The sequence below is a fragment of the Talpa occidentalis genome, unplaced genomic scaffold, assembly GCF_014898055.3.
Source record: "Talpa occidentalis isolate TD23 unplaced genomic scaffold, MPIMG_talOcc4v2.1 talOcc4.16, whole genome shotgun sequence".
Classification (NCBI taxonomy): domain Eukaryota; kingdom Metazoa; phylum Chordata; class Mammalia; order Eulipotyphla; family Talpidae; genus Talpa; species Talpa occidentalis.
This window is the reverse complement of record NW_023601653.1, coordinates 4,686,287-4,821,155: the sequence shown is the minus strand read 5'-3', so window position 1 is coordinate 4,821,155 and position 134,869 is coordinate 4,686,287. Positions and strand designations below refer to the sequence as shown.

At 59.4% G+C, this 134,869-nt stretch overlaps 7 protein-coding genes and 1 long non-coding RNA gene across 17 annotated transcripts in view; 6 read left to right on the top strand and 2 right to left on the bottom strand.

The window, feature by feature from the left end:
• Positions 1-39,914, top strand: part of LOC119247246 (TGF-beta-activated kinase 1 and MAP3K7-binding protein 1) — a 57,788-nt gene extending 17,874 nt beyond the window's left edge. Inside the window, exons 1-11 of one of the 4 annotated variants that reach the window (XM_037513532.2) lie at positions 16,925-16,995; positions 27,952-28,088; positions 28,421-28,574; positions 29,332-29,418; positions 29,817-29,955; positions 30,851-30,964; positions 31,585-31,696; positions 33,628-33,772; positions 35,398-35,611; positions 36,609-36,771; positions 38,725-39,914. In XM_037513532.2, the coding sequence (XP_037369429.1) occupies positions 16,963-16,995; positions 27,952-28,088; positions 28,421-28,574; positions 29,332-29,418; positions 29,817-29,955; positions 30,851-30,964; positions 31,585-31,696; positions 33,628-33,772; positions 35,398-35,611; positions 36,609-36,771; positions 38,725-38,926 (1,500 nt within the window). In that variant the 5' untranslated portion in view covers positions 16,925-16,962 and the 3' untranslated portion in view covers positions 38,927-39,914. The other 3 variants (XM_054696030.1, XM_037513533.2, XM_037513535.2) reach the window with 3 other exon arrangements.
• Positions 39,915-56,963: 17,049 nt separating this feature from the next.
• On the top strand, positions 56,964-84,442 carry MGAT3 (beta-1,4-mannosyl-glycoprotein 4-beta-N-acetylglucosaminyltransferase). Its single transcript, XM_054696029.1, is given in 3 exon segments — positions 56,964-57,000; positions 82,782-83,200; positions 83,203-84,442. Coding segments are annotated over 2 exon segments (1,569 nt in total). The 5' UTR covers positions 56,964-57,000; position 82,782; the 3' UTR covers positions 84,354-84,442.
• On the bottom strand, positions 79,369-83,188 carry LOC119247245 (uncharacterized). Of its 5 annotated transcripts, none has more exons than XM_037513531.2 (6): positions 82,528-83,188; positions 81,678-81,859; positions 81,294-81,413; positions 80,736-80,783; positions 80,321-80,405; positions 79,369-80,044 (listed from the first exon to the last, which is right to left on the bottom strand). In XM_037513531.2, exons 2-6 carry the CDS (start codon positions 81,836-81,838, stop codon positions 80,024-80,026), a joined length of 435 nt encoding a protein of 144 aa, XP_037369428.1. In that variant the 5' UTR covers positions 81,839-81,859; positions 82,528-83,188; the 3' UTR covers positions 79,369-80,023. The 5 variants fall into 5 exon arrangements, 3 of the variants coding, with proteins under 3 accessions (XP_037369428.1, XP_037369427.1, XP_037369426.1); XM_037513530.2 differs by having other exon boundaries at positions 79,369-80,036; positions 82,528-83,187; XR_008552120.1 differs by having other exon boundaries at positions 79,369-80,405; positions 80,736-81,413; positions 82,698-83,188.
• A 10,122-nt stretch (positions 84,443-94,564) lies between the features above and the next one.
• LOC129145930 (MIEF1 upstream open reading frame protein) lies at positions 94,565-98,469 on the top strand. Of its 3 annotated transcripts, XM_054696026.1 has the most exons (4): positions 94,565-94,632; positions 95,147-95,234; positions 95,328-95,436; positions 98,229-98,469. In XM_054696026.1, the coding sequence occupies exons 2-4, from the start codon at positions 95,195-95,197 to the stop codon at positions 98,467-98,469; spliced, it is 390 nt and encodes a 129-aa protein (XP_054552001.1). In that variant the 5' UTR covers positions 94,565-94,632; positions 95,147-95,194. The 3 variants fall into 3 exon arrangements, with proteins under 3 accessions (XP_054552001.1, XP_054552002.1, XP_054552003.1); XM_054696027.1 differs by lacking the exons at positions 94,565-94,632; positions 95,147-95,234; positions 95,328-95,436 and adding an exon at positions 96,814-97,251; XM_054696028.1 differs by lacking the exons at positions 94,565-94,632; positions 95,147-95,234; positions 95,328-95,436 and adding an exon at positions 97,209-97,262.
• Positions 98,470-98,543: 74 nt separating this feature from the next.
• Positions 98,544-107,490, top strand: MIEF1 (mitochondrial elongation factor 1). The gene is made up of 5 exons (XM_037513527.2): positions 98,544-98,582; positions 100,098-100,248; positions 101,495-101,672; positions 101,867-102,129; positions 102,664-107,490. Exons 2-5 carry the CDS (start codon positions 100,105-100,107, stop codon positions 103,468-103,470), a joined length of 1,392 nt encoding a protein of 463 aa, XP_037369424.1. The 5' UTR covers positions 98,544-98,582; positions 100,098-100,104; the 3' UTR covers positions 103,471-107,490.
• A 1,046-nt stretch (positions 107,491-108,536) lies between these two features.
• ATF4 (activating transcription factor 4) lies at positions 108,537-110,524 on the top strand. Its single transcript, XM_037513522.1, has 3 exons — positions 108,537-108,719; positions 109,203-109,520; positions 109,619-110,524. The coding sequence occupies exons 2-3, from the start codon at positions 109,295-109,297 to the stop codon at positions 110,446-110,448; spliced, it is 1,056 nt and encodes a 351-aa protein (XP_037369419.1). The 5' UTR covers positions 108,537-108,719; positions 109,203-109,294; the 3' UTR covers positions 110,449-110,524.
• An 811-nt stretch (positions 110,525-111,335) lies between these two features.
• Positions 111,336-114,409, bottom strand: RPS19BP1 (ribosomal protein S19 binding protein 1). The gene is made up of 4 exons (XM_037513523.2): positions 114,350-114,409; positions 114,049-114,177; positions 112,250-112,347; positions 111,336-111,873 (listed from the first exon to the last, which is right to left on the bottom strand). The coding sequence occupies exons 1-4, from the start codon at positions 114,399-114,401 to the stop codon at positions 111,742-111,744; spliced, it is 411 nt and encodes a 136-aa protein (XP_037369420.1). The 5' UTR covers positions 114,402-114,409; the 3' UTR covers positions 111,336-111,741.
• Positions 114,410-129,613: 15,204 nt separating this feature from the next.
• LOC119247240 (uncharacterized) lies at positions 129,614-132,557 on the top strand. The gene is made up of 3 exons (XR_005125688.2): positions 129,614-129,685; positions 131,952-132,165; positions 132,277-132,557. It is a non-coding gene; the product is annotated as an uncharacterized LOC119247240 (long non-coding RNA).
• Positions 132,558-134,869: the final 2,312 nt, after the last annotated feature.

Sequence of the window (134,869 nt, the reverse complement as noted above, 5' to 3'; positions counted from 1 at the left end):
TAATGACCCAGACCTGTCCCGTCCCTGCAGTTAGAGGTTCGGTCCTCATGGTCCATCATGGCAGCTGGAGTTCCAGCTCTCACATCTGCATTCCAAGCAACAGATCAGAGGTGGGACAGAGAAGTTGGGGTAAACCATTGGCCACAACTAAGTCACACGGCTCTGGCAAGCTGCGAGAGAGACAGACGGCTTCTAGGAAATGCCGCGAGTGTTCTGTCCTGCCAAAACACGTCTCCCCACCCCCACATTTCACATAACACCCCTGAGAATACAGTTTGAGTGGGAAGCTGTCACCCTTTGGGTCATTTTAACACTCTACATTGGAAACTCTAAAATTTTTGGTGACTGAGAATGACCTCTGGGTTCAGGGACAAAGGGCGACTGACTTCTGAGACTCTTTCTGGCTGGACGAGGATTCTGGGCCCCTTGGGGGGTGCCCTGGAGGACGGTCATCCTTGGCTCTGTCAAGCTTGGTTTATCTCTGGTGCTTTGGGGATATTTAACTCTCTATTACCCGTGTCCTGTGAACTAACACCACTAACCCGCGCTCTTGTCTGTCTCTCCCCTAACCATCCCCTCCCCCCGTCCTTGTCCCTGCCGGTCCCGTCCCCAGGCGGGCCAGGCCGTGCTGGCCTTCCAGCGGTACCAGATTGGCGCCGACTCGGCCCTCTTCTCCCAGGACTACATGGACCCCAGCCAGGACTCCAGCATGCCTTACGCCCCCTACGTGGAGCCCAGCGCCGGGCCAGACTCCGCCGGCATGGGCGGCACCTACCAGCAGCCGGCCAGCGCCTTCGACGCCGAGCCCCAGGGCTACCAGTCGCAGGGCTACTGAGCCGCAGTGACAAGCTGCCCCCGCCTGTTCCTGCCCCAGCCCTGGTCGCCCCTGTGCCCTCCCCTCACACCGGTCCCCGCTCCCTCCCAGGCTGCCCTGCCCAGCACCTCACCAGCCTCCAGGCTGTTCTGCTGAGGTCCAGGGTCGCTGGGGACTGGATGGGCAGGAGGGTGTTGGGGTGTCGGGGTGTCTGCAAGGTGCGAGTGTGTGCGGCAGGCCTGGGGAGTTTCATCCATTGTGTCACTGAGCGTCCGCTGTGAGTCAGGCCTGTCCTGGGCACAGGTGATGCAGGAGAAATGGTCCCTGGAACGGGGCAGACAAGACCAGGAAGGGGCCTGTAGGTACCAGAGGTAGGAACGGTGGGAAGGAGACAGGGCGAGTGGGAGATGTGGCTGCTGGGTGCGTGGGGGCTGTCGTCGCCTAGGGGTGACACACCAGCCTTGCCGGGAGTATCGGGGCTGTATTGGGGCTGTCTCCAGTTTACGGTTAAGAAAACAGGCTTAGCGATCAAGGTCACTTGGTGAGAGACCGAGGGTCACTAGCAATGGATATGGGGCCCGAGCCCAGGCCCCCCCCGCCCCCGCATTGCCTCCTCCCCCTTCCTCTTTCCCCAAGCCTGGAGCTCCACCACTCAGTGTTACCCCCACTCTGGGAGGTCTTAGGGACCTCAGCCCGTGAGACACCCTGATTCTGCTGCAAGCCAAGGGCCTGTTCAGCCCCCCAAGTTCCCCTCAGTGAGAGTGCCCCACCTGCCCCGTCCCCAGGACTCCCCCCCGGGAGGCTCCCCCACTGGCTCTGTCCTTGTGTACCGCTCAGTGCTGTGTGTCCCACCGGGAGCTCTAGCCACCCCCCTGATGGTCCCCCAAAAAACTGATCACTGTCCCTGCCCGGGAGGGGCTCGCTGGCCCAGGCCACAGCGAGTGGGCGGTGATGTCGGGCCTGCGGCTCAGGTTCTCGACCTCTGCCCCCAGCACGTGCCCAGCCCCCTGCCCTTGTGACCTCCCAGGAAGTGAACCGATCTGGGACACTGTGTCATGTCTTCCCTCAGCCAGGGTCAGCCAGGGGGCTCGGGGGCCGGAACAGCTAGGAGCACGGGGGGTCCTTTCGCTCACAGGGCCCGTCTCCCTCGGGAGACAGAGCAGAGGAGAGGCCCCTGACGCAGCCAGCTGCTGCCACAGACGCCGCGTCCAGGGTGGACAGTGAGCCCTGGGCACAGCAGGCCAGGGAGACCCCGGCTCTCCGGGGTGGGCGGGGGGAGGGGGAGGAAATGTGCCCAACGGCACCAAGAGGGTTGTGGGAGGCATAGGGTGGACCTTCACTGAGCCTTACGGGATGGGGAGGCCTTGAAGGCTGGGCAGGCCGGGCGCCCGGCGGCCATCTAGCCGGGCCAGGTGACGTGGGTCAGCGCTGCGCTGGGTATTCCCACCACCGTGTGCCCCGTGCCCCCGAGAACCCTACGAGGCAGATAATATCCACGCATTTGCCCATCGCTTCATCAGTGGCCTCCTGCCCAGGGTTGCTGACCCACAGCGACGGGGCCCATCACAGGGCCAGGCGCCACAGAGGCGCCGAGACCCCCGGGGTGTCCTGCATACGAGGAAGCTCAGCAGTGGGGGAAGAGAAGGACCTTGGCAGGCAGGAAAGCAGCTCTGCTGGCCCCACTTCACAAAGGGGAAGCGGGCTCAGCTTAAGAGAGTTAGCGGGGCGGGGTCTGCACTCGGGTGCACGTCCTCAAGGCAGCAGTGACAGGAGAGGCCGCCAGAGCCGCGGGGCAGCAGTAGCAAGCCCAGGTTCACCTCTGGGACAGGGGCTCTGTCTGGTTCTCTCCCCAGGTGGCCCCAGTGGGGACAGGATGGGGCCGGGATGTCTCCTGGGCTGACACGGGGCCCTGTTCCAGACCAGAGGCTGGTGGAAGCAGGTGGGTGTGTTCCTGGCGTCGTGAGTCTGTGCCCACCGCAGGAGGCTGTCGCCCCACCCCCACCTCAGCCACCCTGGCACCAGGACACCCAGGGTGCTGCCCCCGTTCCTCCTCTTGTACCAACCAGCAGCTGGTGACGCTGGGCCAGAGGGCTGGGCCAGGCCCCGGTGTTAATCACTGACCCTCCATGCCGCCCAGACCAGGAAAGTTCCCCGGACCCCCACCAGGAGTGGGGGGTGCCAAATTGTCTCGCCTGGCATCCCCAGTCTTCCTGGGGTCCAGTCCAGACCTGCGCCTACCCTCAGGCTGAGCACCGGCAGGTGGATGCGGAGCAGGGGAGGGGCAGAGGGATTGCAGGGCAGGGTCCGGAGACCAGCGCTCCTGGCCCCCTACTGGGAGGTTGGTGGGAAAACCCTGCTCCTGTTGGCTGGGTGTGAGGGGCAAGCTCAGAGCCTGGGCCCCAGGCCGACCTACCCCTTCCTTCCCTGCTGCACCTTCCCCTCTCCTTGGCTCCCAAGCCTTTTCTTGGAGAAGGGCCCCCCTGCACCGTGACCCTGGCGAATCTGGTCCCTCCTCCCGCCAAGCACAAGAAAGGGCCCAGGAACTGGGTTCACCCCAGCTTCCACTCCAAACCGGAGAGGCAGCCGAGCCCGGGGCCAGGGGGCAGCAGCTGGCCCAAGTCCAGCCCAGCGCTGGAGGGTGGGGACCCCTGTCTTGCCTCCCAGAGGAAACTCACCCCGTGTCTTCACAGGCTGTGTCTGGCCCGCTGTGGCTCCTGCCCGCGCGGGGGACGTGACAGTCCAGGGGCCGGTTCCCCGGGGACCGGCATCTGCTCCCTCCTGCTCCCTTCCCTGGGGATTATTGATCTTCAAAGACTCTTGAAGGAGTTCCAGGCTTCTCCCATTTAACCAAGAGCCCCCACTTGTTACCCCTCAGGGGGCCCCCAATCTTGGCCCAAGATCCCTTTGAGTCTCTAAGGAACACAAAGTGGGGAACACCGCTCCCGAGAGTTCGGGGGGATGGGCTAGCCCAGGCGTCTCCCAGCGCTGCCCCTGCTGCCCTCCCCGCGCCCACAGTCTTCTGGGTGACCCCGTCCCCCGCAGCGTTACTGCCTGTGTATAGTATAAATATCTATTTTCTATATATAAGATGTATAACAGAAGGCTCCGCAAATATATCTGTGTGCGTGTGTGCAGTGAATGGTGGTCCCCACCCCGGGCCCCCACTCTGGACTCCCCGCCGCCTGGTTAAGTTCTCAAGGGTGAACCCAGTGGCCCGTGGCCCCCTCCTCCATGACGTCGTCCATTTGTGGTGAGCCAAGTGAAGGTGGTGGCTTCTGGTGACGTAGTAATAAAGTGAAGACAAACCACCCGCGCATCGCGAGCGTGAAACTCTGTTCTTTGCGAGGGGCCTGGGGTTGCCTGCCCCTCCCTCCCCCGGACCTGGCATCTTGTTACTGTGTCGTTCATTTTTATTTTTAATTTTTAAAATATTTATTTATGCATACAAGAGCTGGGTGCAGGCCAGAGATGCGGGGGGTGAGAGGATTCACCAGAGACAGAGCGGGGAGCAGAACAGGCAGATAGACCGAAGACACTGCTGAGGGGAGCAGCGGGCGAGACAGGAGAGGTCTGCTGCGCCATGTGGGTTGCTCCTTGGCAGGCCGGGAATCGAACTCTTGCTGCAGAGGCTGCGGACTGATTCATAGTGCGGTGCTTAACCCCTTGCACCACCAGGGGGGCCCCTTCGTTCATTTTTAATTACACAATATATTCTTTTTTTTTTTTTAATTTTTTTTTTTTAAATTCCACTGTAAAGATTTATTTATTTATTTATTTATACAAGCACTGGGTACAGTCAGAAGCGTGGGAGGGTGAGAGAATTCACCAGAGCCAGAGCGGGGAGCAGAGCAGGCAGAAGGACCGAAGTACACTGCTGAGGGGAGCAGTGGGCGGCAGGAGAGGTCTGCGCGCCATGCGGGACCCTCCTCCGGTGGCCGGGGAGCAGCCGGGGATCGAACCGGCGCTGCAGAGGCTGTGGGCAGCTTCGCAACCCAGCGCTCAACCGCTGTACCACCGGGGAGGCCCCACAATATATTCTTGTAGAAAGTGAAAATCTCTACATTTCAAGTCAGTGCCCCCCAACACACACACGTGTGTGTACACGGGCACACACCTCCATCACTGTTCCCTCGCCTGCTCTCTTCCCCAACCCCAATGGCAGCCAAGATTAGGATCTGGGTCTCATCCCTTCCAGGCCACTGCCCGACTCTTGCCCTGCACACACTGGCAGGACACTGAGTTTACAGTTAGTAGTCCTGAGCTGGCACCGTGTTTTCCAGGCCCTGTAAGTGCCAGGCATTGGGCTGGGCCAGCGCGATCGCCATGGAAAGCTGCACGCCCCAGCAGCGGGGGGCGGAGGGGGCTGAGCCAAGCGCATGCAGAATGCAAGTGAAGTGTGGACAGGATGTCAAGGTGCATTGGAGACCAGGGCCCCGAGACGGCCCCTCTGAGCAGGGGCCTGAGCCTGAGGTCTTCACCCTGAGCAGGGAGACAGGTGGGCAGGTGCGCATTTTGGAGAGAGGAGGTGGAAGGTGTCCATGGCTAGGAAAGATGCTGGGAGTGGGGTCCAGCAGGTGTGGATTTGTTAAGAATATTTTATAGGCTATCACGTTAGGAAAAATCTCTGACACATTATTTCAAAATATAGAATTTAGTACATCTAGAGCTAATGATCCCTGAACAATTTTTTCTAAAAAGGTGAACTCTTCATAAAAGTCAATTTCATCTAAGGCTGAATTTAATTTTGTTTGAAAATTTACACAGATATTTTAATGTTTCCTCTTATGTTTTCTGTAACTTGTGGAGATGACGTCACCATTTATATAATAACCATTTATTCATGGGATTGCCACATCTTTGGCTACCAGGAAACACTCGTTTTAAAATTACCATTCAAACTTCGCATGAAAATAGAATTATTTTCCGTAGAACGTGATGATCTTTAAATTGAATTTCTGCTTCCAAGTAGAATGCTCTGCATGAATTTTTGCTTTGCAATGTTGTTGCAGTTTTTAGAACCAGAGATTCTAAATTCTGAAGAATCCTATCTCCCTGAGATGCTTTATTGCAACGTGTATGTGTTTGTTTTGGAGCAACTTGCTGTGTGAGGGCTGGCAGCTCCTGGGCCATACTTAGGCGGTGGAGCTCTATTTGTGTGTGTTTATGGGGCCCCTTCTCTCGCCATGGCATCTGCAGAGTGTTGCCATCTTCTGCTCTTGCTAGTCTGGGCACAGATCCCAACCCCTTGCAGCCCAGACTGCCCAGCCATGTGGGCGCACAGCGGGTGGCCAGGCCAACAGCACCCGTGCTGCCCCCTGCCCACCCTTCTTGCTGGCAGGAGCCTCTCACTGACACCTGGCACATTTCTCTGCTCATGCACGTGAGTCACTGGACGTCCCCTTAGGAACACAAAGTCAAGGGCAAAATTATTGAGAATTCCAAGGTAGCGAAGGCAGAGCTGCTCCACTCTGAGAGCAGCCACTGTGGGACCACACAGATTCGTGCCAGTGAGTCCAGCGCCCTGAGCTGACCCTGATCCCAGACCCCTCTCCACCCCCCCCCTTTTCTATTCTGAATCTTTTTTTTTCCTTCTTCTTTGAATCCCTTGTCAATTCGAGAGCTACACTTGACTGTGGGCCCGTGATGCTGAGATATAATGAAAACATCTATTGGGTCTTCATCTAGTTCCAGTTCCTGGCACAGACCTTTTAAAACCTGTGGAATTTGTGAATGAGAAGGGCTAAAAGAAGCCTTTTTTGAGTTATTTGCACTTGCTGGTTCCTCTGCCTGGAGTTCTCTTTCTCCCTCCAGATCTCTCCCACACGCATGTCCTGAGTGGGGCCACCCCTGTCATGTCTTTTCAAAATACAGCTCCCACCCCCTTTATTTTCCTTCGTAGAACTGTTTACCACGTGACACATACTTACTTGCTTATTTCTTTAGTGTCTAGCTCTCCTACTGACTTCAAGCCTCGTGGAGACAGGGATTTTGTCATGCCTCTGACCCCAGTACAAAAGTATCTGGCATGTAGGGCCTCCCTGGTGGCGCAAGGGGTTAAGACGCAACCTATGAAGCTGTCTGTAGCCACTGCAGCACGAGTTTGATCCCCCGGCCAGCCAGGGAGCAACCCACATGGCTTAGCAGACCTCTCCTGGCTCTCCTGCTGCTCCCCTCACCAGTACTTCAGTTAGTCTGTCTGTTTTGTTCCCCACTCTGTCTCTGGTGAATCCTCTCACTCCCTGCACTTCTGGCCTATACCTCCCGTTCTTGTATGCATAAATACAAGAGGTGTGAGGCCAGAGGTGTGAGGGGTGATAGGATTCACCAGAGACAGAGTGGGGAGCAGAACAGGCAGACTGACTGAAATACACTGCTGAGGGGAGCAGCGGGCGAGCCAGGAGAGGTCTGCTGCACCATGTGGGTAGCTCCCTAGCCGGGGATCGAACTCATGCTATAGTGGCTGCGGACAGCTTCATAGGTTACGTCTTAACCCCTTTCGCCACCAGGGAGGCATAAATAAATAAATCTTAAAAAAAAAAAAATAAGGATCTGGCATGTAGCAGGTGCTTCGTTGAGAGATTGTCGAGTTCATGAAGTAATGTAGCCACCAAACCTCCCCTTTTCCCTGTGCTCGCACCATCATCCCCCACGGACCCGCCCTGGGGGTGGTGGGGGTGGGGCTATCCTAGATTGGTCCCATTCTTCAAAAATGAAAGCATGTGCCAGATCTTATTAACTCAATTTCCTAAATAAAGCCATCCACTGCTCGACATTTCTTCTGACACTTCTCGGTTCTGCCCTTCCGCGGCAGATGGCAGGAATGCGTGCCATCATGCCCTGAGCTTGCACAGTGCCTTCTCCATCCTCAGTCTTCTCCTCCCACCCCAGGCTCCTCCTGTCTCAGTGAGTCTGCAGCGTCCACCTGCCGCCACAGCCAGGAGCCTAGGTGGTCCCCCACTCCCCTCTCTTCCGCTCTCACCCGCTGTCAGTCTTTTTGTTTTTTGTGCCACTTTTGGTATTTTTGGAATCTGACCATTTCTTTTCATCCTGGTGGCCACCCCCGTGGGTGGGGTCACACCCTCTCCCCCTCAGCAGCCTCCCTGATCTCGCGGAGCCTCCTGGCACTGGTCTCCCTGCCTGTCGGCCTCCCAGGCTGATCTTCCTAAAACAAGAGTATGACCAGGTGACTTTTCCTCTTAGATGAGTCCCCACCCTTTCCTGTGTGCTACACTCCCCACCCCAACTTGCCATCCCAACCTCTTGGCATCCTTGGCCACCGCTAGCCTCCCCACCGTCGGGAGCATGCCCTTCGCTTGCCTGGGATGTCGGTTCTCCCTGGGATGTCCCTTTCTTGCCCGTCCAGTTCCTCTTTCCTCCTAGACCTGACTGTAGGGTCACCTCCCCTGGGAAGTATTCCCTGACTTCCCCCACAACCCTGGCAATCTATAATTCCCTTCTCTTGGGGGTTGAGAAAAGTAACCTTTGCTGAGAAGATAACAGGCCAAAAAGCAGTTTGGGGTCCAGAAGGTGCAGAAGGTGAGGTCTTAGTAAGCGCCTTCTGTGTGTTTGGAACTGTTCCCAGAATCCCAAGGTCAAGTGGCAGGAGCATATGGCATGAGGAGTGGGAGACGGGTCTGGGAGAGAGAAGGAGACGGGAAGAAAATCAACAGATTTGCAGCAGATTCTAAGTTTCTCCGCTAAAGGTGTGATGATCTGACTTAATGTAATTGGCATAACAGCCCTGGGAGGTCGGAACTTCAAGAACAAAAACTGATGTGTGAGATTTACAAAACTAGTAAGGGCAGCCTTTCAAACCAGTAAGGGAGAGAAGAGATTATTTAGTAAAAGATTTTAATACAAAATTGGCTATGTGTATGGAAACAGTTAAGTTGAATCCTCTGCACGTTATTAAAACTTCAAATACAGTAGGGCCTCCCTGGTGGCACAAAGGGTTAAGCACCACACTGTGAAGCAATCTGCAGCCTCTGCAGCACAAGTTCCATCCCCAGCCAGCCAGGGAGCTACCCACATGGCACAGCAGACCTCTCCTGGCTGCCCCCTGCTCCCCTCAGCAGTGTGTTTCAGTCGCTCTGCCTGTTCTGTTCCCCGCTCTGTCTGGTGAATCCTCTCCCCCCCACACCTCTGGCCTGCACCCCAGCTCTTGTATGCATAAATAAATCAATCTTAAAAAAAAAAAACTTCAAATACAGTAGACATTATCATTTAAGAAAATATTGATTTAAATTTAGGGCAGGAAAGTCTCAGAATAACACAGAAGGCAGAGACTAAAGGAAAATTCTGAGAGATTTGGTTACATAAAAATGTAAATGTTCAGTGTGTCAAAAAATAAAGTATGGAAGAAGGGAAAAAATATTTCCAACAGGGCCTCCCCTGGTGGCACAGCGGTTGAGCGCTGGGCTGCAAAGCTGCCCGCAGCCTCTGCAGCGCCTGTTCGATCCCCGGCCACCGGTGAGGGTCCCACATGGTGCGCAGACCTCTCCTGCCGCCCGCTGCTCCCCTCAGCAGTGTACTTCGGTCCTTCTGCCTGCTCTGCTCCCCGCTCTGGCTCTGGTGAATTCTCTCACCCTCCCGCGCTTCTGACTGTACCCAGTGCTTGTATAAATAAATAAATAAAACTTAAAAAAAAAAAAAGGCAATGAGTAGACTTTAATAAATAAATAAATAAATAAATAAATAAACAGACAATTCAAAATAGGAAGGGATATAGGCGGCCCCATGCAAATATCCAAAAAGTTCCATTTTCTTAGTAATCATAGAAAAATACAAATTAAGCAAATAGCAGTCCTATTTTTAACTTGCCAAATTATCAAACATTTGTTTTAATAAATGGGAGGAGGCATCTTAAAACTAACCATGTTGGAAACTTCCATTTTATTTATTTATTGACACTTCCATTTGAAGGATGACACACAGCTTTGACATTCTAGGGCAGAAAAGAGCAGCTGTTTGCAGAGAAGACCCTTCCTTCATTCTGGATTGTTCTGGAAAGACCATCTCTGTGCATCCTCTTGGTCTTACTGTGAAGTAAGAGCCTCCAGCAGCTGGCAGGGAAGCCTCAAAATCTGCTGCCAAAGACTGAGATGTTAAGTATGTCACTTTGTTATGTAAACTGGTCTGTAAGTAAAAGACCTTTTTTTCCTGGATTTTGAGCAGGTTACTTGGCTCAAGTCTGGATTTTGGATGCTTTAGGCAGGAAAATTATGTGTGTATGCAGGTGTGTGTGCTCACGCATGGGTGTGCAGCTCTCACCATTTGCAAGCAGGGGAACAGAAGAAGCCTTTCCTCAACCCCTGAGGGAGGCCCCTGAGCTTTAATACAAACTGAACTGGTGACCTTGAGATATGCACCGTGTGTGTGTGTGTGTGTGTGTGTGTGTGTGTGTGTGTGTGTGTGTGTGAGAGAGAGAGAGAGAGAGAGAGAGAGAGAGACAAAGAGAGAGAGAGTTGGTCAGAGAGAGAGAGAGAGAGAGAGAGAGAGAGTTGGTCTGGCCTGACCCAGTCTGGTGAGGAGGGAAGGGAGGGGATGTGGCCACATCACCCCCTCTCCCCCACAGTCAGCCCTTCAGGAACAGGAGCTAAAGCTTTGGCTGGGAGGCCAGGAATGCTCCTCCGCCTGGGGTAGAGGTGGGAGATCTGCCTACAGGTAATGGGCACCCCGTCAAGGGTGTCCCACACTTGTGGGAGGTCAGCCAGGCCCGCATGGAGGCTGATGGGGCCTAAGAAGGGAGACAGCGAGTGGGGTCCCGTGGGCAAACCCCGGACTGCAGGCTCGGGCGGCTGGGACCACCAGTGAAACCTGCCTGCAGGTCTCCCCAAGCTGCCGTGACTTCGTGAGTGGTGGAAGCCGTGTTTATGGGATTCAGGGTGGACGCCAAGCCAGAGAAGCGCTTCTGGGAATGAAGCCCCGTGATGTCACCAGCGGGCAGGAAGGGCCTGTGGCCGGGGAGCAGGGCAGTGGTCCAGGGGAAGGGGGGCAGCCGAGGGGACAGGCTACGATGACAGCAGGGGACAGGAGGCGGCCTGGAAGGCACCTGGGGAAGCCAAGCTGCCAGCCTGGTCTGTGCTGACTGTTTTCACCTGAGTGTCACAGAGCAAAGGGACCCAGGGCTAGAGAACTTAGAACCCCTGGCTTCAGGTAGGGGCAGGAGAACAGACCTGTCACAACGGGGGAGCTGCAAATGCAACTGAAAGACAAATTTGCAACTGCTAGAAAAACCTTTCAAATATGCATGCTCTTTGTGTCGAGGAAACCCTTTCTGGAGTTAATCCTAAGGGCAGAGGCAGGCTACTGTACAGGAGAGCTGAGAACCAGGATATGGAAGAAAAACCGTACCCCTTTATTTTCAGGGAGCTCCACATGAAATTTGGCACATCCTTCCCTTATGAATGTAGGTGACGGACCACAGTAGAACTAGCAGTACCTGTGGCTTTGCCACCAGCAGAAATCACGGTCGTCAGTCTTGAAGGATCATCACCCCTTTGAAGTTCCATCATTAGCCCAGCTAAGAGCTCTCACTGGTAAATGCACGAATAAGGAGCACAGTGTTAGCCTAGACCAATATGTGTATGTGTTTGCATTTAATCACAGACTTCATTTTTTAGAGTAGTTTTAGGTCGACATAAAAATTGAATAGGAAGGGAACTGCAATGATGTAAGAAAAGAAATTTAATAATATGGTGGGCCTCCCTGCTGGCACAAGGGGTTAAGTCTCAGCACGATGAAGCTATCTGCGAGTTTGATTCCTGGGCCACATGGCACAGCAGACCTCTCCTGCCTTGCCCACTGCTCCCTTCTGCAGTGTACCTGGCTAGATCTGCCTGTTCTGCTCCCCACTCTGTCTCTGGTGAATCCTCTCATCCCCTGCAACCTCAGGCCTGCACCCCAGTTCTTGTATGCATAAATAAATATTTTAAAAACAGAAAAGTCTTTTAAAATTGAATAGGAAATACAGAGAATCCCCATAAATTATTTCCTTCCTGTCTACACCGAGCGTTTCCCCTAATTCTAAGATCTTGCATTAGGGAGGTACATTTATTACCATTGATGAACCGATACTGATACATTATAATTCAAGAAAGTCCTTGGTTTACATGAGAGCTCACTCTTTGTGTTCTGTAGATCTGTGGGTCTCAAAAAATGCCTAATGTCACGTATCCACCCTGACAGTATCACACAGAACTGTTTTACTGTCTAAAAATCCCCTGTGCTTCTTCTATCCATCCCCCGCCTTTTTTTTTTTTTTTTAAATATCACTCTTCCCTTCAAGGAGGTTGTAATTCTTTTTATTTTATTTTATTTTTTTAAAGATTTATTTATTTATTTATACAAGCACAGGTACAGTTAGAAGCGCGGGAGGGTGAGAGGATTCGCCAGAGCCAGAGTGGGGAACAGAACAGGCAGATGGACAGAAATACACTGCTGAGGGGAGCAGCAGGTGGCAGGAGAGGTCTGTGTGCCAGAGGCTGCGGGCAGCTTCGCAGCCCAGCGCTCACCGGCTTCGCCACAAGGGGAGGCCCTCATCCCCCACTTTTTCTACCCGAATCCCTAACAACCACTGACTCCTATCTCTATAGTTTCACTTTCTCCCAAACATAGGCTGGCTTCTTGCACTTAGTCGCATGCTTTTAAAGTTCCTCCACTTCTTTGCAAGGCTTGCTTGCTCATTTCCTTTTATCTCTGATACTATTTCATTGGGGGGGTAGGTGGGGGGTGGAGGGGGGTGTGCGAGAAGGGGAGCCTGCAGTGGTGTCTTTCACCTTCTGAAGGACATCCTGGTTGCTTCCTTCTTGCAATTACAAATGTAGCTGCTGTACACGTCTGTGTGCAGGTTCTTGTGTGCATGTAATTTTCTACTCATTTGGATAAATACTAAGGCACGTAATTGCTAGATTATACCGTAGGACTGGTTTAGCTTTGTAAGAAGCCGCCAACTGTCTTCACTGTGCCTGCACTGTTTGGTATCCACACCAGCAAGGAAGAAGTTTCCTGTGGCCCCACATCCTCACCAGCACTCCAGTGTTTGGGATGTGAGCTGTTCTAATAGGCCTGCAGCTGGGTCTCATGGTCTCTGAATCTGCATTCCCTGATGACATATGATGGGAGTATCTTTCCATCTGCTCATTTGCCATTTCTGCTCCAAGTGATGCTTTCTGCAGGAAGGCCGCTCTCCCCTGGTACCAGGCAGCCTTTGCCTGTAACACTATTCCATGACCAAGGAGCTTAAAACAATAATCATGTGTGGGCGCTGCGGAGTTAAGCTGATTGTGGTTGGGTGGGTGGGGTGGTTCTTCTCAGATCTGCTTTGGGCTGGTAAGATTTCCCAACAGTTACTTATCAAAGAAAGTGAACAATTGATCGGTTGCTTACAGATGTCAGGTAAATCGCCCAAGGCTGGTTGTCATGGCCTCAGGTTTCCCTTTATTCTATTCTCTTACTCTCTATTCTCTCTTGGCTCCCTCCCCCGCCCCGCCCCCCCCCCGCCCCCGCCCCCAGGGTGTCTGTCGCTCGCTGAGCCCTGGGTGTGTTTAGTCCTCCTTTTGCTTCTCAGGGCAGAGGTTTCCTGCTCCACCCCCAAGATAACTTCATCTCATTAGCATAGCATAGCACTTCATTAGCATGAACTCTGAGATGATCCAAAGAGTTTGCTACAAACAACAAAAGATGCTCCTATCCTCTCCATCACTCAGGAGATTTTAAAGCCCTTTTAGGAGCTCTGTGCCCAGAGCTAGGATTGTTAGTGTTATAGAGCAGTCCCGATATTAAACGGGTTCCTGGCTGTGGGTCCTCACCCGCGCGCTTTAAAGGGACTTATGAATACTGTACTACAGACACACACAAAAGGTTAATAAAAGGTTTATTTACAAGGGAAAAGGAAATAAGGAAAATGTACAACTCAGGGAGAAGATAGGGAAATAAAGTCTTTCATGTGTCCTACCCTATCCGCCGACCTGGAAACCCAAAGTCACTCTCAGAGCTGGCCGGACGCTGCGAGCTGGCGGGGAGCCAAAAATGGGGGATCCTCCAAAGCCCACGTGTCTGCCCTTTATATCCACCTGGCTGCTTAACCCCACCCTCAGGTCCCAGCCACCTTCCCTTTGGTGTTGATGGGATTTGGAGTTCCCAGTGTCTTTGACTTTGACCTAGGGTGGGGGTGGAGTCCACAAAGCCTATAGGGAATTAGCTTTGGGACATCCTTTTCCCCCTAACATTAGCGCACTATGGAAAGACCAAGTTTCTATTTCTTATTATGTCAGGACATCACAGAATTAAAAGACCTAGTTCAAATCCCGACAGCTATTTGTTGGGTGTTTTGCTGGACTGGAGTTTCCTGCTTTATAAAAGCAGGTTTTGTGATGTCTATCTCACCAAGGTGGAGTGAGAAATAAGCAAGTTATGATGAAAAACATCCAGCAAGTGCCTGGCAGACGGTAGGTGTTCAATGTGTTTATTATCTTCAATTTTTTTAATGTAATCTGAATGTAACACATTGGCACCTCCCACAGGTCATGTCCACACATCGAATTGAACCCTCGTGTTAGTTGCCCCCATTTTATGGGGGAGAACAGAAGGCTCAGGGAGGGCAGGTGGCTTGTTCAAGGTCACACAGTTGAAAGGATATGGAGTATATTAGGCTCCAAGTCCTGATTCTTCCCCCATAGGAAAACCACCAGTCCCTCCTTCCCCCTTTTATGGCAGAGAGACTGCCCATAACTTCCTGGCAGTCATTTCCCAATTCTTCTTTAGTAACAGAAACTGTGTGTAGTTGGGCACGCTGCAGCTCAGAGCAAAGCCAATATTTCTGGACTTCCGTTCAGCTAAACATGACCACAGGGTTAGTTTACAGCCAATTAAATGTAAGAAGTGTCGCATGGAAGCACTGGAGATCTCCTTAAAAGAGAAGGGAGATTGCTTGTGAGTAGACTTTTTTTTTTTTTTTTTAAAGATTTATTTATTTATTTATACATACAAGCACTGGGTACAGTCAGAAGCACAGGAGGGTGAGAGAATTCACCAGAGCCAGAGCGGGGAGCAGAGCAGGCAGAAGGACCGAAGCACACTGCTGAGGGGAGCAGGGGGCGGCAGGAGAGGTCTGCACACCATGTGGGACCCTCCTCCGGTGGCCTGGGAGCAGCCGGGGATCGAACTGGCGCTGCAGAGGCTGCAGGCAGCTTCACAACCCAGCGCTCAACCGCTGCGCCACCAGGGAGGCCCAAGTAGACTATTAATAATTCTTTTTTTCCTAAAGAGTTAGAGACATGCCTTCTTCCTACCTTCCTCTTTTCTCCTGTTGGCTGAAGTCAGATAAAATGGCTGGCTCTCAAGCAGCCATCTGGGCCATGTGGAGTCAGGTGGTTAGACAGCAAGATGATGAGTCAGCATCCCAGTTCTAGACTGCCTCCCTGCCCTACCCTGAGTCATCAGCTCTTCTCTAGTAAGTCTTCCTGTCAGCATTTAAACTGCCTTGATTTTATTCCCCCAACCTAAAAGAAAAACCGTCCTTCAACTCCATGTCCCCTCCATGTTTCTCTCTTCCCAGTCCACCAGCTGGAAGACCCACTTAGTCTCAAGATCTCCACGTCACCATTTCCCAAGGACTCAACTCATGACATCTGCGCTCCTGTCCTCCCATCCTACCTGAAGGGTGTCGGGAGGGCTAAATCTTTGCCCTTTCCTCTGTGATGGTCTAATGAGAGCTCTCAAAAGCATGTGTTTGCCAACCCCTGCCCCATGGTTCTGTGCTGCCTGTTTCCCCTGCTATCCGGTTGCTCCTTCCTTCTCTGCGGTCTACGCCACCTCAGCCTTCACCTTCTCTGCCTTTCAAACTCATCCTGTCCAAACTGAACTCAAGGTCATTCCCTCTTCCCGCCCCCAAACCCAGCTCTTCTTGCCAGAAACCTGGGAGACTAACATAGCTCATCCTGTAGCCACCCACCACCAGTCCATAATCAAAACCGCAATAAATTCATCTTCCAGAGTCTGCTGGCTGCCATGGGTCAACTTAAACCACTACCACCTCCTACTTAGAATAGTACAGCAGCCCCTAGTTTTCCTGTCTCCACTCCACGGCCCTAAAAGTCTGTTTTGTACACAGTCTTCAATGCGATCTTTCTACCAGTGGGGTCCTTTTAATGGCTTGCTCAGAAGCCAACAGCTTCCCTTTGTCCTCCAGATGAACAGCCGACTCTTGCCTGGCCTGGGGCCCTGCAAACGCCGGTCCCCACCCCTGCACATCCTGCTTCTCCGCTTCTGCTGCAGCTGTTATAGGGCAGCCCCGATATTGAACGGGTTGCCTGGCTGTGGGTCCTCACCCGCGCGCTTACAAGGGACTTATGAATACTCCACTACAGGCACACATAAAAGGTTCATAAAAGGTTTATTTACAAGGGAAAAGGAAATAAGGAAAATGTACAACTCAGGGATGAAATAGGGAAATAAAGTCTTTAATGCGTCCTACCCGATCCGCAGACCTGGAAACCCAGGTGGTGGAGAGCCAAAATGGGGGACCCCCCCAAAGCCCACGTGTCTGGCTTTATACCCACCTGGCTGCTGAACCCCACCCTCAGGTCCCAGCCACCTTCCCTTGGGTGGTGATGGGATTTGGAGTTCCCAGTGTCTGTGGCTTTGGCCTGGGGTGGGGTGGAGTCCACAAAGCCTGTGTGGAATTAGCTTTAGGACAGCCTTTTCCCCCTAACACACTGTCCTCCGCAATGGGAACGTCAGCTCTTCCGGAGCTTGTCTTGCAGGTTGCTGCACTCACTGGGACAGGCAGGGTCACCCCACTAATACTTGGGGATGAATAATTCGCCCTCTTCCGATCCCATCGTGCTCATAAAGAATCCTAGCCCGGGGCCTTGGGAACCCTACCTGAGAGGCATCCTGGCGGACATGCGCAAAGACAGACGCGCGCGCGATAGTGGGGTAAAGCGCCCCCCCTTACCTCCCGCTAGGAGAAGGTGCATGAGCGCGCCTGCGCACTCTGCGCTGACGCGCCTCGGCCCTTCGGCCGCGGGGTGGCGCTGCGCGCATGCGCCTTGGCGGCGCTGCCTCCCACCGGCTACAGGCCGCTCTAGCCGCCCCTCTCGCCTGCTCTGCCCGGAGGCCGGCGCGCCCGCGGGGGTCCCTCCAAGATGGCGGCGCAGAGGAGGAGCCTGCTGCAGAGTGTGAGAACCGACCCGCTCTCCGGGCTGGGGGTTGGGAGCCCGAGGGGGGGGCCTGTCGGGCGCAGGGGCGGCCCCCTCCCGGTCCTCAGGCCGCCTCCCTCTCCCGGGCGGGCGTGGCGCCCCCTCCCCCCGCCGCGCCGGCCCCCCACTCCCGAGCCCGCGGGCGCGTGCGGCCCCGCGAGCCCCGCGCCTGCGCGCAGCAGCCGTCGGCGGCTCGGCCGGGTCCCGGCGTCCTGAGCGGCGGGGGCGCGGGCGCGGGCGCGCGGCCGGGCGGGGCGCGGAGGGGGGCGCCGCGGCCCCGGCCCCCGCCCCCGGCGCAGGACGCGGGGACAGCCGGCGCGGCTCGGCTCGGGCCTCCCTGCTGCGCCGGGCCCGACGGCCGAGGTTCGGTTTCCATGACAGCCGCGAGGACAGGGCCTGGACTGATCCCTGTTTTGCAGATGAGGAAACTGAGGCACAGAGACGCGGGCCTTTGTCCGAGGCCACACAGCTGGTAGTCCAGAGGCGGGACTAAAGCGGTGGTCCGACCGCAGAAGCCCTCTAACCCTCCGGGCTGTTCTGAAGGGCGGCCGGGCCCTGGCTCTGACTCACCACGCCTCCCCCGCCTCGGGTGTCTTACGCATAGGTGAGCAGGCAGTGGTCTGGAGGCTGATGCTTCCCGCAGTCTGGACCCTCATGGGTCTGTGGCCGGCATCTCCCAGCCCCTGTGCCCGCCCGACACGGGTGCACCTAGATTTGGACCAAGGTTGGCACCACGGGTCCCCTGGGTCCTCCCCAGACTCTGCAGTCTCTTGTGTTACCTGTGGGCTTGTCTGCCTCTTGGGCTGGAAAGTGAACTCCTTGAAGACAAGCCCGTGTGGTCTGCAGTGAATGTGTGAGCAGCACCTTCCACCACCAGCGCCAGGCAGCCAGGCGTTGGATAAATATTTGTGAAGTAGTGAGTACAGCAGTTGTAGCCAGCTCCAGGCCAGCAGCTGCTGCAGGCATGGCTCTCCTGCCCAGGAGGGTCATAGTGTTTCCAAATCACGGGGTGTGAATTCGCCTAATGACTGGCTTTGAGTGGATTCTCTGTAAGTGCTCTTCCAGGACAGACATTCCTAGGTCTCCCAGGGGGGACAGCTCTTCCCCTTCACATTTTTGGCTGCCCCTTTGTTTTACTACCTCTGGGCAGGTGTGCCTGGTCACTGAGTTGATTAGGTAGACGTGACCGTCAGCTCTGTAAGCTCCAGGAGGGCAGGTCCCCTATACAAATGGTCCCATTGTAGCAAACACCCCAGAAACATTGACTAGATATGGCTGGGACTGGAAGTGGCCAATGCTCTAGGCTACCCGGCTTGCTGGGGAGAGAGTGGCTGCTCTCTCTGGCTGCCTGCTTCCCTCCTGGGTGGGATGGATCCTGAGGGACTTGGGTTAAATGGAAGGTGAGCTTAGCTCCAGAATGTGTTCCTGGGGTGAGGGGGTGTGGAGTTTTAGAGATAGGATGGTTAAGCACATGACATCTTGAGAAAAGGCAAGGGGACAGAGAGGTGTGTACACAAAGCCCCCACCCAACAATGACCGAGACATCCCTGTTGTCAGTGTTTCCGAGTGTCCAGGCGGTGTGCGGGGCTTCCTGACTTGCCCTCCACCATCCTGAGTCTGGTGAGAGCAACTCAGACATCCATCATTTGGTGGATGGCTGTGAGGGCTGTTGGCCTTTGGTCCCCAGGCCTGGGGACCACAGGTAATAAGGATGTGTGCCCGCCCTCACTGTGTGTACATTTCCACCTGGGAAACAGCGTCCTCTGCACGAACACGATGCGTACGGAGTTGTCACTGTGTTGAGGGCTGTGGAGACTTGCTGGAAGGACTGGGCTCTCTGACGTTGGAAAGATGTGCTGGGCCCAGGAGACAGAGTGCTCTGTGGGGGGTCAGCCTGACTGGTGTCACCTTTCATCCCAGGCAAAAGAAGAGCTTTTGAGGCCAGGTTGATATGACCCAGAGAACCTTTGCAGCCTGACCCAAGTATGAGTCCTGTGTGACCTTGAACAAGTCACCTAATATCCCTGAACCTTGTCTTCCCCACCAAGAGGACTCCCAGGAGCTCAGCCAGTGAGTGAACTCACGGTACACTCTTAACCTGGCCTGATTGCCTTCCTGCTGGGGTTTCACCTTCGGTTGTGCTGTGAGTGAACCTCCAATTCATTCCCCCAAATGTCACCGAGCGCTTGCTGGGTGGCCAGCACCCTATAGGTGCAGGGACACCGCCCTGCTGAAGCTTATGTTGTAATAACTGGAACCTGAAGGGACTGTAAGTGATGGGGTCCACTCTATGACCTACCATCAGGGGGCGCTGCAGGGAAGACTAGTCTGGATGCACAGTCTGAGTGGTGGTGGGGGGGCATTGGACAGTGGCGGGGGAGATCCCTCAAGGTGAAGTGGGGGATGTGGGGAGTAGTATTGCAGCCTGAGGGACCGGGATGCAAAAGACTGGCCATCTGGGAAGCAGCAAGGAAGCTGGTGGAGCTGGAGGGTCCTAGCTGAGATTTGGGATGTCTGGTGGCTCCATGTGGCTCTGTGGTTTGGCGCAGGGCGAGGTGTGAGCTGGGCTGTGATGGGAGAAAGCCTTTGGTTGTGCGACATTGGAGTGGGGCTGACACCTGCCCAAGTGTGCGGCAGCAGAGGGGTGCTGAGAAGCTCCAGGGCTGGCTGTGTTTTGGAAGCAGAGCGGGTGGGATTTGCTGATAAGCGGGGTGCGTGACCCAGTAAGGTTTCTGGTGGAATAACGTTGGTGTCATTCACAGAGTTGGGGAGCCTGGGGAGAGGTGCGCATCGGGGGCAGGGAGAATCAAGAGTTTGATGTTGCCTGCACTGTTACTTCCTTAATTATAAAAAGATCAATTTAAAAATAAAAACATTGTGAACTTCAGCACGTCTTGAGCAATTACTTCCCAAGGCACAGGTGCTGGCTACACTGTTTCCAAAGCACATTAAGATAAATGTGTCCCCGTGAAAATAAAGGGCTCCAGTCGGCCATCACCTGCGAGCATCTCACACCCCCGCATGCGCCCCTGTGCCCGGCACCCTCGGGGCTGCGTCCTGACTGCCCCTTGGAGGAAGTAGTCGGGCAGCGTTTGTGGTGAAAACATAGAGGACGCTGATGAAAACCCAACCGAGTGGGAGCGTCGGGGCCGGGAGTGGAGCTGCCCCGGGAGGTGGGGAAGGAAAAGTAGGTCATTCAGAAGGATGCGGAGGGCAGGGCCGTGGGGTGCTTTTAGCCTTCTGGAGAGAAAGAGCCGCTGCCCCCACCCGAGCCATCTTCCTGGGGCATTATTCTTCCTCGCTGAGCTTCCTTTCTGCCACTGAGGAATTCGGGTGCTTTCACCACAAAAACACTCAGCCTTTTCATACTATAATTTGATATTCAAGCTGTGGCCTGAACTTGGAACCGTGCTTTGTCCACTTCTGCCCAAGAGCTTCAGACGATTCTCTGTGGGGACGCTCATGGACCGTGTGCGCGTGGTCACGTGTGTGTTTAATGTGTGTGCACGCCGTGTTTGTGCCGCCCTGACCCGGTTAAGGGCGATTGACTCCCTGTAGCAGCTCCGCCGAAATGGGAATTTTGGGACCCCTCCCTCACACAGTCCTAGCAAACCTAGGCCTTTGAAAGCAGCCTTCTTTCTTCTCAGATTTTCTGAAATTTCTTGGGAGAGATTAACTTTAACCCACCGAGGGGTTCGAGTCTGCAGTGCTCACGGTTGTGAGTATTTCCAGGGCTCTGTGATGAGGCAGCGCCGAGCGAGAGGCTCAGCTTCCCGGCAGACTCACGACTCACGTTCCTGGGGGGGCCCGGCCTGGCATTTGTGGGCGTGGGAGAAAGTATGCATCAGCGTGTGCAGAGGTGGAGAGGGGGGTGGTTTGTGTGAATAGAAAATACATGACCTTTCCAAAAATTGCTCAGAACTGTGGAGGAAAGAAGCGAGAGACTTGGCAGCCTGGGGGCTTTCATAGAACCAGCAATGGCCGCGTGGGATGGGCGCTCCCCCGCCTTGGCAGTGTGACTGATTTGGGGCCACTGGTGAAATCAGGCAGAACCAAATACTCTCCCACTCCCACACCCGAGAACCTCCTGGAATTCTCCAGCCACTTGGTATTGAATGTCTGAGGCACCGTAGGGGTCCCGTTGGGCCTGGCCTTCCGTTGAAGGAAGTTGCCCATATTGGATCTGAGACACCATTCTTTTTTTTTTTTTTTCAGTAGTATACATCTTTTATTTTATTTACTTATTATTCTTAATTATATATATATACTTTACATCTTTTTCATTTTTGCACAATGTATGCATTTTCATCTTGGTTGTAGTCCCCATACAATTCCCACCCCCCTGGTTTTCTATCCTACTCGCTCTTCCTCACCCTCCGTAGTGTGTCTCTGGTTTGTAGTTGCTTGTTGATTTTGATTTTTTCTTTATTATAATTAGCCTTTTTCCTGGTCCCTTATTTAGGTTTTCTAGATTCCTGCTTTGAGTGAGACCATCTGGTATTTTTCTTTTTCTTTCTGGCTTATTTCACTGAGCATGATCCCTTCCAGTTCCATCCATGTTGCTGCAAATGGCTTGAGTTTATCTCTTTTGAATGCTGAGTAATATTCCATGGTGTATATGTACCACATCTTCTTGATCCAGTCATCTATTTTTGGGCATTTGGGTTGTTTCCAAAGCTTAGCTATTGTAAACAGTGCTGCTGTAAACATAGGGGTGCAGGTGCCCTTTGGAATTAATAATTCTGTGTCCTTTGGGTAAATACCTAGGAGTGGAATTGCTGGATCCTATGGAAGCTCCATCTTTAGCAGGTTGAGGAACCTCCACACAGCTCTCCATAGTGGACCAGTTTGCACTCCCACCAGCAGTGCAGGAGAGTTCCTTTTTCTCCACAACCTCGCCAACATTTGTTGTTGCTGGTTTCTTTACTATGTGCCATTCTCACTGGTGTGAGATGATACCTCATTGTAGTTTTGATTTGCATTTCCCTGATTACGAGTGATGTTGAACATTTTTTCATATGCCTGTTGGCCATTTGCATTTCCTCTTTGGAGAAGTTTCTTTTTAGCTCTTCTGCCCATTTTTTGACTGGGTTATTTACTTTGTTTTTGTTGAGTGAGACACCATTAATTTTAAGGACACATCATTACATATACTACTGGGGAGGGAAACCCACTGCTGATTAACTTGTAACATACCAGCTTCAAAATAAATCTTTGAATCAGTGAAATAAAGCAGCCAATTCACTGTCCAGGCTACAGCTTGAGAGTCGCCACGGCCAGTGGCTAATGGCCAGCAAACTGGGTGCCCCGACTGCAGGGTGAGGCCTTTGGGTGGTTTCCCTGAAAGGGACTCTGGCCTTGGGCACTGTGACCCCAGCCTGGGACACACACAGTGAGGTGGTTTGGTGTCTGCCAGGCAACTCATCGCCACATACAAGGTCATTTGCTTTCAGTTCTTTTAGGCTTTCTGGTGACACCAGGAGGAGGACTCAGTCTGGCCCCCAGATGGCCTCTACACCTTTCTGATGTGGTGAATGTCCTTTTAAACAGAGTCTACAGCAGGCAACAAGTTCAGCTAGGAATTAATGACCTTGTTTTGTTTTGGTATTTTATTATCTTCAAACGACAAGGAACAAGAGCAAGCAATGCTGGTTTTCCACTTACAGGTTTGAAAACATTTACATTTTATGGTAATAGAATTTTTTTCAAAATATTAATGATAGCTCTGCCATGTCATACAATTCCACTCTGAGGTATTTGCTTAAAGAATAACAATACATTTATTTGAGGGAAAAAAAGAAAACATTTACATTTTAAATGAAATCATTTGAATAAAAGAAAATGTGGCTGTTTAAAGAAAAAATATGAAGTAAATAAATAAAGTGTGGGAAGCTGGGCTGCCAGCACCAGTTGGGCCGGAGCAAGCCTCTGGGGGTGGGTAGGACTTGGAGACACAACAGGGGAACCTCACCTCTCCATGGATACTATTGAATATGCTCTTTGGGTAATTTTTTTCTTATATTGTCTCTCTCTATTTTAATAGCAAGTCAAGTCAAATCTTGAGGCTGAAAGAATGCCAGTGGGAAGTGAGTGGAACTTTGCTCAGCGAGCTTCATGTGTGTGAGTGGTTGTTTTGAAGTGTATGCTTGTTTCTGTGACGCCACCTCTGGGATCAGTAGCTTCTTCTGTGAGGACTTTCGGCTCTTCACGTAGGGCAAACCTGGAGGGCAGTATTACTTCCCTCCAGTGTTCAATGCAGACACCTCCTGCCAGAAGTGGGTTTGCTTCCCGTGCCTTTTGTTCTGCTTGCAGGTTTTTAGAAATCGCATGGAACATTGTGGAAGGCCTCACCTGTGCAAGGTGGCCAGCTGAGTGAGAATGTTAACCCGTCAAAGGACGATAGTCAAATCACGTCAACAGGGGCTTCCCTGGTGGCGCAAGGGGTTAAGTAGCAACCTATGAAGTTGTTTGCAGCCTCTGCAGCACGAGTTCAATCCCCAGCCAGGGAGCTACCCACATGGCGCAGCAGACCTCTCCTGTCTCGCCGGCTGCTCCCCTCAGCAGTGTATTTCATCAGTCTGCCTGTTCTGTTCCCCACTCTGTCTCTGGTGAATCTTCTCACCCCACACACACCTCTGTCCTGCATCCCAGTTCTTGTATGCACAAAATAAGTAAATCTTTAAAAAAAAAAAAAAGCAAACCACATCAACAGGAAGGCGGAATGAAAGCGTGACGATCTCTAGTAGTGCAGCTAATATAAATTCAGCTAAGGGACTCCTTCAGAAGTGCACTTGGGGGAGACGGACTTCGTAGATCTTTGCAGGAAAAAGGCCTTGTTGTTCAAGCTGATAGCAAGGAGGAGGTGACACAAGGAAGTCGGGTGCCCCTGTTCTCTTTAACTTTTGAGGGGCACTGACTGCTGGGTGGGTTCTCTCTCACCACCTTACTGGTTTTTGTTTGTTTGCGTCAGTTTCGTCACGGTTTCTTGGCACTGTCTTCTCTGCTGCAGAGAGAACTATGCTGCTTCTCCAGTCCGAAGCTCTCCCTTCCTCTAGTCTCATCGCGTGGGCTGACACTGCCAGTTCGATGTCCGTAGCGGAGGTGGGGAGTGGTGCTGCACGCCCGAGCCTGGTGGGGACGCCTCGTGTGTTTCCCCGCTCAGTGAGACGCCATCTGAAGTACGCGTAACGGGGTGTTAAGTGGCATCCGTCAGTTACGGTTTTGCGTCACTTGGCATCAGGGATACAGTGGAGAAGTGAGTTGCCGGGTAATTCTGTCATTGTGCTTGTGTGGGTTTCTCTGTGGTGTCCCCAGTACCCAGAATAACACGGCTGCGTGAACGCCTCGGTGCTCATTGGATGAGTACGTGTGCCGGTGCGCTGTGATTACGTCATGTCACACGTGGGTTCCAAAGATGTACGTTTGCATTTATGTTGAGAGAGACGTTTATTTTGCTTTAAAGTTGAGATAAGTCAAGATTAAAGCTGAGAATTTTGTGTTATGCTGAAGCAGTTTTTCTTTTGCCGGAGCTCAGCATGGAAGTGTTCCATGCCCGGTGGCGCCAGGAGGAGCAGCTCCTGTTGCTGTTTCCCTGCCGTGTGTTCCAGCCATGTTTCCTATTCTTAGGCTATGAGTGGGCCTGGGTGACTTTTCAGCCCTTGTGGAGACATTGTGTGATCAGAGAGCAAGACAGTGCCGTAAGGAAGACCCAGGTCGACACGTCGGCGTCTGTAGGGTCTCACATAGCAAAGGACATCAGAGCTCTTCATATTGACATGTAGATTTTAAGTAGTCCAGGCAGAGTCCCAGCAGGGGACGGTAAGTGTAGACAAGCTGGGTGAAACATTTATATGGAAAGGCACAGAAACTAAAAATAGAACAAAATTAGAGACGTCACACTACCCAGTTTTAAGATGTAGGGTAACGCTATGGTTATCAAAGCGTGGCCGTGGGGCCCACACAGACCCAAAGAACATGGATGAAGCCCAGAAATACCCCACACAGGCCGGCTGGTTAGTTTTTCACAAAGGAGCAAAAGTAATTCCGTGGAGAAAGAGGAGTGTTCTTTTCAACAAATGGTATCGGGACAATCGGACATCTGCAAAAAAAAAAAAAAAAACACAAACCTTTGCTGAATCACCTACTGTATGCAGGAAATAACTCACAGCGCAGCGCAGCTCTGGATGTATAAAGTGTAAAACTACAAAACTTTTAGACGAAAACAGAGAAGATCTCTGTGACCCTGGACTGGGCGAAGAGTTCTTAGACACCAAGAGCATGAACCCTGAAAGCAAAAATGTTTCACCCAGCAAAGGAGGTGGTGGGGAGTGGCGCGTGAGCCACCAAGCTGCTGACTGGGAAAGCATTTGCAAATCACTTTTAAAGAAGAACTTGTACCCAACATCCATAAAGAACTTTCAAAACTCAGCAGTTGCGAAAACAAACAAGGGCCTCCCTGGTGGTGCAAGGGGTTAAGATGCAACCTATGAAGCCATCCGCAGCCACTGCAGCACGAGTTCGATCCCTGGCCAGGGAGCTACCCACATGGCACAGCAGACCTTTCCTGACTCGCCCACTGCTCCCCTCAGCAGTGGATTTCAGTAGATCCGCCTGTCCTGCTCCCCACTCTGTCTCTGGTGAATCCTCTCACCCCCACGCCTCTGGCCTACACCCCAGTTCTTGTATGCATAAATAAATACATCTTTTTAAAAAGAAAACAAGCAATTCAATTTAAACATGGGCTTAGAATGACCAGACACCTCAGCAGCGCATTGTTGATGGCGAATGAGCACATGAAGGAGGCGCAACATCCTTGTCAGCCCCAGGGCAGGGCAGGCCCAGAGAGGGCCACTGCCCTCTTAGAACAGCTGCATCTCAAAAAGAAGCTGACCCTGTGGTGTGAGGATGTGAAGTCCAGTGGGCCCCCCACAGTCAGTGGGGAACACACCCCCTCTGGAAGTCAGTCTGGCCCTTCCTTAGGAAGCTCACGCTCATTGTCACTCCTCAGCGTTTACCGGCAAGAATGAGGTTCCGGTCACACAGGAGCCTGCCGTGCCCGTGCGTGTGCGTGGCCGCTCTCTTCACCGCCCCAGACACCATGTGGCTGTGTCTTTCAGTGGATGATGAGAAGCTGCTCCTGCAGGGGGTGGGGTAGTGCTCTGCCAGCAAGAGGGCCGAGGTTGGCGCAGCCACGGCCTGGCAGCTCTCAGGGGTGTGGCGCTGCCAGGAAGGGCCGGTCTCAGCAGATTGCCTCTCCAGGCCCAGGGAGTAGTGCTGGTTGCGGGGAGGGGCCAGGAGGGTATTGAGCTTGGGGCCCCGACTGTGCATTTAATGCCACTGAACTCTACACTTACAAATGGTGACCACAGTAAATTTTATGTTATTTGTATTTTACCACAATAAAAAAAATGGAGGGGAAGGTGATGTACCGCAGTTTCATTTGGGACTTCTTGAAAAGACAGTATACTCCTGGGACACAGTTCAGTGGGCGCCCGGGCGCTGGGGGGATCTGACCACAGTGGGGCAGGGCATGTCTGGGGGTGATGGGACCGTTCTCTCTCTTGGTTGAGGCGGGAGTCACACGACTGTCCATGCCTGTTAAAATTCATAGGTCCATTCACCCCCCCAAAAATGTACTTTTAAATTACTATTATTATATGTTTGTTTAAAAGTGAGAACAGGCCCTCCCCCATGGCGCAGCGGGTTGAGTGCAGCACTGTGGAGCTGTCTGCAGCCTCTGCGGCGTGGGTTCGTTTCCCAGTCGGCCAGGGAGATACCCACATGGCGCGTCAGACCTCTCCTGTCTCCCTGCTGCTCCCCTCAGCAGTGTGTTTCAGTCAATCTGCCTGTTCTGCTCCCCACTCTGTCTCTGGTGAATCCTCTCACCCTCCCGTGCCTCTGGCCTGTACCCCAGCTCTTGTATAAATAAATAAATCTTTTTTAAAAAAAGGCAATTAAAATGGGGGGGGGGCCTTTCTGGCCTGCCCTGCCCTGGGGCTGACAAGGATGTTGCGCCTCCTTCATGCGCTCATTCACCATCGACCGTGCGCTGCTGAGGTGTCTGGTCATTCTAAGTCCATGTTTAAATTGAATTGTTTGTGGGCCTCCCCTGGTGGCGCAGCGGTTGAGCGCTGGGCTGCAGGGCTGCCCGCAGCCTCTGCAGCGCCGGTTCCTTCCCTGGCCGCCGGCAAAGGGCCCACAAAATAAATAAATAAATAAATTTAATTGTTTGTTTTCTTTTTTTTTTTTTAAAAGATTTATTTATGCATACAAAAACTGGGGTGCAGGCCACAGGTGCCCCACGGATCAAAAAACCTGTTGAATTGGTTTTCACATTCTCTTTGGAAGACTGCTGACCTGTGGCGCTGCACACCATATTTGTGCTTGTTTAATATTTCAGTAAAGCTTTTAAGTCACATTTTATCTCCTTGCAGTCGAACTTTGATTCTCCCATTTTTTTGTTTGCTCTGGGTCAGCTGGCTCTCCTGGGAATGCCCTGGCCAGCCAGCTGGGGTTCTCAGGTTGGGGCTGGGTGGGCGCTGGCCTCTCAGTATGGGGCAGGGGCTCACACCTGGGCCTTCAGAAACGTGCAGGTGCTTAGGGTGCACCTCGAGGAAATTGAGCAAGTTCGGAATCTGTGTTTGGGCGGAGCCTGGCCCGCTGCGTGTGCGTGTCTTGCAGAAGGCGGACTTCCCGGAGCCCTAACAGTCAAGGAGGGGTCCCTCGGGTGCCTGTCGTGGCCCCTGGAAGCCGCCGCCAAGCATGTGGACTCGAAAGTTTTCATGTGTCCTGGGCAGCACGTTTGTGGAACAGCCATAAAGACACGCAGGCCCCTCTGTGTGTTCATCCAAAATATGCCCTCTGCCTGGGGCTCCGGGCCTGCCAGGCAGGCCTGGGGAGAAGGTGACCATCGTGGTTTCCTGGTGTGTTCCCCAGGAACAGCAGCCAAGCTGGACAGATGACCTGCCGCTCTGTCACCTCTCCGGGGTTGGCTCAGCCTCCAACCGCAGCTACTCTGCCGATGGCAAGGGCACCGAGGGCCACCCGCCGGAGGACAGCTGGCTCAGGTTCAGGTGAGGGTGCCGGCCCGGGAAGTGGGTGCAGCTGGCTCAACATGGCATTTTCCCGTGAGATGTGGCCCGCAGGAGGTGGCCTCTGCTGCCCTCTAGACCTCAGGCCAGCTGAGGGCCTGCTACGATGGCGGTGGGCCAGCCCCCAGGAGGTCATGGCCAGAGTGAGATGGGGGGGATGTGGAGAGTGAGAAGTGGGGGGAAGCAGGTGGGCCTGAAGACCCAACCGCTATGTCTTGGGTGCCCCCAATCTCCTGTTCATCCCTGTGCCCTGGAGCTGGTGTTAATCCTTGGAGCCCCTGGTCTCAGGCCGCCTCCTGCCCCTTCCGTCTCAGGAGTGACAACAACTGCTTCCTGTATGGGGTCTTCAACGGCTACGATGGCAACCGGGTGACCGACTTTGTGGCCCAGCGCCTGTCTGCGGAGCTCCTGCTGGGCCAGCTCAGCGCCGAGCACACGGAGGCCGACGTGCGGCGCGTGCTGCTGCAGGTACTGGGGCTTGGCCACGCTGAGCTGCTGGAGGGCATGGGGTTGGCCAGGGAGGTCTGCAGGCCGCCTCCTGCAAAAGAAGCAGCCCTGGGAGCCTCTTCTTCCCAGGGGCCCCCACTTCCCTGAGCTCAAAACTGGCCAGCAGTCCTTCCCCAGGACCTGCAGGGCTGCTGTGCAGGAGATACTTCTGGAGAAAGGGAATTTGGGGCAGAAGCTTGGACAAAGGGGTGCAGTGGGAGGAGGTTGAGCCCAAGTAAATAAGGTAATTTAGGACGAGCCCATTTCTTCAGGGGTGGCTTGTGTGCTCTGCCCTTCTGGGCTGAGAGCACTCCTGGGCCTGGCCCCCCCTTCCACTTGCCTGCTTCCCTCATGTGCCAGTTCCGCGCTTCGGCTTGCTGCCATTTGGGAGTTTTTACTCCTGGCGTCCCATGGAGCCACTTTGCTTGTGAGGAGGATGGGGTCCTATTCTGGAAAACACGGCTCCCGGCAGTTTTCCCTTCTCGGCACCTGAGGGCTGGTGCACCCTCTGTGGCCTCGAGGCCCCATGCTCTTCACCCCTGTGCTGCCCTGCCCTCTGGTCACTGTGATGCTCTGAAGCACCAGCCCCGGGGCTGACATCATCAGAGACGCTCTGTGGCAGCCACCAGTCACATGAGCCCCTGCCATTAATGCAGTTGTTGCTGTTAATTGGGGCATTTCAGCAGCAGGGGGCGGTGGGGTTTGAACCAGCCCCTGCTCTGACACCTCTGCCTTCCAGGCCTTTGATGTAGTGGAGAGGAGCTTCCTGGAGTCCATTGATGACGCCTTGGCTGAGAAGGCGAGCCTCCAGTCCCAGCTGCCAGAGGTAACCTCCCAGCCAGCGCCCCCTACCCTCTCCAGGCACTTCAGATCCCACATGTCACTCCCAGGCCATTGACACAACCAGGCCAGGGCAGTAGAAGTTGGGGGACAGTCCTTGATGGGGGCAATGGGTTTGGCAGCTGAGCCTCCCTGGCCCTAGGTGGGTAGTGAAGGGTGTGAGGGAAGGCCTGTCCAGGTGAAGCCTCCACCTGAACATGTCCACAGCCTTGTCACCTACCTGCTTACATCACCCACCAGCACCTTCAGAGCTGGCAGGAAAGTGAGTTCACCCCTGCAGCTTCCATCCTGGCCAGCCCGCAGACCCCCCCCCATGCAGCTAGGGCAGGCTGCTGAGAGGGGTTCCAAGACTGGCCTGCTCTGACTCCCCGTGGTGGCCTGTAGGGTGTCCCTCAGCACCAGCTGCCTCCTCAGTATCAGAAGATCCTCGAGAGACTCAAGGTTTTGGAGAGGGAGATTTCGGGAGGAGCCATGGCCGTCGTGGCCGTCCTTCTCAACAACAAGCTCTACGTCGCCAATGTCGGTGAGTGCCTGGCTGTCCCGGGCGGGGGGGTCAGTCTCGGGGGCCCACACTTGGAAGCTGTCCAGACAGGGAAATCAAGCCTGCCGCCCAGGCCCCGAGGCCACGTGTTTCCCGGTGGTTCACAGGCTTGTCTCCCTCCCAGTGGGAGCGTTAGGGAGATGTTCAGGCTGGGAGGCGGGCCCCGCTTTCCAACCCACTCTGCCCCACAGCTTATGGCCACGGGCAAGGCATGTTCCCTCGCTCAGTCGCCTTCGTGGCTTCGTCTTCTGAAGTGGGTGCCCGGCTTTGGAAAACCCGCTCAGCCTCCAGGCTGGACATGACCCAGCACGGCCTGGACCGTGAGGGGCTGTTGGGTGGTTTGGCAAAGAAGGGACCATCTGAGAACCAAAGAAGGCCTTGTGGGGTGCAGATTACTGTTGGAGCTCTGTAGAGACCCCATCAAGTAAGTCCCTCCCGCTCTTCCTGCTTCCTGTAAGATTTCGTTAGGAAAAAATTTCAAAAATGTGAAAAAGCAAGTGAGTAGCGTCTCATGCAGCCGTGTGCCCACCCCGGCCCAGCCGTCCTCTGCTGGCCCTTTGACTGGCGTTGCTGCCAAGTGAACCCTAGGCAGGTATCCTGTTGTCTGTGACTATTTCATGTGTCTCTGGAGAAAAGGTCTCTTGTTAAAATCACCAGGAGCACACTGGCGGCCCGTGTGCCCCTCACCCCAACCACGGCGGCACCCCCCACCCTCCGTCCCGTTCCCCTCTGCACCACCCACCCCCCGCCAAACCCCTGGTCCCCACGCGCCGAGCCTCTTTGCTGACCCCAAGGGTTTCCCTGTGAGCTACTTGGCTTTTCTTCTCAATGTGTCCAGTTCTCCCTTGTCTGCTCAGCTGCTCAAATTCTGCTGCAGGTACGAACCGTGCGCTTCTGTGCAAATCCACGGTGGACGGGCTGCAGGTGACACAGCTGAACGTGGACCACACCTCGGAGAACGAGGACGAGCTCTTCCGCCTCTCGCAGCTGGGTGAGGGCCCCCTTCTGGCGGCCGTGTGGTGGGTGGGCTGTGGCCATGGGCTTGGGGCCAGCCTATTGGGGCTGTAGCCCAGCTCTGCCATTTCCTAGTTGGTAATGCTTGGAACTGGCTCAAATTGCCTATGCCTCAGTTTACCCACCTGTGTGGTAAGAATAATAGTAACACCTCCCTCAGGGAGTCACGAGGAGTAAAAGAGTTAATATGTGGAAAATGCTCCCCAGAGTATCTGGCACATAGTATGTGCTCACTGTGGCAGGTGCAGACAGGCCAGGGGCCCTGAGGTTCCAGTCACCTTCGCCTCTCCCTCCCTTCCCACGGAGCTGGGTGCAGGCGCAGTGCTTGCTGCTGAGGGCCCTGCTTGGAGGCAGTGAGGGCCGAGGGCCGTGGGGGGCGGCGTTGGAGCGCCAGAGAAGGCACCCTGAGTGAGGGGGCGTTCTGATGAGGACGGGGCCCCAGCACACGTGGGCACTTTGGGTCAGTCCTTCTCCAGGGCGCCCTGGTGTGACCTTGCTGCCTCTTCACTGGGTCCTTGTGGCCTTGCTTTTGGGCTATGCCTGTGTCCCCTGCTTTTCCTTTACGAACAAGCGCGTGTCCTGTTGTCCCCCCGGTAGGTTTGGATGCAGGAAAGATCAAGCAAGTGGGGATCATCTGTGGGCAGGAGAGCACCCGGCGCATCGGGGACTACAAGGTCAAATATGGCTACACAGACATCGACCTCCTTAGGTAGGTGGCCGACTTGCTGCCTCAGCGCGTTTGTAAGACGAGAGGGCTTGGGCACAAGCAATTTTAACCTTGACGCACAAAAAGTGCCATTGAAGGAGTTCAGAGCCCCAGGATACTTCCTCTCAGAGAGGTTGGTGCCAGCAGGGCCTGTAGAGTGAGACCAGCAAGGGGTCACGGTGGGGAGCTGGGCCAGAGTCAGCAGCAGCAGCAACCCGTGCCACAGGGCCTGGCAGGAAAGGCCAGCAGCCGATGGGCAAGATGGTGACTGAGCCTCTTAACCTATCTATCTTCTCTCTCTCTCTCTCTCTCTCTCTCTCTCTCTCTCTCTTCCTCTCTCTCCTCACTCTCTCCTTTTATATATTTTTGCATACAAGAGCTGGGGCACAGGCCAGAGGTGCCAGGGGTGAGAGGATTCACCAGAGACAGACTGGGGAACAGAACAGGCAGACTGACTGAAACACACTGCTGAGGGGAGCAGCGGGCGAGACAGGAGAGGTCTGCTGCGCCATGTGGGTAGCTCCCCAGCCGGGGATTGAACTCACGCTGCAGAGGCTGCGGATTGCTTCATAGAGCGGTGCTTAACCCCTTGCGCCACCAGGGAGACCCCTTACCTGCATTCTTTCATTCAGTCCTCACTCAGGCCCCGGGGTGATAACACTGCTATTGCCCCTAAAGTATCTTCATGTGAGGAAACGGAGACACGAGACATTAGGTAGCCTGCCCCGGGCGGGGCGTAGAGGGCAGAGGCCAGATTTCAGCCCGGGGAGCCTGAGTTGAGAGCACGTGACCTCACCCCCTGGCTGGCCTGTGTGTGAGAACACTAGCCAGGGAAGCAGAGGGGGGTGTGTGTCTGTCTCTCACCCTTCCCTGCATTTCGTGTCACAATGAGCGCCATGAAGGAGTCAAGTCATTAGAAAGCGTGAGTTAAAACTCCTGACTGGGCCTCCCCAGGCGGCACAGCGGTTAAGCGCTGGGCTGTGAGGCTGCCCGCAGCCTGTGCAGTGCCAGTTCGTTCCCCGGCCGCCGGCGAGGGTCCCACAAAAAAAAAAAACTCCTGACTCTCACGAGAGTTAGGCATTGAGTTTGGCACCTTTTCTCTTAATTGTGGGCTTCTTTTAATTGGCTGGCGTGGAAGGCAGTCTGTGCCAAGGACATACCCCACGCCGAGCCGGGACTCTGTGGCCCAGGCTGCTGGCTTCTGGTGTGTCCTGCCCTGAAGTTTCTGTGCGTGTGCACATAGACATGGGTGTGTGTGTGTGTGTGTGTGTGTGTGCGTGCGCACGCGCGCGCCACGGTGGGCAGGGTCACATCCTTTTCGAAACATACACACTGGCACACCTGCCCAGGTTCTTGCCTCGGTTTTCATTTTGGGTGTCTGTTCCTCGTCCCTGCACATGTGTAGTGCGGGCTGGCAATGCTCCTGGGAACAGCTGCTGGGTGTCAGCTCCTACCTACCTGGCCCTGCTGCTGGGCCCTCAGGCTGCTTCCTGGCTTCTCTCCCCCACATATGGTGCCAGGAGCACCTCGTACCCGCCTCTGCAGTGGAACGTTGTGACATTTGTGGGCCCTGATTTTGCCTATGCAGAGAGGAGTGGCGCGTCCAGCCGGCTCGGACAGCGGCTTTGGAGGCACCCAAGAGGAGTGGGCTTTTAACAGAGCACCCCTCCCTCCAGCAGTCCTGCCCCTCCCAGCATCCTGCACTGCCCGGCTCCAGCCCAAACTGCCCTGGTGCCCAGCAGCTTCCCTGGCCCTCTGAGCTTGATTTTAGTAGCTACCCTCAGAAGAGAAGGCAGGTTTTCTGCTTTTCACTTTCTTTTGTTTCTTTTTGTCTTGTCGGATGCGAGTTCTGGGCGTAGTAGATTCTGCCCTTCAATGAATAAATGACCCGGGGCCTGACCCCCACAGCTCTCCCCTCCTCTCTCTTCCCACAGCGCTGCCAAGTCCAAGCCCATCATTGCAGAACCTGAAATCCACGGTGCACAGCCCCTGGATGGGGTGACAGGCTTCCTGGTGCTGATGTCTGAGGGGCTGTACAAGGCCCTAGAGGCAGCCCACGGGCCGGGTCAGGCCAACCAGGTGAGCTGGGTCTGGGCCAAGCATGGGTGGCCAGTCCACAGGGTGGTGTGCTCCTGGGGACCCAGCCGGCCCTCTTGCTCAGCACCCAGGTGCTCAGGCACACCAGGCTCTGGTCCTCAGAGACCATAGACAGGCCTCTTCTCTGGGTGGCACCTGAGGGAAGAAAGAGCCGGGTGCTCCGAGAACACCGAGCCCACGCAGAGCTTCACTGGTCTGGGCTTGAAGCTGTGTCATGCCCCAAAAGGGCTAGAGGCAAGGGGCAAGATGGGAGTGGATTCCCAAGGGCATGCCTTGTCTTTGGGCGTCTGGGGTTGCCCAGGCAGAGAGCCCGGAAGGGCTGTGGCCGTCAGAGTACTGGCCCCTGGCCTGGGAGTTAGCCCTTCCCCTCCCTTTACTCTCTCTGGTGTGCGGGTGCCTTGTTTCTAAGAGGGTAGTGCCGCTGATCCCCCATGCTTGAGGTGAGGGTGGTGTGATGGGCAAGTGGAAGCCCCTTGGGGACCTCCTAGCCACAGCCGATTTCCCTGACCTTGGATTACTGCGTCGGTCGGAGGAGTTCAGATCTACTTCCCCGGACGTGACACCACCTGTGATTCTTGTGGGACAGTGACCTCTGTGCTTTGTATTTTCTTTTTTTTTTTTAAGATTTATTCATTTATGCGTACGAGAACTGGAGTACAGGCCAGAGGTATGGGGGGGGGGGGGTTAAAGGATTCACCAGAGACAGACTGGGGAGCAGAACAGGCGGATCCACTGAAATACACTGCTGAGGGGTACAGCAGGGGAGACAGGAGAGGTCTGCTGCGCCATGTGGGTCAGCTCCCCAGCTGGGGATTGAACTCGTGCTGCAGTGACTGCCAATAGCTTGATGGCACTGAGACTGTACCCCTGCGCCCCCCGGGAGGCCCCTCCTTTGTCTTTTCTAATAAGTCACCAGGAAGAAAGTCTCAGGTGCCAGTCTCCTCACCCTGTGTTGGAGTTATCATTTTCTTCATTTTCTTCAGGGAGCCTGAGGTGCTGCAGCTGGCTCGTGATGGAGCTGAGCCCACCCTGGGCAGCCCTGCCATTTCCTGTTCCCCTCCCTCTTGCCTCCAGGGGACCCTGCAGCTGGTCCTCATGGGAGGATTTCGTGTTAGTGGTTTTGATCTTATCAACATGCTTTCTCTTTGTTTTTGTCTTCACAATCAAATTATCCAGTGGCTTCTGGATACCCTAGACAGTGGATTTCTCCGAGGGCAAGGACCCTGTCTTTGTTCTGTATCTCCCAGTCCTGACAAAGCTGGCATATCTTAGCCAACAGTGCATTTGTTCCAGGGAAGAAAGCGTGTAGTATTTATTCTCCAGAGTGCCCTCACCGCCGTCATGTCATCTAATCCTCATAATAACCCAGTGAGGTGGATATGATCCCCTATTTTATTGGTATGGAAGCGAACAATCAGGAAGATCACAAGGTCACATCTTTTCTAATGAGAAAGTTCCAGAAGGATTATCCTGAATACTTTGAGGAGCTCAGATTGCAGGGTTGGCTGCGGACACTTCCTCCACCTGCTGGGTGGGTGACCCCTAGTGTGCACCTAGGCCCTGGCCCCTGGGCTCCCACAGCTCCTCACCAGGCCTCGTTCCCGCAGGAGATCGCTGCGATGATCGACACCGAGTTTGCCAAGCAGACGTCCCTGGATGCAGTGGCCCAGGCGGTGGTGGACAGGGTGAAGCGCATCCATGGTGACACCTTCGCCAGTGGGGGGGAGCGGGCCAAGTTCTGCCCCAGGCATGAGGACATGACCCTGCTGGTGAGGAACTTCGGATACCCTCTGGGTGAAATGAGCCAGGCCCCCACCTCAGGTATGTGTGCTGCCTGCCACCGAGGGGATGGGCCTGCTGCCTGGAAGGGAGACAAGTGGGGCCTGGCTCTGAACGGCTCTGCCCCCGGCTCGCCCGCTTCAAGCCTCTCTGAGCTGCACCTCTTTCCTCTCGTCTGAGATGCGGCCAGTGCCCCTTGCCCTGGCTGCCCCCAACCACCTGCCTGCCCGTACAACGTGCAGAGTGGCACTGGGCGCTGCCTCCTGTGCGCCGGGCCCCTGACCCACCATGCCCTTTAGTCCATGTAACAGCCCTGAAGACAGCACCAGCTGCAGGTAGTGCCCCCGTACAGAAAGGAGGGTCGAGACCCTGGAAGGAAGAGACTGAGGGAGAGCTTAGGTGGGTGGGCAGCCTCCCGAAGCCTGGCTCTGCTCCCCACGGCGGGGCCGGGCGGGGCTGGGGGCGCCGAGGTGAGGCCTTCCACTCTCTGCCTTTTTGGTTTTGAAACCGTGGCTCCGGGAGAGCGGCGAGGGCCCTCTTTATGTTTCCCCCCAGTGCTGTGTTTCAAGACCGGCAAGTCCTGGTCCTGGGCTGCCTTTCTGTTTCTTCAACCCGGCAAGCCTTCGCGCCAGCCTCCACAGATGGATTGTTCTCCCACGGACACTGGGGTTGCTGCCGTTTCTCTGTCTTGTTGTTACTGCAACCCTATTTTTGTTGGGCCAACCTCAGCTCGGCGCACACTTACCCCCTTGGATGAAAGTGTTGTGGGAGGCCAGCCAGTAACCCTTTGCTGAGGCAGCTTGGCACTGGTCTCCTCCTGCTTAGAGCCTCGGGGAGAGGAAGTCCCACCTGCCTGGACACTCTGCCCCCAGCCCCTCTGCGCTGCCCCATGGGCCGGGGTCCCGCTGCCGCCTGGGAAGCCAGCCGGGCAGTTGCCTGGCCTCTCAGCTCCTCAGACTCACCCCCCTCAGCCTCCCTCCCCCCGCCCTGTTCCCACCATTCCAGGGTCCTCCCGGCCATTCCCTCTCTTCTTCCAAAGCTGCAGGAGGACGCGTGTACCCCGTCTCCGTGCCTTACTCCAGCGCCCAGAGCACCAGCAAGACCAGCGTGACCCTCTCTCTCGTCATGCCCTCCCAGGGCCAGCTCGTCAACGGGGCCCACAGCACCTCCGCCCTGGACGAGGCCACCCCCACCCTCACCAAGTAAGTCCTCTTGACGCCCCGAGCTCAGGCCTGCTTCCGGGGGGCCCCTCCTTGGTACCTGCACAGACCCAGCCTCCAGCTAAGTCCTGTTGCTGGGCAGTCTTGGGCAGGAGCCCTGGGGTTTTGTACCCGGGGGTCTGCCTCCAGGCCGAGCCGGGAAGAGACCCCAGCAGTGCGGGATCCGGCCCTGCCCAGGGGTGGGGAAGCGGAGCAGGGGGTGCCGGGCAGGCTTCCTCTCGGGCTGAGGGTATGGACAGCCTGCGGCTCCCCGGGCTTTCGGGCACGGGCACTAGTTTTCACTGAATGGGAAGGTTCTTCTCTTCTCTCACCTTGGAGGGTGTCCTGTAGGGTGGCCTCACGCTTGGGGGGGCATCATCTGACCTGTCTTGGCTTGTCAGAGCTGAGCCCCTGGTTTCTGACTAAATGTCCAATTTCGGCTTTGAAGTGGGTTTTCTAGTTTAAGGCGGGGGCAGGGGGCTGTGCAGGCACCAGGGGGTCTGGAGCCTGGGGTGGGGTGGGCCGCCCCAGCCCTCTGTGCTGCAGACCTGCCTCTGGTCTGGTGTCCACCCCGCCTTCAGGGCTGTGGAATGTGTCCCCCAACCCCCACACGCCAGGGGACCCGGATCTGGTTTCCACATTCCAGCCCTGCCTGGAATAATAGAGATGCCACACCCAGCCCCCTCGGAGGAGCTGTGGCCAATGGAAAGGGCCTTTGGGGAGGGAGTGGCTGTTCCCTCAGTTTCACAGGGGGTCTTCCCTTCTCCCTGCCCCCATGCTGCTGCTGCTTGTCCTCCACTGAGAGCTGAGGGCCTTGCTAGGCTGGGGCCGGCCCCCCATGGGGCTGCCCAGAGAAAGCCACCAGCTGTGTCCACAAAGGCAGAGCAGCAGAGCTGTGCTCGCGGCCATGCAGGAGACCCGGCCCCGCTCGTGCCCGAGCTGCCCGAGCCCTGACGGCTCAGGACCTGTCCTCACTGTTGATGGAAGGAAAAGTCTCAGTGACGGAGCCTATTAGATCACCAGAGTGGGGGTTCAAGCAGGGAAACTGGTCAGCAGGCTGCACCCCGAGAGCGGCCCTACAGCCCGGGTCTGCGGTCAGCCCGCAGGGCAGCGAGCGGACAGGAGAAGGCGCGCGGCAGAGACGTCAGAGCGTGATGGCGCCCGGCGGGCTCCCGGGTCTCGCCTGTAGGGTTAGATCTCTCGGTGTCCTCGGCTGTCTTGACCTGAAGAAAGGCTGATGCTGTCGGCTCTCGAGGCTCTCGAGGCACATCTAACAGGCAGGGGAGGGCTTCTCTCGGGGCTGGCGGGGAATGCGTGGTGGAGCCAGAAAGGCTGGTCCCCCCCCGCTTGGGGCTCCTCGCCGACCTCTTGGCCTCAAGTGGCTCCTCACCGACCTCTTGGCCTCAAGTGTCGGGTGAAAGGTCGCTTCACCCGCAGGCCACAGATGCCTGCGTGGCTGCCTTGGGGGACAGGTACAAAGGGCTCTGACTGGAAGCCCATGAAGGTGGCTTCAGGGGCCCAGGGAGGGGGTCCCACGGCATCCACCGTGTGTCCACACCCCCATCGTGGAGGGAAGGAGGAGGAGGGCGCCGCCAGGGAGAAGAACCCTTGCCTGCCTGTGGGTGAGGGTGGGCGGGGAGAGGCTGGGATCAGGCCCTCTGGGCAGCAGGGCGGCGAGGCCGAGACGTCGTCTGTCTTCGGGGGCACCAGCCATGGGTGCGGTTCCTCCAGCCGAGGGGCCCATTTTATTGGATTCCAGTTCATTTAAATAGCCGTGTTTTGTTAGGGTTTGAAATACGTGTCCGGATTTTCATTTGCCCCTGAGGACACCTGGCCGCTGGCTCTCGTGGTCGCCTTTCTTAGCGGCCGGGGGGTGGAAGCCTGCTGTCGGGAAGGCCTGTGGTGGCCAGGGTTCTGGAAGCCAGGCCCCTGACTGACTCTCCGGTCACCCCGCAGCCAGAGCCCGACCCTGACCCTGCAGTCCACCAACACGCACACCCAGAGCAGCAGCTCCAGCTCCGACGGGGGCCTCTTCCGCTCCCGGCCCGCCCACTCGCTCCCACCCGGCGAGGACGGCCGTGTGGAGCCCTACGTGGACTTTGCAGCGTTCTACCGCCTCTGGAGCGTGGACCATGGCGAGCAGAGCGTGATGACGTAGCGCTGGCCAGGGGGGTGCGCCCGGAGCCAGACCCAGAGCGGTGAGGAGCCCGGCTCTGGGGTGGGACAGGCCAATCGCAGGGCCTGCAGGTGCCCAGGCTTCAGGTGGCACCATCACATCGTGGCCCCACAGAGAAGCTCCTCCTGGAGGGCTCGGCCACGGCCTGCACCTGGGACGCCCTCCGCCCCTGCCCTCGCAGCTGCCGCCAGGAGCTCCACGGCCCTCAGAGCAGAGGCCGCCGGCCACAGCGTTCTCGGGACTCTAGCCGCCCTCTCCCCTGGAAGAGCCATTGAGCTTGGCACCCCTGCCGCCGCCGCCGCGTCTCTGCTGCTCCACGCCAGCGGGTGCTGGAGGCGCGGTGGAGAGAACGGGGAGAGAGCTCTGGGAGGGGAGAGGCTTTTCCAGACCCGCTGCTCTGAGCCGTCGAGGATGGAGCTAGGGCCTCTCTGCCTTCAGCGCGGAGGGGCTGCTGCCAGGGAGCACCGCCTGCATCTGCACGGAGGGAGCAGGCCCAGAGAGCCCACCAGTTGAGGAGCGGCAGACCCCGTCTTCCCTTCAGCATTCAAGGGCCCCTGGGTTCTTCCGCCCTCCCCCCAGCTCCCAGCCCCGGGCCACACATGCTGCCCAGACGTGGCCCTCAGGGGTGGCCGCAGGGGTGGCCGGCTGGTCCGCTGGGGCTCGGGCCTGGTCCTAAGACCTGGTTCGCTCGGGCCCAGGATCGTTTCCCTGCGGCAGAGCCGGCTCCAGTGCGGCTCCCAGGAGAGGGCGCCCAGGGAGCCGTGGCCTGAGAGAGGGACCCACTTGCAGTGGCCCTCGCCCTCCACCAGGCAGGCGTCTCTGTCCTGCAGGGGTGCGGATCTGAAGCCAGTCACGAAGGCCTGCGAACACGGAATTCTAGGATGTGTCTGTGGTGCAGTTTGGTCTCTAGAAATAGAATCACTTTTTTACCGCAATAAAGAAAGGTTGGTGTGACGCAGCGTGGCGTGGATTGGGCTTTTATTCGTCTCCTGCAATGGCCCTGGGCGGGGGCGCCTGGAGCCGCCCGCCTCCTGGTGCCCACGCCCGCGGGGGAGCAGCAGTGTCCAGCACGTCTGGAGGGGGTCGTGCTTCCCCCCAGACCCGGGTCCTCCAGGCCATGTGGGCAGAGGCAACTGCTGAGCCCAGCCCCGTGCCAGGTCCCGGCGCAGCGTCCTGGCCTCTCCCCCTCAGGACCTTCAGAGAGTTCCGTTGCTCGCGGGGAGGAGAGGCCGTGACTCCCGGGCCCGCTCCTGGCACGGAAGGACTCGTCTCCAGCGAGTGTCTGCTTAGCAGAGCCCAGCTCAGCGTGTGGGTGGGTGGGTCCAAGACCCCAGACAACCCCCCTCCTCTGCCGGGAAGGGGTCTAGGCCGAGAACTGCCTGCAGGACTGCCTTTTGAATCTGGACCCCTCGATTTTCCCTGCTGTCCTCTTGGGGGGCCGGATGGCTGCTGTTGGTCAGGAGCCCTCCTGAGTCATGGCCTCAGCCCGGCATCCCATAAGGGAGGTGATGGGCATCCCCCTTCACAGCTGAGCCCCGAGGCACAGCTGTTTGGGGTGTGTCCCCGTCTGACCTCTAGGCCCCGGGCCTCACCCACAACCTGCTTTGCCCCAGATGTGGGGTGTGGGCTCTGCCCTACTGGCTTTGTGTCCCTCGCCCCCAGCTTCCTGTCCCTCAGCGGCCCTGGAGCTTGTCTCCTGGGGGAGAGGGCCATGGTTTCTGTTTCCGGGCACCCTCTGCTGAGTCGGGCGTGGAGCAGAGAAGGGGAGCCTGGGTCGGGAGTCTGCTTTAGGGTTTCACGCGGCCAGGGTGGGGCTGAGGAAAAGAGCCCTGTCTCGGGGCAGGCTGCTGACATTGTCCCCGGCCGGAGGACCCGGTGCCCCCGAGACTGGAGCACAGAAGCAAGACGGCCCACCTGCCGCCCTTGGAACACTGTCTCCCCAAAAGGGTCTCGGTCACAGGCCCAGTTGGGGCCCCTGCCTGGATCAGACCAGATGCAGCCAGTTTTCTGCGGGCTGGGGGCCCTTGGGCAGGGAGGGGCTGTCGGCTGTGCAGGAGCTGCAGGGCACCCTGGCGCCATCTTCACTAGACTGGGACTGTCTGCAGCCCTTGTCTGGTTTGGCCCTTTAGTCCAGCTTGTGGGCAGGGTGTCCCTGCCACCAGCAGCCCTGGCAGGAGCGACTCACTAGCTCTAACGGAAGCACCTGCTCTCTAGCAGCACCGCCCTGCTGCCCCCCACATCCCACCCCTTCAGTCAGCTTCACAGGAACACTCCTGGCTGACACTTCTCTCACCCACTGAGACGTCCACTGAGTCACAGCGGGGGCCGCGGCTACCTCATTGCGTTGGGTTCCAGGCCCAAGGCCGATGCTGGCCACACCCAAGCCTCACGCATGTTAAATGAGGGAGTGACAGGCCGTGTGGCCTTGGGATGTCACATGACCACACTGAGCTTGGTTTCTTGGTTTATAATGTGAAGCTTTATTTTTTTTTAAGATTTATTTATGCATGCAAGAACTGGGGTGCAGGCCCCAGTGCGAGGGGCGGGGGATTCACTAGAGACAGAGTGGGGAGCAGAACAGGCAGATCTGCTGAAACACACTGCTGAGGGGCGCAGTGGGGAGCCAGGAAAGGCCTGCTGCGCCATGTGGGTTGCTCCCTGGCCGGGGATCGAACCTGCGCTGCGGTGACTGCGGACCGCCTCACAGTGCTGCGTCTTAAGCCCTTGTGCCACCAGGCGGGCCCCTATAACGTGAGGCTTTACAAACTTCCGTGTCACGTAGCTGTGAGAGGTGAGGACGGCCGTGTGTGAGGAAGCCGGGTCTCACGTGTGGCGGGTGCTGTTGCAGCTTCCTCTCGGCCCCGAGGTGGGGTCGTGGGTGCGGTCCAGCCTTTTCTCAGCGAAGCCCCAGGGGCTCCAGCCCGGCTCCAGAACTTTCCCCCAACAGAGCATCTTTCTTGATTCCCCTTCCTGGACCCCTGTTTTGAAATCAAACAAGGATGCAGATCACTGCCTGCCCGGACGGGCTTGGCACGAGCGGGCACCTTGTCCCCGCGCCACGTGACATCAGCCTGAGCAGAGACAGGCACTTGACATTTCCCCGAGCCTGGGCGGCATCGCTGCAGACAGACCGGGGTCTGGCAGCAGCTGTGAGGAGCGCTGATGAACACGGGCTCCTGGATGGCTTCCTGCCTTCCAGCCCCCCTCAGGGGTCAGAGGCCCCCAGGCTGTGTGACCGCTTGCCCGGCTCAGGCCCTTCTTACCCTCACCCTCCCCTGACACAGCCTGGGCCGGGCCAGCGGCAGGGCCGGCCTTGGAGCCCACCGCGGCCCCACAGCTGTCCCTACAGCCCCCACCCCCCACCCCCGCTTCAGACCGTCGCTTCAGCAAAGCCATTGCCCCAGCCAACCCGCCCCCTCGGGGTGGCTGGTTTGGGGGCGCTGACCGTCCTCCCTGCGTGTGCCCCTGGGTCACTGCGGGTGGCGCTCACAAGCTCTTCTGCACATGCTTCCGAAGCTCGGCTTTTTGTAGAAACAAAGACACGACATGATGGAGGTCGAGCCACGCAGGGGCGTGTTGTTCCGCCGTGGAAAGGGGTGAGGTCCTGACTCACGCTAACACTGCCGTGAGGACGTCGTGCTCGCGAGAGCCAGACGCACGCACGGACTGGAGGACCCTTCTCGGGACGCGCCCAGGAGAGGCAAACCCGCAGCCAGGGAAAGCAGCCTGGTGCTTGGCAGGGCTGGGCCCGGGAGGGTGGGGATCGGCCATGTTGCCGCCGCAGGCTTTTCTGCGGTGATGAGAAAGTCTGAAACGAGCAAGAGGATTGAGCAACTTAGGGACGTCCCGAGGGGCCACGAATCACCCCGTAAAATTGTTAATCGTGTGTTATATAAACTTCACCTCGATGAGAAAGAAATGAAGGCAGCAGCCTTGCGCTTCCAGCCTCGGCTCCTCCAGCTTCGGGAAGCGGCCGCGTGGGCCGGCCAGGGCCAAGCCTCCTCCGGCAAGGGCACTCGAGCCACGTAGGCCACTTTAGATCCGGAACAAGTGAAATGAATGTCAGTGCCACGGCGTGTTGAGCCCAACGGCCAGAACTTCATCGTTTCCACATGTAGGCGACATAGGATGACGAGCGAGAGCTCTTTCTTAGGAAGCCTTTGACATGCAGGTGGGCTTCACCGGCGCGGGAACCTCGCCGCGGGGCGGCTGCATCCTGACCTTCACAGCCACGCACCCTCGTGGTCCCCCCGTGGACAGTGGTCGCCCCACTGGACAGCGCAATGCTCAGGTGGTTCCAACCGGAGTCTCAGGACACAATCCATAGGACATGAGGGTTTTAAGACCTAGTAGACCTCGCGTCTCTGAATTAAAAGCAAATTGGCTGGGATCCTATTTAGGATCCCCCGAACAGTCCCCTTAAAAACAAGACCGCAATTAAACAAGTTCCCACACGACCCAGCGATTCCCTTTCTGGGTCGACAGGCGAGGGAACGGGACGCAGCGGCTCGCACGGACACCTGCCCTTGTGCTGGCTACAGCAGCCAGAAAGAGAAAACACCCCGCGGATGGATGGAAGGATCAGCAAGAGGGGGCGCCAGGTCAAGGGCTAGTCTCCGGGCCTAAAATGGAAGGAAATTCTGACACCTGCTGCCATGTGGATGAGCCTTGAGGACGTGATACAAAGTGAAATAAACGCGCCCCCAAGGGCCAAGTACTGCGGGAGCCGCTCGTATGTGGTCCCTGGAGTCAAGGACACACAGATGGGGGGCGAGGGGGCTGGAGCTGGGTGGGGCTGGGGCGTTGGTGTTTAGTGGCACAGAGTTTCAGTTTGGGAAGATGAGGAAGTTGTGGAGACGGTGGTGGTGGTGGTGGTGAGGGCTGCCCAGCCTGGGGATGTACTTCCCGCCCCTGAAATATGCGCTTACAAATAGTTAAAACGGTCAGTTTTATCTTATGTGTCTCTTATTTTTATTTTTTTTAAAGATTTATTTATGCATACTAGAGCTGGGGTACAGGCCAGAGATGCAGGGGGTGAGAGGACTCACCAGAGACAGAGTGGGGAGCAGAACAGGCAGATGTACTGAAATGCACTGCTGAGGGGAGCAGCGGGCGAGACAGGAGAGGTCTGCCGCGCCATGTGGGTAGCCCCCTGGCCAGGCTCAAACTCATGCTGCAGAGGCTGCAGACAGCTTCATAGTGCGGTGCTTAACCCCTTGCGCCACCAGGGAGGCCTCTCTTATGTGTCTTTTGTCACAATTAAGAAAAATAAGTCCTGCCGCCCAATGCTTTCAGGTTTGTGTTCTCAGGTGAGGAGTCTGTAGTCCCTGGTGGTTAATGAGAAAAAATGGTGGTAGACAGTGGCCAGCTCAGACCCCAGTGCCCAGGCTGGCCCAGTGCTGTCCAGGCAACCCCAGCCTGGTTTTCACCTGGGGGGGCAGGTCCAGGGAACGGTGAGGCCCCACTTGTGGCCAAGGCTGCCTAGGCCCAGACACCAGTCCCGGACGACCGACCCCCTCGGCCAGCAGGGTCCCTGTTTGCTGTCAGCTTGAATTTCTATTGGTTCTGCTACTATTCTTTGTATTTGTTTTGTAAATTTGCTTTGGTTGGTTTTAATGTTGGAGGCAAACATAAGCACGAGAGGTTTGTCCCCGGCTGTGTCCGTGCCTGGTTCAGAAACCCTGGGCTGAAAATGGTGGGAGGTAACGTCAGGATCCATGGGAATTTCTTTCAAAGAACATTCCGTTCACACGCTGCTCGGTTTGTAGTAATGCTGTGGTTTGGCCTCTGGGTCTGTCTCCCTTGAGACAAGGTCATCCCTGTGTCCCCACGGACTGGCAGCCAGGACAGTTTCAGAATTGTTCTCAGGGCCTCCCCGGTGGCGCAGCGGTTGAGCGCTGGGCTGCGAAGCTGCCCGCAGCCTCTGCAGCGCTGGTTCCATCCCCTGCGGCCAGTGAGGGTCCCACATGGCGCGCAGACCTCTCCTGCCGCCCGCTGCTCCCCTCAGCAGTGTACTTCGGTCCTTCTGCCTGCTCTGCTCCCCGCTCTGGCTCTGGTGAATCCTCTCACCCTCCCACGCTTCTGACTGTACCCAGTGCTTGTGTAAATAAATAGATGAATCTTTAAAAAAAAAGAAGAAGAAAACAGAATTGTTTCCAGAGGGAGGGAGTCAGTGAGTGAGTGAGTGAGTGAGTGAATGGGGGGCAGGTGTAGAGGAAGGGGGATTCCTTTTTCAGAACAGGAGGGTCAGGGGAGGATGTGGGAGGGGCGTGCGTCCCAGGCCTAGAAGGGGGGTTTACAGAGTAGGAGGTGAGGGTGGGGGTGGCATATCTCAGGGAGAAGCCCCAGCCCACAGGACGTCCACCAGGCAGAAGTCCTGCCCTGCCCAGTGACGTCATACCTGGGACCCATCCTGAGCCCAGTTGGCTGGGCGGCCTGCCCAAGGGCCATCCTTCCCACCAGACACCCCACAGCAGCACCTACTCCCCTTGGGCTCACGCTCTCCAGCCCCATAGAGCCTAGGCCTCCTCACCTCTCCTCTGTATCACCCCCTCCCACTGGACTCCCTGAGCCAGGCTGGCCCCCGCTGACCTCCTGGGTCCCGCAGACGCTCTTGTTCATTCGGTCGGTGCACATCGCCTGTCGCCCGGGCCAGCACCGCGTCGGAACAGAGCAGGACGGGCAGGGAAGTGGCAGGACCTCATGGCAGCAAAGAGCAAAGCACCAGCGGGTCGGCAGGAGCAGTCAGGGCTCCGGAGGGGTCCCTATGACACCATCTTGGTGGGAGGGAGTCCAGGCCCCAGGATCCTCAGGGTGCCGGCTCTGATCCAACCCAGCTTCGGGGTCTGCGCCTGGCCCTGCAGCCCCAGCGAGTGAAGAAAGTGACTCACGGTCACCTGGGGCGAAGGGGTCTTGACCAAGTTCACAAAGCTTAGGGAATACGCTTTTGGGGTCGGGGTCCCGGTCTCTGTCACATTACGGGGTCTGGCAGGTCACTTCCCATTGTGAGCCTCAGCTTCCTGCAGGGCGGGCTGGGGCCAGGGGCCAGAAAGCGCCAGGAATCTGCGGGTCCCGAATCCTCCTGGGAGGCTGGAGGGGGGCAATCCAGGGAGGGAGGAGGGCGTGTCATCCCCACCTGATTTAGAGGCAGCCCCTCCCGGCCTCACAGGGGAGACACCAGAATCTCACGTGTGTGTAGACAGCCTGGCGAGCGCCCTGCCTTCTACCCTATATCCCTGGGGATCAGGAATCCAGGTAACAGGGCCCCCTCGTGTGGCCTGGGGGGCTGCCATGTGACTGTCAGTGCCTCCTCCTGCGCCCCCCCCCCCCAGGGCCAGCTGCCAGGAGGTCAGGGCCTGACCCGCAGAAACTCCCTGCTCTGCGTTGGCCTGGAGGGACCAGGGTGGGAAAGCAGGAGCTTGGAACACCCCCCTTCCCTGATGCCCCAGGCGCAGGGCTGACCCCTGCTTGCTGGCTCTGGACCTTGCACCCCTCCCTGAACCTGTTTCCACACCTCTGCCGTGGAGATCCCCCCAGAAACTAGGAGGAGCAGAGTGTGGGAGGGTGAACCTGAGTGTTAGAGTTGGTGATCATCTTGGTGGCCCCTGGAAATGGGGTGGGGGCCATTCCACCTCCTCCCTCAGCCCCAGAGGAGCCCCGGCCCATGAGCATCATCGGGAAGCCCCAGGGGGCTGGGGGGTTCTTTCCTCCTGAGTGGCATGGGCAGGACCCCCCCACTCCCCTCTTAGGGACTGGTTGTGAAGACAACTCAGGGCCTGGTCCCCAGGGGCCAGCCCCAGATTCCAGTGCCCTGAACCCCCGGGGGGAATCCCTTAGGGGCCACCCCGGCCCCTCCTGCGGCATGACCCGGAGGAGAGGCGGGCGGGGGTGTGGGGCAGGGAGCCGGCCAGCGGGGAGCCGGGTCCCGCTGAGCTGGACGACGGCAGTGAGGGTGGGCAGGCGCCGTGGACGCCCGGCCAGCTCGGGGTCTCGGCAGCCCCTTCTCCTCAGCTCCTCAGGCTCCAGGTAGAGCCTCAGGGTCTTCCTTGCCCGGCATCCCCGCCCCCACCCCCGCCCTGAGAGCGGGTCCCCGGGAGAGATGAGCTCCCGTCCCTGGCAGCCTCTCAGACGGGAGGACGGATGTGAGCTGCTGGGAGAAGGAAGGAAGGCAGCGCCGAGGGGAGAGGCCGGGCTGCGCGGCCATGGCTTCCTGTGCGGCCGGGGGAGCGCAGCCCCCTCCCAGGGCTCTGTGGACCCGGGCCCGAGGGCCTGAGGGAGGTGGCTGCTGTGAAGGCGTCAGCCCTCCCCGCTCAAGGCCTCAGGCGCGGCCGAGCCCCTCCCCACTGGCCTCCCTGAGCGGCCAGGACAGTGGGGGCGGGCAGCGGGGGGGGGGGGGGGGCGCTGAGGTGCTGGACGGCCCAGTGCTCCCCTCAGGTTAGCCCGGGGGTGCTGCCGCCACGGGCAGGGCCGGGGTGTCAGGAGGACGCGCGGGGTCTGCCAGGCCAGGTGTGAGCCTCCAACTCCAAACCAACCTGTCTCCAGCCTCGGCCTCCGTCCCCGAGGGTGGGCCGGGGCTCCGGGCGACTCTGTTCCGGGGCAGACAAGGCCCATGTGGCCGGGGCTTGGTTCTAGCCTTCTTAGAACCGGGCTTATTGTCAGTGCATCTAGTTCCAAATGCGTCTTACTTTCCCTCCGGGGTTTACCTAAGGGTCAGGATTTCAAAAACCACAACAAACAAACGAGCGCCCTTGGGCTCCGGGCACAAGGGGCTGGGGGCACTTGGCGGAGGCCACTACACCAGGGTGCCTTCATCGTGGGGAGGGTTCTGAAACGCCAACCCCCCTCGAATGACTCACATTGTTTTCCGGTCTCCCATAAAAAGCAGATCCAGGAACGAAAACTTTCCCCAGGCCCGGCTCAGCCTCACCACAGAAGTCTCTCTTCCCCTCGCTGACAGCCGGGTCCCAGTGCCCTTACTTAACAGAGCACCCCAAGTCTCTCCTACACCCTAGCCACTGCCCTGCACCCCTCTTCCTGAGAACGATTCACTTTTCACCCTTTAAGTCTGAGGGCCACCTCAGCAGCACCCAGGGGCTGAGCAGAGCCTCAAGGGACAGGAAGGAATGATCTTTAAAAAACTGTATAATTCAAATCAAAACGATGATTAGCCAGAATAAACTAAGAAAATCCAGGGATGGATTTCTTTTTTAATTTAAAAAAATTTTTATTTATTTTTTAAAGATTTTTATTTATGCATTCATGAACTGGGGTACTGGCCAGAGGTGCGGGGGGTGAGAGGATTCACCAGAGACAGAGCGGGGAACAGAGCAGGCAGACTGACGAAATACACTGCTGAGGGGAGCAGCAGGCGCGACGGGAGAGGTCTGCTGTGCCATGTGGGTAGCTCCCTGGCCGGGGATGGAACTCGTGCTGCAGTAGCTGGGGATGGCTTCATAGGTTGCGTCTTAACCCCTTGCGCCACCAGGGAGGCCCAGGGATGGGTCTCTAGTGGGTGGTAAACGAGCGACTCGGGTTCCACAAAGCAGCCTGGACATGTCCTCCTGTCCATGGGGAGGGTGTAGCATCAGGTCCCCCACAACACCCTCCCAGAACCCCGTAAGTTGGCGGCATTTCCGAGCTGAGGCTAAAGCCAAGGTGTCTGTGAGGAGAACTGGCCAGGTGGCTGGGAAGTCACGTGCACCGAGGCGACTGTGTTTCCACCGCCAGCTCGGGCTTTAGGGGACATCCCTGATTTTCTCGTGAGAAACCCCAGCATCGCCAGGAGTGGAGGGGCAGAGACAGGGGCTGAGGAGGAGCGTTACTGGGTCTCTGTGGCTCGGAGCCGGCAGCGGACCGCACAGCTGCCCCGCGGGGAGGACCCTGAGGCAGGGAGGACCCAGTCAGGCCAGAGTGGCCCTGGGTGGGCGCTGGGTGGACCCCCCCGAGTCCCACAGGGGCTGCTTGTTCAGCTTGAGCTGAGAACCGCCCAGCGTTCGGCAGCAGCATCCGGAACAGCAGGATGGCCCGGGTCATCCTGAAGGTCAGGACAGGAAGCCCCGGGCGCCCTTGAAACCAGGATTGTTCGGGTCTCTGCAGCCTTTCCGGGCCAGCCCCTAGCTGCTGGGTGCAGCTGCTGTGGGCCGGGCAGCGGTGGCCTCGCTCCCCAGAGGAGAGGCCTCTCTGCCGGGGCTCCGTGTGTCCTCCTGGTCAGGCCGTGTCTGGGGTGCTAAGAGCGGCTGGGATGGAAAGGTCTGGAAACCCTGTCATGGGAAGAACTGCTAAAGAGCCCGGGAGAAGGGGCGGAGGGCCTCGGGTCCAATTTCAGAAGGCCCGCGGTGCTGGGGAGGACACTGACCTGCTCTGACCAGTTCCAGGAGGCGGGATCTAGGATTTCCACCCGGTGACCTGGCCCAGGAGCTGCCATGGCGAGAGAGCCCCGCATCAGGGGAGGCGTCTCGGGAGGCGCGTGAGCAGAGCTGCCTGGGACGGGGCTGAGACGACCCGGGGTCCTGCCCAGGTCACAGGTAGGTGGCCTGTGGACCCACAGGCAGGCAGTTCCAACAGCCTCAGGTGTGCGTCAGAGGTTAAAGGTCAGCGGTGGAGCCTCCCGCTCAGTGCGCTTTGCTGTGGCCCACATTTGTTTCCTGGGTGAATTCTTTTCCACCTTCAACCCAGTTCTGGGTGGATCACCAGGGACCCCCGGCTGTGCTCCCACGGCGGCCCCCTGTTGTTGGAATTTCTGGTCTTCAAATGGACGGGGGATCCCGCTGACCCAAGGAACCTTGAGCAGACCCCTGGCAGGTCACCGCTGGGGCCCTGGTTTTCAGGCTCAGACAAGAGAAAACAAACTGGACCTTCCCAAGGCGGCCTTCCAGCCTGGGAGCTGTGGCCACAGGGCTGCTGCAGGGCGCGGCCCTCTGGCTGTGAGGCTGGTCCCTGGACAGTGGGCCCCGAGGCGTCGCCGCCGCCACTGGACAGACAGGCTGCGAGTCAGCCGGGCTCCTGCCCCGCCTTCGTCACGGCGAGTCTGGGAGCTTCGGCAGCGCAGGTGCAGGCGCTGTGGATGAGGACGGTGGTTGGCGCAGGAGATGGGCTCTGGGGGGGCCGCCCCAGTCCTGCCTCCCTGCTGTGACCCTACAGAGCGTCGTCATCGTGTGAGTTTGTGGGGACTGCCCAGTAGGGCTTTGTGGGTGCAAGGGTGTGCCATGTGCGTGCACATGGGGTGCACACACTGTACAAGGCGTGGCAGGTGTGTGACCGAGTGTGTTTCGCACTAGAGTGGGGACCCAGGCGTGTGCACACCGCTGTGGGTGTGTGTATCTCGCCCCCCTGGTGTGACCGCGGGTGTGAATCAGCCCTTCCCCTTGGGGCGCCGGCCCCCCAGCCTTACTCCAGCAGCCCACGTCATGGCGGCCACGGGCTCCAGGGGGCTCACGCTCAGCTCCGCCCCCCCCAGCCCCCGTGACTCAGCTCACTTCAGCACACGGGGCGGGCGGGGGGCTTCCTTGGAGCGGGCGCGGGTCCTGAGGATGCGCTGCTCCTCCGTGTGCCTGCGTCTTTCTGGCGATGGGCTCTCCCCTGCCCACCTCACCCGGGCGCCCTTTCTCTTATTTTTGTGTGTTTTCAAATCTGCCCCAACCATCGAGGCCTGACCGAGGTGCTGCCGTGGCCTTCCCAGCGCCCAGACGGACAGAGCGGCTGTCTCCTGGCTCGGCCCTGCCCCTCCTGGCCTGGGCTCTCCCCGGAGCCCAGGGCCCGGCACCGGCAGGTGCTCCGTCTCCGCCGGTGAATGGACACAGCGTCCCCCGCGCCACTCTCTGCGCGCCCCCTGCTCTCTGTGGGGCCGGCCGCCGAGGCGGGGAGCGGGCGCTGCTGGTTCCGGAGGCCGGAGCCCCTGATGGCTCCGGAGCCCCGGGCGGGTCTGAGTCCCGGCTCGCGCTCGGCCGCGGGGTGGGCTCTGTCATTTCTTCTAGCTGAGCCGCAGTTTCCCGGCATGGGGATCCGGCATGTGGGGGTTGCCTGGGGAAGGTGGAGGCAGGTGGACTCTCTGAGCACCCATGTACTAGGCCTGGTTTTCTTCAGCCCCCCTTCTTGACAAGTACGGGACCTGAAACGTGCCGGGAGAAAGGGATTTGCTCGAGGTCACCCAGGTAGAGCAAGCCTGACCCAGGCTTGGCTCGCTCAGCCTGGAGCCTCAAGCCACCCTGCCTTAGGGCGCTCTGTCCCCAGCGTTGAGCCAGGCTCCAGGGGAGCCCCCTCCCCCTTGTATCCAAAGAGCTCAGGGGGAGGCCAGGGCATCAGGCGGGATGCACTGGGGGCCCCTAGAAGGCCCGAGACACCGGCGGACCACAAAGGAGAAACTCAGGAGGACGAAGTGGGAGGCTCCTGCAGGGCTGGCGCCTGGGCGTCTCCCTGGAGGCTGATGGAAGCTTAGCTGTGGGGCTACGTAGGAGCTTTTCCAGAAGAGCTTTCTGTGCAGAAGGACTAATATATGCCACGGAGCAGGGAGTAGAAAGTTGGAGAGAATGCGAGTCTTTCAGAAGGCCGCCTGCCGGCTTGCCCGCCGTGGGCTTTCGGGGCGGGGGTGGAGGGGGCTGCTCAGCGGTGGCTGAACGAAGGGAAAGCATGTGGCCAGGTGGCAGCGGGGGCCTGGTCCCGGATGTCGTCCTGCAGGGGATGAGACAAAGAGTTTACCTTGTAATCAAAGTGCGGATTCGACCCCAAGAAACCCTTCCACAGGTTTCCCTCTGAGGGCTGTCCCGGCAAGCACCAGTGTCGGTTCAGTTGGCACAGACCAGTCACTGAGGTGGAAAGTGCACTAATTCCCCGGGTTCTTGCCTGTAGGTTTAGAGCTCTCCCTCTCCTTGGTTGTCTTGGCCTGAAGAACCGTGAGGCTCTCTGTGCTCCGAGAGGCAAACGCTGGGCCCAGTCACTGCCGGCTCTGAGGCGGCCCCGCGGAGCCACGAGGGCTGGACATAGCACTGCCTAGCCACGAGGGCTGGACCTCTAACCCACGGTTAGGTCCCCTTTATCCAGCTCCCCGTGGTTCCTGCTGGGCCTAAGGCTGTCTTGCCCACAGGCCGCCCCCCAGAGCAGGGCAGTGGGTCCCCCACAGGAGCCTAGAGGTGGCCTCGCTGTCTTGCCTGGAGGGCCGGGGAAGGGGTGGGGGTGTCCCGGAGTTCACAGTATGTTCACGTCCACAGAAGAAGGAAGAGGCACTGGTCACTTACCGAACACTGTGTGCCAGCCCGTATGTGGTCCGGGCCAGCCCTCACGTCCCTCCTATGGGTGAGGCCAGCTCGCTGCCCCAGGGCGGCAGCAGGTCTGGGGGAGGGGGTGCTCAGCAAGTCAGAGGACTGCTCACCTGGAGCCCCGGGCCACTGGGAGATGCCGGAGAGTGGAATGTGGGCCCGCCCGCAGCTGCCAGAGGGACAACAGGCCTAGCGACTGTTCTCAGGGCCAAATGGGCCGGGTGAAAGGGGACTGAGGATGAAAGGTGACACCGTGGGGCGGGCTCATCTTGTATCTGGGCTTTCCTCTGCTGTAGGCTCCCGGGGCAACCCAGGCGGGGCAACCCAGGCAGGCCGCCCGCCCCAGAGGAGGGGCCGCCTGTAAGAGCCCCTGCGGTCCCCACACCCCCTTGCGAGGCTCAGATTGGGAGTGAAGCAGTCAGGGGTAGGAGAGGAGGGAGAGAGAGGTCTAGACTCCGCTGATACCAAGACGATGTCAGGGCCGTGATCACCCCACTTTACAGATGAGGAAGCTGAGGCTCAGGATGGCCAGTGGAACACACGGGGGAGCTGGGCTAGAATCAGTCTTTTTTTTTTGAGACTTATTTATTTATGCATACAAGACCTGGGGTTACCCGCCAGAGGTGTGTGGGGTGAGAAGATTCACCAGAGACAGAGTGGGGAGCAGAACAGGTGGATTGACTGAAATACACTGCTGAGGGGAGCAGCAGGGGAGACAGGAGAGGTCTGCTGCGCCATGAGGGTTGCTCCCTGGCTGGCCAGGGATCGAACTCATGTTGCAGAGGCTGCAGATAGCTTCACAGTGCGGTGCTTAACCCTTTGCGCCACCAGGGAGGCCCTAGAACCCAGTCTTAATCACACTGCCGCCGAGCACCTACTGTGTGCAGTTGTCTACAATGCTGGGTGGGGGAGCCGGGAGGAAGCTGGCGGGAAAAGGACCTGGGGCTGCTCAGAGCAGGCTTCTGGAGCTGCAGGGCCTGAACCGAGCAGGTGGAGAGGGGCCACCAGTGCGCCCCGTTCTGCCAGGGTCTCCTCATGACTGACAAGTAAGTCACTTGTTATCTGTTGGGCAGGCGCTTGTCCCAACAGTCTGGGAGGGCTTTGCCCAGAATGCCCCCAGCAGGCCGACTCCCCTGTGACCTCCCAGGAAGCTCGGGAATCCGGAAAGTTCAGCAGCACAAAGGCCTGCGTGGGGGAGGATGGAGCATGCAGGGCCCCACAGCAGCTCTGGGCAGGAAGGGCCTTTCTCTCTTGTTTCTCCCCACAACTGCCCTGGGGCAGGGGGGCTGCCTCCCCCTGCCTGGGTCTAAAAGCACCCACGGGTGGGTGGGGTACCTTAAGAGGGTGCCAGCCTAGCTCCCGGAGGCAGGGCCTCGGAGACTTACTTTCCCAGTGTGGCCATTTTCAGGCTGACCAAGATAGACAGTCACTCTGGTTAAGGGCAGGTAGAGTGCACACAGATGGCATTCATTCATTCATTCATTCACCCACTTTTCTTTCCTGCAAATATTTCTTGAGCCCCTACTATGTGCCCAGCCCTATACTCAGCACTCAGGAGCCAGTGGCCCTGCCATCATGGTGCCCAATAAGACCACTGGCCGGCCAGCCCTGGGAGGGCACCTCGTGTGCAGGGACCCCTGTAGCCCTCCGAGCAGCCTGAGGAGGCTTCCTTACTCCCGTTTCACAGACGAGGACACTGAGTTAAACTTAAACTTGCACAAAACCCCATATCTCTCTGCTCCTGAGCCTGGTCACCCCCACGCATTTCCACCCTCTCCATCAGTCCTGTCTTCCCACCCTGCCTGTGGGGAGGGCAAGGCCAAGACCCCATTTTATTTTATTTTATTTTATTTTTGTTTTTTAAAAGATTTATTTATTTATACAAGAACCGGGGTACAGGCCAGATGCATGGGAGGGTGAGAGGATTCACCAGAGACAGAGCGGGGAACAGAACAGGCAGACTGATGAAACACACTGCTGAGGGGAGCAGCGGGCGAGACAGGAGAGGTCTGCTGTGCCATGTGGGATTCTTGCTGGCCGGCCGGGATCGAACCTGCACTGCAGAGGCTGCAGACAGCTTCACAGTGCGGTGCTCACCCGCCTGCACCACCAGGGAGGCCCCAAGACCCTACTTTTAAAAAAGGAGTCGAGCTGTCAGTGTAATGGGCTTGTTTTCGGTCCAAAAACATGGCTTCACATCAAGAGCGCTGGGCAGGAGAAATGTGACCAGGGTCAAGTCCCTCCTTAGAGGGATACCAGAGATGGCCGGGCTAGGCGTGGAAGCTTCCTTCCCAACCAACACCCTCAGGACGTTTCAAGTTCGCCCTCCGTGTGGTCATTGTCTAATCACTCAAAAGAATCACAAAATTTCAAAGGGTAATATGGTCTATTTGGGGCAGACGGCTTGCGGGGGAGGCTCACGTCTTTGGGGGGGAACAGAGCTGGCCACCTGCAGAAAGGGCACCCACTGGGTGAGAGATGAATGCCTACTATGTGCTAGGAGAGTGGAGAATGAGAAAGCCCACAGACATGGGTGTGAGTCCCAGCTCCTGGGCTTCCCAGCCTGCTCACCGTGGGCTCGTTACTTCACCTCCGCTTTGCTGCATGCTATGAAAGTGGGGGGGCTGCATTTGAAGGTCAGGGGGCAGTGTGGGGGTTTCTGGGATACTCAGGACAAGTCCATTGGGGAAGCCTGTCCTACAATAGTGCTTATCTCATGGCCAAGGGAGCTCAATTTGCTGCAGGAGGCCGGGAGGGAGGGCAGATTCTCCTGGGGAAGTCGGGGGCCTGGAAGGGTCTCTGATGTTCTTTTCCAGATGGCAGGTGTGCCCGGGCAGAGCGTGGGGAGAGTACGGTGGGGGTGTATGTGCGAGCAGTAGTGAGGGCAGAAAGAGAAGGGCAGAGGGGGGCTGGAGAGGCAGGTGGGGGAGAAGAGGAGGCTGATATTTTGGGGGGTAGAATAAATGGGACTTGGGGGAGCAACAGCACCTGAAACAGGTGATCCCAGGGAATGGCTTAGAGCCGGGCCAGCGAGGAACGGGTTTTCCATGCTTAAATGGCTGGAAAAAAGTCAAAAGGAGAATAATGGTTTTTGACTGGTGGAAATTATATTGAAATGGCATGATAGTGTCCATAAATAAAGTTTTATTGGAACATAGTCGTGCCCATTCTTCACCTATTGTCTGTGGCTGATTTCATGCTCCGATGGCAGAGCTGCGTAGCTCAGAGAACAAGCCTGTGGGTAGCAAAGTCTGAAATAATTACTGACTGGCCCAAGCAAAAAAGTCTTCACCCTTGTGTGAGGGAGGGTCTGGGAGAGGCGGGCAGTGTGGGGGTGTGGAGGCAGGAGGGGCAGGGCCCGGTGACCAGGCCTCCTGCCCTGCACAAGGGCTGAGCTTAGGAGAGGGGCAGGCGGCAACCAGAGTGTTCGGGGGGAGTGACTCGCTCCTGTGCATGTCGGGGAAGTGTCGCTCTGCTGGGCAAGGATGACGGAGGCGGGCCAGGGGCACCAGGAGTGGGAAGACTGGCTGGAGGCAGCTCCAGGTGCCCAGAGAAAGCCTAGGACCACTCTTGAGGGCATTTATTGGAACCTAGTCTTGAGGTGCCTCTGTGCCCACCCACCCTCCCGCCACCTTCCCTAATGGCTGGGAACATGCTTGCTGGGTACCCAGAGTGCCCTGTAGGACGCATTTGCAGAGTGGCAGGAACCGTTGGAAGGGCGGGAAACACGTGGAGGGCGCCTTGGTGGCCTGAGCATGAGGAGCCACGGTGTGAAATAGCGGGTGCTTGGGGAGCCACTAGTGATGGCCAGATGGCAGGAGAGGAGGCGCAAGAGGTGGGTAGAGACAGGGATTGAGGGCCCACAGAGGGGTAGGGAGTGGGGGCCACAGGTTCACCCCTGGAACAGCAGGTCCCAGGGTCGGCACCAGGCCTGGGGCAGATGCATGAGGGAAAGTGCTGGAAGGATGAGCAACAAAAAGAGCTCCTGGGCCTTGGGTCTGCGCACACTGGGGACCGGCCTGCACAGAGCGGGGTGGCCATGGTCATGGGCCGTGCTCTGCACAATACAGGACCGGGCCTCTGCACTGCCACGCGCGTGTCCACCCAATCACACTCGCTCAGAGCCAGGCGCGCACAAGCCCTAGAGGCCTGTGCACGGGTCACAGATGTGTGCCCCAGTCACGCCTTCTGGATCCACGCACACACCTGAGCACACATGGGCGCAGCACGCGCGGGAACAGAGCGCGCTGCAGACGCGCCGCACACACGCAGGCACACGCGGGCGGACACACGGCCGGGGCACGCGCCGCCGCAACGCGCCCCGCCTCCCCGCACACACCCGCGCAGGACGCACCGGGCCGTGGGCCGGCGCAGCACGGGCACAGGCGGCGCGCACACGCGCACACACACGCGCACACACTCACGCGCACACACGCGCACACACGCGCGGGCGGCGGCGCCGCGGCCGAGGGGCGGGGGCGGCGGGCGGGGCGGAGCGGGCACCTCTGCGCGCCGCGCCGGCCTCGCCTGCGCCCCCGCGCGCCCCCCGCGCCCCCTGCGCCCGTCCGCTCGGGGCGCCGCGGCGCGGGTGCACCAGGCGGCCGGCCGGGCCCCGGGACGGGAGGGGGCGGGGGCGGGACCGGCCGCGCCGCCCGCGATGCCCGGCGCCCGCCGCCGCCGCCGCCGGGGCCCGGGATGGGGCGAGAGGCTGCGGCGCGCGCCAGCATCTCCCCGCCGGGGACCGCGCGGGCCGCGGAGCCGCCGCCGCCGCTGCTGCCGCCGCTGCTGAGACCCCGCGGGCGATGGGTGAGTGGACCCCGCGCCCCCGCGCCCCCCGCGCCCCCGCGCCCCCCGCGCCCCCCGCCCCCGCGCCCCGCGCCCCCCGCGCCCCCCGCCCGCGCCCCCGCGCCCCGCCGCGCCCCGGGGGCGGCCCCGCGCCGGCCCCTCCCCACCCCCTCCCCGGCCCGGGCGAAGCCGCAGCCTCCCCCCTCCCCCCCTCCCCTCCCCTCCCCTCCCCTCCCCTCCCCTCCCCTCCCCCCCTCCCCTCCCCTTGCCCTCCCCGCCCCGCCCCGCCCCTCCCCTCCCCGCGCGGCCGGGGCGGCCCCGGCGCGGGGCTCCGCCGGGCTTTGTGCGCGGCCCCACCGGCCTCGGCGGGAGCGGGGCTCGGGCGGGAGGCCTCGGGCCGCCCCCCCCCGACCCGGGCTGCGGCGGCGCGAGGCCCCGGCGCTGTCGGGGTGCCGGGCGGGGCGGGGGGACCCGCTGAGGCGAGTGCAAGGGCACCCCCAGCCCTTTGCGGGGAGGGGGCTCCGGCTCTTCCCGCTGCGCCCCGGGGCGGGCGGGGGAGGGACCCCGCTGCTGCGGGAGGTGCTATAAATACCTGCGAAGAGTGAGTTCTGCGCCCAGAGGTGGGGGTGTGTGTGTCTGTGGGTGCCGGGGCTGGGGTCTGGCCGCCGCGCCGTGCTAGGTCGGGGTGACGCTGCTGGCTCTGAAAGGTGCCCCGAGGAGGGTGTGGGCAGGAACACGACCCCAGGGGGACTCTCCATGGCCCCCCCAGAACGGGCACCCTCAATTCCTTCCCTCCGGGACACCCTGCGTGGATGGGTGAGTTGCGGGCACTGGCCTGGCCCCTGGAGCTACCGAGCCCTGGCCTGGGCCGGTGAGGGTGGGGAGGAGCCGGCCCTGGCCTGCACCTGTGGGAGCCGGAACCGGGGTGCGCCAGGCTGTGTGAGCTGAGGAGGAAGCGCGGGGTCCTAGGAAAGTTTGAAAGAGGGGCTCGCCGGCCCCGGGGCGAGAACTTGCTGGAAGAGAGGGTGACAGGAAGCTGGAAGAGGAGAGGCTGGTGGGGAGGCAGAAAGGGCGAGCCGGCAGGAGCCCGGCGAGCGAGTGGGTGTCCCGAGAGGAAGCCGGGCCGCCTGGCCTGGGAGTGACCGGAGTGAGAAGCGAGGTGTGGAAGGGAGCCAAGGACAAAGCAGGCCAGGTGGCCGCCCCGGGAGCTGGCACTGGCTTTGCGGACAGGGCCCAAGTGATGCTGCCTGGCTCCTCTGCCTCCTTGCGGGGTCTGCTCAGCGCCTGGCAGTAGGGTCACCCAACCCCGCTGGGGAGCCTCCTGCTGCAGGTGCTGGACCACGGCGGCAGCCTGGGTTTTGAGCCTCAGTTTCCACATCTGTTAAGTGGGGAGACTCCCCCGAGGGGCTGTAGAGAGGACGGGATGAGAGAGGGCGCATGCAGGGCCCCTGCACCTGAGAAGCACCCGGGAAGTCGCTGGCTGCTGTGTCAGCACTGGTCCCTGTGAAACGGGGTCACCAGTGCCCTCTGGCAGGCCAGGCCTGCTTCCCTGCTGGTGGTGAGGATCATGTGAGGGTCGGTGCGTGCGGTGTGGGGGGCAGGCTCCAGGAGCAGAGGAGAGAAGCCGTGAGAAGTGGCAGGGGCCAGCGTGCACTGCACAGCCACCTCCTCTTGCCCCGCGGGCACCCCCTCACCTCTTGACCCCCCAGCCATGGCATCATTCTGGGGACACTGCTCTATTCCCCAAGATCAAAGCCTCTTTGTTTCCCATCCTGCATGATGCACCCCTCCTCCCAGCCAGCTCTGGCCCACTACATGGGACCAGGACTCCTTTCCAGAAGTTTCTTCAGACATTCAGGTCAACAAACACCATGTCCTGCTGTGACACACACCAGGCAGAGGAAACAGGCCTTGCGCTGGGGAGGCTGGAATCTAGCTGGGCAGCAGATAGCACTGGGCACCCTTGTAGTTGCCAGGGGGCTAGGGAGAGTCACACTAGTTACTGTGCTGGAGGAAGTTGAAAGCAAGGATTCCAGATCCAGATCCAGGGGCCGACCCATCCTTACTGCCTGACTGTGGGCTGAGCGACTGCTTCCTGGGGGGAGTGGGGGGGACACACTGCCGCCACTTGAGCAGCTTGGTTCGGGGTCGGTGCATGTTCTAGCCCCTGGCAGAACGACTGTCTCCATTCACCCCTGCTCCTCAAAGACCAGGAGCCTGCCCAGTCCACCATTGTCCATGTGCCTGAGCTTCCTCCTCTGCCTGTGAGTCCCCCGGCAGGGCCTGCCTCTATCCGCCGACCGGGCAGGGGGCAGTGGTGGGCAGGCGGCCGGCGCTCTGATGAGCAGTGTTGGTGATTTCCGTGCTGTGACTCTCCCCAGCAGGCTGACCTCAAGCTACCACCAGCTTAACCACCTCACAAAGGGAGCTCTCAAGCCAGCTTCAGCACCCAGGCATTCAGTAGGTGCTTAATAAATGACGGTTGTAAAAAACAAAGAAAGGCCCCAGAGAGTGTCAGTAGATGGACATGGGGAGCTGAGAGGGGGTGGGGGGAGGGGAGGGAGGCGGCCGGGCCAGAGGCCAGCCTGACCGTTGCCCATTTTCCTGGGACTCTGCAGCCCCTGACCTGACCCTCCTCCCAGGGTGCTCTTGACCTTGGCCTGGCCTCAGGGCTCTGCTCAGAAAGGCCCACCTGGACGCCATCATTAGTCAGACTGAGCCCTGCGATGTCCAGTCAGACGCCAAACCTCAGGTCCTGTTCTTTTGCCTACGCTGTTCCTTCTACCCAAGGTCTGTTCCGTCCACCCCTGCCTCTGCCCCTAAACCTCTCCCATCTGCTGCCTCCTCCGAGACGCCATCCACCACCCCAGATGACACAGACCCTTCTCCCGTCTCTGCCGCTGGCCCCTCCTCACACATACCCCCCCACCACTGCTCACCCCCCCACACACTGCGCACCCATGAAAACGTGAACAGCTGCGGGTGGCGTTGCTATGGTAACGCGGTGCCGCTGGGGAAGCTGAGGCACAGGGCAGCGCTGGCCCATCCTTCCCACCCCGCTCGGGCACGCCCGGGCAGGGCAGCCTCAGGAGCGGGCTCTGTGCGCTCACGCCAGCGAGCGAATGAGCGGAAGATTCTTGGCCCAGGGGAGCAGCTGCCCCGCCATCCCCCCTTTTCCACGCAGGCATGGTGGGGGAGCCCACTGCTGCCGGGGACCCCAGCAGGTCGCTCACAGGACCCTGCGCGGAGGGGAAGGACAGGCCCCTCGGGAGCGGGCGAGCGCCCGGCTGCTTTCACCCAGGGCCGCCCTCCGTGGTCTTGAGTGGGGCTGAGGGGCGACCCACGTCTCTGCCCACAATCCCGAAGGTGCGTGGGGTCCCACGTCCCTCCCTGCGCTGCCGAGGTGGAAATTCCCCTGTTGGCTCGCTGCTGTTCGTCTGGCCTATGAAAATAAAGCGGGAACAATAGGAGTTATTCACGCACCCGCACCCGCGCTGCTGGCTGTGCCTTTAGCACTTCTTTAGCTGAAGTCAAAGAAGCGCTGGTTATTTGGTTCCCGCTGAAGTGGGAACCTTCGTCCCCCCAACACCCCCACCCCTGGCCCATACGGCCTGGCTTCCCAGAGCAGAGGCCGCGGCCCTGACGGGCCTGGGGGAGGGTGGCGGGCGACGGTCTCGGGGTTCGGGTGGACAGACCGGCGAGGGATGACTTTCCAGGCCCTTCTCCCCGCCTCGCCTTCCGACCCCCGAGGAGGCGGAGTACCCGGCTGCTACTTAGTCTGCCCTTTGTGGAGACCTACAATGCGCCGGGCGCCCGCCAGGCTCTGGGTGCGTGTCGGCCTGGCGCCGCCTCCTGACCCCCGCGAGGTGGGTGCTCTCTTAACCTCATTTGCCTGTTTTCGCGGCCTGGATCCCGGGCTCGGGCCCCCGACTGGACGGGCTGGTGTAGCTGTGATGGGGCTGCCAGTCTGGGGGCCCGCGGCCACCCAGGGTCCCGCTGTCTTGGACTGCGGGGACCGGTCCCACCTCCAGGCTGCCGTCCTCGTGGCCGGGGAGCCACTGCCCCCTCCTGTGGCCCCGGGGCCTCTGCAAGGCCCGCTCAGTCTCACCTGGCCAGCCTGGGGACCGCACCTGGGTCGCAGGCCCCACCCACCCTGCCCCGTCCGCATGGCCTGTGAGAGGGAGGGCTGGACACCTGCCTTATAAATGCCGCCCTGGGAAGGCAGAGGCCGCGGGCCCCAGGACGCACTGCCAGACCCCTGGAGTCCAGGCTGCCCCTTCCCAGCCCCCGGCCCTGTTCTCCCCTGCTGCGCCCGCCCCACCCAGCTCTGCACACTCTGCTGCGCCCTCCCTGCTGGCCTGGGCGCCCCAGCTTGCTTAACACTCTAGCCAGAGCCCTCGGACTGGCCTCCTGCCCCCCGTGAATCTGGTGAGTGAAGGACGCTGGCCGAGGAGGGGGCCGGGAGCCGCCGAGGACAGGCAGGGGACGGGCACACAGGCACGCGCGGGGCCTGGCACCGAGCCTGACACAAGAAGGCGTTTGATAAAAATGTCTTAAATATTTGTTGGCTGGTGGCTGTGAGCTTGGTGGGTGCGTGCCTGTTCTGGAAAGAACGCCGACAGGCCGGCGGAGGCGCAAGGTTGGGAGGCACCTTCCCGCCCAGCGCTGGGCGGCGAATGTCAGTGGCCGGCGTTGATGGTCTCGGCTCGTGTGTAGGGCACTGATGTGAGCGGGGTGCTGGCTGCTCGCTCGTGATTTCACGCCAGGGCCTCCGGAGCCTGAGCAGCGGGGCCCAGCCCTCTGAGCTTTGCTGTGTGGAAGCTGCGTCCTGGAGGGGAGGGAGCTGGCTAGGGTGACACTGCAGGACTAGGGTGACACTGCAGGATGGGGCTCCGGAAGCTGTGGGGGTTGGGGGGCGGCACCCTGCAGTTTGCAGAGCCCTCTTGCACACTTGTGGCTTGGCTGCTTCTCCGCCTGCGCCCACACCCCAGGGCCAGAGGCCCGCGTCCTCGGGTCCAGTGTCTGTGAGGGCGGTGTCCGGAGGCTGCCTCTGCCCAGGCCCCAGGAGACTAGTCGGTGTTTGGGAGCCCACTTGGTCGGTGGCAGCAGAGTCAGGCCTGAGTTCAGGTCCTGGTGCCAGGCAGGACCCCGTCAGGTCCTCAGAGCGGCCGGCACAGTCTTCTGTCCTGAAGCAGAGGCCCAGAGTGTGGGGACCGCTCCCAGGCCACGAGGTGGGAGCAGCGGCTGGGAAGGTCAGGGGGCCCCGCAGAGCGGGTGCTGCTGTACGTGGTTGGTTTCCCAGCAAGGGGAGGCCTGGTCCACAGGGCACACCCCGCCCCAGGGGTGTCTGGGATCAGGTTTCCTTGGGCCACAGGTTCCGGGTCCAGGCCTGTCCCTGCCGCGGGAAATGTTTGGAGCACGGGCTGGTGGCCACCACTCGTGCCCACCACTGGGTGAGTGAGTGAGGTGCTGCCTCCGGGCGCGTGGGAGGGTGTGGGGGGGGCACGTACCAGCACCCCCACCCCAGCTGGAGAGCCAGGTGCAGGTTTCCTCTCAGGCCTTGTGGGCGCTGTCCCTTGTCCGAACGCCCGGCCCCTCCTCTCCTGGCCGGTGCCAGCTCGGGCTCTCGGACCCCCAGGAGGCCATGCCTGACCTCACCCTGAGGGCCAGGCTGGTTCCTGTGGCCAGAGCCGGGCTGTGGCCGTGGGGTGAGAGCTGTGCGGCAGGCAGGCCTGTGGAGAGCTTTGTTACAGGGCAGGGTCCATTGTGGAGTGGAGAGTGGGAACTGGGTCCCGAGGACGTAGGGTGGTCGCCAGCGCTGGCAGTGGGGCTTGCTCTGCTGCTCCTGGGGTGGCGAAGGCTCAGGATGGAAAGTAAGGGGAACACCAAAGGGCCTCCTGGCGCGGCTCCTGGAAGCCACTGTAAGGTGTAGCCCAGCCCTGGTGCCTGTCACCTCACCCAGAGAGGGCTGGGCTGGGGGGCCACGAGGCCAGTGGACACAGCCGTTTTAGAGGGAACATTGAGGCCCGGGGTGCCCGGGACTGACCCGAGCATTGCGGAGAGTGGCCAAGAGCATCTCAGTGGGGTGTGGCGGAGAGCTGCACCCCATCTCCTGTCCCAGGGCAGGTCTGGGTGTGGCCAGGAAGGAAAGCCCCCAGGGCCCTGGTCCTCTGGTGTGGAGGACAAAGTTCCCCGGAGAAAGTGCAGGTTGCCCGACAGCTGGCAGGACGCTCGCGTGCACAGAGCATCCAGTACAAAGGTGCGTAGGGTGGGGGTCTGTGGACTCGGGCCCGCATGCTGGTGGTGGAGACAGGATGGTGGGCGGTGCCGGCCTGCTGCTTTCACTGTGCTTGTCAGATTTCCTAGAATGTATGAGTAACCTTTATAACCAGAAAAGTGAAGGTCTTTTTTTTTATTTTTTTATTTATTTTTTGAAGATTGATTTATGCATACAAGAACTGGGGTACAGGCCAGAGATGCATATAAGAACTGGGGTACAGGCCAGAGGTGCGGGGGGTGAGAGGATTCACCAGAGACAGAGTGGGGAGCAGAACAGGCAGACTGACTGAAATACACTGCTGAGGGGAGCAGGGGTGAGGCAGGAGAGGTCTGCCGCACCACGTGGGTAGCTCCTGGCCAGGGGTTGAACTGACGTTGCAGTGGCTGGTGACAGCTTAACCTCTTGCGCCACCAGGGAGGTCCCTGAAGTTCTGTTTTAAAGGAGGAGTTAACAAAGGTGCGGGCCTCCCTGGTGGCGCAGCGGTTGAGCGCTGGGCTGCGAGGCTGCCCACAGCCTCTGCAGCGCCGGTTTGTTCCCCGGCGAGGGTCCCACAAAAACAAAACAAAACAAAACAAAAAAAACACAAAGGTGCCCTGAGTGCAGCTAGCCCCCATTTGTTTGATTCTGGGGTTACCGTTTATGGGCAGCCCCTAGACCATCAGGTGTGGGGTCTCACTGGCATGGGGCATCCCCCCAGAGCAGTGCACCAACAGCTTGCCTTTCTCTCTTTCCGGAAATTAGGTCCGTGAGGCTCTGGGCCTGGGGGTGCTGCGGCTCGAGAATCCCACCCGAACACCTCTGTCCTCCTTCCTGTGGGGCTTCGGGGCCTTCCGTCCTTCTCCCCCGTGCACCCCACGTTCCGGCCGTGGGTGCTTGCTCCCTTCCTCGGGCCTTTGTCCGCCTGGCCCTTCCCTCCACCCTCTCTGCTGCCCCCAGGGAGGAGGTTTTCTTCTCCGCGTCCTGCGGCTGGGTGTGGTCGCCACCGTGGGCTGCTTCCCTGCTGGTTCCGGCCTCCAGGACTTCCTGGGCCTCCTAAATGTGGGTCGAGCTCGGTCTGTGGTACCGGAGCTGGTGGTCTTGCCCGGGCTGGGGCGGGGACTGGGTCTGTCTCCCCACTGCCCCTGCCTGTCCCTGGCACAGGGCTCACTCGCTCACTCCTCTGGCTGTGGTTCACCCAGGCCTGGCACTGCTGACTTCGGGGTGACCGCGTCTTTGTGGGCACGCTCTGCGCATGCCACGCACGCACAGTGCCAGCTTCTGCGTCGTGTGTGACCGTGCATCCCCTGCGCCGTGTGCCCAGGGTAATTCGCCAGCACCTGGGGAAGCCTCAGCAATGGGCCATCGAGCGCCCACCAAAGAGGAACTAGGCCGGGCCTCAAAGAGGAGAGACTCTGCCCTTGGTGGTGCAGGTGGCTGGGGCTGGGCCTGCAGGGGTGGAGGTGGGGTGGGTGTTCCTGCTTGGCCACCGCTGTGCTCTGGGCGCCCCCCGGCCCCCCCACCCCGGCCCTGGGGGCACAGCTGGGCCCCCTTTGCTGGCCTTGGTTCTGAAGCGCCCAGAGGCTGTTGGGCCAGAGCATGGGCAGGGGCTGGGGCCCGGGCTGCAGGAGCACAGTGCCCCGTAGAGGAAGCCTGCAGGCTGGAGAGCACAGAAAACAGAACCCACGGGCGGCCAGGAGCCCACGCTGTGGTACTTCCCAAAGTGGACTTGGGGACCGGGATCCCAAACACGTGTCCAGCAAGCAGATCCCCTCCGTTTGAGCCAGAGAGGCTGGAACCAGGTCTCAGATAGGGGGCGTGGGGCAGCAGACCTGGAACCTGGAACACAGGCTGACCCGAGCTGGGAGGTCAAGGCCACGCCCACCGTGGTCAAGGGGGAAACTGAGGTCCTGAGGGGTTCAGGAGGCCTTGGGCCATGGTGAGCAGCAGAAGGGACACAGTAGCCTCCGCTGAGCCAGGCCTGAGTGACAGCCCTCCCTGAAGCCGTCTGATGCCTTCCCAGCCCTGGTTTCCTCATCCTGAAATGGGCTTGTGGGGGTGGGGTGGGGTGGGGTGGGGCACGGCGCCTAGGAAGGGGGCTGCTTTGGTGCCAGGGCCTCCCAGGGGGCTAGAGGCATTGCTGAGACCAGATCCTCGGCCACCAGATCCTGGAAAGATCTTGCTCGTGGCGACAATTGTCTGCTGCTGTTTGATTTTCTTCTTCCCCGAAGTCGGTGTGCCGAGCGCCCGCAGGCCTGCTTCGGGGTGCTGGGATCCTCTCTGCACGGGCTAAGGGATCCATGGGGCCTGGCGGGCCCTGGTGTTGGGTGAGGGCCGACTGCGCGTCCCAGTGGTGACAGCCAGGTCCTGACCTGAGGGTGCTGCAGCCGCATGCAGGCAGGTGGGCAGAGTAACTGGGGAGGGAAGAGAAAAAAGGCCCATTGTTCCCGGTTCGCTGGGGCTCGCCAGGTGCCCAGAGCCCGCTCCGCGCAGGACGTCGACCGCGCTGGGGTCCCCGGGTCCCGGCGTGCGGCGTGTGGCGGTGGAAGAGTCCCTGAGAGTCCATGTGCAGAGCGACGAGACGCCTCGAGGGGCTCCAGCGGCATCTCGTTTTTATTTAGAATCAGACGGAAAATAAAAAGATCAAAGAGGCAAGCAGGCAAGCGGGGAGCGCCCAAGTGTGGGGGGCACCCGGAACCAGCTGGACCCCGCCAGGGCAAGTCCGCGTGTTTATGCCGCTCGGGCTGTCGGGCCTGCGGCTGTCTCTGTGGAGACCCTCGCCCGGGACGGCTGCCCCGCGAGCCTGCGTGTCAGCGTCCCCCGTGCTGCGCGCCGCGAGGCGCAGGTGGTCAGAGCAAAGGGCGGTCACGGCAAGGACACCGAGCAGTTGAGGCTCACGGTAGTCCAAGCTCCACATGCGGGCTCTGGGCCGGGGGCAGCCTCATCACCCCAGGGGCCCTGCAGGGGCCCCGGGTCTCCCCTTTACGTCTCAGCGAACAGGCCCAAGAGGGCAGGGGTCTTGCCTGGGGTCCCAGCGCTGCGGGTGGCAGAGCCAGGGTCCTAGCCATTGCTCCCTCACGGCGGCTGGTCAAGCGCCTACTGTGCGCAGGGTGGGGCTGGGCAGTGACGGCACAGTGAGCCGCGCTGGCGAGGGGGCCCCCACCCCGGGAAAGGTCCTCGTTTCACTTTCTGCTTTCTCCCTGCCCGCCCCTCCTCCCGGCAGCGGCCACCCTATCGCTGAGGGGTGGACTCCCGTGCCCTGTCCGCCGCTGCCTCAGTGAGGGGAGCCGTGGAAACCATGGAGGACCCATCTTGTTGGGGTAGGTCGAGCCCAGGGTGGCAGGACTCGGACCCTCGCCACTTTCCCGCGCCCAGGGCGGCCGTGTGCGTGTGTTGGCGGGGAGGGGGGTATTCGCTCGACAACCCGAGGCTGACTTCTCTTTTTCGTCAGGCTCCGTGCTGGGGCTGGGGACCGTTTGTGTGTGTCGGCGGGGAGGGGATGAGTCATTCAACAACCCGACGCTGACTTCTCTTTTTCGTCAGGCTCTGTGCTGGGGCTGGGGCCGGGGGGGGGGGGTCTGGCGGCACAGGACCGGGTGAGATGAGGGCCCGGGGAGCTGGCCTGGCGTCTTTCTGCAGCCTGAGGCCAGGGAGGCCTGGAGGAAATGCAGTCCAGCCCCAGGCTCCAGAGCCAGGTGTGGGCATGGGAGGGTGCTGTAAGATCACACAGCAACTTGGAGTCTCCGAGCAGACGTGGACTTTATCCTGAGGGCAGGGGTTCCGAGCTGAGAGGGGAGGTGTTGGGTCTGGCTTTTGCTTGGCTCTCAGGGACCAGGCTGCGAGCCCGGTGGGACGGCACCTCCCGCCAGGTGAGCGTTGATGTGGCGCAGCCCTTGTGGGATGGTGGCCTGGGGGAGGTGGGGCGCGGCGTGCGGCGGGAGAGTGTGGGTCCCAGCCCCCTGTGTGGGCAGCTGGGGCACGTCCCTGGGCACCGGGGCCCAGAGGAGGAATGTCCAGAATGCCTGGAGCTGCTGGAGCGAGCCCGGGCGCCAGGCTCTGGTCGCGGGTCGTCAGCTCAGGTTGTTGGGCCTGCTGTCAGAGTGAGCGCTCTGCGCCTTGTAGTGCCGCGGAATGTTCCGGGCAGGATGGGGCCTGACCTGGCGAGGCTTGAAAGCCCAGGCCCTTGCCCTCTCTGCAGCCTGACCTGGCTCCTAGTAAGTCTGCTCCTCTTCTTCCCTCACCCCGCAGGCTCTTGGGAGTCTGAGTGCACAGGTGTCCCCTCCACCTGCAGCCCTGTACACAGGTGCCTGTGGGGGCACCACTTGCACTCGCTGCCTGGGTGTGCAGGGGGGATGTGTGCTGCACACTGTGCTGGGCAACCCACCCGGGGCTGGGCACCTCACTAGGTACGTGTGTATCAGCACCCTGTGCTTGGGGACATCCCTACCCGGTGCCTGGACACCCCACTTTGTGCCTGGACACCCTCACCTGGTGCATGGGCACCCCCACCCTGTGCCTGGGCACTACCCACCTCCCCAGGGTGCATGGGGACACCCCCCTCCTTCCCGGGGTGTGCCTCAGGGAACAAAGCCTCACCAGGTTTAGCTGGATTGCCTCCCCACCTCACCCTGTGTGAGAGAGGGCCCCCTAAGGACAAGGAGGGGTGGGGTGCCCCCTCCCTTCCCCCACCCTCAGGCCTTCTGGGCTGGAGCTGAGCCTCTGCAGTGAAGTGGCCTTTTGTACATTGTCTCTGGATGAGGCTGGCAGGAGGGGCTGGCACTGCCGGGCTGCCTCCGGGCCAGCAGGGGCTTCCTCCGGGCCACCGCAGAGTGGAGAAGGTCCAGGCCTGCTGCCATGCCCCCAAGCAGACGATACTTGTCCCTGGAGCCTGTGGCTCTTCCCGGAAGGCTCCCGTCGTGGTTGCTCCGCAGCTGTTGATGGGGAGCCTGCTGCAGGCCAGGCCTGGTCCTGGGGGTGGGGCACCCATGATGGTGGCCGGGCGAGCCACTGCCACCTGATCTGAGGGTGACATTCTGAGCAAACAGGGTGGGGTGGGGAGACTGCGCTTCATGTAAACAGGAAGTCAGATGGCTTCCGTGGGGGGGGGGGCGCGCCGCGAGGCGCTCTACCTGGCTGGTTGTCCCCAGAGGAGGCGCCGGCCCATGCAGGGCTGAGGGAAGGGCCTTCTGGACAGAGGGAACAGCTGTGCGAGGGCTCAGAGGCTGGCAAGCCCTGGGCCGGAAGGGGCTGAGACTGGAGCCGGCCGGAGAGGAAGTCAGCCAGGACAGGGTCAAGGACCAGCCGGGCCCAGGTCTGTGGGCGAGGAGTTGGGTTTCATTCACTCTGAGCGTGGCCAGGCCGGAGGTCACAGGCAGTTTGAGCAGGGGGTGCGACCTGATGGGGACTTTGCAGCGACAGAGTTTGTGGTGCCCAGTGCCAAGTGAAAATGCGGGGCCCCTTGTTCAAAAGTTAAGAACTTCAAGGCGGGTAGGAGGCAGGAGGTGGGGGGAGGGGGGAGGGGAGACAGGCCAGGCCCCTGGAGCATCTTGGGGGGAGGTGCCTGTAGCCCTGCAGAGCCCCAGCAAGCACGTGGTGGGGCCGTGCATGTGCGTGCGTCTGAGGTGTGGGCTGTGGGGGGTGGCGTGTCTCCCCTGGCAGGGGTGTGTGTGTGTGTGTGTGTGGGGTGTGTGTGGAGGAGGGCTCAGAGGACAGGTTCATGTCAAGACTTTCTGGCTGGTCCCTGTTTAATCCTCAGCGGTGAGGGGCTGGGATGTCACACTGCAGACAGGGTGAGGCGACCTCTCCGGGATCACCAAGGGGAACAGGACTCGACTGTCTCCCTGAGCCAGATGCCAGGGAACCGCTGCCCCACCTGGAGCTGCCCGCCCAGCCCTGAGTGATGGGGCTGGGGCGAGACCCTCTCTGAAGGCAGGAGGTGCTCCGTGTGGGGGCGGGTGGGGGGGCAGTCCTGCTCTCTTCCCAGGAGCGCCCAGAAGGCAGGGTCTTACCTTCTTCTTTTTTCATCTTCACCTTCTTCTTCATCTTCTTCTACGCCTTCTTCATCTTCTCCTTCTTCTTCTTCTTCGCCTTCTTTTTCTTCTTTGCCTTCAAAGCACCCTTTGGCAGATGTGGAACCAAGCCAGGAGGCCTGGCCTTTCTTCCATGCGGGGCCAGGTGGCTTCCTGGGCCCTGGGGGGTGCCGGCTGCAGGGTCTCAGTGGGGACTTAGCCCCAGGGCCTCGCAGGTGCACGGGCGCAAGCGGTGCGCTGCCTGGACTGGGATTGGATGTTTGTTGGAAAGCTGGCAGCAGGCCCGTGTTTAGGAATTGGAAGAAACTGCTTCTTCCTCTGATCAGAGGTCTGTTAATAATTGATCGTCTGCCCATTTAGATTTTAAGGGCTCCTGCAGCCTGGCCTGCTGCTCGGCCTGTCCTGGCCACCCCCTTGCCCTTCCTCTCGCCCCTACCCAGCCCTGCCCCTCAGGCCCAGGGAACCCTGCAGAGGTGACAGTGGCCCTTGGGAGTATCCCCAAGCCGGGCAGCCTCTCACCTGTCCTCTCTGGGGTCTTCAGCAAACCCGGCAGGGGGGTCGTCCCATCTGACAGGAGGGAACACTGAGGCCCTCAGTGCAGCGGGCCCCTGCCCGGGGTCCACAGACTTCCATTTCCTGGGTGACCTGCTGCAGACAGGGGCTCGTGCTCACAGCCTGCGGACGGGCAGGCAGGTGGACATGTGGGTAGTTTCTCTCCAAGCTGCCGGTGGGGGGGGGCCTGAATGGGCTGGGGTTGAAGGTGGCCCCCAGGGGAGACAAGTCTAAGCAGGGGTGTGAAGGCAGGAGGAGTATCTTGGAGGGCGTTGAGACCCCTAATACGGCCCTGCCCCACTCCCAGCACCATGCAGCTCCGCTCCCTACCCCAGCCTCTGATTCTGTCTTCGCATCCTCAGGAGGGGCCCCAGAGGTGCTGCAGACACCGGGGGTGAATGGCTGACCCTGCTAATGCTGGGCTCAGGCAGAGGGCCGGGTGTTACAGTGGACGTGGGGTCTCCTCTTGGCTAGTTTCTCATCCGTGACCAACCACACAGTCTGGCCTCTTCTCCCACTCACAGAGAGGCCCCTCACGGGCACCCCACCTAGCAGGAGGATAGCGTGTTCAGGGGCTCACCCCCTGCCCCGCCCTCCACTTGGTTTTCCATGGCGGGTCCCGCTGTGGAGAGTTTTCTGCTGAACGCTTCTGTGTGTTCCCTCCCTGCCCCACTGAGCAGCCTGGGAGTCGGGCAGTTCACATTCCGCCCGGAGAGGGTGCACCAGGTGCTAGAAGACCCTCTCCTGTGAGATGGGAACCCTGGGTGGCCCCCAGCACCTCGGACACAGGAGTGACTCCGGTAGGGGGCTGCCTGGGTCCCCTCATTTACAAGGTGGGCGCAGGCCCAGAGGTGGGCCCATCTGACAGGGGAGGGGTGGAGCTGGGCACCGGGCCCGGAGAAGGGCTGAGCTGGCTCCAGGTGGAGCCAAGGTCGCCCCAACCTGGCCACCCGCGCTCAGCCTTGGGGTGGGGTGTGGGTAGGCCGCAGGGAGTTAACAACAGCCATCAAGCCATAAAAGCCTGCCACACACCCAGGACAGGGCAGAGAGGCTGGGCTCGCCCCCTGAGTACCTGAGGCAGGTGTTGGGTCAGGTGAGTGGAGGGTCCTGAGTGGGGCTGGGCAGGACAGATAGAGGCCAGAGTGGCGGCGGGGTGGGGGGTGCGGCACGCGTAGCCCCTTACAGGGTGCCCAGGCTGGTGTGGATGCTCTGAGCGGCATCCTCCGTCGTGGCGATAAGCACTGGTGTGAGGATAAAGTCAGAGGCGAGCTGAGCACGGCTCACCGGCCAGAGGGGCCTCGTGTTCCCCCTTCATGGTTCCAGGCCATGGGGCAGCTGCTGGCACGAGGGTTTGGGTGTCCCCACATGGCCAGGTCTGGCTGGTCGGTGAGCAGAAACCCCCGAGGGGTGGGTGCAGTCGGGGGGACCCTTCCTTGCTCTCCGGGTCAGGGCTGGGGGGCGATGCGCAGGAGGGGCCGGCAGCTGCGGAGAGGGCGAGGACAAGGAGGGCGATGCGGGTGGACGGGGCAGCCCTGGGCAGCGGCCGGCCAGGCAGGGCAGGAGCCAGGTGCCATGAGGAGCCTCCTGAAGTCCAGGAGCCTTCTCAGAAGCCAGGCTTCCAGAATCCTCTGAGCCTCTCACTGCGAGCCTGTTTCTACGTGCTGAGGCCCTGCGCCGGCGCCTGTGCGGGTCGTGTGCCCACTGCGGCGGGCGGTCGTGGCACGGGCTGCTTTTTGGCTCCCGGTTCCTCTCAGGAGCTCTGGGCTTTAGGAGACGTGATTTCAAAGTCACTGCACCCAGGCTCGCGGGCAGCCATGGGGGGGCGGGGGGCGCCCGCCAGCGCAGAGGGGGAGGGAGTTCCGGGCTGCGCAAGGGGCGCTCGTCCCTGCCAGAGCCCGGGAGGCGCGTGGCCTCGGGCTCCTGGGAGCTGGGGTGGGGGCGGCGAGACCCCTTAGCTTGGGGTAAGGCTGAAGGCAGCAGCTGAGATCTTGCCCCCGAAATCCTGAGTGAGGACTGTCAGGGTGGGGGTCCCGGCGGGTGGCCGCGAGTCAGGCAGATCCCGGCCACTCGGCCAACGCCAGCTGCCACAGGGCTGCAACGCTGGAGATGCCGCGTCCTGCGGGGAATGTTCTGGGCCAGGACAGGGTGCTCAGCAGTCCCTGCAGTGTGGGGACTTTCTTGCCAGCTCCAGGGCGCCCACCAGCCTCACCCCCACCCCTGCTCTGGCTGTGCCTGTGCCCGTCACACAGGACCCTGCTCTCCCCGCCGCCGGGGCACTGGCCCCACCCTGCGCGGTGGCTCTTTCTTCACCTCGGGTCTCAACTGAAATGTTCCCTTATCTGGAGGTCCTCCCTGATCCCCGCTATCTCTGCTCCCTGATGTTCTAATTTATACGCTGACCTCTTGCCGGGGCTGAGTCCAAGGCCAGCCTGCTCCCCACTCACCCCAGGGCAGGGAAGATGCACCAGCCACGGATTTGGGACTTTGGTCCTCACATATCTCCCGCTCTCTGTCCCCCCAGGGCAGGGAAGCCTCTCCAGGTTGCATCGGGCAAGTTGGTGACGCTGTGGCCCTGCCCAAGGAGACAGTCTGACGCGGGGTGCCGGCTCCCCGAGCCCCAGAGCCGCCTTAGCACTCGCCCTGGCCTGTTCTCCAGCGCCCACTGGACAAGGGGCTGCCCGTGCTGGGCGGGACCCGGGAGCAGTCGCAGTTTGGGACAGATGGGCTAGAGCCCGCTGGTGGGGCTGGGGAGACAGCTTGGCGCCCCAGTCATGCCCTGGCGTGAGGATTTGTGCCTGTGTTTAAGTCCCATGGGCCCACAGCTGCCCGCCCTTCCCGCCGCCGCCCTGCAGCCCCTGCACCCCCACCCGGCCCTCTCCCCGCTCCATCTAAGCCGCTGAGGGGACTCAGCAAGTCACCGGTGCAGCTGTCCCCTCGGTCCCTGTGCTGGCCTCTGCATTCTGGGCTGTGAGCTTGGGGTCCTCCTGAGACCTGCCTCCCAACCCCCTGCCAGGCGCCTGGCCGTGCCTACTGACCCAGGTCACCGGGCTCCTCCCCGCCCAGCGGGCTTGGGGGTGGAGGTTCGCATGGAGGAGGCCCCCACCAGCACCCAGGCCTCTCCCAGCTGGCAGGTGGAAACCTGAGTTCTCTTTGCCCTCCTGGGTCTCGGCGCCCTTCTCCGTGGGGTGAGGATGGGTTCACACTTGGGGTCCTCAGACTTTTTAAAAGTATGGCATGCCTCGTTTTATTGCACGTCTGTACGATGGAAGGTGCCGCCACCCCTGCGGGGAGCGGTGTATGGGCACCGCTGCCTGCTTGGCCTCCTCTGGGCCACGGCTGGCGAATTTCTCGCAGCGTTCTGGGCGCTCAGAGCCCTTTGATTTCCCTGTTGTCATTGTTTGGGGCTTGGGAACCATGCCCACGGGAGATGGTGAGCTTAGGAGACAAGGTTCCATGTGTCTGAACTGCCCCCCCACCTGCCAGGCCCCTCCCTGTTGCTCCCCGGGGCCTGGAGCTGACTCTCTGGAGGGGCGGGTTAACTCTCATTTGGACTGAAAACTAAAAGTGATGACGCCTAGTGAGGAAGGCTCGTCAGAAGGCGCAAGGGTCGCGGAGCGAGTATGTAAACTGTAAGCACCACATGCTTTATTGGCGACACCCACTCTGGGGAAGCCCACCCAGGTGGCCGGCTTCCCCACTCGAGACAGGTCGCCAGCGGTGAACGGGATGTGAGTGTGACGCATTCTTGAGGGAAATTAAAAATGTTTTCCAGCAAACACAGGATAAGAGAGCGACCGGCCACCGCATTTTCTGAGCGGCAGGACTGAGAGAGGCGAGGGAGCTGCGGAGGTCGGGAGCAGCGAGTTTGGCTCTCGTGGTTTCGGGAGAGGTGCCAGCGGGCGGAGGAGCTGCGGGAGTTCTCTAGAAGGTCTGGCTCGGAGCAGGGTGAAGGTGGCTGCACCCGACGCCAGATTTCCCACGTAGACCAAACAGGATCCCACCAGAAGTCACGTCTAGTCATTTGGAAGTCGCTGCCTGGCTTCAGAGAACAAGCTGCCTCTCGTTCATGGAGCTGGAGACTAAGCTGAACCTCGTGCTCATTCACCATTCTGAAAACTCTGGAGCCCTTAAGAATTATGCAAAATCTGCTCTGCCTGGGCCTCTACCTGGAACCCCAGAGCTGGGTGACGGCACGTCTGTTTGCAATTTGCTGTGTTGGATTTTTAAGCTCAGTGCTGAGACCTCCAGCTCAGGAGTGAAGATTCCTTTCCAGATGTGACGGGTCGTCATCGATGGTGTCCCCAGCCACCCGGGAGCTCCGGCGGAGATGACTGGAGACCATGCTGCTGCGTGCCCGCTAGTGCCCGCTAGCACCACACCCAGCCCGCAGCCGCGGGCCATTGCAACTTACGGGACTCACGATAGAAGACAGACATTTTGTAAGGCGATGGCTGCCGTAGATAACAATTCCTTTCAGGGACCTGGGCAGAATAAACAGAAAACCTTCTGGAAGGAATTCACCACCCTACATGCCACAAAGAGCATACACGGCCCGTGGGAGGAGGTCAAGAGACCCACCCTGGCCGCCATTTGGAAGTGGTTGGTCCTGGTGCTCCAGGCGGTCTTGGGGCTCGAGACTTGGGCGGGGAAGGTTGCTGGAGGAGACGGAGGAGACGCACTAGGGCCGGATTGGAAGTGGAGCTGGAGGTGGCTGCCCCCTGGGGACCAAACCCTGACAAGAGGAGTTGTTTCTCACGGCTGAACCAAGAATGTGGTTTCCTGGGAAGGAATCTGCTCCTGGAGAAGATGCCGTGACTGCCGTCGCAGGGAAAAGAGAGGGTCTGGCGTGTGCCTCGGACTTGGCGGGTGAGGCAGCGGCAGGGCTTCAGGGGGCGGACTCCGATTCCGAAAGTTCTCCTGCGGTAAAATCGGTCCAACAGCATCAGATGCTCCGAGAACTCTTTCACGACGGGAAAGGCCAATCAACGTGGCAGATTCCATGTTGTCTTATTTCAGGAACTTGACGCAGCCACCCCGGCCTTCAAGCCCACCCTGACCCGCCAGCAGCCGCCGCACCGAGGCGCGCCCTCCCCGGCACCCCTCAGTGCACCGATGCCCCCGGGAGGGTTAGCCTTTTTTTTTTTTTTTTTTAGCAATAAACGATTTATTCTGTAAGGTGTGTGCAGTGCCACCCAACCCAGTGCTGGTGCTAACCTGTAGACTGCAGGGATGTGCCCTGGCAACCAGCCACACCTCCTGTTCCTGCAGCGCTCGCAGCTCCCTGGAGCCGAGCCCGCGCTACCTCCAAAGCGTGCCTGCGAAGTGGCTCTGAAAACCAAGTCGTGGTTTCGGAATGCCAGTCCGTAAAATTGAAAAGCTGAGAGGCGCTCCTTGATGGCTTGGGGGGCAGGTGGTGCCGGGAATGCTATGTCTCCCCTCCCTCCTTCCTCCACCTCACCCTCTGGTCTCATCCTCCAGGCACCCTGGTGGGGGTTCCCCAGGGCCTGGTCTGGGAACAGCTGTTCCCGGAGCCCGCGGCGCCTTCCGCGGGGAACCCCTCGATCTCCGCGTCTAGCTCCTCCGCTCCTCCCCAGAGCTGCCTGGTTGGCGTCGCTGCGCCCCCCTCGGGTTCCACCATCTCTCTGCTCCTGTGACAGGTGCTCACCACATGCCCCCATGTTGTTCCAGACACGCGTGCCAGTGCCCCCTCTGCCAGGCGCCATTCCGGGCACTTGAAACGTGAACTCCTCCCCACGGCCCTGTGGTGTGGACGCCAATATGTCCCCATCTTACTCATGAGGAAGCTGCGGGTTTGCACAGGTGAGCAGAGGATGCACTAAGTGTTGCTTTGCCTCCTCCTCGAGCCTCAGTTTCCCCATCTGTAAAGTGGGAATAAGAATCCCTGACTCCTGGGTGGTTGTGAATGCATGTTAAGCCCCGGGCACACACGTAGGCATGTGACGGGCAGTGACCGGCCTTGTCAATGTGAATAAGGCCAGGGGACGGAGGCCAGGGCCCCAGCAGCCGTGACCGCTGCTGGACGGCAGGCGCACAGCCGCCCTACTGACAGGGCCTGAGGGTGGCAGGCCACCCAGCCCCCAGAGCTGCCCCATGAACAGTCTGGAATGGCAGATGTGTTCTGTGTCTCCTCTGCCTCTGGCCTCTGGGGACCGGACCTTGAGGTCCTGGGTGGGCAGTGAGCAGTGGGGGAGAGGAGGAGGCCCCAGGGAGCCAAGGTGGCTCTCGGCCTTGGAACCAACTTTCTCTGGCAGCTGGCGGGGGCTGGGGTCAGGTAGACCTGGCAGGGATTTGGTGGGAGGAGAGCAGGCCAGGGACACAAGAGTTGCTTCTGGAATGGGGGCGGGTGGGGTTCACGCTGGGAAGGGCTCCTGGGAATGCGTGTTGGAACTGGGGCCCCCACCCAGGAGCTGAGCCAGCAGGGTGGGCTCCAGATCCTTGTGCCCGCAAAGGTGGGTAGTTCTGGTGTCCTGGGCACCCTGTCCAGCTCATCCAAGCCTCTCCCTGGGGAGTCCCAGGGGTGCAGACTTCCTGGAGGGCTTTGTACACCAGACCCTGCTTTGGCTTGGGGAGTCTCGGTCTCCATTGGTCTCATTCCCACAAGGCCTGTGTGGCTGAGCCAGGCATTTAGTCTCCCAGAGCCCCTTTGCTCAGCTTCAAAGTGGAGACACGTGCCTCCCTCCCAGGTGGGCCTGAGTCGAGCCGATGCCCCCCGGCCCTTCCAGCAGCAGCGCCTGGCACTCAGCAAGGCCTCGCCAAGTGTCCGCAGAGCGCCGAGGCCCTGCGTGTGGAGTGGGAGCTGTGGGTGGGATCTGCACGGAAGCGGCGAACAAAACAAGGCGAAGAAACAAGCCCATGTCCGTGCCCCTCCCTCTCACCCTCTGTGGCCGCTGCCATCTCCTTGCAAGGCCGTGGAATCTCCCGTTGGAAGGGCCCTTATTTGGTCTAGATTCCAGGTGGTCTCTGTCTTCTGATCCCTGAGATGCTGACTTTCAGCCCCAAGAAGCTTCCAGAAGCAGTAATGGAAGCTCCAGGGAGGCTGATGTAGCCAACACAGGGAAGAATTTCTGGCAGCCCAAAGGGCTTGGAATGGGCAGCACTAAGAATGGGACAAGCAGAGACCAGATGGGCGCTTGGCAGGAACGCTGGCCTGGGGGGAAGGGTTGGGCAGAATTCTTGAACGCCGGCCTCTCAGATGCAGGAGCAGGTGCTGCACCCAGCACCGTGGTCCCGGTTGGCCTGGTTCTGGCCTCGTGTCCTGGGAGCCAGAGAAATGAGTTGTGGGTGGCAGGCGCCCGCCAGCGGTAAGCAGCCCTTGGCTGGCCTGGTTCTTCAGCCGAGCCGGCCCAGGAACAAGACCTGGTGTGTTCAGTGAGGTCATCTGGCAGGAAGCCAAGCGGGAAGAGAGAAATGGGCATTTTTACAGCATCTGCCACGTGCCCAGCTTCCTGCAGGATGCGCTGACACCAGGCCCATCCAGGACCCCCAGGGCTACCTGGAGGGTGACTTCCGTCTAGATGCCAGAAGACTAAGGCTCAGAGAGGCCAAGTAACTGTGTCCGGAGACACAGCTTGTAAGTTACAGGGTTGCGATTCAAACGGAGTCCTCCTGACTTTCAGTAACGGTGAAGCCGGGGCTTACTGAGTACCCGCTGCGTGGTAACTGGTCCTCTGCGGGAATTAACGCTCCTACAACAGCTCCACGGACAGGGAATGTTGTTTTTCCATTTTACAGAGAAGGGAGGGGCGCCAAGCCACAGACATGTGAAGTCACTTGTTGGGGTCAGAAGTGTGTTCAAATCCCACTGTCATGACAAGCCCCGTGTCTCAGGAGCTGCTGGGCATGGCAGAGTTGGCTGCCAAGATGTCCCTCTGGCCTTCTTCTCGGAGCCCTGGGGTTGAGGGGCAGGACCGGGGTGGGGTGGAAGGCGAGCCCAGGGAAGCTTCCCAAGGGTGTCCGGAGCACCTGCTAGGTGGCAGGACAGTTGACACAGCCCACAGCTGGCCCCTTCTCCCAGGTGGGGAAGCAGTACCCCATGGCTGTCCCGGCGCTGAGGACGCCAGGCATCAGGTGTCGTGAGGCAGACAGTGGAGGGGCCAGAGGGTGGTGGGCAGGGGAAGAACCCGTTAGGGCACGAGCTGTTCAGCCATGAAGGAGGTTGGTGAGGGGCCAGGGTGAGACCAACCAGGGGCACCCCCCGGCCAAGCTAGGACCCTGGTCAGTGCAGGCGATCTCAGGACCACGGAGAGCTCTACGGGAGCCGTGTCACCCTGGCGACAGCTGCCAGGGTCAGGGTGTGTGTACCGGGAGGCTGCTCCCCGCCTGCTCTGCAGCCCTGTGGGCCCAGCCTGCAGTATCTGGAACATGCATCTTCTCTCTGGCCAGGAACCCTCCGGAACAGCCTGAGCCCCCACCCTAAGGTGATGGCTGGGTCCTTGGGCTTGGGCTCACCTGCTTCCCTTCCAGACCCCATCAGCCTTCCAGCCAGCCGAGGAAAGAAGGCCCAGGGAAGAGAAGGGAGAAGTGGGAAGAGAGGCAAGGGAAAACATCTGCCCAGCTGGAACCTTCTGGGGTTTGGCCACGGCCAGGAGTGAGCACAGGGCGAAGTGGCCCAGGGGGGCTGTCCAGCCCCCATCTTGGGTCACAGTCAGCTGCAGTCTCCATGCCTGTGAGTACCCGGCTGCCAGGAAGCACCTGCCCATCCCCCTCACACAGGCTGCAGACCCAGGCCCCAGGGCCAGCACGCAACTCAGAGTATGTAGGGGTGAGAGTCCTTCTAGGGAGACTCTCAGAGGCTCCCCTTTACCTGGAGCACCTGAAATGGGGTGCTATTTCCCATCCCAACCTGCAGCAGGGTCAGGATTTGCCCTGACTCTATTTGTGGAACCCCCAACCGCTCCTTGCTGCTCTGAGACACACAGCAACTATGAGGGCCCAACCTCTGCCAGGGGCTCAGCTTTGCTCCGGCTGCACCCCTACTCTCTGCCAACCTGGGGAACAGCAATAGTGATAAGGAGAGGGCCTCCCTGGTGGCGCAAGGGGTTAAGTCTCAGCACTAATGAAGCTGTCCGCAGCCACTGCAGCGCGAGTTCAATCCCCAGCCAGAGAGCAACCCACATGGCGCGGCAGACCTCTCCTGTCTCCGCTGCTCCCCTCAGCAGTGTGATTCAGTCAGTCTGCCTGTTCTGTTCCCCGCTGTCTCTGGTGAATCTTCTCAACCCTCACACCTCTGGCCTGTATCCCAAGTCTTGTATGCATAAATAAATAAATCTTAAAAAAAATAGTGATAAGAAGAGCAAAAGCGCATTGGGCACTTTCCATGTGCTAGGCGCTGTGGGGTGACTGCTGAACCTTCCTTATCTAGATAAGAAAGCGGGTTGCCCAGGGCCACCCAAATAAGAAATGGCAGGGCCAGTTGAGGAGGTCAGGGCAATACAGGGGCGCTTCTTGAACCCTGCTGCATCCCTCCCCTTCCTAGTTGCTCCCAGTCTAAGTGGGGAGACGGACATCGGGGGAGATGAGCCCCAGGTGGCGAGCGCTGGAACGTCTGATTTGCGGTCTTATTTGAACTGAGCAAGGCAGGACTAGGACATCCATTTAGGGAGGGAGGAGCCGAGGTTCAGAGGATAATGACCTTGAGGCTCAAGTTCACAGTGACCTCTTGAACCCAGAAGACTGTTCAGTGCCGCCTGGGGCGGCCAGGAAGGGGGCTGGAGAGCGGTCTGGGCTCCGGCCACAGGCAGAGCTGCTTCCCTCCCGTGGAAACCACATGGCCAGCTGTGCCCATGGTGGCAGGCCCCGTGTGGTCTAGCCTTCCTGCTTCCTTCTGCCTGGGACATTCCTCCTGCAGACCGGCCCTAGCCTCCCAGCAGGGGCAGCGTGTTCAGGAGCAGCGGCTCGTGTCTGTCTCGCGGGTGGCTGCTCGGTAGCGCTTGGTGACAGAGGCAGAGCAACGCAGGGTGGCCCACAGCCTGCTGCCTCAGCTGTCAGGAGGGAGGGAGCGGCGTTCCCTCAGAACCTAGTCCGAGTCCGACTCGGCCACCTTCTTAATGTCTTTGTGAGTCTTGCTTCCCCCTCTCTATGGGTTGTAAGGAGAGTTCCAAGGCCCTCGCGGGATGGTTGAAAGGCTTCACTGAGGCCTTGGGTGCCAATGCTGTTTGTTCACTGTTCCCTCTTGTATGCCACTCCATCAAACGCTGTATCTGAAGCACTCACCAAGACAGATGAAGATAAGATAAAAAGGCATCAGACCAAGAAGAGCTGAAACACTACAAGCAGCCATGAATGAAGGTGTCCCCCAAATGTGGCCTCGAGGTACTGACTTGCTCCAGGCCAACCACGGTGTGCATTTAAAGCCCCCCAGGGCCCTTGGTGAAAGGGAGGCCTGCCCAGCTCCATGAATCCCTGTAGCAAGCCCGGCCAGAGCCTCATCAAGACACCCAGAGGCCCCTGTGAGTCGGGGCGCTCCCAGGCTCTGCAGTCTTACCTCCAAAAGGCCCAGCTGGCGGGTGTAACCAGATCCTGAAAACCAGTCTGTTTGGGCAGTCAAGGGGCAGCTGGGGCAGTGTGACCTGCGGGGGCCACAGGAGCCCCTTCATGCCACGCAGGCATTCCCACCTCCCTGACACTTTGCCAAGCCCTTTGTTTGCTGCTGGCCTGGCCCTGCCTGCCACGGCTTATGGGCCGGTTCAGCCCCATCAGAGCTGGAATTGGGTGTGCTTACCCCCACCGCCTCCCCACCCCTCCCAAGGCGGGCCCAAGTGGGGGAAAAATAGTTGAACAGAAGGATCGGGGCTGCCTTGCCAACTCCCGAAACCCCTTGGGTGGGTCACTCTGGGGCCAGTGCTGCTTTACCCATGGCCCTTGCTTTCACCGGCCTCACGCTCTGCCCCTCCGCTCACCCTGCTGGCTGGTCTGCCTGGTCTTGCTCTGCTGGCACCGGCTGGGGTCTGCAGCAGAGAGGAGCCTGGAAGACCTGCTGCAAATGTGGGGTAGGAGCAGCCCCTCCTCCTGCCCACCCCCTCTGTCCTGGAACAGGTCCCATTTGAGGAGTCATGTCTCCACCTGGGTTGTCCTGCCCACTGCTGCAGCCAGCCATGCCAGCCACCGTGAGCAGTTCTGGAGGCAGGCATGCAAGCCAGAGGAGGTGGGATGCCCTGGACCAGACAGCAGGACCTGGCTGGTGGGAAGGGCAACCCCCACTGTTCCCTCACTAGCTTGTTAGGACTTGGGGGAGTAGGCACCCAGGTGCCCACCCCAGCTTTGGAACCCAGCAGACCCCTGAAGCCCCCTTGGTCCTGGTTTCTGCCTCTATAAACTGACAGTACTGGCCCTACAGTGTGCTTGCAGCCAGCACTTCAGGTGCCACACTTGATGAGCAGGTGGCTCAGACACTGGAGCAGTCCAGGCTCCCACCGTGAAAGGATCCAGGGTTAGGGGGCACCCACCATACCCCATACCTCTGTGCCCATCTCAGAGATGTAGACATGGAGGTCCCGAGTGGTGAGGGGCCTGGCTGGAGGCCACAGCAGTCTGAAGCCAAGCCTGTGTCTCTCCACTCTGTCCTGCTGTTCTCAGAGCTAGGAAGTGACAGGGAAAGAAGTAAGGAGAAGCCACAGAAAAGAATGCGTTAAGGGAAGGAATGTTCTAGATGGAAGGGCAGCCCCCACCCACAGGGATCGACAGAGAGGAAATGGAAACACCAGATACCAAAGGCAGGATCCTGTCCCCGCCCCTCTGGTGACAGGGTAAGGTCCCCAGCCAGTCAGTGGTCACACCTGGCCAAGTGGGCATCGAGGCCTATCCCCCAGCAGGGCTCGGGGATGAATGGGCTGTGAGGGTACCTTCGGGAGCGCCCCGCTGCCCGGGTGCATTGCTGAAACAGTCTGTGGGGGTAAAGCAAGCGCCTGCCCGTTGGGCTTCCGACCTGTGACAGAGACACAGGGGTGATGGAGACAGAGCCTCGCTGTGCCGGACCAGGCGGGTGCGGGGACCTCTGGGCCATCTTGGCGACTTCTCTGACAAGCTACAAATACCGTGAAATAGAAAGTCTATTGAAGTTGTAAAAAAAAAAGACAAAACTCTCCCTTCCCCAGCCATACGCTAACTGATCATTTAAACTGCGTCACTAGAGAATGGGTACGTCCGTGAACAGAGGGCGACTGGCTCACAGGACCCAGGAAATGTTATGTGAGGTTTCAAAGGAAAATGTAGATTTCTACTGATACTGAAATTTATCATTGACTGGGGAGAACAACTTGATTGCACTAGTGTCCAATGTGATCATGTTTATGAAAAATATGAAACTGAGAGCAGAAGACCTGCATATCCCACCAGCCGCCTACCTCCACCAGGTCCAACTGCTTATGCCTGGAGATGGGTCTAGCACAGGGGTGAGGCGGGGCGGGGGGGCTGGGTTGGGTTTACTTAATCTTTTTCTTTGAGTATGTTAGAGTTACTGTGTCCCCTTAAGACGTGCACGTTATTTTTTTTTTCAGTGACAAGGTATTAAAAGGAATTTTGTCCACAAAAAGGCAGCCTGCTCCCCCTCCCTCGGGCCTGTGTGTGCCCCCCCCCCCCAAGCTTGGCTCTGCAGGATTGAGCTTTCTCCAGGAAGTATTTTGCTCCTGCAGCAAAGCCCAGCCCTGCAGCTGACAGCCTGGGTGGGTCCCCAGGTGGAGGAGCAGGCCGCACCGGGTGTGGGGACCTGGTGGTCTTCGATGGGAAGGGCCCCAGGGAGCAGGGGCTAAGTCCTGGGCAGGCAGGGAGGTTTCTTCATGCTGGGGTGTCCGGGGGTTCCTGATATGGGGACTTGGACTTCCGCACTTGGCTCCTGGGAAGGAACTTGGCACGGAGGCACTGACCAGGATATTCACAAAGTCCTCCTGGGCGTCCGCGGCCAGGTCTGCAGTCCCCTGACCCGTGTGCTCTCTCCCTCTGTCCTGCAGGATGAAGATGAGACGCTACAAGCTCTTCCTCCTGTTCTGTATGGCTGGGCTGTGCCTCATCTCCTTCCTGCATTTCTTTAAGACCTTGTCCTATGTCACCTTCCCCCGAGAACTGGCCTCCCTCAGCCCTAACCTCGTGTCCAGCTTCTTCTGGAACAATGCCCCCGTCACGCCCCAGGCCAGCCAGGAGCCGGGCGGCCCGGACCTGCTGCGCACCCCCCTCTACTCCGACTCGCCCCTGCTGCAGCCGCTGTCGCCCAGCAAGGCCGCGGAGGAGCTCCACCGCATGGACTTCGTGCTGCCCGAGGACACCACCGAGTACTTCGTCCGCACCAAGGCCGGGGGCGTCTGCTTCAAGCCCGGCACCAAGATGCTGGAGAAGCCCCCGTCGGGGCGGCCCGAGGAGAAGGCGGAGGGGCGGCGGGCGCCGCGGCCCGGCCTCCGGGGCGGCGCCCGCTGACCACCCGGGAGCGCGCGGGCGGGCGCGGCGCGCGGCGCAAGTGGGTGGAGTGCGTGTGCCTGCCGGGCTGGCACGGGCCGAGCTGCGGCGTGCCCACCGTGGTGCAGTACTCCAACCTGCCCACCAAGGAGCGCCTGGTGCCGCGCGAGGTGCCGCGGCGCGTCATCAACGCCATCAACATCAACCACGAGTTCGACCTGCTGGACGTGCGCTTCCACGAGCTGGGCGACGTGGTGGACGCCTTCGTGGTGTGCGAGTCCAACTTCACGGCCTACGGGGAGCCGCGGCCGCTCAAGTTCCGGGAGATGCTGACGAACGGCACCTTCGAGTACATCCGCCACAAGGTGCTCTACGTCTTCCTCGACCACTTCCCGCTGGGCGGCCGGCAGGACGGCTGGATCGCCGACGACTACCTGCGCACTTTTCTGACGCAGGACGGCGTGTCGCGCCTGCGCAACCTGCGCCCCGATGACGTCTTCATCATCGACGACGCCGACGAGATCCCCGCGCGCGACGGCGTGCTCTTCCTCAAGCTCTACGACGGCTGGACGGAGCCCTTCGCCTTCCACATGCGCAAGTCGCTGTACGGCTTCTTCTGGAAGCAGCCGGGCACGCTGGAGGTGGTGTCGGGCTGCACGGTGGACATGCTGCAGACGGTGTACGGGCTGGACGGCATCCGCCTGCGCCGCCGCCAGTACTACACCATGCCCAACTTCCGCCAGTACGAGAACCGCACCGGCCACATCCTGGTGCAGTGGTCGCTGGGCAGCCCCCTGCACTTCGCCGGCTGGCACTGCTCCTGGTGCTTCACGCCCGAGGGCATCTACTTCAAGCTGGTGTCGGCCCAGAACGGCGACTTCCCGCGCTGGGGGGACTACGAGGACAAGCGCGACCTCAATTACATCCGCAGCCTGATCCGCACGGGGGGCTGGTTCGACGGCACCCAGCAGGAGTACCCGCCGGCCGACCCCACCGAGCACATGTACGCCCCGAAGTACCTGCTCAAGAACTACGACCAGTTCCGCTACCTGCTGGACAACCCCTACCGGGAGCCCAAGGGCCCCGACGGGAGGGCGCCCGCCAGGAGCAAGGCCGACGCGGTGGAAGGCTAAGGCTGCGTGGCCGGGGCCGTGGCAGGGTGGAGGGTGGCCGCGCCCGTCGGGATACCTTCCTGCCTCCTTCGGCCCCCTGGGTGGTTCTTAAGAGGGCAGGGAGGGGCGGGGCGGGGTGGGGGAGCCTTCCCTGCCTCAGCCCTTGTGCATCAGGGGTCAGGCCTGTGAGCTTGAAAAGTGCCCTCTTCGGGACTGGAGAGGGGAACTCGGCCCTTCCCCGCAGCGGGAGTGTTGTGGCGGGGAGGTGCCCACGGAGATTGCATGATGGCCGAGGGGTGGCAGGGGCAGCCAGGGGGGGATGGGAGCCTGTGGGCCGCCCCAGGGCGGCAGTGTGGGATAAGCCCCTGGTTGGTCCCAGCACTCTGGGCCTGCAGTGGGAATGGGGGGTGCCAAGAGGCCCCCGGGCTCTGTAAATAGTTGCATTTGGGTTCAGGAGAAAAGGGGACCCCAGGGTGGGAGGGGGTGGAAAGCAGCTGGGAGGGAGCGCTCCTTCCACATGCTCGTGGGACGCCTCGGAGCTGGGGGTCCTGTGCTCTGCGCCCCTCCTGAGCTGACATGGACGGGCACCGGGGAAGCCGAGTGAGTCCCTTTGGTCCCAAACCTGGCCTGACATTCCCACTTAGTTTCTATACTGCTATCCCGGGGGCTGCCCGCTCAGCCCCCCAAGGCCTGATGGGTCAGTTCTCAGGACGGGACGGGAGCAGGAGGCGAGACTGTGGGCAGCTCTGGTAGGTTGGAGCTGGGGGTCGAGGTAGGGGGAGTGGCAGAAAGTGGGGACTCCCCATCACCCCTTCTTGTTGGCATCCGCAGCCCCTGTGCCCCTTGTGTCCTTCCTTAGGACTGGCTGGGGCGGGAAGGGCCCACCAAGCTCCCTGGGCCCATGGGGATGTTCGGGCAGGTGGCATGGCACCTCATTCCTCTCAGTTTGTCTCATGGGGTGGGGGACGTCTTCATTTGAGTGTGTTCTAAGCTGCTGTAACTGAGGCCCCCAGATGCATTGGTTTAAGCAGGACCAGCTAGTTTCTACTTTCCCGCCTAGAAGGCGATGCCCTGGCCTAGGGCGCAGCACGTCTCCCAGTTCTCGAAGCGCCCACCATCATCGGGGTGCGCCCGCTACGCCTAGGGGCAGGCAAGGGGTCACAGCCCCTTTCCTGTTTCGGGTGGGAGTCAGAGGTGGCCATCACTGACCAGGGCTTCGTCACATGACCACAAGTCACTGCAGGGGAGGCTGGGAAAGGTAGTCAGCCGCTGGGCTGCTGCGTGGGGGTGCGGAGTGGGGGGGGGGGCGAGCGGCACCTCTGCCCCCGGGGATGGGAGGGAGGGTGGCAGCGACTGTTTCAGCAAGTCCCATTGCTCCGCAAGTCCCTGTGAGAGACAGCCTGTGCCTGCCTTCCCCCCCCCCCCCCCCCCGCGGGTGGCCCTGGCAGTGAGCGAACCCGCTCCCTCAGGGACGCCGGCCCAGAGCCTGCCTGAGGAGCGGTCCGCGTCGTGTGTGCGTGTGTATTTATGGGCATGGCTGCATGCTTGTGTGTGCTTGTTCGCGTCTGTGTCTCCTAGAAATACGTGCTTGTGTGTGGACTTGGGAGCAGGACCCAGGCCTCCCCTTCCTGGGACCTGGAGCCTCTGGCCGCACTTCCTGCAGCTCCCCCCAAAATGACAGGACAGAAAGCCCTCGGGGAGCCTGGCAATTGGGGAACGTGGGGTCTGTCTGTCTGTCTGTCTTTCAGTTCAAGGAATGAGAGTCCTCCTGACCCGAAGGCTGTACTGAGCGCTCACTACCTCCCCCCTCCCCCTGCATCCTTCTCCAGCAGGGACTTTCTCCGGTGGTTATGGGACCGTCCTGATGGGCCAGGGAAAGAAGACGACCCCTGACCACCGCCTTGTGTGGGTGTGTGCCCAGAGCAGGCCTGGTGGGGGGAGCTGGCCACGGAGCAGCCTTTGGGGGCAGGCATGAAGCAGGCTGCGGGGGCTCTATCACCCCCACTCTCCCTCCTGTCTAGGGGTACCCCCCAAGGGAACCCCTCTCTCTGGTCCCTCTTGGGATCTCAAAGTGTCTGAAAGAGGTGAGGTTATTCGGTAGCTCCAGGTCAGCCGCTGCCCTCCTGTCCCTCGACGCACCCCTGGATAGGGGGACTCTGGGGGCTGCTGAATTGTGCCTGAACCCAGCCCGGGGCTTCCTCCTCACCCTCAGCTGCTGTGGGCTGCACCCCACGCCCCCAGGCTGGCAGGGGTTCCAGCCTCCTCACCAGCTCAGGGCAGGGAAAGAAGGGGTGGGGGCAGATGGGACCTGCCAGTCCGCTTCCTGCTCAGACCCAGGTCAGGTTCAGGTGGCTGCCACTGCATGTGGAGGCCTAGGCCTGGGGGGGTGGGGGAGGACAGCTGTGAGGGGGGGAGGAGCAGGGGCTGAAGAGTGTCAGATATAATCACATCATCCACTGGCGATTCTGGGGTGCAGGGGAGCTCAGGACCACTCCCCCAGTATGAAGGGAAGCCACACTGTGAACGGGAGCCCCCCGACCCTGTCACCGTCCCCAGATTTCTCTTCCTGGGATCCAGCGACCCGATGACCCTGGACTCAAGGGGCCCAGCCCACTGTGGGCCGTGGTGGGCCCAGGGACAAGTAGTAGGAGAGCTTTGGGGGCAGAGGTGACAGTCGGGGTGGGGAGACGGGCTCGCCACTCAGAGGGCAGGCCCTGGAAGGTGAACGTTCGAGGACACCAATAACAGTAGTAGTATTTTTTTTGTAAGGGAAATCAATATGTACATTCTGAAATCATTTTCTCTGTAAATGGTTGGATTTCATTTCACCCTTAAAGGGATGCTTAAAGGAGAAGATAATATTATTAATAAAACAGCTACAAAGTCTGAAGGGTGTGTGTGTGGCCAGTTTTGGGGTGCTCTGGGGAGGGCTCTGGTCTTGCTGAGGATGCCCTCGCTGCCTTGGGCCTTCTGTTTTGTTTTGTTTTTTAAAGATTTGTTTATTTTATATAAGAACCAGGGTACAGGCCAGATGCGCGGGAGGGTGAGAGGATCCACCAGAGACAGAGTGGGGACCAGAACAGGCAGACTGACTGAAATACACTGCTGAGGGGAGCAGCGGGCGAGACAGGAGAGGTCTGCTGCGCCATGTGGGACCCTCACCAGCTGGCCAGGATCGAACTGGCGCTGCTGAGGCTGCGGACAGCTTCACAGCGCTGCGCACATCCGCCTGCGCCACCAGGGGAGGCCCTGCCTCGAGCCTTCCTAAGGCCTGGTGGGTAAGAGGGGGGACAAGCAGAGCACCTTCTCAGAGGGGTGAGGTTCCCCCACCTAAGGGAGCATCCTCCCCCTCAGCAGTGGAAACCACTCTACAAGGGAAGGTGCTGGACAGGGGTCTGTGGGAGGAGGGTGAATAGGGCCTAGGGTGGGCGACCCCACCCTGAGGTGGAAGGTGGCCCCTTTGGTCATCTGGGCCAAGGCCCTGGTGCCTCTGGAGCGGGGAGTGTTCTCTCAGTGGGCTCCGGCACGGAGACAGGCGTCGCTGCAGTGGGCGTCCTTGCAGTGCTGTTGGGCTCTACACTCGCATCGCCACTTGTGGGGAGCAGGGTTGGCCGGGTCCGCTGCCCCCTGGGGACCGTGACAACTTTGGCCTCCAGGATTGTCATCTCTCCCCTCCCCCCGCCCCGGGTCACTGACACTGCCGGGAGAGGGGTTTCCTGCATGTGACCTAAGGAGAGAGTCCAGTCGCAGAGATGGTTGGAATGTGTACTTTGAACTCTGCTCTGGTGCCAGTGCAACCTCTATGTTGGATGAGGAGACCGTAGCCAGAGATGGGAGGAGTGTCAGCCCATTGTGGCTGGGCTTAAGTCATACCCCAGAGCCCAGGAAGGTGGGTGTCTGCCTTGGGTGGGGGGCTGGGGAGGGGCTTGAGCTCCATAAGATGGGGGGTGGAAGAGACTCAGAGGCGGGAGAAGGTCACCCACTCACCACTGAAGACCAAGTTTGCCACCCTTAAGTCGCGTGGAAAGGACATCGTCACTGACATTTACAGACCTTACCTATTGCTAATGGCCAGACATCCCCCAAGCTCCCAACCAAGCCAGGCCCTGTGCCCAGTGGGGGAGGCTGGGAAAGAGGCCAGCCTCTGTGGGGCGCCCAGACACTATGCACAACCTCAGAGCTCTGAGGTGAGGGCTGGCACGAGGTCATTGGCACCCAGGAAACGGGTTAAGCCCTGTGAGCGCCAGGGCCAGCTGCGTCCCTGCCCTGGCCTCCAGCAAGACACAGGGCATCGACTGGCTTCCTGACTGCAGAAGGGACACAGAGTCGTTTCCAGACCCAGTCTCTTGTCTACAGACGTGGCTCCTAAAAAGCCTTGCGGCACCCAGGGGTGAGATGGAATAAAGGGAAATGCATCGAAAACTGTGAAGTTCCACCAGGATGGTAGGGGTGGGCACCCCTGGGTGGGACTTGACCTGTGCATAAAATCTCCAAGTGCTAAAGGCACCTCATCCCAGAGCCGCTGCTGGAAGTTCCCACCTGTGTCCCCAAAGCACGAGACACCCACGGCCCTCTGGTACCGTTCAAAGGAGTGGTAGGCCTGCCTATCAGCTGGCACCCGCGACCCCTCACCTGCTATTCTGGAGAATTCCCAGAGATTCCTCTATGGCAGGAAATGAACTCTTAAGTTAACTAGTGTTTATTTTTAGTTTTCCCTACTGGTTATTTTTTGCTACAACACAAACCGCCCTGAAGTTTAGTAGATAAAACAATAATTTATTTGCTTACAGCTCCACAACTTGGGCTGGGCTCCGCAAACAGTTCTGCCCAGCAGCGGGAGGGCTGCTAAGAAGGCGTGACACACCCCCCAGGAGCCCAACTTCACACACCACTGAGATGAGGATCTGAGCAGGACCCCGCATCCCCTGTCAGGTCTGGTGCCAAAAAGGCATTCTTCCAATCCCAAGGGAGCATCACACACAAATTAAGGGACAATCCGTAAGAAAACTGCTCATGGGCACCCCCCAATTTCCTGCCACTCCATCCTTTGACAACCTTTGCAGCAATAGTCCGGCCTGCTTTCAAGCTCCTATCCTAGATGGCTGAGACCTTCCGGAGATGACGCATCGACAATGACCCCAATCATTGCCACTGGGGCCTCACATGTGGCCTGGCTGTCCCATCTTCCCAGCCTGCAAGATGGGGGCAGCCGCTGCAGCCCTCACACTCTCTCGCCGTGGACTCAGCACGGGAGAAATAGGGCTCCTATTTCTAAAGTCTGGGCACACAGGATGCCGCGGGGCGCGCTGCCCCGGTGCACATTTGCTCTGCCCGGCACCTCTTGCTCCCAGAACTCTTAATCACGCGTGTTGGTGAGACTGAACCCCAGCTCCGGAGAGCGCCCTGAATGGCTCAGCCGTGGGGGACATCCCCTGCCGGGCAGGGCTGCAGGGTGGACCAGGGCCCTCGAGGAAGAAATTGCTGGAAGCGCCTAATTAAGAAGTTCTCTGGTCTTCAATGATGGAAAAACACAGAAAAAATAAAGGGGTGTGTGTGCGAGGAGCCTATAGCACAGGCTGCTGAAGGGAGCCTCACTGGAAACCCAGTCAGGGCATCGCATTATGTGAGCCCACAAATTCTCTTTTGTGGAGGACGCTGAGTTGGGCTCCCCACTACCTCGTCACCCGATGAGAACTTCCCTGAGCGAGTTCGCAAACGCTTCTCTCGGCCCAGCATCTTCTGCTCCCATTTTGCACCAAACTCTCCCTCACGCTCGCAGGCTCCAGGCTCCAGCCCTGCTTCCCCGCGCCCCAGGCAGGTGCTGATGCTCTGGGCGCCTGTTCCGTCCCCACCAGTGCCCTTTCTACGCCGTCGCTGAATAGTCTGCTGTGGGGTTTGTTTCCCACACTTGGGAGAAAACAGTTTCTGGCACAACTCAATCATTTGCGAAACGGACTAGTGAGTGGAAGTTCTGGGGTGGGAGCCCATGATGGCCTCCAGCGCCCTGCTTCCCTGATGCCCCGCGTGCCCCCTGCCCACCTGAGGACCCACATCCTCCTCGGAAGGGCTTGCCCACGAGGGGATTGGCCGCCCCCGTTATCGGTAACCGGCCCAGCCTGGCCCAGACTCCCCACTTGCACTGACACTGGGCCAGACTCCGTGGTCCAGCAGAACCTCAGCCCGTCCCATCAGGCTGGCTTCCGAAGACCCAGCATGCCTTGCACCAGCCCCAGTCAGGAGGCTCTGCCTTCCAGAGCGCCCCATGGGACGAGGCCAGGCCCTCAGCCATGTGACTGTCCATCGAGTGGTCAAAAATAATAATTCTTGGGCCTCCTTGGTGGCGCAAGGGGTTAAGCACTGCACTGTGAAGCAAGCCGCAGCTCCTGCAGCACAAATTCGATCCCCGGCTGGCCAAGGAGCAACCCACATGCTGAAGCAGACCTCTCCTGTCTCCCCTGCTGCTCCCCTCAGCAGTGTGTTTCAGTCAGTCTGCCTGTTCTGCTCCCAACTCTGTCTCTGGTGAATCCTCTCACCCCCTGCATCTCTGGCCTGTACCCCAGCTCTTGTATGCATAAACAAACAAATATTTTTTAAAAAACAATCAAACAATAGTTCCTGGCCCCTGATCTGCCCTGCCAGTTGCCCCAATGTCCTTCCAGGAATGGGGCTTCCAGGCTCTTCACTATTTGGTTCTACAAACATTGGCCCAGGCCCGGAGTGTAGGCTGGGGGTGGAAGGAAGAAGATGAGACATTCCTAGGATTCGCAGGAGACAGAGAATCTCCTGATTCAGCGGATCCAGTGCTCGGTGGCCACTTCCTGGGCAGCCAGCCCGGCAGGGAAGCCTCATTCCATGAAGCCCTTAAGGATGCCCTGCTGCTCTGGCCCTTGGAGCCATCTGATTAGGGTGCTCAGCAGGCAGTTCTGTTTTCAGGAGTCATGTTCGGCTCTGAGGAAGCCTCCAGGCTGGACCTGCGGCCTCTGTGCTGCCAATTCGTACCTCAACACGACACCTCACTGCATCTACCCCCCACTTGGGATCACTTCCCTTTCAACTCCTACACTCAGTAACTGTGTGTGAATGCTATTGGGGAGGGGTCCTCCACTCCCCAGCCTGCGAGACTGGAAGTGGGGAGCCTAGGATGTGGGAGATGGGGGAGTCTACATTGCCCAAGGCACACAGCTCCTGGTGGTCTGGGTGGCACCTGCTTCTCCTGGAGCTCTGCTGCCGCCTAATGGAAGGGCGAGCTGCGGCTGCCATCTCTCCTTTCTCTTTCCGCAGACGCCACCACCCTGTGGAAAAGCAAATACCTTAAAAGTTGGAATCCTGGAAGATCATCAAGAGAAAAGGAAACCATGCTGAGAAAATAGCACAGAATGATGAAGGCAATCTAGGGGGCAGGCCAATCGCTGCCGGCCTGCAGAGCAGAGGGGACGCCCCCTCCCCAGAGGAGGAAAAGCCCGCCCAGGGCTTGCACCGAAGCGCATCTCCCCAGCATGCGGGGCAGCGAGGCTTCCTCCCCTGTGTCCCCGCCCTGGCTCTCGGCTGGGTCTGCAGTGTGGGTTGGCACTGGCAGGCTGTGGGCCCCTAGTCTCCGGCCTCCGAATCAGCAGGGGGTGTAACTGCCTCAATGACCTGTCCCCAATCCAACCCCAAGGACCCCTGCACCCAGGCATGCGCAGGGCAGCCAGGCTCCTCATCTGGGGTTCACTCCACCCCTCCACTTCCCTGAGGGGGAGGCCCACGCTCCCGTGTCAGGGGGAGGCCTGGCAGCTGTGGGAGCACAGTGGCCTCTCCCTCCTCCCCAAACCTCCAGGACACCCCCGCCTTCTGCTGGTCCCCCCTAGTGTCCTTTGCTTCCTGGGCCTTAGGTGTCGATGCCCCCAGGGCTCCTCACCCCCGGTGTCTTCTTCCTCCACCTTCATCCTGAGTAATGACCTCTATCCTGTGGCTGGTTCTCAGCTCCAGACCCGAGTTCAGATCCTCGTCTTACAGCTTCTTCAAGGTCCCGTCTCCTCGGATGTAGCTGGGCCCACGATGACCTGGTCCCCGCAGCGCAGTCCTGCGCGGGGCTGCCTTGAGGACCAGGGAGCTGGGGCTCACAGGTGTTGGTTCATGGGGAGAACTCATCAGTGTCTGCGCCTGCTGCCCACCAATGACTGTTCAGGGGCTACCGCAGCAGCCTGGGGACAATCTCTGCAGACCTCAGCCCCCCAGGTGGGACACACCCCGCGGAGCCCTGAGATTGGGGTCAGTGCCCTGCGCCTGGGCTCTCCAGCCTACAAAGGCACCCCGGGCACGCGTGGGGCCAGACGCCTGCCTCACTGCCCCTGTCGCACCCCGGCCACGTTGACTGGGGGCGGCAAGGAGGCTGTGAGCGTGGAAGTAAAGAGAAAACCCTGAAGAGTTTGGGGGAGCGGGCCTGCAGCCAGCCTGCCAGGGGCTCCCTCCTTTCCGCCTAAAAATAATATTCGCTAGAACAGGAGGATCAGGAGGGACACAAAAGGTCACCTGGCCTTCCAGCCAGAGCCGTAACCAATTACATTTATTTGGGTCAAAAAATATTTCTTCCCAGAGCAAAGTAGGGCGGCGGGGGGAGGGGAGAACACGTGCCCAGGTCTCGGGCTCTGGCCCTGGCGTCTCTGCGCCCCGCTCAGCGTCTCTTAGAGAATTGGCCAAACCTCTTTCGCTCTTGGTTTTCTCATCCATAAAATGGGAACAATGCTGTCTACCAAAGGGGGCGTCAGGGTTAGACATACTGCAGTGTCTGTCCCGTGTCTGGCACACAGTAGGTGCTTGATGAAGGCCGCTGTGGGTGCTGGCGCTGCCTGAGAGAGGAGAGGCCAAGCATGCTAACGTCCTCCTTTCGGGGCCCCTCCCCCCCCCCAGTCCTGGGGGTTGGAAATGAGTCCAACAGACCCCAGGTTCCTCAGACTCAGACACTATTGCTCCTAGTCTGAAGTCTCGCTTCTCAAGGATTCCACCTGGGACCTCCATTTCCCTAAAGCGCCAAGGGTTCACCATTTCCATTACTGCGGCGGGGGTGGGGGGGTGGGGGGGTTGGGTGTGTGTGTGGAGTGTGGGGGATGGAAGGGGTGGGGGCGCTGTGTCACTCAGAACTCTTCCCTGCCCTCCTGGAGATGCTCAGTCCCATCAGCAATTTGGAAAACCCGGGACAGGTTCCTAAATAGACAGGAGCAGGAGGCAGCCGCGGTGGCTGAGACAGAAGCCCGAAGCTCCTACCTCCCCCACAGCAGCAAATCCTCTGGGCTCCTAACAGAGGCTGCGACCCCTCCCTTCCATGCTGCCCTCTCCTCCCTGGCCAGATTCCCTGGCCGCTCTGTCAGTCTCCCTGGGTTAACCTTTGTTCCCTTTGTTATAGAGCAACCCCGATATTGAACGGATTCCTGGCTGTGGGTCCTCACCCGCGCGCTTACAAGGGACTTATGAATACTCTACTACAGACACACACAAAAGGTTCATAAAAGGTTTATTTACAAGGGAAAAGGAAATAAGGAAAATATACAACTCAGGGAGAAATAGGGAAATAAAGTCTTTAATGCGTCCTACCCGATCCACGACCTGGAAACCCAAAGTCACTCTCTGAGCTGGCCGGACGCTGCGAGCTGGTGGAGAGCCAAAATGGGGGATCCCCAAAGCCCACATGTCTGCCTTTTGTATCCACCTGGCTGCTTAACCCCACCCTCAGGTCCCAGCCACCTTCCCTTGGGTGGGGATGGGATTTGGAGTTCCCAGTGTCTTTGGCTTTGACCTGGGGTGGGGGTGGAGTCCACAAAGCCTGTATGGAATTTGCTTCGGGACATCCTTTTCCCCCTAACACCTTCACTTAGTCTCAAGCCAGACGGAGCCTGTGGAAGCAGAAGTCAGGAGCCCTTTTTGTGAAGATGGACTCCAAAGTGGAGAAGGAAGCCCCTGTCCTGGCCAACTCCCAAGGCTTCAAAGGCCAAGAAGGCAGTGCCGAAAACCTCCACAGACACAAAAACCCCAAGATCCCACCCACCTTCTGGCAGCGGAGGCATTGCGACCCCAGAGGCAGCCCCAATATCCCGGAATAAGCTGAACCATGATGCTCCCAGCAGGTGTCCCGACCTCTGAGCCACCACGGGGAGGACAAAGGCAGCAGCGCCTCATTGGCTGTGGTGTCAAGGCCATCAACACAGACTAGACAGGCTGGGAAGATGCTCTGTGACATCACGTAGCCGGGCCAACACCCTGGCGGGTCTGATGGAAGGAAGGCCCATCTGCCTGGCTCCTGATTATGAGGCTTTGGATGGTGCCGGTAAAATCAGGGGCCTCTAAACTGAGTCCAGTTGGCTGATTCTATTTTTTTTTAATATTTTTTAAAGATTTATTTATTTATGCATACAAGAGCTAGGGTACAGGCCAGAGATGTAGGGGGTGAGAGGATTCACCAGAGACAGAGTGGGTAACAGAACAGGCAGACTGACCGAAGTACACTGCTGAGGGGAGCAGCAGGTGAGACAGGAGAGGTCTGCTGTGCCATGTGGGTTGCTCCCTGGCCAGCCGGGCATCGAACTTGTGCTGCAGTGACTGCCGATTGCCTCATAGTGCGATGCTTAACCCCTTGCGCCACCAGGGAGGCCCTAGCAGATTCTAAGTGTAAAAATGTTCACCATTAGCAAGCAAACAAACACATGAAACAGATGGAAACCAGGTCCCATCATCTCTTGGCTCAAAACCCTCCTGCCCTACAGTCTCTGGGCCCCTCACGAGGACCTGTCCGGCCTCTCCCCAGCTCCCGCTCACTCTCTTCCTGTTCTGGTGCCTCCCAGGACCCGGAGCCGGAGCCCGAAGAGCCCACATGAGGGCCAAACACCAGGATGCCCTGCCCACAGGTCCTGCTCCACATCCCCTCACCAGGTGGGCCTCCCTCTCTCCTTCCCTCCCTCCTGCTTTTCCTCTCACTCAATGTTTCTGCTCCAAGTTCTTTTCACCTCCTCTCTTTCCCAGGAGGAGAGAGGACTGATTTTTCTGTTCCCTGCAATGCCCTTGGTGGTGCTTTACACATCAGAGACCCCGAGCAAGGATCTGTGGCAGGAATGAATGAATGGGCAAGGACTCTGTAAGTGCCCCCCACTCCCTTACGTTGTCATCCTGACCCCTGGGGCCTGATTCCAAAGCCTGAAGTTCACCATCCCAAAGAAACGGACATGCCTGGACTGGGAGCTGGGCACCACGGGGCACCAGGGAGAGGGGGTGGCAGACTCCATACAGACGTCCAAATACTTCCAGCACCTGGCCCTCCTCCCCGCCGCCACCTCCTGGTCTGAGCCCCCGTCCTCTTCCCGCTGCCTGGTGCCTGCTTTAGCCCTCGTCCCCTGTGGTCCTTTGCAAGGTGCTGCCCTCCGGTCCGGGGAGAGGCAGGGAAGCAAATGGGTAAATTACAAAGCAGTGCCTCGAAATAAGAGGGGCCAATGAACACATTTTGTCGTTGAGCAGGTTGAGTCCTACGAGGTGCCCAGACCCTCCTGCGGGGCCCGGTGTGCTGCACGGGGTCCTTGTCAGGGGCCCTTGTCAGGGGCCCAGAGACAGCAGGGCAGGGGGTTTGGAGCCAAGAGATGCCGCGACCTGGTTTCCATCTGTTTCATGTGTCTGCCCGCTAACCGTGAACATTTTTACATTTAGAATCCGCCAGGGCCTCCCTGGTGGCGCAAGGGGCTAAGCACCGCACTGTGAGGCAATCCGCAGCCTCTGCGGCACGAGTTCGATCCCCGCCGGCCAGGAGGGGCCGGGGAAGAGGGACCGGCGCGGACCTGGGCGGCTCGGGCTTCGCCAGGGGCCAACGGGCGGGGACGGGAAGCCCGGAGGGATGAGGAGGCGTCCTGAGAAGGTGGCTTGGGAGAGGTTTGGACGCCACAGGGGCTGTTATCCGCGCCGGGGTTCGCACAGAGACCCCCAGACGGCCCAGCGGAGCCCGGCACGCAGCGCCGGAGCCCGACGGGGGCGCGAGCGGAGCCGCGCGGGGGCGTGGCCACGAGCCCCTGGCCCCGCCCCGAGGGCGGCCGCGGCCGCGCAGACCGGAAGTCCGGCCGCCTCCGCCCGCCCCCTCAGGGTTCAGCCCCGCCCCCCGGCTCGTGCGCAAGGTCGTGTCCCGGAAGTGAAGGGGCCATGTTGGCGGGTGACCCGGGGAGAGGTGCCGGGCGAGAGGCGAGTCCCGAGCAGTGGTGGCGCGCGCGGTCCGCGGGTGAGTGAGGGGCGGGTGAGGCCCGGGGTTCGCCGCGCCTCCTCTCAGGGCCGCGGCCGGCGCCCCCCATCCGGCCCGGACTCCATCTGCCGGCCTGGCCGCCGGGGTCCAGCCCCAGCCCGCCCGGGCTTTCCCTGGGAGGCCGCGCCGCGCCCCGCCCCGGCCAGAGCCCAATCGGGGCTCCGGCCCGCTCCCGTCTCAGGGTCTCCCCTCCGGGGCGGCCCGGCCCCCCGAGTCAGGGGAGGAACTGGGGATCGCCGGGGCGCGGCCGGCCCCTCGCCGAGCGACCTTGTAACGACAGCCCTCGCGTGACGGGCGCTTTCTGCCTCAGAAGGCACTTTCCTGCGGTTTTCTGGATTCATCGCTCACAGTCCGGGAGGCCCTTGGGCCCGCGGGGCTCTCCCTCACGGTGGAGAAAAGGGACCGGGCCCGTGGCTTGCTCGGGCTCGCGCAGGAAGTTAGCAAGGCCCGAGGCCGATGGCTCCTGGCTGCGCTCAAAGTCCACATCTTTTTACCAGTCGTGTGTCTCCCCCACTCAGCGTCATTTATTTAGATCTGAAACGGGGGTGATCCTTTCTGCCACATGGGGATGTTTGGAGGATTTCCTCCTTCAACTTATTTTCTGAACCCTTGCCATGTACCAGGGCCTGTGCTAGGAAAGTTTGTGAGGCGCCCAGAGGTGCTGTACACATGGTGAGGTCCCAGTAAGTGACAGTTCATTACGGAGCAGGCAGAGTTGGTCAGGAGTTGGGGGGTGGCTATACAGCTATGTTGCCTGGGGATAATGATGATGCTGGGGTTGTTGATAGAATGAGATGAGTTGTGTGGGAAGTGCTTAGATGGTGCCTGGCGTATAGTAAACACTCCATGAATGTAAACTATGTTATGAACCCTGACTGCCTCATACGTTCCTTAATTTAAATGTAATAATGAGCGGCAGAGCATTTTACATATGACAACGCTGTGCTGGTGTCAGGGTTCATTGTTCCTGAAGGAAGATGGTATCAGTTTATGTGTGACTACATCTCATATTTACCGAGCACTTAAGGGTGGGTAGCTGTGATAATAGCTCTCCCTGGTGGGATGCTTAGTGTGTGGCTCATTTAATCCTTATACCAACCATGTGGGCAAAATACAGTTTTAATCCTCCTTTTACAGGTGAGGAGCTGTGGTTAGTATAGAGAGGTTAAAGAAACTTGCCCAAGGTGGTCAGCCCATCAGTGGCAGTACCAGGATTTAAGTGTGCCTGAGTCGTTTTCAGTCACTCTAGACCATCCCTTGTGGTGAAGTTCAATTACAGGCGCTTCCATGCTTTTGTCTCATACAATTCTCAAAATAGCCCTAGTGGTATTGTCAGCACATTATCGACATTCTACAAGTGAGGAAGTGATGCTCAGAGGGGTTAAATACTTTGCCCAAAGTCGTGAGGAAAGTCAGTGGCAGAACCAGATCCAAGCCCAGGCAGAGCCACGCCCTGGCCCTTCAGCATAACCTGTAGTTTCCTGGGATCTGCAGTGGGGAGCTGGGGTCTGGGCCCAGCCCTGCCACTAAGTTGTAGTGGACCTTTGCAGTCTCTGAGACCTAGATTAAGAGCTCCCAAATTAGGGAGTCTCTGTGGGCCCTTCTGTCATATGTTCTGATTCTAGGTTACTGTTTCTTCCTTCTCCTAGCGTGACGCCCAGTCCCTGTCGGTCCCCCATGGCCCCGTGGAGCCGATCAGCGGTGCTGAGTCTCTACCGGGCTCTGCTGCGCCAGGGTCGAGAGCTTCGCTACACTGATCGAGACTTCTACTTGGCCTCCATCCGCCGTGAGTTCCGGAAAAATCAGAAACTGGAGGATCCTGAGGCCCGGGAGAGGCAGCTGGAAAAGGGCCTGGTCTTCCTCCACAGCAAACTGGGGGGGATTATTTAGGATCCCTTCCCTTCTCCTCTCATCCTAATTCCAAGGGAGAGGACAAAGGTGCCTTCTGTGGACGCTCCTGCTCCCGCCCAGCCCCACCTCACAGATGCAGTGAGAAGCCTCAGGTAGGTAGGCCCTTGGTCCTCTGGGGTTTGTTTTTCTCTCAAGCAGGGGACCAGCAGAGGGAGAACCTTTCCTTTTAGTGCCCAAAGTCCTTTGGCCATTGGAAATGGAAGGAGGAAGTAATACATATTAACAGAAATATGCTCCCTGGAGGAAAACAGACCTTAAATTTCAAGCTCCACCTGAACAGAATTATCACCATTTCAAAGAACATTTCACATATGAAAATGTTAGAGAAGTTACTGGTTACAACTGTCAGAGCTGAGTTTCAGGCTCCCTCAATCTTCAGTTATCTTCAGATTTAGTTATCTTGTGGGATCCAATCACAATCCCCCAAACAGAACTGTTCTGTTACAACCCAGTCTGTGAAACGAGCGTAGTACGCAGACTTCAGAGGGCAGTGCCTGCTTCGCATCCTGGCATTGCCATGTAGCTGGGGACAGGAGAGAACAAGCGAGCATGGTGGTGGAGGCTGCAGTTCATAGTCTGGGAACCTGAGTCTGGCATGGCCAGAGTGGTGCTCCTCTAAGGAGGGAGGCTGCAGTGGAGACGGCCAGGTCTGGAAGGACGTGACTCCCCTGATGAGATTGCGTATCTGATGGGGGGGGACCGTCACTGCTGTGTCAGCAGGGGGATGACGTGGAGGCGGGATCGCGGCAGTGGCAGTGTGGAGAATAAATGGGTGAGACCCAGGAGGCCGCAGCTCTAGCCAGGTGCGATGGAGGGTCTGAGGTGGCGGAGTGGCCACGTGGAAACACGGTGTGCGCAGTGGTGGGACTGGTGGCCAGCTGGCTGAGGCAGGGGACGGGGAGAAGGAGGAGGGCTGAGTGTGAGGTGTCAGGCCTGCCAACTGGGTAGAGGGTGCTGTTGTGACAGAGGGAAAGCAGGAGGAGGCGCCTTACGTAATGGTTCCCCTCATCCTCTCAGATTTGGGCACAGCCGCCTTCGCCATGCAGAGCCGGGGGGTGAGAGGAATCCCACGGGAGCCCGCCCTCTCTGCAGGGGCAGTGGGGAGCGACTGGAGTCTTTGTGTCCCTAATTTATTTTGACTATGAGTTGGGTCACCATCACCACCTCCGAAAAACAAAAAACCAAAAACAAGCGATAGGATCGCAGCTCCTTCAGGCTGCAGTTGCCTCGTCTTTGCCTCAGTTTCTTCATCTGTAAATTGGAGATGGCGATGTGGCTGAGCTCAGGGGTGGTGGCGTGAGGCTGGGAAGGGGTGGGATACGGTGGGATTTCACTCTCGTGCCAGAAAGGATGGGCATGAGCTTGGTGCTTTCTGGGATCGCAAGTGGGCGCGTGGAGAGGTCTGCCCATGGTGAGCATGTTCAGCGTCTCACCGCGCAGCCACATCATCCATGACATGGCGTCGCCCTCTCCACCCTAGAGCGTGCAGCGCTGGAGGCAGGAGGATTTGGGTTGCGGAACTCACAGAGGACCTGAACTTTTGGGGGACTGGCCTGGCGGGAGGGAGGAGGCCCAGGTGGTGATGGCTGTGTCCCCCGCCCTCCCAGGTGAGCCATGGCAGGCGCCGGGGAGCGCAAAGGCAAGAAGGATGACAACGGCATCGGCACAGCCATCGATTTTGTGCTCTCCAATGCCCGGCTGGTGCTGGGGGTGGGCGGAGCAGCCATGCTGGGCATCGCTACACTGGCGGTGAAACGGGTAAGTGCCTGAGCCAGGCCCGGGGTGGGGGGAGCAGTAGCACAGCAGGCCTCCAAAGCGGCTGACCTGGGCCAAGTCTCATGCCACTGATGGGCCCTAACCTGATCCTCATCAGCTGAGCCCGGAGAGACTGCAGAAGTCTGCGCCTGGTGCTCTGCCCTAGAGACGTCATTAGGGGTACAGGACGTTTATCCAAGTGAGGAAACTATTGGACGTATCCAAAATATCCTCCCTCGTCGACCTTACTTAAAATGGCAACACCCGCCATGCACACACTTCCTCTTTTTCTTTCCTACTTTGTTTTTCTCACCATTTATCATTGTTTTCTCCCCTCCTTCTCTCCTGCTCTTCCCCCTCCCTCCCGCTCATCACTGTAGCGCTTGCGCTGTCTTCATGCTTCAGCGCGCGTTACATATTGCCCGTGTCTCTTGCCTCCACTCCAAACCCTGGAAGGCAGGATTGGGTCTCTTGGTTTGCTGTTTTATTCTTAGCCAGTTAGAACAACACTTGCCATGTGGTAGCCTCTTGATAAGTATTTGTTAGATCAATGAATCTGTGTTCGACATTATGGTCCGCTATTTTGTAGAGTTGGAAAATTTTGCTTCATTCTTAGTGATGTAGGGGAATGTTAAAAAAAAAAAGTGGGGAAAAAAGCAGGTTTCAAAAGTATTTATAGAGAAAGGATCCTAATTACATAAGTAAACATTTCCAGAAAGAAATACACCAGAGGCCTCCCTGGTGGCGCAAGGGGTTAAGCACCGCAGTATGAAGCAATTGCAGTCTCTGCAGCATGAATTTGATCCCTGGCCGGCCACAGAGAAACCCACATGGCGAGGCAGACCTCTCCTGTCTCGCCCGCTGCTCCCCTCAGCAGTGTGTTTCAGTAGATCTGCCTGTTCTGTTTCCCACTCTGTCTCTGGTGAATCCTCTCACCCCCCACATCTCTGGCCTGTACCCCAGCTCTTGCATGCATAAATAGATAAATCTGGGGAAAAAAACAACAAAAAAAAACCAAAAAACACCAGAGAGTTAACAGTTACTTCTGGGTTGTGACATATGGATAGTCTGTTTCTTAGTTGCATCACTTACTATTTCCTGAGATTTTTCTGCCCGGAACAAAGCAGTCCATAAACTAGAATAAAACAGTTATTGAAGAACAGTAGTTTTAACGCAGTAGGGCAGGGCCGCTGGGGAGGAGGGGAACAGGAAGAAAGGTACACGTGCGGGGCCCCCTCTGCTGTTGCAGATGTACGATCGGGCCATCAGTGCCCCTACCAGCCCCACCCGCCTGAGCCATTCCGGGAAGAGGAGCTGGGAAGAACCAAACTGGATGGGCTCCCCCCGCTTGCTGAACAAGGACATGAAGACAGGCCTGAGCAGGTCCCTGCAGACCCTCCCCACGGACTCCTCGGCCTTTGACACAGGTGAGAACACCGCGACCCCCTGGACTGCTCCCCGGGCTCAGTACTACTGCGTTCAGCGGGCGTGTCTCGGGCGGCTGTGCGCCAGGCCCATGCTAGCCTTGTGTTCCAAGCCCTGCTCCTTTCCGGGGCTGAGGCCGCTGTGGACGGAGCAAGCACGGGAAGAGCTCACGTGCCCCTCTCTCTTGCCTTGGCAGATACATTCTGCCCGCCCCGGCCCAAGCCATTGGCCAGGAAGGGCCAGGTAGACTTGAAGAAGTCACGACTCCGCATGTCCCTGCAGGAGAAACTACTTTCTTATTACCGGAACCGGGCAGCCATCCCTGCCGGTGAGCAGGCTCGGGCCAAGCAAGCTGCCGTGGACATATGTGCCGAGCTCCGGAGCTTCCTGCGGGCCAAGTTGCCTGACATGCCACTTCGGGACATGTACCTGAGTGGCAGCCTCTATGATGACCTGCAGGTAATGGGGTGTTTCTCTCCAAGAGTGGGTGAGTGCTGACCCGGCTGCTTGGTGCAGAATGCTGCCGCTCTGCTGTGCGGGGGCAGCGCCCCAGGCTTGCTGGGAAGACTGGACTCGCTGCTTCTGCGTTCTGTGTGCTGCTGCCGCCGCATTCAGATACCCAAATCTTGAGTCTCACCCTCTCTTGTTCTTAGTCCTTGGAGGGACTTGGAGGGAGCCGTGAGAGGCCGCCTCCTTCCTGTGCCCCGGCCCATCTCTCCTCTCTAGTTCTCTCTTCTTGGGTCTTCTGGGCCTGAGGGCTGACACCATAGGCACTTCCCTGCCTGCACATGGTGAGGCTTGTGGAATGAGTACAGGCTCTGCTGTCGTGGAGACCTGGGTTTAAACTCCCTTGGTGTGAGTTGAAATGATGGCACAAGAGTTCTTAGTTGCCTGGATCGTTGGGAGAATACAGGTGGCGGGGCCTGTGTTTGGGGAAGCGTGTCTCTGGAGCAGATTAGATTCCTCAAAACCTTTTTAATTCTGCTCTGACAGGTGGTGACAGCCGACCACATCCAGCTCATTGTGCCCCTTGTGCTGGAGCAGAACCTGTGGTCGTGTATCCCTGGCGAGGACACCATCATGAACGTCCCTGGCTTCTTCCTGGTTCGCCGTGAGAACCCAGAGTACTTTCCTCGTGGCAGCAGTTACTGGGACCGCTGCGTAGTAGGGGGCTATCTTTCCCCCAAGACAGTGGCAGACACGTTCGAGAAGGTGGTGGCTGGCTCCATCAACTGGCCGGCCATAGGGTCCCTCTTGGACTATGTGATCCGACCCGCCCCACCCCCGGAGGCCCTGACCCTTGAAGTTCAGTATGAGCGTGACAAGCATCTCGTCATCGACTTCTTGCCATCAGTGACCCTTGGTGACACTGTCTTGGTGGCCAGACCACATCGGCTGGCCCAGTATGACAACTTGTGGCGGCTGAGCCTGCGTCCTGCTGAGACGGCACGCCTGCGGGCTTTGGACCAGGCCGACTCGGGCTGCCGATCTCTGTGCCTCAAAATCCTCAAGGCCATATGCAAGTCTACTCCGGCTCTGGGCCACCTCACTGCCAGCCAGCTCACCAACGTCATCCTCCACTTGGCCCAGGAGGAGGAGGACTGGTCTCCAGATATGCTGGCCGACCGATTCCTGCAGGCCTTGAGGGGACTTATTAGCTATTTAGAGGCCGGGGTCCTACCCAGTGCCCTAAACCCCAAGGTGAACTTATTTGCAGAGCTCACCCCTGAAGAAATAGACGAATTGGGGTACACTCTCTATTGCTCATTGTCTGAGCCGGAGGTGCTGCTGCAGACGTAGGGCAGGCGAAGGCCAGCATGGGTGCCGGGCGGTCAGGCCCTGGGTTCTCCATCAGAAACACGTGGCTGCGTAGTTGGTGCCTCACAGGCCGCGGGCCCTCCTGTCTCGGTGGTCTTCGCCCGGGTCGCTTCATGCTGATTAGAATGACCGCTCTTGCTGTCCTGTTTCCTCACCCTGCCCTTTCTATTTTTGTTACCAAGCACTGTGCACCCCCTTCTTCCCCTCCCTCTTGCTCCAGGCTCATTTTCCTGGAATGAATTGAAAAGATGGAGCTCTGGCCTGAGCCTCGGAGACCACTTGGTGTTTTGTGCTTGGGCTCAGGTGTTCGGCTGCTGCGGCCTCGCCCCACGTTCCTTCCCATGCCTCCTCTGTCCTCTTCTCTTGCTCACGTCTTGTTTTGTTTTCTGTGGAGCACATCTGGAGCACATCTGCCTAATCAAGATGCTGCCTTTTAGCTGAATGTCACTGGAGGGTTTTGATAGCATGTTTCCCAGACGAACTCTGCGCAGTGCGTGCTCAGGCAGTTATTAGGGTTTCTGGGGGTAAAGCTGGTGGAAGAGCTGGCCTCTGACCTGGGTTCCTGGTAAAGAAGCCCGCTCTCCCCTCCTGAGCAACTCACATTCCTAAGTGCTGAGAGGGTCTCTGTGGGAACACTGTTCTCGATGCACACAGGTGTGTGGGCGTAAGATAAACTGGATGGAGAGTTACTTGGGGACCTGCTTCTTAGTGGCAGGGAGTGAGGTTCCTGGTGGGGAGGGCCTGGGAGAGCCTGTGTGCTCCTGAACTCTCCTCTCCCTGGGCTGGAGTCAGGCAGAGGAGGGCGGGAGGGGTGGCAGGGCGTGTGCTGCTCACCCCCTGCGCTGCCTTACTGCCAAGCAGGATGAGGCCTTCAGAGTCACAGGTAGGGGGGTGGCAGGCCTTGAACTCCAGCTGGGAAGTCCCACCACTAGTTGGGGCTCAGTGACCGTGTTTCCTCCCCTCAGGCCTTGCCTGGTTAGACCAAGAACAGGCCCCACAGCCAGCCCCACAGGTTTGCACACGGGCGCAGACCTCCTGGTCCCGCCTGCACGGGGAGTTGTGCTGCTGGGAGAAGGTGCGTGGACAGAACTACACAAGGGGAGCGGGTTTTCCTGCGTTCCTTGTTTCCCGCTGCTAAAATTGCACTATTTATTGCAGTGTAAAAAGTATCCTGAGGTGGGGAGGAGCGTTTAATACAGTGTCTGTGCACCTTCTTGTTCTGTGGTTTTTTTCATTTGTGGCAAGAAACTGATAAATCTGTTTCTGATGAGCCCATCCAGTATTTTGTTCTACCAAGTCGTCTTTTTCTCCTTACTACCTCTCCGTCAGTGGGACTGTGGCGACGCACTCTGTGGCTGTCTCATCCCTTCCCAATGACAGTGACACAAAGTGACTCTAAATAGCACTGAAAGCTCATCCACCCTTTGAATATAGGGCAGGGTTGAGACTTCTGTCCTTGCTTTGTCACGGATTTAGGAGGCTGAGAGCTATAGGGTTAGCCTTGGCTATATTTGGAGACTCTTCCTGCTTTTCTCATACATGCAGGGGTTCCTTAAGGCGACTTTACTTGGTTCATTTGTATGAAGCTATTGAGAGAGAATGAAAAGTATAAAGCTGAGAGATTTTCCTGGCTGTTTATCAGAATCAAGGGGAGTTTGAGAATCAGGAATGCTGATTCTCCACACTAGGGTGACTGGTGTGGAGGCCATGGGTGGAGCCTGCAGTGATGGTTCCAGGGCCTCATCTGGTGTCCATTAGAGGGAAGGCTGACTAAGTGCAGCAAAAGCGTGGGCTCCTCATTGAGATAGGGGATCGTCTCCCTGTACTATAAAACTCACAATTTCCCAGGCAAATGTCTCTGGCCAGATTCCGTATAAAACATGGGAGGGAAAAGCTCAGAAATCCCAAATTATCCAAGCCAGGTGTCATTGTGCTTTTAGGAAGGGAAATGAGTTTCTCTCTTAAAGAGCATCTTTGTAAGGACATCTGTCGCTTAACTGTTTTACAAAACCAAAACTTCCATTTCATAAGCAAGAAGATCTAAGTTCTCAGAACTAGGAGCAATGGGGATTCTTGGCCATGGTCTTGGGGGCTGCTGACGGAGACTGGGCAAGCCTTGTAACACGGAAGACAAATGCTTGGATGGAAGGAGGCAACACTGCTCCCCATTTTTTAGTCTTTGGGAAAATAGAGTGCTTTTCTCCACTAGCCTACCTTCCTATTTGGTTAACTCCCCTTCACCCCCACCCCTTTTCCTTAATAGCTTCTGCTGTGCTCAAGTCTGGAAATTTTTTGGCACACATCAAGGTTAGCAAACCAGTCTAAAGCTTAAAAAGTAATCTTGAGAATCGAATCAATTCCAAGACATTTTGTTTTCCCCTGTGGCTCCTTCCTAAAAGAGTTCAGGACAACAGTATTTTTCTTTATTATCTTGGTTGTGACTCTTCCCCACATCCCTGAATAAACAAAGCTCATGTTTGGAAAAGCTGTGTTGAGGCCTGTGGTCCCCTTCTGGCTCGGGCCCTGGTCGTCTTCCAGTTCACACTTCAAATTAGCTGATTTACTCCTTTCTATGCCACTCAAGTTGAGCGCTTCAACCACTCTGATAAGGAATCAGCTCCAAAAGGGTTCTATAAGTGGGGAACGCTATGTGTGTCTGCAGCCCCTGCCACCGTACGCCTTCCTTGAGACTAGGCGCCTGGCTGGGAATGCTTCCTCCTACTGACGCGCAAGGCCTGCGGGAACAGACACGGGCCTGGAACTGGCCCAGCGCCGGGCTGCCAGGCTGTCGTGCTTTGGACACTGATGCTTGTCAGTGGCCCAGGGACCGGAGGGGTTAACTACATACAATGTGTGGTTTAGCTGTTCATTTTGAGCATCTCATCTTTACATACAAGTCCACAACTTGCCTTCCTGTCCCTTGCCTTCTCTCGAATAGCAGTTGGTGTGTTCAGCTGGAATCGTCAGGTCCCGTTTTGTCTTGGCTAGGTCCATATAAAAGCAGCTTAGCCTTGAGACCAAGAACCACCGTCTTTCTTCTTGTGGGAGGAAATCAAGCTAGGGGACAAGATGCCTTTCCACAGCATGGGAAGAAGAAAAGAACCTCCTTTCCAATAGCTTTGACGTGTGTGGTACTGGTTCTCCACTGCAGCTAGAGAACTTGTCAAGTGCTCTGCCTTCCGTAATAGAAGGGACGGGACAAGCTGGCACTGGAGTCACCCTTCCACCTCTGCGGTGTTGGAACTGGGGCAGAGTAACTTTCTTTAACCCTCAGACACTGCCTGGGCACCCATCAGGAGGCACTGACAAGTGGAGACAGCGAAAGGAGGGCATGGCCCTTGGGGCCTTAGATGCCTTTGGAAGATGTGTGATTCAGGGATTCCCACTGCCCGCCCTCAACAGCTGCGCATCTCAGCACTCCTGATCCCGAGGGAAGCAAAATCACACCTGCCAGTACCTGGTTTGCTCTGCACATACCAGTTGTTTATGGTTGTGGGTTGTGTCTCAGTAAATAATAGGAGGAAGCAGGACACCGGGGTTAGATCAGGGTCAGAAGATCTGAGTACTGATGACAGGTATAGCTACCACTTACTGAGCACTCAGCAGGTGCCAGGCGCCCTGCTCAGTGCTTTACACGCTTGACAACTTCACTCCGCGGATGGGAAAAGGGATCATTAGCCGCCTATCCAGATGAGGACACCGAGGTTAGCGAGGCTAAGTCACTTAACCAGAATGTCCCGGCGAGTAAATGGAAGAGCCAGGTTCTTTTGGGTTTATCCCTAAAGTCTACCCTCTACCCCCCACCCGACTGCATTCACCAGGCCCGTGTGACACCTCATCCCATGAGTCCTCAGTTTACCATGGCCGAGAAATCATTGGGCTGGACTGTAGCAAGTCCACAGATGGCCCGTTTTTCGGACATCACAGCCCTCGCAGAAATGATACCTGTATGGCCCCGACGTGAAGGCGGAAACTCACGGTTTCTGTTCCCAGGGGGCCTGACTGGGGGTACTGCAGGGAGGCGGGAGCTGCTCAGCGCTCACTTCCCAGCACCCCGCGAGTGGGAGGTCCGACCCAAACCTGGGGTCCCCGGGATGGGGGGGCGTGGAGGACTGGAGGGGAAGCGCTGCCTGGCGTGACGGGGTCCGGAGTCGAGAAGCTACCCCAGCGCGAGGGTAAAGGCCGAGTCAGCCTCCCCTCGTTTCTAGGGGGCGGGAGGGAGCTACATTGGCCAGGCAGCTCCGCGGCGCCGGCAGGTGGGCACGGCGGCCCCCTCGACTGGGGTGCTCGGGCTCCCCTTCTAGCTCCCGAGGGGCGTGCGCCCGGCGAACGCGCACACGGAGCGAAAGCCCCGGAGGCCTCGCGACATCGCCGGGCTAGAGCACGGCGGCTGGCTTGGGGCGGCCCGGGGGGCGGCCAGCCGGGGCCTCGGCGGGAGGCCGCCATTAAGGACGCCCCGCGCTGCGGGCGCCGGCGGCGACAGGCGGGAGGGTCGCTGCGCAGGAGCGTCACCGCCGACTCGGACTGGGCGAAGACTGAGGCCGCCGGCGGGAACGAAACCGACAGCCCCGCCCCTTCCCTCGGTCGGGCCAATAGGAGCTTGAGATATACATGACTCACCGTGCCTGACCAATCAGCTCGACGCGCGCTCCCCGCTAGCACGTCGCGCGACAACCAGGCGGCCGCCGCCTCCACAATAAAACCTTCTAGGGATGAGAGGCTCGTCTCCCCGCCCCGAGCTGACACCGGAAGCGGGGCGCGTCAGGAGATCCCTCCGCGCTCCTGGCGGCGGAGGCAAGAGTGACTTCGATCTTAAAAGCCTTGCAAAGTAGTGCCCCTCTTTCCTTTCGTGAGACCTTGAAAGTGACTCATTTTCCCTCCCTGGCTACACCCCTTCCTTGGAAGTCAAGGGTGGGAAACAGTAGGGGCGTCGGTTCGGTGAAAACAAATGGGTGGAAGGCGCCGTCACGTGACCTCTGCGGAAGGATGTGGCTGCGATGCGGCCCAGGGGCGAGTCTATAAAGGCTCCGCGGCCGGCGCGCGGCGGCCATTTCTCCTCGTCCGGCCGGTGCATGTAGATCCTCTTCGCGCGCCTTCTGCTCCGCTCCCGCCGGGTTCGCGGCCGCCATGGCGTATTAGAGGCAGCAGTGGCTGCGGCAGCGTTGGCCTTTGCAGCGGCGGCAGCAGCACCAGGCTCTGCAGCGGCACCCCCCAGCGGCTTAAGCCATGGCGTAAGTACCGGGCCGGCCGGGCCGCGCGCGCCTGGCCCGCGAGGGCTGCCGGCCGGCGGGCGGCGTCGCGGAGGGGAAGCGGCTTTACGAGCGCCCGGGACGCGCGGCCCCTGTTTCCGCGGCGCCGAGACGCGGCGCTCCGGGCTGGGGGGCGCGGCCGGGCGGCGCCGGGGTGGCGGCGAAGCTCCCGCGGACGGGGCGGCCCCGCGCCCGGCGGCGCCCGCGAAACGTGGCAGGAGCCAAGATGGCGGCGGGCGCGGCCGGCGGGGGCGGGGCGCCGCGGCCGGATCTGGACGGGAGGACGGAGCTTCCCCCGGGCGGCCGGCGGGCCACGGCCGGGCCTCCATCTTGGGCGGCCCGGGGCCGGAGGCGGGCGGGGGGCCCCGGCCGCCAGGGGACTGCGATGTGGCGCCTCGAGGGGAGGGGAGCGGGTCGGGCCGGGCCGGCCGGCGCCTGATGGACTCGGTTCTGCCGCTTGCGCAGGCTTCTCACGGCAGTCAGCAGCAGCGTTGCTGTAACCGACAAAGACACCTTCGAATTAAGTCCATTCCTCGAATCCCGCAAAGCCCCGCAGCATGGCCGAGATGAGCTTCCTGAGCAGCGAGGTGTTGGTGGGGGACTTGATGTCCCCCTTCGACCAGTCGGCTTTGGGGGCTGAAGAAAGCCTGGGTCTCCTGGACGACTACCTGGAGGTGGCCAAGCACTTCAAACCTCATGGGTTCTCCGGCGACAAGGCTAAGGCGGGCTCCTCCGAGTGGCTGGCTGTGGATGGGTTGGTCAACGCCTCAGACATCGGCAAGGGTGAGACGGCGTCGCCTCTATCCGCGGGGGGCGGGTCTGGGGATGGGGCGCGCGCTCTCGGGTCTGACTTACGGGCGCCATTTCTCAATCTTCCGCAGAGGATGCCTTCTCCGGGACAGATTGGATGGTGGAGAAAATAGATCTGAATGAGTTCGACTTTGATGCCCTGTTGAGTTTAGGTGACCTGGAAACGATGCCAGAGGAGCTTTTGGCCTCGCTGGATGACACGTGTGATCTCTTTGACCCCCTAGTCCAAGAGAGTAATAAGGAGCCCCCCCAGATAGTGAACCCCATTGGCCATCTTCCAGAAAGTTTACCAAAAACAGACCAGGTTGCCCCCTTGACCTTTCTGCAACCTCTCCCCCTTTCCCCAGGGGCCCTGTCTTCCACTCCAGACCATTCCTTTAGTTTAGAGCTAGGCAGTGAAGTGGACATCTCTGAAGGAGACAGGAAGCCAGACTCCACGGCCTATGTTACCATGGTCCCTCCGTGCATCAAGGAGGAGGATTCCCCCTCAGATAACGATAGTGGTATCTGCATGAGTCCCGAGTATCTAGGCTCTCCCCAGCATAGTCCCCCCACCTCCAGGAGCTCTCCAAACAGGAGTGTGATAGCCCCAGGTGTCGTTTGTGGCCCTGCCCGCCCCAAGCCCTATGACCCTCCTGGAGAGAAGATTGTAGCAGCAAAAGTAAAAGGGGAGAAATTGGATAAGAAGCTGAAGAAAATGGAGCAGAACAAGACCGCAGCCACTAGGTACCGCCAGAAGAAGAGGGCAGAGCAGGAGGCCCTCACTGGCGAGTGTAAAGAGCTGGAGAAGAAGAACGAGGCTCTGAAGGAGCGGGCCGAATCCCTGGCCAAGGAGATCCAGTACCTGAAAGATCTGATAGAAGAGGTCCGCAAGGCAAGGGGAAAGAAAAAGGTTCCCTAGTTAGGGTAGTCACGAGTGTGCTTGTATATAGGCTTGCGCTGAAGCTGTGTTGTAATAAATTATTTTGTAGTGAAAGCATCGTTTGACTGCTGTTCCATTTCCAGGCCGGGGAGCAAGCAGCTGGGGTGGGAGTGGGAGAGAAGTGGCCCTGGCCCCAGCCCTCCACCAGCACACATACCCAGAAACTTCCTCAAAATCTTTTGAGCTGAGCACCAGTGGCTGCTAGGTTCACTGGGGAAGCTTAATAGTTCCGGAGAGCTCTATGGAGTGGGGGGGTGGGGAACCCACTCATGACGGCTTTATTTTTCATTGAATCCATGGGGAACTGGGTGGTTACCCTGGCAGAGAGTGGATGCCAGGGGACCTGGCATGCTGTGCTGAGGCTGCCCCATGGTAGATTGGGGGGTGGGGGTGCTTTCCAGTGGCTGGGACACTAGCCTCATTTGGACATTGGTTGGGAGCTGCAGAAACTGCCCAGCCAGGGTGTTCCCAGGTAACTCCAGTGGGCCTGGGGGAGTGAAGATGTGGTCCTGGCAAGTTAGCGCTTCAGGAACTTCCTCCCGGAGGTGTCACAGCACAGATAAAGAGGTGCCTGGTCTGGAAGGTAGACAGCACCTACATCTGGGCACTTGCGGGTGGTGGGATGGCAACAGGTTGTCAAGGTGCTGCTCAAACTGAAAGTGCCCCCTTCCTGGTGGAGCCCCACTGGTGAATGAGGAGCCTGACCTCCCACTACTGCCCTCCCTCCAAGGGAACTGGAGAGGTAAAAGCAATTACCCACTCCCCTAGAGTAGGTTGGGGGAGGGGAGTGTGCAAAGGCAGTGTACTCCCCTTCTGGCTGGAGCCCCTACCTTGGAACACAGCCCCTGGCAGCTGCAGGAGCTATTTTTGCTTCAGAAGGGAAGGCACCTCTGGGGTAGGTCAGCAAACACTGGGTGTTCTCAGGGCAAGGGGGGATGGGGGAAGGAAAAGTCAGATTAGCATGCAGCCAGCCCTGGAGTCCACATTTATTTGAGCTGTGAAGCCCACTCAGCCCACCTGCTAGAGGCGCTTACACAGGCCATCACTGGCCTTTGCACAGCAAACAGCCCAGAGGGCCGGTGGGGGAAACAGCTCATTCCCATAGATGGCCTCTGAGTCCCGTGTCAAGCCTCCCCAGGGCTCCCGGCTCAGCTCCATTCCAGTCTCCTGCCTGCTCCAGGTCCAGGGCTTCCTTGAACTGGGCTGGCAGCCTGGGGGCTGTGAAGTCAGAGGAGGCGGCCCTGGTGCCTCTCCCCTATGTCTTCCTGGGGCCTAGCTGCCAAAGTATTCCTGCTGGAACTTCTGGAAGTCTTCCTCAGTGAACACGGTGCCCTCTGCCTTCTTCTTCTTAGTCTTGGTCGCAGGCCGGTCACAGGCCTTGCGGCCCCGGTTCTGCAGCACAATCTGGGGGAGGGTGGGAGTGTAGAAATCAGGATCTGCGCTTGATGACTCCCACACAAAGGGACTGCCACTTGGAGCTACACACCTGGGACAAGTGCTGGTGTGTAGCTGCCCGATGGGACATACAGCCCATCGTCCCATTTACAGGGGAGCGAACCCAAGGTCCTACCCAGAGGAGCCTACCAAGATCCCAAGGGAGGAAGTCCACACACTGCCTCCCACCTTGTTCTGCTTTGTTCTGAGGCTTGGGGAAACGCCTTGCAGCAGAGCAGCCTAGGAGGGTACCCACCCTCCACCCTATTTGCAGGGCTGGGACCTGTAGGGAAGGCCTCAGCGCGCATCCTGCAGGTTCCTTCCCACGCCCACCCTGCTGACAGACCTGCCGGGTCACGGAGTCGGACAAGGTGCTCCTCGATTTGGTCATAAGCCTCAGATTTACTTGGAGATTGCTCTGACAAGCTCGCTTCTGGAACTCAGCTGTGGGCAGGTGGCATCATTTCAGATTCACTCTGAATTCCTGCTGATGTCTCCCCTCTAAACCTCCCTTTCCTTCTGCCCACCCCCCATCCCTTCCCTAGATCACTGCAACAGCCAGGGCTCTTTCCTGGTAAACCCACTCTCCACACAGACCTGCCGCTCAGGTGATTTGATTTATTCATTCATTCAGCAAGTGTGTGTGAAGCAGTACAGTGTCGGCTCTGTTGGGATGCAACTCCAGTGGAGCTTGGGGGAGTGGGGGACGGGCCAGGATACTGGACTAGGGGTATGTAAAAGGGTGATACAGTTTATGGAGAAAGAAAACAGTGAGCAGAAATGAGGAACACCGGGGGTGGAGGGCTCCAAGTCCTCACTGGAGGGTATGAGGAGGCCTCACTGAAATCACCTTTGGGCAAAGACTGAAGGCAGAAAGCATTTTAAGTAGAAGAGCAGCCAGTGCAAACACCCTAAAACAGAAGTGTGGCCAGTGTGTTCCAAGAACAGAAATAGCTGACCAGGGGAGGGGACAGCAGATGAAGCTGTAGAGGCAGTGGACCATATGCGGCTTTCACCAGGTCCCACGGGAGTCGGTGAGGGTGCAGGGGCAGGAGGTGGGTCTGACTTATGATTGGCAGGATCACCGTGGCTGTGGTGAGATTATGGGGAGAGGGAACACCTGAGGGAGAGCAGATGTGACTTTGCAATGATTCAGGTAAGAGATGATGCAGCTCAGCCAGGGTGGCAGCCCCAGGGGTGTTCATGAGACTGGCCATAATTATGTACCACAGCAGGCTGGGGGGACAAGGGCCGGGTTGGGGTCGGAAAGTTGCTGGCACCCCATGGTCCTGTTTCATACATTTCTGTGGCTCGACTGCTTTCCTGCCTCCACACCGGCTCATGTCATATGTCCGCCTCAGAGTTAACAACTCTTTGAACATGAACATCTTTTAGCTATCAGGCCCCCGGGAATCAAAGACACACTAGGAGCTCACCGAGTCCCGCCACATGTCAACACCCCCAATCCTGCCCACATCTCCTCCACCTACCCCCAGGTGCGCCTTAGGAACTGGGCTCTGTTCTGGGTCTCCCTCCTCCTCCATCCCCACAACGACTTGTGGGAAGTGGCTGAACAGAGCAGGTGAGACACGCTGGCGGGTTTCTACCTGTAGCGTTTGAGCAGATGCGTGTTTCTGCATCTGTGAACTGGGGTAACACACCGACCTCACGGGTCATGAGCGAACATCGTACTGTACGGGGCTTACAAGCGCCCGGGGCGCGCAGACTGAACTGTCAGATGCGCCACCTCTGACCCCTGCGGGCCACAAGCACCTTTCCAGGCTCCCTTCGACACGCAGACGCCCTTCTTTCACCACACTCTCCCCCTGGTTCGCTCTTCTACTTCCTTTAGACCTGGGCTTAAACGGCGCTCCCTCGGACAAGGCGTTTTCCTCTAAGCCCTCCCGAAGCAGGGCAGCCTCACTCCTGGCCTCATCCGCCAGGTGCGGGCTTTGACCCTGATGCTTCTCTCCCCGCATGGGGCGAGAAGGCCAGGTGGGCCAGGGAGACGTGCTTCGTTCGCCACCACATCCCCTACTCCGCTGCAGGAATTCTAGAACTGCCTGGCGAACCTCTCAAGCGCCCCCTCTTCCAGGGCGTCCTCCCGCGCGCGGGGCCGCCTGTTCAGCCCCTTCCCGAACTCACCCAGCGCCGACTTGGGCACCTTCCCCTTGGCCGAGTTCCGCAGTTTCCGGGCCTGGGTGGCCTTCGCCTTCCGGGCCCGCTTCCCTGGAGCCCCGCTCGCCTTGGCCCGGCGGGTCGAGGCCTGGGGGGCTGGGGGGGACGCGCGGGAGAACGGACCCAGGTCGGGGGACAGCAGGAGCCCTCCACCCCCCCCCAGGCTAAGCGGGCCTGCATCGCTCCGCGCTCTCCGGGCGCCGGGCCGCAGCCCCTCCCGCCCTCCCGCCCTCCCGCCGCGCTGGCGTCCCGGGGAGCCCCTCCTCACCCTCCGGCGCCCCCAGCAGCTCCAGGCCCCGCCGCAGCAGAGCCGCCGACATGGCCGCGCCTGGCCCCGCCCCCGCGCCTCACGCTACTTCCGCTTGACCGGCCTAGTCCTCTCCGCGGAAACGCGAGCCCGAACAGAAGGTTCCGGAGTGGGCGGGCGGAAGGGACGCACGCCTCGAGGGTTGCAGGTTTCCTTCGGGGAAGGGGCGTGAACGGCAGGCGGGGCCCACGCGCAGGCGCGTAGGCCGCCCAATCCCAGGCCAACCTGCCGGCGGCGCGCAAGGCCACGCCCCCTCCCGGAAGCCGTCTCGTGGCCCGCGCGGCGGGGCGGGGCCGCCGGGTCCGCGCCGAGTCCTCGCGTAGCGCGAAGGGGGAAATTCGAGGCTGGACCTTTAGGAACCTGGGCCCGGGCGGCGTCGTGCGGGTCGCGCGTGGCGGGAGAACCGCCGCCGTCCGTTACGCCAGACACTCAGAGACGTTTGCAAAGCTGCAAACAGTGATCAGGGTTTCCCCGTTAGGTCGTGTGTTTGGGGCTGCAGCCGTTTCCCGGGAGGCCGCGGCCCGGCGCGGCGCCTGCGCCTGTCACGGTCATTCCCGCCCTGGCGCGGCGCGGCGCGGGGCGCGCAGCGGGAGCCCCGTCCCGGGAGCCCCGGGTCCTGGACCCGAGTCTGGGGCTTCGGGCCGGGGCGGCCTCGGGGGCCTGGGCCGGCTCCCCGGAGGGACCCCCGGGCCTGAGAGGAGCCCCGGGAAGGCTCGGCCCCCCGGAGCCCCTCGGGTCTGGCCCCGGCGTCCCGGCGCGCGGGAAGCGCCGACGCGCCCGTTGCCCGCGGCCCAGGGGCTCCGCGGCCCCCTGCAGGGCGGGAGGCCGAGAGGCCGGGACCTGGGGTCCCCCGGGCGTCCGCGCGGGGAACCCGGGCCCGGGGGGCCTCCGCGCTGGGCTGGGGCGGGGGGCGGGCGGGAGGGGACCGGCCCCCCGAGACGAGCGCGCGGGGCGGCGGGGCTCTCGTCGTGCGGCCCCCCGGCCCCTCCGCGGGGGAGGGGTCTCTGCCTCGGGCGCCGTTTTACTCCCCGCGCCTGGGGCGGCGTCGGCCCGGGGCGGGCGTCGGGGGGCGCGGCGGTGCCTGTCTCGCGCCCGGGCCGGCCGCGCGGGGCCCGCGAGCGCCTCGGCCACGAGGTGGCGCCACAGGACCGCGTTCTCGCCGGCGCTGTGCGCCCAGCCCCGGCCGGGGCGGGGTGTCCGGGAGGCAGGAGGGGTGCGGCCCTCGCGGCCCCCCAGCCTCCCGCTGTCCCTGCCCCACGGCCTCTCTAGACACCCTGCCCGGGCCGGACCTGGAGGAGGGGCGGGAAACTGAGGCTGGGCCACGGGGGAGGCCCAGGGCCAGATGAAGCCTCCCGGCCCTCAGGTGTGCGAATGGCAGCTGGGCCCCCCGTCCGGGAGGCGGCGGGCGCGGTGCGGCCCTGGCAAGCTCTGGCAGGGCGAGCTCCGCTTCCTCAGCAGTTGGGTGGCGCTTGGGTAGCAGCATCCCTGAAGTGCGGGTGAGGAGTCAGTGGCAAAGAGGTGAAGCAAGCTGCCAGGGACTGGGGGGTCAGTGCCCAGGGACTGTTTTCCGCCGATATTACAGACACGTCCATTTGCACTCTGGGCAGTGGGTGCCCCTCCTGTCCCGGACACCCCATCTAGGAGGACGGCTCCTTCGCTGGGCCCCTTGCTCAGGCCCGCTCCCCGGGGAGGTGGGTGAGCCGGTTTCCTCATCTGCAGGTGGAGGACCCCCAGCCCTTCCTTGGGCACCTCTCAGTGCCTGCTCGGCCATGACCCTCGGCCCCGTGAAGATGTGTCACTGTGCGGAGCCCCCCCGTCGCCCCCATACCCCATTCCTGGAACCAGCGTACCTTCCCCGGGCCTCAGGGGGACGCAGGCTCCGGGGAAGACAGGGTCTTCTGTAAAGTCACACAGCGTTTCAAGAGCAGAGTGAGGACTAGGCCAGGCACACGGGGGGAGTACGCCAGGGTGAGCGTGTGTGGTCTTTTTGCCTTGCGCGCTGGGGGTGCCCTGGGATCTTGTAATTTGCTTTTGCTGTTCTCTGTCCAGCCTAGTTCCTGCTCTGTGTCTCTCTGTCTCACCATATCTCTGGCGTGTCTCTCTCCTGTCTCTGTCCTGTCTGTCTCTTCCCCAGTCACCCTCTTCCCGGCTCCCCCCTCTCCCAGCTCCTGGCCTTTCGCCACCTTCAAATTGAAAACCCAAATGGAATTTCCAATTGCCTTTTCCGACCGTGATTGCAGCCTGGTTGTGTCTGCGCCGCCCCCTTCCCTGGGCCGCCTCGCCCTGCGTTACTGCTCACGCTCTCCTCTCCCGCTCCCCTCCGCTCCCCTCCATCTCCTGCCTTCGGTGTCTTTGAAGTGGGTTTACAGGCAAGCTCCAGAGAAAATCCATTTCTGCACTGTCGGGTTCTAAATTGCGGGGGAGTGAGCCTCTGGGCTGGTCTCCTCCTCCCCTCCCGGGAGCTCCTGGGCTTGGCCTCGGCCTTGTCTTCGCTGAAAGGTGATGCCACGTGTCATGTCCTGGGGCTCAAGCTCCTTTCCTCCTGGCCACGCTGTCGCCAGGCTCCCTTTCCTCCTCAGTCTCCCTGATGCACGTCCCCCTGGGCGTGGGCATGCTGGGAGATGTGCAGGGCCGGGGAGGGGGCTGACAGAGGTGCTCTGGCTTCCACAGCTTGGCTCACGTAGCTGTGGGCCCACAAGCAAGCCACCTGTCTTCTCTGGGCCCATTTCTTCCTTTGCGAATTGGGCTTTGAGAAAGTCCAGGGCTGGGGTGGTGGGGGCCTGAGTACCTGGCTCTGGAGTCCTGAGGTCTGGAGGGAAGGTGAACTCTGGGGTCAGGTGGTGCAGGTTTAAATTCTGGCTCTTTCACTCTCTAGCTGTGTGATGTTGGGTAAGTCACATTACCTGTCCGTGCCTTGGTTTCCTCATCTGTGCCTTGACTGGAACAGTAGTCCCTGACTCACATGAATGCTGTGAGGATCGAGGGCACAGCATCTGGGCACACAGTAGGCATTATGTGTTTGGAAATGAATGGTTGCCATAAGGGCCAGCACCGTGCCCTTGGGACCTGTGTCCAGGGCCTGTGTGTATAGTGACCGCTGCACCCTGGACTCCCGTGGTAAGCACTTGGGGTGGTTTGAGGGCAGCTCCAGATCCATCAGGAAGGTCTGGACACTGCTTGGCTTCTTCTCAATGATGTGAGAAGATAAAATTTTGGGCATGGCTGATTTTGAGAATTTAATAAAGACACAGGAGAAGCTGCTGGAAATTCTCCATGGAGATCCAGCGTCAGACATTGACTCTGGATTGAGGTGGGGGGAGGTCCACGAGGGGGTCTTTTTAATGGTTGCACCCTGACCAGCCAAAGACACAGCTGTTTCCCTGCATTGCAATGCGACCTTGGCACATTCCTTGCTTTTGGGGCCTCCTTTCCCTGTGGGCTAAGATGGGGGGTTCCCTGCCCTGTGGACTCCTGGGCCACCAAGATGTTGAGAGGTTGCTAAGAGGAAAGGTTGGTCTTGGAGGAGGACTTGGGGGGCCCTCAGCAAGCCAGTAGGGGCACATTAGCTGGGGAGCTCCTTCAGCAGGGGCCTCCCAGCCCCATCTGGGCAGTGGGGACAGACACTAGCAGACAAATGGCTCTGGCAGTAGCGGAAGCATCAGGGTGGGCTTCAGGAGGGCACGAGTGGGGAGTGGGCTCTGGGAGGGGTTCTGGCTCCCAAGGGGATATGGAAGGTTCTGTCCCTTCCAGAATCAGCTTTTTAATTCTAATTACATCTCCATTAAAATGCAAATTCCCAGCAAATGCCTGAAATGGAGGCCCTGTTGTTATGGCAACTGGAGTCTGGGGGTGGGAAGAGGGGACGTGCTCATCTCTTGATCCTTTCTGACCAAACTGGGCCTGCCCAGAAGCCCACCTCCTCCCCCTCTCAGCACCTCACCCACAGCTTGGGGGTCTCTGATCCTGAAGCTGGGTTAGGGGCAGGGGGCTAGTTAATCATTCTCAGATCATTTTCCCTTCTTGGCCTCAGTTTCCCCATCTGCAAATTGGGATAACATTATAGGTCTCTCTTGCAGGGTCATGCTGGTGACTCAGTGGATTCATGTGCAGGAAGGACATGAGAGGGTCTGCCTTCCAGGTCTGCCTTCCAAGACCATGAAGCCATGGTCTTGACCTCTCCCTGTGTGGGGTCAAGATATCTTCTTGAGAGGTTGTCCTGGAATTCTAACCTCTGCTCTACCTGTGGATAGGAAACAAGAGATGGTGTGGGAGTGACCTTCAAATCCTAGATAGGCTCAGTTCTTCAGATCGAAGGTTCTTTTACACCAATCCTTAGCCATGGGCTACAGGATGCTGGAAGGGCAATACAGAAGTCTAAAAAGAAAGAATCTGCCCCCAATGGAGAACAAGGGAGGATGAAGAAAAGAGACTCTAGGAAGGGAAAAGAGAATTGGCAAAAGAAGTAGGAAGGGATGAAGTTGTTTCCCTTTCTGCCTCTGCTACTAGGAAGCTCAGATTGGAAAGTATTATTACCGCATCACTGTAATAAATGTAATTTATTATGTTATCTTATTACATTGCTGTGTTACTCAATTGTGATAAATGTTCAACATTCTAGCTTACTCTTGTTTCCTAAATGTGTTCTGATCTCTTTTTAAGAAATCCTTTTGAGAAAGAATTGAGACTATAAATGATAAATCAGCAATTATGACAGAGAGAGAGAAAAGAAGGCGCATGGGTTATGATGGGCAAACCTTCCACTCCTAAGCCTCTGGGCGATTGTGGCCTTATGCTAAGTGCCAGGAAGGGCCTATGGGGGTGATGGGTTTTGAGTTCTTAATGCTATGCTAAGCGGGTAAGAATGCACTCTGGCAAGAAAGCCTGGGGCTGAAGGGGCTGGTCTCAGCACCAGATGGGGGCTCAGTTCCCCAAAGGGGCTGGTGAAAGGGCATTGGCTCCCTCACCGGTCTTGACGTATCTCCCCCCCCCCCCCCTTTGCTTCCTTTGCAGTTAGGCAGGACCAGAAACCTGGCTCTGGCTGATGGGAGGCTGGTGCCGGGGATGGTACCTCTCTCACCTGGCCTGCCTCTTGAAAGCATCTCTCACATGGAAAGCTCCGTGCAAGGAAATCTCCAGCTCATTTCATTGCTGCTGTGACCTTAGTACACGGTGTGGCGGGTGGAGGGCCCTGCCAGTCAGACTGTGACTCCGCTGAGCTGTGAGATACTGTATCAAAGCTCCGAGAGCCCGGGATCTATTTGTTATGCGGCATAGCCTACCATATTTGGACAGAGGCACAGCCCAGGGCCCCCCCACAACAGTCTCCCAGTGGCACCAGGAGGTCAGGCAGTGTCACAGGGCACAGGGGCACAGTGAACAGGCCTGGTTGTGGCTTCAGGGTCCTGTCTGCTTGGCGGGGAAAACCCGAGCCCCCTGGCCCAGGCTCCGACAACAGAGGACAGAGGACCTGGACCTCTGCGTCGCCCCTGCCCGGGCCAGGAGTGGGGGTTGGTCCTATGGGGTGTGCTGGGCCTTCGGCCAGTTCAACCTCAGGGGAGAAAACCTAAGGGTCCTCAGAGGCCTGGCAGGGCCAGAGGAGGACAGGGCCAGAGGCTGCCTTTCCCCGCACTGCGTCCTTGCCGCGTCCCAGGGTCGGCCGCTTTGCCCACCAAGAAATGAGAAGGTGTGACAAGGCCTGAGCGTGTTCACCCAACGTGCGTGGAGCTGGAGGTGCAGGTGGTGGGTGGTGAGGAATTCTCTGGACTCCAGAAGCCCACACTGTGGGTGTCCTAGGAGGCCGCATCCCACTGGGCCCGGGAGTCAGGATGCAGTCAGAGGGGACTCACAGGGCCTTCCCAGCCGGCGGCTTCAGACCAGCCAATACACCCCCAGACTCAGCTTGGTGTCCACACTGGGGCTTTGAAGTCAGAGAAGACCTGCTTCGGGCCTCAGTCAGTCACGGAGTTCGTGGGGAGACAGGCCGGAGGTTGCCCTTGGCTGGGTGGGATGAGAGAGGAGGCAAGGGAGGCGTGTCTGTCGGGGCCTGATCTCTCCCGAGCTACAGGATGTGTGGCGCCCAGGGCAAAATAAGAACGGGGGGGGGGGGGGGCTTGTTAAAAAATGAAGAGGGTGACAGCAGAGCTTTATACAAGTGTGGGATCCTTCTGAGCTTGGGGTGTGGGGGGGCATTTTCTGGGCCGACCCCACACCAGCGCCAGTAAACACAGTAGCTTCCAGCACAGAAGCTGGACGGCGACCTGGTTCAGAACCCGCTGAGGTCAGAGACTCACCCCCTTGCTCCGTGCCTCAGTTTCTCACCTGCAACAAGAAGAGAATAAGAGCTCCCAGGCGAGGGCTGTGGGAGGACTGGGTGAGTGACTCATGCAAAGCCTGAGCCTGGCTGGGGCAGCGTGTGCTCCAGGTGGGAGAACGCGGGGTCAGGGTACCCCTTGTTGTAGGGATGTCACAGGGCACAGCCGTGCAGACCCAGATGGGCAGCGTGTCACACCTGCTGGGTCGCACGGGACCCAGGTGGCACAGTCTGTGGGGCATCTTCATTAATAGAGGTGCTCTCTTCCCCAGACCTGCTCCTCCTCCTCCTCTCTAACTTGCCCCCACCAGTAAAGCCCGTGCCCCCTCAGCTCGACCTCTCCCATCTCTCCACTCCAGGTCCCTGCCCCTCCTCACACTACCCCCTCTCTGCCCCCTCTTTCGATGCCTCCTTGGGGCAGGAATTGCTGGGAGGCCCAGCTGGGGGGCAGGCAGTGGTGGGTGCCTCTTGCCTGTTCAGCTGGAGGCCCACAGGCCTGCCCTGGGTGACACCCCAACTCCCCACTTACAAAGCACCTGTGCCTTGGTTCAGGCCGTAGGTCCTGGGGGTGAGGAGCGAGGCTGAGTCCGCCCCAGTGTGGTCCTGCCTCCTCCTGCCAGTGCCCTCTTGTGACCTTGCAGGGCAGATGCTGACTTCATCCCCCTCCTGATATTGCCTGGGGGAGGGAGCATAGCTTGTGACTCAGGACACCTAGCTGGCCGGGTTCAACTCCTGGCTCCACCATCTAGGGCTGTGTGACCAAGTTTTGGAAAAATGACCAAAACTCTCTGTGCCTTAGTTTCCTCCTCATCAATGGTGCTTAATAATAATGTCTACCTTGTGGCTGGCTGTGAAGATCAAGTGAGTGGGTTGCGTGTGCTGTGTGAACACAGCTACCGTGTTTTTGGTGCCCGTCCATTCACTACGTGCTTTCTGTGCTTTCCCGGTCAACACCTCATTGTCACACTTCATCTGTGATGCAGGTGTCAGGCCCATTGGCCAAATAAGGAATTTGAGGTCCCCACTCACCAAGCAGTGGAGAGGCTGGGCTTCGGGGTCAGGCCTGGGTGTGAATTCATGTTCAGTCACTTCCTGTGGTTTTGGGGGAGGCCCTCCCTGACCTGCACCTGTTTCCTGTGCTTAGAATTGGACGAGTAAGCCTGGCTTTGCAGGATTCTGACAAGACACCACTTCTGCGCTGCGTGGCCTTAGCCAGGCCCCTGGCCCCTGGGGGAGTCAGCCTTCTCATCTCAAAACAGGGTGACGATCCTGCACCTACAAGGCTGGAAAAAAAAAAAAAAAAAAAACAGGGTGACGACACCAGCACCTCCCTCGCAGGGCTGCTGTGGCACATTATCTGATTTTATGTTAACCTCATGTGGAGGTTAAGGGAGCCCGTGGGACATGCTCATTTAATCTTCACAAGCAGCTACAGGCTCCAAACCAAGACTATGAGTGTCCGCTATTGTTGTTATTATTATACATTGATGAGCTTTGTGCACATGCGCAGGATTTCCCAAGGCTCCCAGGACATCCCCGCCTCTGCTGATGCTCCCCTCTGGCACGTGAATGTCCTCGAATTAAACGTCCCCGGGTGCCTTGTCAGAGATCCAGTTTGTGTGTATATGTGTGTGTCACCCCCACTGGAGGTGGAGCTTGGAGCTTGCAGGCAGGGGTTTTAAGGCAAAAGGAGTACTTTTTTTTTTTTTTAAAGATTTATTTATTCATACAAGAGCTGGGGTACAGGCCAGAGGTGCAGGGGGTGAGAGGACTCACCAGAGACAGAGTGGGGAACAGAACAGGCAGACTGACTGAAATACACTGCTGAGGGGAGCAGTGGGCGAGTCAGGAGAGGTCTTTTGCGCCATGTGGGTATCTCCCTGGCAGTGGTTGTGAATAGCTTCATAGGTTGAGTCTTAACCCCTTGTGCCACCAGGGGTTAAGTGCTCCAAAAGGAGCACTTTTGAGTACTGATTATGCCTCTTACTTACCCTTGGCCTTGGACAAGTCAGTTCCTTTTCCCTGAGCCTCAGTCCCCTCATGCAGATGCAGATGGAAGGACCATGAGGTTGAAATAAAAGCAGAGAATGTGCCTGACAAGGGAAGACTCTCAGGAGTGACCGGCCTGGGTGTGATGCTGCAGCACACAGCCCACACCAGGCCCCCGGCTGTGCCCGAGCCAGGTCTTCCTCCGTCGGCTGCCTCTCCGACCCTCTGGCCAGCACCTCTCTTGCCCCAAAGCCCAAGTGTGATGGCAGGAGCCCCTGTGGGAAGACAGTCCAAGAGGAGGCAGTGGCCCCCGACCTTTTCTTCTCCCTCCCTGAAGCAGGAAAGGAAATCCTCCTTCCTCCAGGGAACTATCCTCAGGCTCCAGCTCAAAGCTCTTCAGAGACCCAGATGAATTAAAGATGTAATTAAATTAGGAATCGTTGGTTATTCGAAGGCTGCATCCTCTCGCAGGTGAGGTGAGGGAGGAGGGGAGGCAGATCCATCTTTCTGCCAGCATCTAAAGATTCCTTCCTGTGGAACATGTGTGGCCAAGTGTGGCTCCCAGGGGAGAGTGGGAACCCCCTCCCCACATGCTCCCGCTCCAAAGGCCATCCCACGGTCTCAGGAAACTTCAGGATGCCCAATATCTCCACCGACGACCTTGCACTCCCGGACAACCTTGCACAAGAACTTTCTTCTCTCAGTTTCAGTTTTCTCATCTGCAAAATGAAATGAGGCGATGCAGGAAGGTACCATTAAATCTTTAGGTTTGCTCTGGTGGGTAAGTGTCTATCTAAGCACTTGGAGCCTCTCCTGCAGGACACCCTTCTTGCTCAGGAAGTCAATTTGCACCCCCCCACCCCCAGGATATTCAGCAGAAAACATTTCTTTTACTCGCCTCTATCACACAGAAGGAAAAGATGGGTGTGGCAGGCTCTGTGCTCGCTGCTGGAGATGCTGAGGCGCGCGTGTGCTCCCTGACCTGGGGTGTCAGCGGGGGAGACAGAGGAACTGGGTCAGGAGGAGAAAGGGGGGAAGGGAGGCAGTGCAGGTGGGGGAGCAGCTCGTGCTGAGGCCTGGAGGCACAGGGTAGAGCAGGGAAGGGCGATGTGACCAGAGCATCGGGGCAGGTGAGTGCAGGGTCGGGCTCTTGAGCCGGCGCGTGATGGGGGGGCGGGGGGGGGCCCTCGGTTAGTGCTTCTCTGCGTTCCCAGAGGAAAACAACATTTTCAAGACTGTCAGAAATGTGATGGAGCTGTCAGGAGCACATGAAGCAGCCACGCACCCTGGGAAACGGAAGTCGCGGCTCTGTTTTGTTCCGTGACAGTGTGAAAACTCACAACCTTTTCATCAAGACGGGTAATAAAAACACAGGAGAACTCGAAGCACTTTGTTCAGCTCGGCTGAGGATGTTGCTTCCCGCCCGCCCCGTTTCCGCCCTCTGGCCTGGATTTGTTTGTGATTGTGTCAACACGGGCCCAACTTCAGAGGCAGCCGCGCTGCCATCCCCGCCCCTTGGTTTCCCACTTTGTCAGCCATCTTCACTGGCGGTGTTCCTCTTGATCACTGGTTGTTTGAAAAGTGATGTCACAGGAGAATTTGCTCTCTCTGCCTGACAACCTCTGGCTGGGGCCAGTTCCCTCATAGTCTCTGTCTTTGTCGCCTTGTCGCCTTCCAGCCACCCCTTCCCTCCAGCTCACAGGGCTGCTGGCAGGCTTGGGCGGGATGTGGTGTCCTGCCTGGAGACGCCACGGGGAGACTCAGCACCACGGACAGCGACACCCAGGGTCGCCGCCGACCCGGCGTCCGTGGGGCGCCAGGAGCTGGTCTGGGGGGCTGAAGATGCTGGAGGAGCTCCCTGTGGGTCCAGAGATGATTTCGCCATTGGAATTCTCTCCCCACTGTTCTTTCGGCCCCTTCCTGCCCTTCCCACCCCACCATACAGGATTCCAGGTCTGCCTTGCTCTGCTGGCCTTGGCGGGTGCCCTCCCTCCCTGCTCCGCTCTCCGGCCCCCGGGCACCCAGCCCTGTCCCCCCTGGGGAGTGTCTGTCCCGGCAGCCCCCCAGAGGTTCTGGCGCGGGTCGTCTACTCACATGCTGTGCGACCTTGGGCAAACTCCCCCACCCCCTGACCTGCCTCAGAAAGGGGCGGATTGGACCGTGTGGTTTCTGAGCTTGGAGCCAAACGGCGTGGCCAGCTCCTGGCAGCCAATACCCTGGTGGGGAGAGCTGTGGGCCAGGGCAGCTGATGGCCGCAGGAGGGCACAATCAGGGCGGAGGGAGGGGCAGACAGGGGGCGTGTGTGCGCGCGCGCGTGTGTGTGTGTGTGTGTGTGTGTGTGTGTGTGTGTGTGTGTGTGTGGTGTGTTGGGAAGGGGAGGGAAGCAAGGGTGGGAGAAGAGCGCCGAGGAGCTGCTGGACCAGAACAGAAGAACCCCTTAGCCTGTATATTTAGCTCATCGAGGTATATAAACAGAAACCCGGAGCCGACTCAACGCTCCCCCCAGGCGTGAGTCATCAGGCTGCTGCAGCTAAAGTTAGGCTCCAATCACAGCCTCCCTCTCCGCGTCCCTTCTCCGTGCTCTGTCCCCTCACTGCCTCCTTATCGCCTTATCTGTTCCTCCCCATCTCGCCCTGCCCCTGCGGCTCCTCTCTTCCTCCCACCGCTCTTCTCCACGCTCACCCCCCTCCCTCCTCTTCCTTTCTCTTGCCCTTGGTTTCCCCCCTTTTCCTTTCTCTTTCCTGTCTCTCTCTGGCTGTAATTCATCTTTTCTCCTTCCCGAGTACATTTGGGAAAGGGTATTTTTGTGCCTGTGTTTGTGTTTGAGTGAACTTAATAATAACATGCAAGTGTCTGTGTGTACTTGAGAGGGAGTGTGAATGTATTTGTGTAAATTTGTGTCTTGGTGTGAGGGTGTATTTAATAAAAATGCTATCTGCTGGGGTGTACGTGTGAGGGTGTCTGTGGTGTCTGTGCCTGTGTGTTTGTACACACGGAAGGTGAGATCGTGCGTCTGTCTCTGTGCGTCTTTGTGCCCTGGAAGTGAATGCTCTGGGGTAAGCAGTGGAGAGCCCCTCCTGCAGTTTCCTTGGGAGATTTGAGGTGCAGGGGATCCCAGGTTCTTGCAGAGGATAGCTCCAGGCTCCAGGTGAGAGCCCGCACCAGAGAGTGCACCAGGTGTGGTGTCGGACCCGCCACTGTCTACGTGTGGCCTTGGCCTCTCTGGTTTTTCTTTTTTTAAAGAATATTTATGCATACAAGAACTGGGGTACAGACCAGAGGTGGGGGGTGAGAGGATTCACCAGAGTGGGGAGCAGAACAGGCGGATTGACTGAAATACACTGCTGAGAGGAACAGCGGGCGAGTCAGGAGAGGTCTGCTGCGCCATGTGGGTAGCTCCCTGGCGGGCCGGGGATCAAACTCGTGCTGCAGTGGCTGCGGATAGTTGCATCTTAATCCCTTGCACCACCAGGGAAGCCCTCTGGTCCTTACTTCTGCACTTGCCAGGGGACATGATGACCCTGCCTGCCTCGCCAGGCTGAGGCGGGGAGGGAATCCACGGTGTGCAGGTGTGGATGGCTGGGGGTGAGGACACGCGGAGCACTGGCACCCAGGGCTCTCCATGTTTGTGCTTTTCTGCCTGAGTGTGTTGGCTCACGCTGCTCCCCCAACAGTGTATATATAATTGACACCGGCATCCAAACAGAACCGGGGACTGGGTCCCTCTCTTGGAAGTGTTCCCCCATCTTAATCTGTGGATGACCATGTCCATCTTCAAGGCACCCCCTGAACATCAGCCTCTGCAGGAAGCTGCCCCAGATCTCCCTTGGGATGTGCACCTGCCTCCTCCACCCCCGGGGGTCTCTCAATCACCCCACGTGGTCTGTATCCCCTGGAGAAAGGACTGCTGTGAAATGTGTGTGTGTGAGTGCCCACCATGGGGATGGTATAAGAGGGTGAAAGGTGCCAGGTGGAGAGGAAGGGTGAGGTGGGATCTGAGGGGCAAGGGTGCCATTAGAGTCCCAGGCTGCGCACCCAGAAGAAAAGTCTGGGCCCTCAGCTGGGAGGTGGATCCCGATGTCGAAGGCTGTTTGCCTCAGGGACCAAGGAGCCCTCATAGAAAGCATCAGTGTTCCGGCCCCAGGGTGGCTGGGGATGGATGAACCATATCCCCTCCCAGAATTCTCTTGGCACAGCAGCCAGGGTGATCTTATAGGATTTGACTTAGATCAGTCCCTGACCAGTCATTTAAAGTGAACACCCGCCGCCCGCTCCCCATCCTTCTCCGGGGCTGATTTTCCGCTGGCAGCGCCCGCCATCTGATGTCTGCTGTGCACATGCGCTTACTTAGCTGCTGTATTTTCCGATTCACCAAGTGCAGTGTACACACCCCCCACGAGGACATGGACTCTGCTTGGTCCCTCATGGAACTGCCCGGTCCCGTCACGCCCTCCCGGGTGACAAGCATTCGTCCAGCCCTTCGTTCAGTATCTGCCAGCATCTGTACTGCCCCCCTCTGCCCTTCTCTGCTGGGTTCCCTCTCTGGATGGGGCGGGGAAGGCAGGTGGCCATGAAAACGGGAGGAAACCTGGCGTGAGGGTCCCTTGCTGGACCTGATGTGATTCTGGAGGAGACACCCCAGCTGGGCTGAGGGCACAAAGACACTGCCCGGGTGGAGACATTTGATTCTGGCCAGAGGGCAGGCCTGGGATGATCTTCCAAAATCAAAGCGGCTGCAGGCACAGAGCTGCCCTCCGGGTGGAGGGCTAAGTTCCATGATCCTTCCCAGGGGGTTGCAGCTTTAACAAAGATCAGCACTTAACAGAGGACTGTAGTCCTGGAGGTAGAATTTCAGGCTCTCTGGGAAGAGGAGGGGCGGCCCTCCCTGTCTCTGGGCAAAGCCTCCAGGGGTCAAAGGCTACAGGGCAGGGGCTGAGGCCAACGTGGGGCAGCCTCTCCAGCGAGGGCTCCCACACCCACTGGCACCACCCCCAAATGCCTCTCCTTGATGGTGACATTGAAGGTGGCTTCCTGGAGGCCTGACTGCTGGGGCACCAGTCTTTGTCCAGCTGAGGATAAAAGGAAGAGTTGCCTGCTCTATTATTCTTTCTCTCAGCAGCGGGAGCGGCAGAGAGAGAAAGAGAGCAAAAGCACACGTGCGTGGAGACTTCCACACAGGCAGAGACAGGGAGAGCGAAACAGAGGAAGAAAGGGCCAGGAAGGCAGCAGACATGCAGGGCTAGGGAGCCGGGGAGATGCAGAGGCAGACAGAGCAGAGGGCGCGTGAGGGAAGATGGAGCCAGAGAAAGGAGAAGATGGAGCAACAGCCCGAGAGGGTGTCAGACAGACGGAAGAGGGAAAAGGCAGCCCCGGGCCCCCACCACACAGAGGCCGAGAACCAAAGAGCAGAAAGCAGGGAGCAGAGAGTGCCTCCCCGTGTTGATTTCCTTTTTTCCTCTTCATTCTGCAGCCCCCCCCCCCACTCCCGCCACCTTTCTTCATCTTGTACTTTCTTCTCTCTCTGATTGCTCCAGCACAGCTCCTGCCTGCCCAGGCCCCGCCGTCCATCCCGAGGCGGCCCCCCGTGCCCCCCACCCACCCTCCTTAACTGTCCAAGTCCGGCCCTGCCTGTAAACAGCCCTCGATCCGCCCCGTCCCTCCTGTGGCCATATGGATGGGCCAGCTCAGGCCTCGCCATTGCTCTGAGGCTGGCCCTTGTCTGGCCTCGGACCAGGGTAGAACCCAACAAACCCAGCCTGGCTGTGCCCAGCCCACCATGCCCAGCCTCCGGGGACTTCCTGTTGTCCCCACAACCTTTTCCCTTCACCCGCAGGCCTCTGCTCCCGCCTTCACCGGCACCCAGGACGGCCTTCCCCCTGCTCTGCCAGGGAAGCTCCGGCTGTCCACTGCCCACCCAAGTCTTCACTCTGTCCCTCTGTGCCCGCCTTGACCCTCCTGCTCCAGAAAAGTCAGTTCCCTCTCGGGGGCCCCAGGTCTCCAGTCACGGGGGCCTCCGCGCCGGCTGGGTTCTGTCCGTCTCTCCAACCCTTGGCCCCCGGCCGGCGGTCAGTGACGGTCACCGGGTACGCCCCGCTCTTGTGGCCTCAGGGTCCTCCTCAGGAGGAGCGGGCCTGAAGTGGCCGCCCAGCACACTGCGGTCAGGCGCCGCGCTCGGCCCGCGCGGAGGCCAGGCGGGCGCCCAGGTGCCTGCTGCCAGGTGCCCGTGCGGGAGGGCGGGGTGGGGGGGGCCCCGGGTGGGGGTCCCGGCAGCCCCCCACCTTCGGCCCCTCCAACTCTCAGGGTGGAATGACCCCTCCCCGCCGCGCCCTCCTTGCCAGTCTCGGGCGGGTGGGCCCAGCCGGGTCCTTCAGCCCCTCCCGGCGCTTCTGGGGCGTCAGCGGCCACTTCCGGCTGAGAGTCAGGGTGCGCCCACCCGGCAGGCGCCTGCGCCCGAGAACGGTCCCTTCTCGCTCTCAGTCTCTGCCTCCTTCCTGGGCAGGTGAAGGACCCCCCGCCGCACGCAGGCAGGCACGCAGGCAGGCACGCAGGCAGGCACGCAGGCAGGCACGCAGGCACGCAGGCAGGCACGCAGGCAGGTACGCAGGCAGGCACGCACACAGGCACGCAGGCAGGCACGCAGGCAGGCACGCAGGCAGGCACGCAGGCAGGCACGCAGGCAGGCAGGCAGGCACGCAGACAGGCACGCAGGCACGCAGGCAGGCACGCACACAGGCACGCACACAGGCACGCACACAGGCACGCACGCACACAGCCACGCACACAGGCACGCACGCAGCCACGCACGCACGCAGCCACGCTCTTCCTGCTGCTCCTGCGCGGCGGGCGCGGCCCGGCCAGGGCACGGGGTTCTCTGGCTTCCGGGTCTCCCGTCTGTGAAATGAACTTCGTGCTCCCTCGCGCCGAGGCCGCCGCGGGGTCAAGTGGGCTGACCGGCCAGTGGACGCCCGCAGGGGAGGGGGCGCCCCGCTCCTCCCTGGGTAAGAGCCTGCGCCCGCCCCTCCTGCCTGGGGGGATTTCTGGCTGCAGCCACCCTGGGGTGGGGGGTACCACGGTCCTCTGGGCCCCCCACTCAGCCTCCTGCTGCTGCCTCGGTCCAGTTGGGGGCCGGGCGGGCCTGCGGGGCTGGTCCCGTCCACACAGCTCCACGGGGGACTCCAGCTCCTTTCTCGGCCTCCCCACACTGAAACCCCCTCCACACGACTCCTGACTTCCTGGGGGCTGGGGCGGGGAGGGGACACCCCAAGTGCATTCACGCAGAAGACTCACCGGGAGTCCTCTGGCCCCTCTCCAGGGCTCACCTGGGGCGACCCCGACCCCGCCTCCTCCATCTTGCATCTTCTCTCGCTCCGCTCTCTGCCCCTTTCTCTCTGGAACTCCTGGTTCTTCTCCTTTTACCAATCCAGACTCGACCCTCCATACTGGGCTCTGGGTCCGCTCTGGCCTCTCCAAACCCATCAAGTGCCTGCTGGGGTCCAGCACCTGGCCCACTCTCCTGTGTCTGACACCAAATCCCTTCTTTTTCACCTCCATTTGGCACTTCCAGATCTTTCCACGTCCTAGCACTCCCCAGCCCTGGCACTGGTCTGTACCCACAGATGCTTACTGCACGCTCTGGAACGTTGAAAATTGTTCTCCACCGTTTGCCTTCTCCCACTCCTACCTCCTATCACAGAGGGCTGTGAACCCAGGACCTGGTTCAGGGTGCTGCTCGGGGCTGAGAGCAGTCCCCTTCCCTGCGCTGGGGGGCACCCAATGGCGTGTATTTGGGCCACTTTGGAATCCTGGAAACTTTGACGCTTTGAGCTTTTGGATCTTAGAATTCAGAATCGTAGTTTAGGCACAAACTCCGGAGCCTGGCAAACTCCAGCATGGCCATGTAAAGGCTGTGTGACTCGGAGCAAGTTGCCTGACGTCTCTCTGCTAATGGCTCCTCATCTGTAAAACAGTAAAGCTGATATACAGGATTGCGGAAAGAATTAAATGCGCTAATATTTGTCAAGGGCTTAGAACAGGGCCTGATGCCCATAAATGCTCTGTAAGTGTTTGAGAAAGAAATTGGTGTGGAGTCTGAGAATATTGGAAATTTGTGTCTGCTCCTAGCATCATCAGGGCTGGGAGGGACCTGTGTTTGTGTCCTGGGGCAGGAATGCTGCCCTGGCTCCTTTCAGCCCAGTCACTTGTCCCATTAACAGATGTTCCCTAGCCTTCTGGTCCCTATAATCACTAGAAAGTTCTCCTGGGGACAGAGGTGAGCCTGGGTGGCTCTGCCTGGCAGCTGCTGGGGTAGTGAGTGAGAGAGGGCCTGGGGGTGTCTCGTCCTGGCGGAGAGGGGAGGGAGGCTGGCCAGCTGTCAGGTGGGCGAGCGAGGGGACTCCAGGCCAGGGCCCATCTCACCCACCTCCTGGCAGGCCCCTGCTCCCAGGGCATGGCAGGGCCTAATGAGTGTGTGCGGCTGCCGCAGCCTTCTGCAAATACCAGGCACAATATAAATAGCAATAATGAATAAATGAAGCTCCTGCAGCCAGGGAGGGCCTCCAGGAGGGACTGCTGCAGCCTTGCTTTTTGTTGAGGCCTAGAGTTGCAATCCCTTCCCTTCAGCAGGTTTGAGGGGTGTCCCTCATCCCCATTTCTTTCTCATCCCCATTTTGGTCTAGATGTATCCTCTGTTCCACAGAGTTCACCCCTATGCTCTGGGTGGAGAACAGTGATTGCACAGCAAAGGCTTTAGCTGAAGCGTAAGGCATTTGGGCTAGACATAGTGCAGGACTTCCTGCCCCTGTGGATGCTTGGGGGAGGCTGGCAGAGGGTTAGTCCCGCCTGGACAGAGGATTATGAAGGGGAGGGGAATTTTTCCTTAAATATAAAGAAGAACTTAGAGTGACCAGAGCGGCCCAGAGAGCAAAGGAACCACCTGAGGAGGTGGTGAGAGCCGCGTCACCCGAGGTGTGCAGGCAGGGGCTGGGCGGCCATTCCCGAGGCTGAGTTGAAAGGACCAGGCCCCTTTCAGCTTCTCAAGATCCTGCCCAGTCTGAGCGTCACAGAAATGTGGCCAGAGAATGGAGAGCAAGTGAGCTATGGCTGGCATCTTCTCCCCGCCAAGCTGCCGGATTTCTTCCACTCTCCCAGGCCGGGACTGCCCAGGTGAGGGCGTGGAGTGCCTGCCTATGCCACCTTATTCCTACTCCAGCCCTTTGCATGTCTCCCCCAATGGCATTTCTTAGTGACTTCCTCTCCTTGTTTCAGTCCTGTACAAGCCTCTCACGGTTGATGGGGTCTCTCTCCCCTGAAGATTCCCCACCTGAAGTCTGCTCTGCTCTGAAATAAACCCATCCCACCATGGACACCTACAGCTCAGTCCCTACCTCTGAGACCCCGCCTGGCCTCGCGGGTGCGCACTTGACCTTGCGCTGTGGTCCTGTGGTGAAGGTTTATCTTGTCTTCCTGGACAGATGAACAGGTAGGAAGGGATGAATGTTTGTTGAGCCCCTACTGTGTGCCCTGCATGGTGCTAAACTGTTTTTAGACTGCTCTCATTCTGCAAGCAATAACTTTTATCCCCATTTTACAGATGAGGAACCTGAAGCTGAGACTAAGGGACTTCCCGAGGCTGCAGTCAGGCAGCAACAAGGCTGGGATCAAGCTTGAGAGTATCTTCCACCAACGCTCTGGTCATCTGGTAGACCAGGGGCCTCCAGGGTGGGCCTCAGTGTCACCCAGCTCAGCTCCAGTCTAGGGTGCCTCGCCTCCCCGTCCGACATTCTGCGGGGAGATGCAGCGGGGTGCAGACAGCTGAGGTGAGTGTCCTCCGGCAGAGCGGACACCTGGGCAGGGATTGGGGAAGGCTAGACTCACCTCCAGGGCAGGGCTTCCCTGCTCGGTGACCTTGACCTGGCCTCTCAGTTTCTTCAGTAAAGTGGGGATGAAGGGGTGGAGCTCTAGGAGATTTAGAGAGGTGTCTGGCACCTGGCAGGTCCCCCTAATACTGCCTGAGTTGAGGGGGCATGAGCAGCCCATTGGACCTGCATTTGGGAGTCTTTGTGGTTTAATTTTTTGGATACAAATAAATAACAGGGGTAATGACCTTGGTCACCTCCTTGGCATCCAGAGGGGGGAGCAAGAAGGGGAAAGGTCAAGGGGAACTGGGGGAAATGACTCCGCAGGGGCCCAAGAGACCTCCAGATTTCTAGGGGGGGCTGACCTCTATGGGGCCTGTGACCCAGGCTGCTGGGCGGAAGTGGAGAGGCTGGGGGCATTTGCAGCTGGAGAAAGAGGTCTCTGTTCTACCTGGGCGCTTTCTTGGAAGCCTGCCGGGAGGAAGTGGCTTTTTTTTTGAGGGTTGGAATGAGGCAGGGGTGTGGAAGAGAAGTGTGGAGGTTGCCGGGGTGGTGGAGTGACCTAGGGGGGGAATTCCAGTTCAGCTCCAGCGTTCAAGAGCTGGCAGCAGCCCCGCCCCAGCGGTGGGGGAGACACCCCAATCACAGCATCTCAGTGAGAACCCAGGGTGCAGTGTGGTCAAATAGGCACCCGAGACTTGGGGGTGGTCAGCCATGGGGTCCCTCCCTTTTACGCATGACGCAGCCCCCAGGTTGGGGGGTACAGGCACGACCCTGGTTTTTGAGGAGGGGGCGGCCAGGCAGGGGCTTCCTGCCCGCCGGGGAGGGCGGGGGCTCACCGGCCGCCGCCGTCAGTCTGTCTGTCGCCTCCACGCCTCCCCCCGGCGTCCCGCGCCTGCAGCTTTCCCCGAAGACATTTGGTGTCAGTATAAGGACGGCTTTGCCTCGCGCGGCGCTCCTCGGTCTCGCCGCCGCCGCACGTCCCCGCACCGCCCGGCGCTCCGGCTCCTCCGCAGCCCCCGCCGCGCGCAGACCCCGCGCCTGGAGCCGGGGCCGGAGGCGCGAGCGAGCTGAGCCCCGCGAGGGCCGCGGCCCGACCCCGCGCCCCCGCCCGGCCGCCGCGCGGTCCCCGCCGGGCACTTGCCCGCCGCCCGGCGCCCGCAGCGCTCCCGCCCCCGCCCCCGGCCCGGCCCCGGCCCGGAGCGCCGCGCGCCCGCCCGCCCGCCGCGCGCCCAACTCCGGCTCCGTCCGCGGCTCGTCCGCGCCGCCGGCTCCTCGCCGCCCGCGGAGCCCCGACCTGCCCGCCGGCCCCCGGGCTTCTCGCGCCATGGCCCGGGCCCCGGGGCCCGCCGCCCACCGCCCGCCGCGCCTCGCGCCCCGGGGGCGCAGCTGATCCTGAATTGGCGGGGGCGGCTGGCGGGGCTGGGGGATCCCGCTCGATTTCCGGCCTCGGGGCGGGGGACGCGTCCCCCCTTGTCTCCAAGCTGGACGACCCCCCGCTGCCCGGCCAAGTCCATGCCAAGGTAGGTCGGGGCAGGGGTGGGGGAAGGGGAGGCGGGGAGGGCTCTGCTCCGCTGCCAGTTTCTTGGCGCGCCGGGTTCTTTCTTTCCCGAGACGCTGATTTATTTATTTCTGGGGCTCGGTTCCCCCCACCTGCGCTGCCCATCAGCTCGGCACCCCATCCCGTGCCTCGGGGCAGGTGCCTTGGGAGGAAGGACAGGAAACTTTGACCGGTCCCTTCTTCAAGGCCACGAAAGTTCTCTCCATGCCAAGCTGAAGCCGGCTGAGCCAGCGCTGCAGAAATTTATTCAACAAGTCAGGCTGCCGGCGAGGGCCCAGGGTGTCTGTCTGTCTGTCCCGCTGCCGGCCAGGCTGCGGCTCTGCGGCCAGGTGCACCAGAACTGCTGAGCTGGAGAGTCGGCAGGGAGAGTGCAGCCCGGGCTTGGAGGGGGAATCCCCGGCAACGCTCAACTTTCCTGGAGGCCCGGTGGGTGGTGGCGACTGCCTCCCGGTCAGCTCTTGAGGGGGTGCCCGAGGCCTCCCTGCTTGAGGCTGGGTTGGGGTCAGAGGAGCTGGCACTCCAGGGGGTACAAGGAACCCTTCGCTGGCTCAGGCTGGTTATATAATGAGTGTTTATGATGATTGGATTTTAATTGTCTGCCGGGTGGTGTGTGTGTGGGACGTGGGGGGCAAGAGGCCTCGGCAGGGGGTGGGCAGGCCTCTTGGGGGAGCTGATGATGCCAGAGGTGGGGGTGATGATGGGCTGAGGCCCGGTGGACTGCTCCGCTGTGTCTTTCTCCCCCTTCAGGGACCTGGGGGCTCCAGGGC

Excerpts from the sequence above, each read along its gene's own strand:
- ATF4 (XM_037513522.1), top strand. The coding sequence starts at position 109,295 with ATGGCCGAGATGAGCTTCCTGAGCAGCGAGGTGTTGGTGGGGGACTTG. Across the intron at positions 109,521-109,618 it reads CGCCTCAGACATCGGCAAGG|AGGATGCCTTCTCCGGGACA; the intron begins GTGAGACGGCGT and ends AATCTTCCGCAG.
- LOC129145930 (XM_054696026.1), top strand. The coding sequence starts at position 95,195 with ATGCCCTGCCCACAGGTCCTGCTCCACATCCCCTCACCAG. Across the intron at positions 95,235-95,327 it reads GCTCCACATCCCCTCACCAG|GAGAGAGGACTGATTTTTCT; the intron begins GTGGGCCTCCCT and ends CTTTCCCAGGAG. Across the intron at positions 95,437-98,228 it reads AATGAATGGGCAAGGACTCT|CGTGACGCCCAGTCCCTGTC; the intron begins GTAAGTGCCCCC and ends TCCTTCTCCTAG.
- MIEF1 (XM_037513527.2), top strand. The coding sequence starts at position 100,105 with ATGGCAGGCGCCGGGGAGCGCAAAGGCAAGAAGGATGACAACGGCATC. Across the intron at positions 100,249-101,494 it reads CTACACTGGCGGTGAAACGG|ATGTACGATCGGGCCATCAG; the intron begins GTAAGTGCCTGA and ends CTGCTGTTGCAG. Across the intron at positions 101,673-101,866 it reads CTCCTCGGCCTTTGACACAG|ATACATTCTGCCCGCCCCGG; the intron begins GTGAGAACACCG and ends TTGCCTTGGCAG.
- RPS19BP1 (XM_037513523.2), bottom strand. The coding sequence starts at position 114,401 with ATGTCGGCGGCTCTGCTGCGGCGGGGCCTGGAGCTGCTGGGGGCGCCG. Across the intron at positions 114,178-114,349 it reads GCTGCTGGGGGCGCCGGAGG|CCCCCCAGGCCTCGACCCGC; the intron begins GTGAGGAGGGGC and ends CGTCCCCCCCAG. Across the intron at positions 112,348-114,048 it reads GGTGCCCAAGTCGGCGCTGG|CTGAGTTCCAGAAGCGAGCT; the intron begins GTGAGTTCGGGA and ends ACCTGCCCACAG.
- LOC119247245 (XM_037513529.1), bottom strand. The coding sequence starts at position 81,838 with ATGGCCCAGAGGTCCCCGCACCCGCCTGGTCCGGCACAGCGAGGCTCT. Across the intron at positions 81,414-81,677 it reads GCAGCGGGGCGCTCCCGAAG|CTCTGAGAACAGCAGGACAG; the intron begins GTACCCTCACAG and ends GTCACTTCCTAG. Across the intron at positions 80,406-80,735 it reads CAGGCAGACCAGCCAGCAGG|GTCACACTGCCCCAGCTGCC; the intron begins GTGAGCGGAGGG and ends TGGCCCCCGCAG.